We start from the raw sequence: 140535 nt of genomic DNA on the forward strand, positions 1-140535 counted from the left end.
GATGATAGCACTGGCTCCATCTGTCATTGGAGCCTCCTCTCTTCCCTCTTTTCACCGATTTGTTACAGGGAGGGAGGGGGGAAGAGAGAGGGGAAAAGTTGAAAGAGAGGGTGGCTAAATTCTGGTGCACTTGCGCACATGTGCGCAGAGGGGGAATAAAGAGCTGCAAGGCAGGGAGGAGACGCGGAGGAGACGGGGAGAGGAGCGCGGCGGGCTGGGCGGCGCGCCGGGGCAGGGTGCTGCGGGCAGGGGCCCCGGGCAGCAGGCCCTGCCAGCACGCACAGCTTGCTCGGCAGCTCCAGGGGGTTTTGACAAAGCTGTGTAATGGCTCAGGCAATCTGGGTTAAACTGATAATGGCGCAGAAAACATTTTCACGGGAAAATTAGCAAGTATTTTCTATCTGAGCTGGCTGCCCAGGCCAGGAGCCTGGAGATGAGCTCTTGTAGCAGGGGAAAACAGCAGGCAGGCTTTGGGCTTATCTGGGAAAACCTGCCCCCACGAACTCTGCTTTGCTCTTGCAAGCCCCCACCCTCGGAGCTGCGATCCCCAGCACAGAACCCCTCATCTGGCTGATCCCCATCTCTCTGCTTGCCGCGAGGGGTGCCGGTCCCCCGTGCAAGCGGGGAGCCGTGCTGGTTTGTCCTTCACCCCGCTGCATTTCTCTTTACAAAGGCTGCAAAGCGTCCCAGGTGGACGTGCGGCGCAGCTCCCGCTCCCCCATCTCCTGCCTGGAGCTGCTCCTGCTATGGTTGTCACCAGCAATTTCATGCTCCCGCTTATGTCTTTAGTTTCCCTTGTCAGAGACAGCTTCATTGCTGGCTCCCCTGCGCCTCGGGGAGCCCCATCATGCTGAGCCAGCAGCTTTGGGGGCAGAGGCGCCCTGGTCTTTTGTTCTCAGAGACCCGGATTTGCATCCTCCATCTGATGCCCACGGATGGAGCCATGGCCTGGGTTGCACAGGGCTGTGCAAAACGCCGGTCCTCAGCATCAGAGCTTGCCCTCCTCACACAGGGAAGCCTCGGCCCGGATGAGGAAATCCACTCGGGGCTGCTCCAGCCATCTGGGCCTTCAGGGCGGTGGGAGAGTGTCTGTCAATCCCACAGTGAGCCCCAGGCAACCTGACCAGGACCTGCTCAGTTGATGGAAAATCTGGGATTAGAGACTGTTTCGTATGCCCCTTGCTCCTGATTACAGCTGTTCCCGGAGGCCTACGCCAGGCATCATGCTGGCAATCCCCGTTTCATGCTTGCTCTCTAGTACCCTGTAGGACTTCTGTGCTGCTAGCCAGTCTCCGGGAGTGGGATGTTCCCAGTTTAGGTCTCTTAATGATGAGCATCCCTCCAGTGCTCCATCCCACACTGAAGATGGAGGCCAGTCTAGAACTGGCAGAAAAGTCTGGAGAAGGAAAGTGGGCCCATGCATATGCCCCCACCTTTGGAAGTCCTGCCTGTGCACCCTGGATCTGCGCACTGCCAAACCTTTGGGAGCCCAACAGTGCAGGGATCAGTGTCAGGAGGTGCTGGTGTGGGGCATGCCATATTGCCGAAGGGGTTGGCAGCCCACCCTGCAGGCCCCCGGAGCTGAAGTTGATATTGGCTGTGGGGTGAGGGTGCAGAAGGTCCTGGAGATGCAATGAGGACCATCCTTGGCTTAGCTCAGCCACATTGCTCCCCTGCCAGCTTTGCTGAGATCTTTGCACCGTCTTGGAAGACAACAAGGCGAAGGAGTCCTCCCTGAGAAAGGAGCAACCAGGAAACCCTGCAAAAAAGACACGGAGAGCAGGCAGGTGAGAGTATCCTGGAAGGCATCCGTGGGCAACAGGGAGATTGGATGGTGAATCCGCTGGGCCCTGAAGTTCCTGGGGTCAGGGCTGCCATGACCGATGGTAGAAGGAATGACACCGCCCTACACTTCCGTGTATGCCCCTCGTTTCAGGTTAGCAGCATTAATCTTACTGCTAATGACTGCTAACGAACACGGCGCTTCCCCCATCCCGCCTCAGCCCGCGCTCCTCGTACCGGCTCCGTGCACTAATAAATACAGCCTCGCGACCCCCCTGCGAGGTGGGCGACGGGAATGCAGATTCCCTGCCGCTTTTATTGTCTCCCGCAGCACAGAGCCGGGGTCAGTTGTCGTCTAAGCCCTCTGACAGTGTTGCTGAGGCTCCGCAGGCAGAGACCTAAGCTCCTGGAGTCAGCCCGTCACTCTGAGATCCGCCGTGAAATCACTCCGACATTAGGCACTTCCTAATAAAGCTGTCACAGACACCCCCATTATCTCTCAGCTCAGCCCCCTGCCCTCTGTTTAACCAGATAATCTGCTTTTTAAAAATACATTTTCCTCTGGCTCAGTGAAAGCTCAGGTCTGTCCCAGTTCCTTGTCACTGAGGCGCATTGAGGAATTATCAGCATGCAGGCCTTTTTTTTTTTTTATTTTTCTTTGTCATTGTGTGATACTGAAAAGTCTATTTTGTGGCTAATTATACTGGCATCTGTGTGCTTCCCTCGGAGTGTATTCGAGTTTGTCCCCGCTGCGGTGGAACAGCCTGTGTGGGGAGGCATCTCTTTCCATTAGACATGGAGAGCTCAGCCCTAAAATTTGCCCCGGCCCTGTGCACAATGCTGATGTCCCCGTTCCCTGTCCATCCTTTTGTCCCCGACCCTGGGAAATTCCCATTTCTCTACTGGGGCCCGGGAAAGGAGCAGATTTTCTTTCCGGCAGGAAGGTCTCCTGCCAGACAGACTGGGGCTCGTGGGATGTGCTGAGGTTTGAGAAGGACGCTAAGGTGGATGTCACTGCCCTGTCACACTCACCCTGGTGACCACAGGGTGCTTCTGTCCCAAGGTATGGAACACCTTCACCCAGGTATGATGAGTGATGCTTGCAGGCTGAGGGACTGGGGTGCAAGTAGCTCAGTCATCTGGGTTGTTCCCATCACGAGGAGATGCAGGGCATGTGTTAGGCCTATCTATCACTGGTAAGTGCCAAAAAGGACCTCCTTGCAGGATCTGTCCTTTGATCCCTGCACTGCCCCCGAGGCCAGCTCTTCCTCCCTGCTGTGGCTGGCTAATGAGGGTGCTCTCCTTACCTGACCTGGTTCTGTGGGGGTGCACCGGGGTCTAAAGGGTTAACCCCATGCTTTCCTTCCTCTCAGTTTTGCCCAGCAGCAGCAGCAAAAGAGGGGAGCCTCTGTGAGCCCCACTGTCTGTGGGCTCTCCTGGTGGGGCTGAGGGATTGGGGTGAAACATGGTGACGACCCGGAGAGCAACCTCAATAATCGGCCGACCATGAACCGGAAGACCCCAAAGACCAGCTGCAAATGCTAATGCTTTGGTTAGTCAAAGGGGAAATGTGATGCAAAGCTTTGCACCGTGCTCTGGGGGTCGTGTGAAAAAGGTGACATTTCAGCCTAGAGAAAAGGCTGATTTATATTCCATGACTGAGCTAGCGTCTCATGGGAGGATGATGTATCTAATCCCACTAACCTTGCTGAGACAGAGCACCTGTAACACCTACAGACCTTACAGAGCTAAACTCAGCTCCGGATATAATTACCTGAGTTCACACCAATGTGTCTGGGGTTAAATTACTGCTTTGGAGAACTACTGGAGCAACACTGTGGATTCATGTCAGATAAGAAGTGTGACATTGTTTTGCAGAAAAGAAGAAAAAAAAAAAAAAAAAAAAAGCCTTATCAGGAATATGCCAGTCTGAGTGTTTGTTTAGCTCTGCAAGCAGCTGACTCTACAAATGGCCAGGCTGCATGCAGCTGGGGAAAGCCCCCTGCTATATCACACAGGAGAAAGATGTTGCCTTGGAGTGGAGATGACTCCAGACACTGCTCCACTGAGTATGGAGCGTGTCTGATGCAAGCAACATGAGTCTAACCTGAAGAAAGCATTATTCCCGGCATGGCGCTGTACATCACCCACCAAAGGAAATGCTTGTGAGCTGCTGCTCTGATGAATTTTGAGAGCTAGGAGGAGAGTTTGTGGGGAACATGGCAGAGGCGCGTGGTGTATCATCTTCCTTTTCTAGCATGGGAGGATGCAAAGACAGAAATTGCAGAAGGTACTGCAGGGCAGAGCAGAGGATCATCTGAGGTCAGGAACAAGACCCCTGCAATCTCTTTCCTTGGTGTTAGGGAGAGATATCCCTGTATCGGCACATGGCCTGGGAACTGCAGCAGAGAGCTTTTGCAGGGGACTGGCATCTCCATTAAATGGGAGGAAATGAGTTTTTCCACATGCATTAAGACAAGACACGCCAGCATGAAGGAAGGTGTGCCACGTGCCCGGAGATGCACAGGTAACAGCCACGTTCTGGAGTCTCGTCACAGAGGACACAAGCGAAAAATGAAATCATGGAAACGATAATGGGTGGGGAAGGATTTCCACATGAGGAGAGAGAAGAAAGGAGTTATTTAGTCTGAGAGGGGTGAATGAGAGCGAACACAGTGCAATGGAGATAATAATGAACGAGCCAGGGCAGACACATCCACCACTGCCAGGAAGGAGTTTCTAGCGGAGCGATTCAAGTGATCCATCCGTGGGACTCAAGGCTGCAGGAAGCGGAGAGGCCGGATTGCCATCTCTTTTCTGCTGGAGCAGTTTGCATCTGTCTCCATCTCCCTCCACCTTCACTACAGCGTCCAGCAAGGCAGGATCTGATCTACCCTGCTTGCTCCCCAAAGCGGCGGTGAGCCCTCCGCAGCCTGCCTCGGTGTTTTCCTCCGGCGTTGTGCGGAGCGGGTCACGGCACGTGGCGAACGCAGTCAGGGCCGGTAGCCATGGGGATCGGCGTGCTCCCACCTTGGCTTCGACAAGCTGCCGATTCCCTCTCCTCCACATCTCGCCCCTGGGGCACTGAATCCAAGCTGGGTTGTTTTCAAATGGGTTCCTCTGCGGGCCCCACTCGAGCATTGGTAACTCGGTGCACATGTGAGTGGGCGAAGGGCTCTGGAAACAGGCAAATCCTGCTTGAGAAGTTGTTGGGTGCTGTAAATTGAAGGTGGTGGGTGGCCACAGAGCTGGATGCTGGGGAGCTGAGTTGCTCAGGGGCTCAGACAGGGGTGTGCTGCAGGCAGAAATAGTCAGATCATACTCGTAAGATTTAGGAACGATCAGAAGTGAGGTATCCACTCAAAATGGATGAGGGGAAAAAAAAAAAAAGATATCAAGACCATCTCTTTGCATGTCCCTGCTGTCACCTTCCCCAGCATTAGCAAACGGTGTGGCTCCCTGGAGCCCTCGAGGCTTCAAGACGTGGTCTGTCCTGCCCCGGGGGAGTGGGAAGCTGTCAGGTCTCTGTGCCTTCTCCCTAGGGGATGGGGTGGGGGGGGGGCAGGGTGCTCTGCCAGGCACACTGGGCAGACTGGAAGTCGATAGCAGGCTGCTGGAGGAGCTGGTCCCCAGCCCTACCCCCCCCCACGCAGTCCCCTCCGGAGGCTGCACTTGTGTGCTGATAACTCAGGGAGCAGCAGTGATTTTTTTTCCCCTGCCCGGCCGTTCGTGGCAATGCTTTCAGTGCTGCTGTGGTCTGTGAGTGATGTGCACTGCACCTGCAGAGCTTAATTAGGATTTTTTTTTTTCCTGGGGCTGCTAGCGTGATGGTCCAAAGGGTTCTCGTGCTGCTGGGGAGGCGTTTTGCACGGTATTTCCATCACAATCGGTGTCTCCTGCTGGGGAGCGACGGCACCCTGGCCTCCCCGTTCCCGCGTTTGGACCAGACGGAGCAGGTGGGGATGGAAAAGACCTCAGGGCTGCTCCTCCTCCCTGCATGCCCTAAGCTTCCCCTAAGGTTTTCCCAGCCATGCTCTGCTAAACAATACTGCCTTGTCGTCTCGGCCCGGTGTGAAACATCTTCTCCGCCCCGCAGCCCTGCGTTGTCCTGGTCAGGGCGGCAGCAACGGGGTCAGGCTGGCTGCACGCTGCCACCTCCCCACCGGCACGTCACCGGGTCGGGCCCACGCTGGCAACCCGCCTCCTCGGAAGAGCGATGCTCGAGGAAAGCTTGGGGCGAGTTTCGGGGAAGTGTCACCGACTGCTGGCGTGACGGATTCAAAGACGCGTCTCCCCGGGATGAGACGGGTGAATCAGAGTTCAGCTTTTCTGCCAGTTCTGAAAACGGTGCTTTTAAATGAACATCTGAGATTAGTCCAGAATAATGGGGACTTCCTCCCTCCCCCCAATATTTCACAGAGATCAAAAAAGTCACAAAGAAGTCAGCTTGGGATTAAATGAATGATTTTTGCGTTTCAGCATCTTTAAAACCTTGAGGGCCACAGGAGAGAGGGTATGAGAGCAGTGAACTCAGGTGAGGTCGAGTTTTAAAGGCCGTGGACATTGCAGGTGCCCTGCCATGGGGGAAGGAGAGCATCTATCTCCAGCAAGATTCATGCAGCAGGCGATGCAAGGCGATGCATTTCATTAGCTAGCCAGCCGCAGCCTGCTGCACATCATCTCTTCAGCCAAGGAGCTCTTGCACCAGCTGCCCTCTCCTGCACCTCCCTGAGTGCTATTCCAGATCCACCGCTGTGCTGGGGGGTTGGCCGGGATGGAGCGCGAAGGACCCTTGCAGGACAGCTAGATGCATCGATCGGGGAGGACAGGACTCAGCAGTCCAGCTCATCCCCATGCTTTCCGGCCGCGAGTGCCTCCACCTCCTGACACTGACGGGGTAATTGCAATATTGTCAGGACATGCAGAAGATCAAAGGCTGGGTGCAGGGGAGGTGGCAGTGGTGGTAAGAGTGACATGCGGTTTGCATTTAGAAAGCACTTAAGAAGCAATTATCCAGTGCTGGGAGCCCTGGCCAGAGAGTGTGGCTCATGTATTTTAATGTGTATTTCAAAGAGATGAAGATTGGTGCCCAGCGGGAGGCCTGGCAGTCACGGAGCAGCTGTGTGCAGTTTGCTCAGGGCCGGGCTGCGCTGCAGTGGCCTCACGCGAAGCTGTGGGCTGCCCACAAGCGGGCAGGCTCACGGGTAGCCCTGTGGCCCCTGCTCCACCACGGCACGCCTGAGTCAGGTGCCAACCACGTCAACGGAGGGCCTGCATCTTTTTGCAAGCCCCAGCGCAGCTATGGATCCCTCTGCAATGAAATTGGATGGGTCCTTGGATGAAACCAGATTCCTACTCTCTCCAAACCATCAGCACCACAATGCTAGGTTGCAGGAGAGGGCAATGGCCCTGCAGTCTCCTTCTCTGCTTAGAAGGGGGCATTGCTAATGGAAAAGTCTCTCTGGGGGAAGAGGCCACCTAGGAGAGGCAGCTTGGTCCTTGTCTTCTAATTAGAGCCAGGCTTAGGCAGACTAAACGGGTTAAAGAAGCCCGTAATGAATAAATTATCACTAGCAATTATCTTCTCCAGCACTGACTGGAGCAGCAAAAAGCACAGGGGAGTAATAACTCCCTAACCTGAGCCAGAGACCAGTCCTCTTCAAAGGGACACTTCCTACCAGGGCTGGAGTTCCTGGGTTGTCTCTGGGGCTGGGGCAAGCAGGCAGCTGGCAACACCTCAAGCAAACCCACCTATGGATTGATGCTGAGCCAGAACATTGGATATCTGCACGTGAGGAAGACGGTGAGAAGGCAGGCGGATGCTCCCAGCTCTGCAGCATGCAGCAGATGGGATTGGAAGACTTGCAAGGCAGCAGGGCACACAATCACGTCCCAGGACCTTTGGGTGCACCTCTGTCCTGGTCATGCTCTGCACTCTGTCCTCTCTGTAGATCCCGGAGGACCTTGTCTTGCTGTTAGCATACACATGGTCAGATCAGGCTGGCTGGCATTGCCCCCAGCAGACCCTCCTGCCCCCGTGCTCTGCCTTGACAAGATGCTGACAGCCCATAGCAGGCCCTCCCTGGCCTCGTGATGGGCAAGGGCAGCACTTGCAGCCCCCGATACAGCCCTGGTGGATGCTTCGGGGGGATCTGGCTGGTGCATCAGCTCCAGGCCCTGTCTGTCAGGCCATCCCTGGGGGTCTGACCACCCACCTCTGCCGCCTGGGCCTGCTACGTCTGCCAAGCTATGACCTTTCCAACGAAAGCCTGACAGCCTGTTCATGACGAAGGGGATATGGGGGTTAGGACATCCTACTGCTTGAAAAGCTTGTTCATGTCTCACTTGGGCCCAGGACCTGCTGCCTTGCTGGGCCCATGTGTGCGGAGAGGTTATAAGTTGATCCAGAACCCAAGGCAGGTCTCAGCTAACCATGACCCAACTCTTAGCAAATCCAGCCTGTCTGATGTGCTGCTTTCTCCTCCCAACATCAGCCTTCTTTGCTTGCCAAGGATCTCAGTTTTCCAAAAACATTTTGCTCTGAGCCATGCTTCCAGCATCCAAGCTTTCTGGTGATCATAAAAGCAGGGAAGTGTCTCCAAAGGATCACAGCAGTCCCTGTCCCTCAGGGAGCCCTGTCCTTGCTCCCCTCCAGAGCAGAGGATACCTTCAGTGAAAAGGTCGCCAAATTTATGCTGAAGTGAGAGAGACTAGAGGAGATAATCCCAGAGCTTCAGGGATAGTCATACTGATCCCAAATTTCAGTTCTGACTTCTGTCTGAAGCTGTTTGGTTTTTTGCCATCCCCAAGCACAATAACACCCATTGCAGTGCTTTCGTGCTACCTGGGATGACAGCAGTGAGGAAATGTTGGCGTCAACTCTGCTGGAGGGAAGGAAGCTGTGATTAATGATAGATCCATCTGGCCCGTGTAGATTTTTCCTCGCCCAGTCCTTGACTTCACCCATTGACTTCTAAGCCTTTCCCTGATGACACGCACCTCTGATTTTTACTTGCTAAACGTTTTAGACAGAAAAAACGTTTCCATTGTAGGTTTAGAGCTTATCGCCTCAAGTGAGAGCCTAGCCATTCAAGAGACTGTTTCCTGCGTGGCAGGCTCTGGTGCAATTCCCTCTGTGCCGGGTTTGATCCCAGGCTGTAGGATATTTGCCACCCCTGGAAGTGGGATGTCCTCCGCTCCCCTCTTCTGCTGCATCTGATATACTTGCAAAGTCTTTGGGAGCAGATAGCAGGACTCTCCAACCCCATGGTCAGCTCAGGTAGCTTCCTGTTTGGTGCACTTGGTCCTTCCATCACTTTTTTAAAAAGTTCCTGGAGCAGCAGCATTTTCTGCCGGCTAGAGGAGAAAAAATGGTTTGGAAACCCCTGACTGGGACATGTTATAGGGATTTCTGCTGTTAAAGACTGAACATCCCATGTAAGCAGAGATGCAACTTTTAGTTGGCTGGTTAGAGCTTGTTATCCTTCACTTTCAAGCACCTCAGCTGTGTAGATACACATCTTCAAGGGGATTTTGTCACTGCAATACCAGCTCTGTTTGTGCAATCCACTTCCCTGGTCCATGGCTCATGGTATAATGCATACAGAGCAGCTGGAGTCTTCTGGAGCTTGGAAAAAGCTGTGGAGCCAAAATTTCTACCCTCTCTAAGGTTGAGGCGCATCTCCTCTGTACGATCCCAGATTCAGATCTTGCTTCAGAGTTTGATATCCATGCCCGACCTCTCATGAACCTCCCCAGAATAAAATTTGCCTTTCTAAGCCCTGTATGTGGCTGTGCAGCTGCAACAGGCTTTGTGTTCAGGGATCTGACCTGATCTCTCTGGCTAATGGTTAGGGCACAGTCTGGTGAGGCAAAATGCTGGATTTTAAGCCTCTGAAGTAGGGGAAGGTGTGGTCCTTGTATCCCACATGCCAGGTGAGTTTGCTAGCCACTTGCACCTCTGTATAACAGAAGTAGCTCTTTTCCTCTTGCCCTGATCCTACTGCTGATTATGAGCAGACTGGGGATTGAAGGATGCCAAAAGCTCCTCCAGAGCTGAACTTCTCCAGCACAGTGAAGGAAGTTCAAGTAGCTTTTCTCACTACACCTGTATGCAATAGGTTGCAGTAAAAAGGAAGGTGTTAAGGAAGTTGCCTTATTTTTGACACTGGCGAGTTGGAAACATTTGATCTGATTTCTGTAACAGCTTTCAGTTGACTCAGGATGAGGAAGCTAATTACAAAAGTACATCACAGAAATCTGAGGCATACAGGATCACCATGGAAAAATGGACCATACAGAAGACATGCTTTTAATCAGAGTGTATTAAAAGAAAGAGAAATTACCGAAGAGCTTGTGACTGATCTGTGGCTGAAGAAGAGGCAACTGAGAGAGAAAGAGAGAGCGAAAGAGATAGTGAGCTCTAGTTGCAGTGTTAGCTCTAGGCAATGCAATTAGAATTTGTCAAGCAGGAGAAGTCACCCAGTCTAAAGTTATGACTTTGAAGGGTAGGTAGCATATAGCCTTCATTGACATGATTGAAAACACTTGACACCACCAGAGTGACCCACAACAGAGTTGAGAACAGATCTGAAAGCAGGAATGAAGCCAAAACAGCACCTAGAAGCTGCAGGTGCTGTGATAAGCAGTCAAATGGGAGTGAGTATTGGAGAAATACAGGAAATGCAGGAGTTTGCAGGCACTAGCAGATGCATGGGATGGATAAAAAAGAAGGTAACCATGCTATTAATTCAGATGAACTGTTCAAAGGCATGAAGGACAGCGCTGCAGCAGAAGGCAAATGGTCTCTGAATCCCAAGGCCAAGGAAATATGCTTTGTTTTGAGCATGTATATCTCTACAAAAGGAGCTACATCTGACAGTGTTGAACAGATTTCTCTTTGCTGCATATGTATGTGAGCTGAGCACGCCATTGACCAGAGAAGAGCCTGTTTGTACCAGCACCATCACCCAGCCAAGCATCCCAAAATGTGAGTGCTGTACTTGGGGGACCAAAGGAGGTGAAGACATTAGAGGATTTCCTTCCAGGTGGCCAGATGAAATAGTCAAGGTGCATGGAGTCTGCTGTTCCGCCCGTGAAGGTTTCAGTCAGGACAAGTGGACCTTGCAGCAGAACTTCCTTCAAAAGCAACCCTAGTGCCCAAACCCTGTCTGGGGACACCTTGAGACACACTTTTAGGGACCTCAATGATTAGCTTGGTTAGAAGTATTTTTAAAGGTGGTTTGGAAAGGAAGATGTGATCCTCGGGGAGGTTCCTTGAAGGGCTGAGATGCCCAAGCAGGAGAAAGCCATGTGGTCCGACCAAAACCTTGGCTAGTCTCTTGCCAGTACCTGGTGCCACATGTGAATTTGGAAAATACAATAGCCTACACAGGAGCTGGTAGCGATGCCCAAGGAGTTTTACTGTAATGTCTTCAGGACAGGGTACTTGGGAGAAGAACAATGCATGGAGATGCTGAAGTGACTCAGCTCCCTTTGGAGCTGTTCTGATTTTGCCTCATAGGAGAGAGTGTTTCCAAAGACAGAATGGAGAAAGCATTGTAAGAAATGGATATATCTGAAAATTAGAGACAGCTAATCCTTTCCATTCCCAGGCACTTGTTTCAGGCCTTATAATATTGGGATTTTGATGAAGCTCCATTCTGAAGTCATGAGACTTCTATTCATCCCAAAGGCCCTGAACCAGAGGACAAAGAAGTGTTGTCCATGTCAAGGACTCCAAAAGTCTTGTGATATTTGAAATTGTAGAGTGGGGAAACATGATATCAGGATGTGGCAGTGCGATCTCTTGCTCCTGACCTGCCTGCTGATGAGCACTGTCTTCGAATGAACAAGCAGCATCAGTAACACATTTTAGCATATTCCCGCACGGAGGTCTGTGTGGGATCACACAGACTTGAAGACTTGCCAGGAGGGAAGCCAGGGGAGAAGCTGAAAACCAAACGCTGAACGGTGAGATGCTTGAGCAGCGCTGTGGCTGGTTTAACTAACGAGTCCATGGATTGGTACCTAGAGCAGGCCAAAGATGATGTATGCTGCCGGTGTTGACGCCTCCATAGGTCAGTAACCATGTTAAACAGCTTCTTGTTTCTCCGTGCAATCTAGGTTTTCTTCCACTGACTTTTGGAAACAGCAAAGTGCTTTGAGTTGACCCTGTGAGCTAGGTGGGCTCTGGGGGAGGGAACCAGCTTCTCCACTGCCTCTGACCGCAGTAACAGCACGGTAACGCACAGTCCTTCCCAGAGCACTGCCCCAGCATAGATTTGGTTATGGCTGATTCCTGGATCTGAGCCCTTCTTTCCATGTGAATTATACAGTATGTCCTCTCTGACCCTTCGCCATTTACCCTTGAAACATAAATTATATTTCTGACAATTTCCAAGTGAATCTGTTAATTAGTTCCTGAGACAATATTAATTAAATATAAGCCCTTTACAAAATTTCAATTTGTTTGTTCATCTTCTACTGACCTTTGAACTCACGAAGGGCTTTTCACTGAGCCCTCACACTTCACAGAGAGTTAAATCTCAGTGAAATAAGGTGGAGAAGTGGATGTTTGAAGAAATTAGCCTGTAATTCTACAAGGTTACCCAAGGTAACCAAGTTATATATAACTTTGTTTTATAGCCAGAGCTGGGTCTGTGGCTCCATCTCTCCTTAAATAGTCCTACAATAGCATCCCACGCAAAGGAATACAGCTCCCAGGCAGGATTTTGGCTCCAAACTGCTCACACCAAGGCCTATACTGTGTGATAAATGGTTCCAGCTGGTGGCACAGTCCGTCACATAACTGAACTTCACCGGCGGAAAGAGGAGATATTAAAGCTAAAACTGCAGCTGGGGATCCCAGGGCATGCAACCCAAACCAGAGGAGAAAATCTTGGTTTGGGATTGTTCTTTGCCATTGTCAGTCCCATCTCTGCATATCGGTGGCTTGTTCCCAAATTCCCTGAAGCATGGCAGGAGACATGTCCCAACGCTGTCAGCGTGTACTCCAGACAAGCGAGATCCAGGTACCTCTAGCAAGGAGCAGTTGCACCAGCAGCTCTTCCTCACCCAGTGCCCCTCTTCGCAGAGAGTCAACCCTGGCTGAGCTCTGAAGTGGCTGTGGGTGTTCCCATTTGTTTAGCTATTGTTCCCTGATCACTCACCCAATTTTAAATGGAGCTTTGTTTGGTATTTTGCAGCATCACAATTAATTTTGGAGCAAGTCTCATTGTAAGCTTTCAAAAGGATTATGCCTGCGTCTGCCCAGCTCTATAATTAAGTCTCTCTGAGATTTCCACTTCCAGCAGAAACAAAGCACTTGAAATAAAGCCGACCATTTAGGCAGTTATCAGCGTATTTTGTCTGTAACGTGAAGGATGCCTGAGACAAGGGGCTGGAGCTTTTTCCTGCCCATCTCGTGACTGAGACATTGGCACTAGAATTTTTGGACCAAGCAGAGAGCTTTTGCTTGGGATAGCGGAGGCAGAGCATGGCTGAGGGTGGTGAGACTCTCTGTAAGGTGCTTCGGAGAGAGGCTGGAGGTGGCTGAGGTAGTTTATTCTTCTTTGCTTTCAGGCTCACCTCTGGTACGCAGACAGAGGCTTAGACTTTTGGCCCGGGAGCCCTGATAAGAAATAGGCATGGAGGTGGCCCTCTTATCCTATGGAAGATTTGCACACCATGACACAGTTCACACGGTCTTTGGATGCCTTGGACAGCACTTGACTGGTTGCTACCTGAGAGGACTGATGGTGCCAGCTGGGGTAAGATGAGGCTGGTGTCACATAACAAATTGCTGTTACTCCAGACCCAGTGGTGTCTAAACTGGTTTCAGAGGCAGCAGCAGATCTTATCCTCTTCCTGCAAGCTGATGGGGCTGAGACAGAATAAGGCACAGCTGAAAAGGATTCACCTAACTGCAGATACTCAAAACCTGCCCGTGTACCTAAATTAAGGTGTTGGGGGCTGGGGGGCAGTGACCTACTGTGAAATGGCTGCAAACAGAGGAAGAGGTGATGGGTGGCAGGGGATGGAGGTACCATCACCATCTGGCAGAAATGAAACAGCTCATCTGCCCATGTAGGTAAAGCCTGGGAGATGGGAGAGTACAAGTTACGGAAGAGAAAGAAAAAACAAGAACGGAGGGGTGAGGAGGAAAGAAGCACAAGATGAATTTGAGAAATATGAGAGAAGCCTCAGAGCAGGAAGGCACCAGAGTCCCACGAATGGTGGGGCTGTGAATTTGGTTGTGGGCTGAGCTGTCCTGCAGGGTCCCTGTGGTTTCAGGAAGTCAACACATTTCTAACCACCTGCTTAGCCCACAAAGCTGTTCCCTCTGGCAATATCAGAGCCGCTGTGCTCTGGAGACTGGGATTAAATACATGCCGTGCTGCCTGGGCTAGTTGCAGCCCCCGTTTTATTAGCTCCAGCTAATTTTTGTTTGCTTGTATCAGCCTTTCCCAGGAGAGTGCTGGGGCTGTCTCTGTATCCCTTTCATTGCTGAACGCGTGTGCTTCGGATGGGGAGAGGGGACTTCAGCCAGCTGGTCACGTCCACTGCTTAGTATGGTCTTCCTCTGTGGCTGCTGACTCTCACAAAACCATGGGCAGCCTTGTGATATTTTTGGATACTTTCAAGCCCCGGCTCCTGGAGGCGTATGAATATAACAGCAAAGCCCTTGGCCTCTGCAGCCGTGCAGAACAGAGCCATGTGCATGCCGAGGTTAAGAAACGGAAGGCGAAGGAGATGCATTAAGAGCAGCAAAGTATATTTGTGGCTCTCATGTCATTTTAGCACCCTATTTGTGTGTTTTGTTTCCTGATGAGTCTTTGAAGTGCTTGGACTTGACTGTGTTGCCTCTTGGATTCGTCAGCCAGTAAAGCATCGTTTGGGCTCTCTGCAAGGCAATCCAGGGGAGGCTGTCACAGCCTTTCTCCTGGTGTCAGAGCCGTGAGTACGGGCCAGCCACCGCCACGTGTGCCCCAGCCCTTCTGTGTGCCCACGCTGCGGTGTGAGGTGCTACAGTGATTTTTCTCCAGTGCTTCCCAGAACAGTGGCCCCGTTTAGGAAGCTAAGGGATGATCCCTGAGGTTAGCAGAGCCCTGGAGGCAGAGGGAGGCTTCAGAGAAATGGACAGATGCATTTTTGGAGGTACCTGTGGCTGCTCAGGTCTTCCTGCTGTGCCCACTTCAAAGGTGCAGCTCATCGCGCACTGTCCCTTGGGATGAGGGCTGTGCTAGGCTATTCCCACACTTGCAGGCAATGCCTGAGGACATGCTCTCCGCTCAGCTGAGTCCCTGCAGCCTCTCCCCATGGTGATGGTGCTGTGGAGAGAGGGTTCAACACATGTGCAAGAGGATTAGCCCTTGTCCATCTGCTCGTTGTGATACCCAAGTGGCAGATTGCTGTTTGCTCCAGCAGGACTTCTCAGGACTGTGTTGCCCCGCTGAGGCATGAACACACGGGTCCTTTTGGGCAGCAGGGAGGTGCTAGGGCTTGGAGGTGCCAGCACCAAAAAAAAAGGCCTCTAGGAGGCCCTTGCTTTGCATTGCCAGAAAACCCCTTTCTCTAACAGCTTAACAGCAATAATGTGCCCACCTTAGGGAGCAGGAACTTAGTTCCACTTTAGCAAGACTGAAAAAGGCAAGCACAACCCAGGCATTCTTGGATAAAAGAACATTAATACCATTAATATCCAGCAATCAGAATTTCTTAGAGAGAGAACAGTACTGCATCCCCTTCCCTCCTGCTCATCCTCGGCTTGTTTAATGAAAATCAGAGACAGCCATTAAAGAGCTGTTTAGCATTTCAATACGTTTAATATCCTCACTGATAAGGGAACGATGGATATTACCAAAAGGCCTTTCTTAAACTCTCCCCTTCTGCAGCCAGTGCTCCTGGCTTATGTTTGTCTGAATTCCAATTCCAAACCAGCTCCTTCAATGAGGCAAAATTATGATAAGATTTTTTTTTTTAATATAAAGGATATTAATACACAGCATTTCTGATAATGACAAGGAAGAGAAGCTTACCAGGCCTCCCCAGTCCTGACCTGAATTAATCGGGCACTGATTGCTCAGCTGGCCACGGGCCTGGAAAGAGGCCTCCGTAGTCATGCCCTGTAATGACGGATGCCAAGGGGCTGGCCACTCTCTGGTGACGTTCGTGGAAGGAGCAGGGTACCCGCGTGGTGTAATCAAAAAGGAAGTGATGGCTGCAGCCACACTGCAGGTGAGTTTTTTTTTTTTTTTTTTTTTTTTTTTTTTTTTCAGCCACAGCACGCTGTGAAATATGGTGGTTTCACCATGTGCAAGGGTGCTAAGTATGATACATCCAGGAGGGAAAAAACACAGATCTTCTGTAGGGAAAAGAGAGCAGTGAAGGTACCTGAGAAGGCAGGAAGGCAGTGAGATGCCTTCCCTGTGGTGTTTGACTTTATGGCCGAGCAAGAAGAGCAAGTGTTTGGCATCTGGGGGCAAAAATTTCATTTTTCCAGCTGCAAAAGATGACGGTTTTGGTCCCAAATGCTTGGACACTACAACTTTGCCTCCTCAGGAAGGTGGGGCCACTAACTTGAGGCACTGGGATACTGAGCTATGAAGGAACAGGAGGCTCTCAGGGAGAGAGTCCCCAAGACTGTGTTAACCATGTTATCCCATTTTGGGATACCTCCCAGCTAGCATTTATACCCACATTTATACACACCCTAGAGAAGGGTAGCTTTAGGTATCTCATATGGCAAAGGGTAACTTCAAGGTCTCTCCTCATCTGTCCTAGGCCTGATACAACCCAGATACTTTCAGTGATTTTTTTGCCACATGGGGTGGCAGGGTCCAGCTTCCTGTGTTCTGTCCAGCTACATGCTGGAGTTTTGCTGGGAAGGCCATGGCAGAAGGGCACAAGCAGGGGGGATGAAGGCAGTAGGAGCCAGTGGCATGGCACCAGCTTGTTCAGTCAACCCCAGCTTTAAAATATTCTCCAGGTTGGGAGTGTTGCCTGTGCAAGAGCTGGAGGGGACGTTGCATGTGGCCATCTCTGGGGCAGAGACCTCATGTCCTTCCCCCATCCACAAGGGACTACAGCTTGGCCAGGGAGTTCCTAGCTCTCTGTGCAGCACTGCTCGTGCACGAGACACCCTCATCCCATCCTTGTCCTCCTCCTGCAGATGCCCTGAGTGAGACAGGGATGAATTGAACTTCATGGGGCCATCTGGGCTCAAGAGAGGTGCATGTCTTGGTACTTGTCCTCCCAGGAGAGGGATGTACAACAGAGGATAGACTGACAGGCAAGCATCACAGGGGTCTAGAGACCTACAGCCCATCTCTGCTCCCAGCTCTGAGCATCCCCTTTCTTGGGGGGCAGGGAGCAAGAGGGGGTTCTTGGTCTGCTGGTGGCATGGAGCCACTAAAGATGGTGCTGTTCACTTAATGCCTCTGTTACCCGCTCTGCCTACACCAACATGCATTTTGGAGATGCCCAGCTCTGCAAATGCTACAGGAGAGCAGAAGTGCATAGACACTTTCCCTTGCTCCCACACTTTCCTGATCCAAAATGGGCCATAAAGTAGCAAGAACATAAGGATGGAGACAGAGCTACTCTCCCTGCTAGACCAGGTGTCCAGAGAGGGCAGATCTACTCTTGCAGGCCTTGCTGAGGTGTGATGGCCATGCAGCTGGGTGCAAAGGGCAGTGCCCACTTTTATCTTGGCTGCTCTTCCCTGAGGGTTAGCGATTCCCACCAGGGAGGTGGGACTGGGCAGGGAGCACCACCAGGAGGTGGTGGTCTCCCTGGTAAATGCATGGGGAGCTCAGCCTAACCTGAGTCTTGCTAAAGGGAGTATAGCCTGGCTTGGCTCCCCCATTCTGTTGGTGCATCCCCTTCTCTCTGCTTCAACTGTGCTTTCCTCCCTCCGTGGCATCTATAAATATCCTCCCCATCTCTGTGACAGCCAGGTGCGGGGCCATGTCTAAAGAATCTGGCAATGACAAGAGACTTGCTGAGGAGAGAGAGGCTGCAGTGAGATGGGGAGAGGCTGCTGGCGGATGTGGGGCAGACTCTGACCAGCTCACAGCTAGGGAAAAGCAATTAGGAGCAGGGAGGAGGGATGCAGATGGGGAGAAGGGCCCGGGATCCTGGCATGATGCCTTCCTGGTGTCTGGTACGTGGGCTGCGTGGCCCATGCTCTGGCTTGGGCTTCTCAGCTCTCGCCCACATGCATCCAAACCCTCATCATCGGGTGAGATGCCAGCCAGGGAATACGCCTTGCCCGGAGCGCAGTAAGGGATGGGGGCCAGAGCAGGCGACAGACATGCTTTCTACTCTGAGTCCTTGCTCAGAGGTTCCCCAAGGATGCCTCTGGACTGTGTCGCAGCTTCATGTGGGTCTCTTGTTCTCCTGATATGATAAGGGCATCAGCATCAGCAGCTCCTTGCACGTGCATTCACACCTTGTATAAACTCGTACACTCCTGACAGTGCCCAGCATCTAGGCTCCCGTGCAGATTTATACATGCTGAGCACATCCAGAGTACAAAACCAAAGATCTGGTGAAACCACCACCACATTGATATGTGCAAACCTCTCCTCCCCAGGGCTGGCAGCCTGGGAGGAACTCTGAGTATAGTTTTGGGGTCACTGAGTCCTGGCTCCTGCAATGCCGCTCTTTGTCTTTTAATGGGGTCCAACCACACCAGCTTCTTTACAATCCCGGATAATGGCAAGGCCAAAAGGCATGTGCAGGTGCAATAAGTAGTAGCCACAGGCACCTCTGCAAGAGCTTCTTGGAGGACCCACTTTTCTGAAACACCTGGGGCTGGGACAACATTGTATATGTGTATCTGAGCTGGACTGGAGATCTTTGGTGTTAACCCCACAGGTTAGACCATCATTCAAGGAGTGGGCAGCCTTCAGAGTCTGCAAGGCCAGATCTGGCTTCTGCTTCCTGGGAAATTAATTTCCAGAGCTCAGGACTGAGATGGGAGCAGTGTGAATGGTGCAAGGGGTCCCTCAGGCATGCCTGGCTCTTCCTGGGCACTGGATGGCAGAGAGGGATCCAGCACCTAGCTATGACAAGTCCTTTCAATGGAAGGAGCTTGCTGAGATGGAGCAGCAATGTGGTAACAAGGGGCTGGCAGGACAAGGTCCAGCCCAGACCTCTCTGCTCCAAGGTTAGTTACAAAGACCATGCTGTGGCTGCAGCTGCCCACTCCCAGCCTCAAGAGCTCCTTGGTACCTGGAGCACCATTAGAGCACAGTGCCTTCCTGAGGCCATGTCGTCTCAACGCACGGACTCGCTCTGAAAGCCCATCCCACGATACCGCTGATGACAGGATCTCCAGTGTTGTCTCCAGGCGGACAGCTTCCTGGGTAGGGAGAGAGCAAAAAAGCTGGAGCGATCCGATACCCTGGGCTGTTCCCAGGTCCTGGTGATGAGTGTCGTGGAAATGCCCCTGCACACGCAATCCGTGGTTGCTCTGAATAGGGAATTGTTGCCACTGTGAGACAGGCAGGTACCTCCTTGGCAGGGAGCCCTTCTCTCTTGGGTTCATAGGAAACCATTGGCAGCACCGGGCTTTGCTGCCATGGGGTATCCAGAGCAGGATGCAGCACCTCCAAGGAGCATGACAAGATCCAGGGTGGGATGAGCCTGGCCCAGCAGGTTGGATGCAGGACGTATCATTCCCCCTGAAACTCCTCCATCCTCAGAGCTAGCTCAGGCAAACCTACAGATATGGGGTGAGTTTTTATCAAGGGATCAGCCAGACCTGGCCCCACACTCAACAGTGAGAAAGGTCTGCGCTCCCACGAGCATCTTGCCTGGGAGGAGATGTGAAGGGCAGCGGATGGCTGCTGTCACATATCCACCCTCTTATTGTGAGTGCGTTAGAGATCGAATAAAATCAACGCGAACAGCATAGGTAGGAGTCAGCATCTGTGGTGATCGCAGGCAGGTATTAGAGATCGTTCAGCGCTTAGACGGGGAAACAGCAGTGGCAGCTGCCCGCGGTCTGTTGACAGATGCCGAGTGTTTAATGCTGAGCAAGGTACTCACCCCGATCGGCAATATTGGCAGCTCCAGACAAGGAGGATGCAGACGCCTTCCCACAGAGCAGTGGGGTGGATGCTCAGTGCTGTGGAGACAACCCGGTCCCCCCATCCTGGAGCCCCTTGGCTCAGCATCTGGTCTTGCTTCGCCACGAGAATCACCTTGTGTCCATGCCCTTGTGAGTGCTGCTTTGGAACGGGCCAGCCCTTAGCTCAGACGGCCCAGTGCAGCTGGAAGCAGGCTGAGACAGGCTGGATGTTGTCAGCCCCAGCCATGTTATCCCCTGCTCCCGCTGGCCCAGCTCAGGGGTGAGCGGAGGAGGGTGTCTGCCCCAGGACAAGGTGGCACTGGAGGCCCCAAGGTGCTGTTTGCTGTCTCCTTTGGCCCCAGACAGGCAAGGAGAACACAGGCAAGGGATTTTCCTAACAAACCCTCCTCTAGGTGTACCAGGATGGGAGCATTGCTGCAAGAGACCAGCGCAATGAAGAGCAAACCCATCTCCCTTCGTGCTTGACCCCAACCAAGCTCGCTCTCTGTTGACCAGCGGACAAACCTCAGAGCTTTTCCTCCTCTGCAGCTCCTCCGTTGTTGTCCAGGGGAGGAGGCCCGGGAGAAGAGGCTGAGGATGCCTCTTCCACCTCTTCCTGAGGGCCCTGTCGGGACAGGGAGCACCACTGCAGCCTCCAAGACACAGTGTCAGAAGCTGGGGCTGGAAGTTTGGCTTTCACAGCAGCCTGACGAGAGCTTTAGCGCAAAGAGGGACGGGGAGCAAAAGAAGCTGCGGGGGCAGTTTAACCGGCAGCAAAGCAGCACGAGAGGGGGGGGGAGGCTATCAGGGGGGAGCGGGAGCCCACGGTCCGGATGCTCCGGCTGGGTACAGCGTGCGTGAGTGGAGCGGGAAGGGGGGCTCGCTGCAGAGCCCGCCAATCCAATTGGCTTGCAAGCAATGACGGGCAGGCTGCTCCCTCCCCGCCGAGCCGCTTGCCTGTGTGGATGCGAGCAATGTGCGCAAAGTGCCTTTGCATTAGCCGGCGTGCGCCGTAGCTCCGGGCACTCACTCGCAAAAGGTGCCGGGACGAGAGGGGCAGCCCTGTCCCACGCCTGGTGGCCCAGCCAGACCATGGCATGGGCACAGGGAGATCTGACGTCCTCGCTCTCCATCATCGTCACCTTGGCTGCCTGCATTTCCGCCACCACCAGTGAAGGTAGGAGCCCGGCTGGCCCTGGCGTGACGGGGCAATGTCGGGGGGACCGACGGGATCGGTTTGGCTGGCTAGTTTGGATGTGCCTGCGTGGGCTTACTGGCAAGTGATGATCTCTCCACCGGGCTTGACTTCTCCCCGCTCTCAGGGGAACACAGCCCTGGGCTCCTGCCTGACAGAGTTTGCTGATCCTGGAGCTCTTGCACAGTGGCTAAACTTCAGAGCCAGGCGGGAGGACTTGGTCTCTGTAACAACACCTGCCAGCTCTGCCCAGCATCCCCCCTCAAGGACTATGCTGCAGCATGCAGAGGACGGGTGCAGCGGGGACTGGGACGCAAGTACTAGCTCAGCTGTGGTGATCTCCACCACCAGAGCTGGAGATGGCTGAGGACAGTGCATGCTGGCAGGGCAGCGTGGCTATAACAGGCTGGGCAGGTAGGCTAGGGAGGGTGGTGAAGAAGGTGCAGGGAGCAGGTCACGGCAGGTGGAAGGGCACTCGGCTGGGAAACTTGTTGAGAGGGAAGGGGCTGGAAACTTCTGAAGTGGGAAGCCGGGATGCAGCCAGGGACCCTCTCCTGATGGCTAGATGTCAGCATCGTCAGGCCTGCTCTGGCCGCCCAGGCCGCTCCACCCTGCTCCCAGCCATGCTCAGCCCCGGCCCTTGCCAGCAGTGAAATCCTGCTCCTGCAGCTCGGGCCCCTCTCGGCTCCGACAGCGCTGTTCCCGCTGCCTGTCACCCATTCCCTTGGCTCTCTTTTCCGCGCTGGCAGTGGTGTGACTGCTTTCCGGGTCTGCTGATCTTCGTCACCCGGAGATGTGGCGGTTCCTACTCCCGAGCTTGTCCTTGGCGCCGGCAGCAGCATCCTTCCTGCTTTCTGCTATGCCTGATATCCATGGCCAGCGCTGCACAGCCCTCCTCAGCACGCCCCGGTGCCTGTGTCCCTACCCCATCACAGCGGTGGCATCCCTCTCGTCTCCTGTCCTGCTGTTCTCCCGTCATGCCGAGGCCCACGGGCTGGCAGCAGGCTGCCTCATGCCCTTTGCGGCACCCTGCAGGGCCGAGTCCCTGCTCCAGCTGCCATCTTCCAACGCGCATCCCTACCTTCCCTCCTTCCCAGCCTGTCTTCCTCATCTGTATTATTCATCTCCAGCTATTTGCTGGTCCTACTCTTGTTTTCTGCCAGCTCCTCGCTGTCCAGTTCCTGCCACTCCTCCTGCACCTTTCCCCATCGGCTTTCCTGCCCTTGCTGGGGCTACATCAGCCTCTTGTTCCTGGGGATGGGGTGTGCGGGGATAGAAAGGGACCTTGCCACCTTCACACCCCCAAGCACTTGCTCTCACTCCACTCCATGGTGCACTAACTGCCCTGAGCATGGTGCACTGAGTAGGGCTGACTTGAGGTGCCCTGTTGGGTTGTCCTCTCCGCGTACCATGGCACAGGGAGCTACAGCACTGCAAAGCAGGGCAGCCCAGCTGGGACTCGGCTAACCCTAGGCACAGGCATAGCCAGCAGCTGCTGGCTCCTTGGTCTCCTCTGCTCCAGGGTCCTTGGGTGGTGAACAGACTAGAGTGGGGAGCTCGAAATTCAGCTTTCTCTAGCGCATAGTAGCCAGGAGGCAGTTATGCAGAGGAGGAAGAGAATGGGTTTTCCAGGGTACAACCTCCTGGAGACTGCCCTGGGTAGGTGGGTCTGGCTGTTGTCATGACCATGCTGTGGTGACCATCCACTCTGACTGCAGTCTCTGATTTTGTCCCCAGAACAGGACCAAAAACCCAGAACTGTGGGTTGGCAAATTGCACTGTGGTGTGGGATTGTGTGGCTCAGCTCGGGTTAGCAAGTTGGAGAGGGGGGATGATTCTTCCCATAATACTCACAGTCTGGAGCTCCTGCATGTCAGGTAAGGCCCCATGGAGACTGCTGGCTGCTGGAGTGGCTTTTGCAGCATCTGCAGGGACAGCTGGGCCCTGGACTGCTCTCCATGTGCCCTTGGCCAGGAAAGATCTGAGTTTCTTGCGAGACATTTTCGAAAGGAAAGCTAGTCTCAGTGGTGGCTCTGAGCAGAGGCAGTGGGGATGTACAAGGCATGGAGTGGGGAAGACCTGACAATCTGGATCTTGGGGTGATGGGGTAGGACCATGCAGAAGGTGCTAGGTGTTGTCATGACTGTGGGGCTTTGCAGAAAGCCAGTGGTGCTGTCTGTTGTCCCCTAGGATGCCAGAGCCTCCACAAGCAGGGCACAGCTCTGCTGTGGTGCAAAGGTAGTGGAGCTAAGGATATGGCTGCATACTCTGGGATGGGCTGGTGACAACATTCGTGCAGGGGCTGTGCTGACCGTGCCTAGGTATCGTAAGTGTCTGAAGGGTCAGAGATGCAGCTGCAAGATCGTCTGGGTTTGATGGTGGTGGTGGAGAGTCTTGGCACTAGGCTGGGACTGGAGAGATGGGGAGACGCTGCAAAGCACAGCTCAGCAATGACGTCTCCTGGACCTTGGTTGTGCCGAGTTTTGCTACCCAGTTTCCGCAGTGTTTAGTGTGTGCCGGCGTGGTGTGAAGGTGTAGCAGTGATATGCGATGGTGCCACATTGCTTCTGATCATCGCACTTCCCTGCTGTCACAGCCATGGTGGGCAGAATATGCCTCTTGCCTCATATATCTATCTGGCCAGGAACCCTGCAGGCAAGCTGGAGGATAGAAGTGTCCGTGGGGCTGCAGTAAAGTTGTGGGACACATCTTGGCATGGGACAGATCCTAGCACAAACAGGGTATGAACCTTTTATCCTTCTGGGCAGGGTCATGAACGCAAGTGTGTCCACAGTAGCAGGTTGCAGGAACCAACCGATCCCTCTAACGTCACCTCCACCTGTGCTGTCCCCAACTAGGTTCCCAAATCTGGGGTGCGAAGAATAGAGCCGGGGCTCCATGCGCAACATCGTGGAGATGCAGAGGGAGGGATAGTCCATCTCACAGCCTGTGGCCACAGACCCAGCCCCATGGTGACAGTCTCAGCCTCATGGAGACTTCTCCACTACTTTAGTCTCATGACGATGACCCAGGAGGTATCACACAGGCAATACCGTCCAGCACACATGGCACAAGCTGTCAATTCTGCACTTGCCAGGCATCGCCAATTTTATTTGGGGGAGTTTTAAGACCTGCAGGGTAGAAAATTACAGCTACAAAGCGAATTTAAGGCTGGGTTGTGCTGCACTGTGTGTGCGCGTATTGGGAAGTAATTGGTCTGTAAAGATGTGTATTAATCCTAAGAATCTGCTTCAGCCCGGTTATCTATCCGAAAAGATTTGTTCCAAGCAATTTTGAGTTTATTTTTATTTCTCTTCAGCCCACTGTGCCATGGATGCCCTGGAAATGGGAGCCAGTAGGAAAATGGAATTGCCATTCCATGGGAAAGCCCCACATTTCGATGTGGCAGCCATTGCAAAATGTGTCGGAAGCGAAAACTGGGATTTTTCCTGTAGTGGAAAAAATCCGCAGGATCCAAAATATTTTAATTTAAGGAGCACTGGAAAAATTTTTAGTTTGATATTATTAAGTTGTTTGGGGGGATAAAAAAATTCTTTCTGATAATACGAAATAGTGTGATAGAGAAAAATATTAGCACCGCTGCACAGAGAGTGGCACAAGTGACTGTATTCACGTGAATATTTTACATGATATCACGACATAAAATTGAATAATAAAATACGAAATACCTTTACTGTTTTGAAACAAAATTGAAAGAGTAGAAATTACCATGTTTTCAGGGCTGGAGGTGACAAAATTGTTTTTTCCTTCTGGAAAAACAGCATTTTAAAGCCCACCGCCGGGCTGGGGTCTGCTTCCAGGTAATACGGCCAGCTCCGCTCCGCTCTCCCTCTGCTAGGTGGGAAACCTTCCTCCTCTTCCCAGCTGATATACACGGGGACTGGTTTGTCCCGGAGAGATGATGTTGGGAGCAAGAGGAGATGGATGCGTCGCTCGGACGCCGTGGCCTGCTGCGGAGGGGGATCGGGTACGAACGGGCGCCGGGTCCTCGGGAAAACCCAGCTGCTTGCTTTGCTGTCGAACCGGGGGGCTTAGCACGGACCGCAGCCTGACACGGAGAGGATTTTGCGGCCATCTCCCCTGTTAACCTCTCGATCGTAATCTCATTAATTGCCCCTGTGCTCACACAGAAAAAAAAAAAAAAAAAGAAAAGAAAGAAAAAGAGGTAAAAAACCTCATCTGCGCATTTGTTCAACGGTATTTTGCTACCCGGTCTCCAGCAATGCCGGAGCCAGGGCTGCGGGCTAAGCAAAGCTCTGAAAGAGAGAGGAAATAGCTTTTTTTTTTTTTTTCCAATAGCAAAAAGAATGCCATGTTCTTTAATAAGATAAGAAATTACGGGTTTTAGGCAAAAAGTCTTTCAGGGATGGGAGAATGGAGAAGCATTAGTTTAAAAGAGGCCGTTGATTCGCAGCATGATAGCCAAAAAAACCAAAACAAAATAAAACAAAACCGCCAACAAAAAACTCATTTTTGGGGGTGTATTATTTTTGATTGCCTTCAAAATATTGGAATACAAGGCAAATATTTGCATGACCATAGGATGGCTCAGGAGGGATGTGTTTCTGCTCTCACCTTCCTTTCTGTCCTTCTGGTATTAATAGCTTATAAAACTTCTGGAAAACCCAACCAAAAATGTTTGCAGGAAAATAATGCAACAGGGCTCAGCATGGACTTTCTTTTTGAGCTCTTTTTCATCCTCCTCAAATTCTCGTTTCCTGAAATCCTCAAGGGTTTGTTTACAGTGGTGTGGGGGGAAAAAAACGTGAGGGGTTGAAATAGGTGTGATGAATCCAGATTTAAACACAACTGAAAACCCCGCTGATTGCTAAAGGGACGAGGGAACTCTCGTTTTTCGTTTTATTTTTTTGATAGCTGAAAAATGGCGAGAAAAAGATTGTACCTAAAGTAAAAACAAGCAGACAGCAATAACAACAACAACAACAACAAAAATTCCCCAAAGCCTTTTCAGCTGGAGGGGGAGGAAGAACGGCTCTTCCCGGTCGTCCTTTCGGAGGGGCTGGATCTGCGTCCCCGGCGGGCAGGATTCCCGCTCTCCCGCGCTAGGTAGCACGGATTTTATCAAGACGTCCTGACATCTCCATTCTTTGTTTGAGGCAGGTCCCCCGTTTCATACACCCCTGATCGCTTTGCTGGCAGCCTTTGGTATTCCCTTTATCTCCAGAGGCAAATCCATTCATATGATAACTCTATTCATACGCTGACAGTTTTTGATAGTTCGTTCTCCTAACCCAGGCGTGTTAGCATGACCGATACTCAAAATTATTCCCCTGTCCCAGAGAAACGATTAACCCCTTCAGCCTGCATAGTTCAAAAGTGCTATTTCCTTCAAAAAAAAACAAAAAAAAAACCAAAAAAAAACCAGAAAAAAATTCCACGTACTACATATGTAGATTTCTGCTACTTACGGACAGAAATAACCACATAAGGGACGTAAGTCCTTTACGGATCAGGTCCAGTCACACCAATAAAGCCTAATTAAATGTTTTTGGTCAAGGCATACCTGCCAGAAAGGTATTCAATATTTATTTGAAGACATCAGCAAAGGCAGAATCCATCACTTCTTTTAATAATTTGTTCCAATGGCTTATCAGCCTCAATGTTAAAAAATTGGATCTTTTTTTGTTCCCTAATTTGAATTTGTCTGGCTTCACCTTCCAGTCATTTGTTCTTGTTATGCTTTTCTTGCTAGATTAAAGAGCCCTTCGCATCCCGTATTTTCTCCCCACGAAAGCACGCAGAGTATAATCACGGTGCCTCACACCCTTCTTTTCGATAAGCCGTGGAGATTGAGCACTGCAAGTTTCTCACTCTAAGGCATTTCCTCCAGCCCTGTTATTGCGGTCATGGCTCTTTCCTGCTATACCTCCAGTTTTTCACAGGAAAAGTTCTGGATGCCTTAAGGACAACGGCAAGTCCCACCAGCACTGATCACAGCTGGAGAAATCAGCTCTGTCCCAGCATCAAGGGCACACACAAATCGTTGGGTCTGTCCGCGATGTGGGTGCTCAGGTCACAGCTGCCGATCTGTAGGCAACCACTAATTTCTAGTCCAGTGATTAATTCACCTTTATAATGACATTTGATAAAGAGGTTCTTCCTTAGATGTGTTATCTTTTTCATTAGGAAATTCTCCCGTATAATTTTAAAGACTTGCACGATATTTCATTACTGGTGGCATGAGGCATTCAGCATGTCTCCTCAAATGTTTTTAGTATTGGTATTTTTGTCCATGAAAAGGTTCAACTTTAAAAAGCTATTTTTAAGAGAGCAAAGTAATTGCCATTAAAAGAAATTATCTTCCTTGAAAAATGTCACTGGGGTACAAACATCTCAGCATGATTTAGGGTGGCCAAGTGCTGCGAGCGTAAAAGACATCCTCAGCGAAAATAGTGAAGAAGCACCTGATAGCCTACAGTACTGCCATCCAAAGCCCCTTCGTATAGCTTAAATACATGAGCACATTTGCAAAAATCCACATTTTCTTAGTGGAATCCTCCAGAGAAGATAAAATTCAAATCTTTTCTCCAGACAGCTGCAGGACTGTGAAGGGCATGACAGCTGATACTAGGGGAAGCCTGATTTTGAAGCCTGGTTGCTTGGTGCAAGCTGTGACTCCCCAAAACCTTGGCAGGTGCCTGCGTGTGAAATCTCAATTGCACCCAGCTGCTCAAAGTTTGTCATATCCAAACGAAGTGAGAAATGAGAAGATAGATAAAAACCAGTATGATAACCAGCTCAGAAGAGCCTAAAGGAGTTATGAGTACAAACTCTTCTAGAGATGGCTTCTGCTGGCTCCAGTCAGTAGGTACCACACAGATTTTGCTCACACTAAGTGGAAAAGGTATGTCATGAACATTGCTGCCTGGTTAAAAATGGAAAGTCCTAGTTTGAGGGAAGATCAATAATTTGTTCTTCAAGTTTCTGGATTATAGTGAGGTTGGTCAGGCAAAGATGCAAGGTGCTGACCCTTGAAGGAGCTTTGAGGAGGAGGTTGCATGTGTGTATGTGTGGGATGAGGCCCCTTACTTTGGCAGGAGATGGTGTGCATGGCACAGTTGAACATGTTAATGTTAGGAGTGCTCCAGTGAAACAGGGTGGCTGAAGGGTGGCTGTGTTGTGCAGGATTCCTTCTGCCCAGCTGCAGCATGGGCTGAGAGAGGGACTGTGGTGTTGCCTGTAAGCTGTGGATGTTGTGATGGAAACAACTTGCAAAACTGGGTAGCTAAATTCAAATATTGGGAGGTCAAGGTGGCAGAGTCCTGTTCTTTCCAGAGCTGCAGAGCAGACCTGGAGGTACGAACACCTCTTGCTATGGTGTAGCTCTTTGAGGACGTCTGTGCCCTGCCTGTACTGTGTTTCTCCCCACGGGGAGCCCCTATACTGAGGGTGCTGGATGCACTGGGGAGGAGATAGGTCCTGTGTTAGGGGCTCCCTGCAGCCTCGGGGATGTGTCTGGTGTTGCTGGGACCTTTTTGCTCCCTGCAGCTCTCCTCTCCTCAGTGGCTGCCCTCTCCCAAGCCTCGCCATGGTCCGACTCCTTCCCCTCACTCACGTTCCCAGTCCTTGAATGTTTCCATGGAGTTTCTTGCCTCCCTGACCTTTCTCGCCCCCCTCCTGTCCCTAGAGCCTTCCCACCTCCTCCTCTGTCTTCTGCCCTGAATTACAACAAGCCCAGCCACCCCTTCAGCCTAAAATAGCTCCTTCCCCAGTCCAGCATGACTCCACGGCAGAGCTATCAGACTGGGGAGCAGAGAAGCAAGAGGAAATGTGTCCTCGCCCCCTCACTCCGGGCCTCGGCTGAGGATCGCACCCCTGAGCATCCCATCCTTGAGCCTGGAGACATTGCAGCTCTTCAGATGTTTCCAGTCAGTTATTTATGTCCGGCTCTGTCCATGCACCATTTGCTCTGCTGCTGCACCGAAAACTTTATGGGCAATTAGGCTAGGGTATGTCGGTACCGCAACACCGTGCACGGCGGTGGGTAGACACGCATGCTTTAATTCAGATCGCCTAAGCTAACGTGGCCATTTCGCCCTGGCTGTCCCACCATGCAAACAACATCAAGAGAGCCTCAAACTGAGTAGGAAAGATCAATGGTTTATGTCTGTATTTTCTCATCTATATTTTTGAGAGAGGGACTTTTTTGGTTTACTTGGGGTGTTTTTTTTTTTTTCTGGGTGGAAAAAATAAAAATAAAAACCTGCCTTGGAATTTCTTTTTTTTCTTTTTTCTTTTCTTTTCTTTTCTTTTCTTTTTTTTTTTTTTTTTTTTTTTTTTTTTTTTTTTTGCCTCAGAAATATTTTATTTGGAGTGTTTTGTTTTGACATTATTCATGGCATTTCAGTCTTAGCACAGGTTATGCACTTACACTCTGTGTTATCTTACATGATATCATGCAGGGTCTGGAAGGATCGGGTTGATCATTTTATTTTTAAAACCCGAAGTGCAGCTTTTTGTTAGCGCTGATTGAACAAACAAGCTTTCTTCCTACATCAAAGTATCTCCTGCTCCTGGTATGCTGAAAAGGGGTGACCCTCTGGGCAGTCCTTAAGGGCATTACTGCTCCTGATGCATTACAAAATGATATAAAATTAAAGAATGCAGAAAGTTCATAGTGACAATCTAGAGGATCTGAGAAGAAGGGAAAAAAAATGAAATGGCAATTAGGACATGTCCAAAGCCAGCACTGGGTTTGCACAGGAATTATCTGAAAACATTTCTTTGTCATTCTTATTTTTGGCCTGATTCGGGCACTTCCCAAAACACGGAAATCCTCCGTGCCTGTTGGATTTGGTCATATATGCTTTATATTTACTTGCAATTCTTTCCTAAATTCCTTCTCTGGGCAGCAGTTGCCAGCAGGTCCCGGCGCGAGCGCTCTCCCTGCCAGGTCCTTGGTGCATCCAGCCTGGCGAGCGAGCAGCTGCTCGGCGAAACCTCCCTGGATGCGGTCGCTGCACGGCAGAGCCCGGACAGAGCGCGTACCCCGCCGTAGCTCCCCGCCGCCTTTGTGCTGGCCAAAATCTGCGGGGCGGCCGTCCTTCGTGCACGGCTCCCGAGCGGGGGAAATACCAAAGTGTCCTCCAAGCTTGCTGCTTTTTTTTGCCTTGAAGCCCCAGATGTGGGGGTCATGTTAGACTCATTCTCTCTATGTATTTTTTCTTGCTTTAAAGATAAATATCCACTCTGGGCGGGGGGGGGGGGGGGGGGGGGGAGAGAGGAGGAGGAGGAGGCTGAAAGCCAGGCGCCCTTCCCCCGGATGCTTGGGGGCCAGCAAAATGCCGCTTTATGTGTTTTCTTTTGCCTTCCGAATTCGGAAAGGTCGTGGCTGGCTATTCAGCGTGTCCATGGATTAAATGGTGGGATACAAATAGCTGATCCATCCCGGCCCCACCTGCCTCTTCAAAGTCCTGCCTCAGATTACGGGAAATGAATTTCGCTTGCTCTCGTTCCCCTCCTCTCAGGGAGCCTCTCCCGGCCCCTTTCCCGTAGCCCCGATGCTTGCTTTCTGCTGCGATTAAACCGCTCGGCGTTATTCCCCCTGCCGACCGAGGTCAGGTGGCGGAGCTGGGCTGAGTGGACTCACGCGGGTGATGCTCAGCAGTAGAGAGCAAGGAGTGTCCAACAGCGCCAAGAGGAGTTTAATTACCGATGCAAAAGGCGTTGTTGCAGGGAGGGAGCTGTGCGGCAAGTCTTGGGAGGCCTTTGAAGTTGCGATAGGGAGGAATCGAAGCCCAGGAGAACCAGGCTGCTCCCACTGACCCTTCCTCCCCATGTGCACTCTGCAAAGCCCGCTACCTCAGAGGGAGATGATGGAGTAATTAGAGAGGACTGCAGTGGGTTAACAATTAGTGAAGGAGCTCAGATCCCCTTTTGGCCCCCAACTGCTTCTGTGGAGGCTGGGGCACCCCCTGAACATGCTACCATGGTCTAGTCCCACTGCCATGCTGTACAATGCCAACTGGCTTAGGATTCAGATCCCCTTGGTTTGGTCATGGTGGCTCCTGTAAACACATTTCTTGGGTGCTGACAGCTTGAAAGTGGGATCTTATGATGCCCCAGCCTCTATTTGCGTGGATATAATGAACACCTGCAGGATCTGTGATCTCCAGGCATTGGGAAGGATTTCTGAGCAATTATTTTTTAAGCAACGCAAGAGGTATATGGACCTAGGCAAAAAAATTACTTAGATACCACCTTACCTCAGTTTCCTCATCCATCTCAAGTATTGTTTAGAGTTTGGTTAGATAGATACAAATATAAATACCTTGTCATCTTTGACTCCTGGTTGATCTGCTTGCATGGAATTGTAATGTGCACTACTCATGCAACTTTATGTCACGCAACTTTATAAAGAAACAAGTAAGTCTCCCTTGAGTGACTCCAGGCTCAAAGAGCTAGTTTGCACCGGGGAAGCGACCTGCTCACTGCTAGGAGCTTCCATTTGAATGGACAATCAGGCTTGACAGCTTTTCCATCAGTGCAAGAATTCCTCCTGACGCCTCCTGGTGTTTTGGCTCAATACGCCGAGTCAAGGCCAAGGCACAGAATAGTGAAAATCAAAATGGTGCTCAGAAAAACAAAATGGAGCTTGTCGTTTGAGACTGATACGTGCAGACAGTCCATAACATCAAACAGAATTACCCAGCTGTAGATAGAGAGGTCTCCCAAACCATCACGTTTGCTGAGAAACATTTTGGCTGAGCGTGGTCCTTTGTGGGGGTCTCGTTCACCCTCCTGCCTCAAGAGCAGGCTGTTTCTGAGCACCTGTCAGCCGGAGGGGCGATGCAGTGGGGGAATCACCTGCAAAAGGGTGGCCGGAGCAGTTGCGTGCAAAGCATCAGGCTCCTTTCAGCCTGCTACTACTTGTATTTCAGTATCCTGGGTCAACCGAGGGTGCATATTTTCTGTGTTTGCATGGGAAAGCAGGAATGTCACGTATGTTGTGATGTGTGTCTTGCGGCATGGAGGCATTTCCCTCAAAGGGACGGTGGGGTTTAGAGAAGATGGGTGCCTGGGGAGCTGCCGAGTGCTTTATTTCTCAGTGGAGAACTATTTTGCTGATCAAGCAGGTCATTCCCAAGGCGCGTGTCTTGTGGTTGGAGCAGGGTGCTCAGTACTGGGAGAGCCAGCTGCTACTGTGGGCTGTGGCCCAGCGGTCCCTGTATCACTTTGGGCAACTCACTTTACGGACCGTGTTTCAGGTGCTAAATGTAGTGTGTGGCCGTTGTCATGGTGGGTGAGCCCATGGCATGTGGCAGCTCCATTTCGGAGCTCACTGGCCTGGCTTTTGCACTCATTCAGCATTGGTTGAAACATTTACTAAATAATAATAGAAGAAATATATTAGTCTTCCTCCCGCACAAAGGCATGGGTAATTTGCTCCATCGGAGCGCTGTAAGGGATGCGTGCTAGTGCAGAACTCTGCACCAGCATGCTGGAAGAAGACACCTCCTTGCTCTACAGGAGGTGCGAGTGACACCTGTATTATCTACATGGTGGGATGGAGTGTGGCAAGCTGGCATCGCAACTGGGAGCAGGAGAACTGGGTCTGCGTGGGTCCATCACCAGACCCTAGGGCTTGTTAGCTTCCATGCAATATTGTGAGGAAGAGTTTGCAAAGCTTTCAGGACCGGAGTAGTATCTTTAAGTCAGGCTAAAAGCTCTATTGTGGCCTGGGGAGATCTCTATGTTGTTGGCCATGGTGTGATGCAGCCATGCTCCAACTGAGCCCTGGTGTGTGCAGGCTCCTCAAGTTGTCTGGAAAGCCCATTCTGCACTGAGATGTAGCTGTGTCTGTCTCTAAATTTCTTAGCGTGGGAAAGAGGGTGCAGAAACCGTGAGGAGGGGAGAAAGGGTCTGCAGGAGCAGTCCCCTTCCTGCTGCCTGCCTGCTGAGGAGGTTGCCCTACATGGTGGAGGGTCACCAGGACCATGCTCCCACACTATAAGCAGGGAAACTCCTGAGCCCTGGCTCCTGCTGGGTGAATTACCCAGGGAAAATAGGCAGAAAATCTTCAGATTAACAATAACAAATAAAAATGGATTTGAGATCTCAGAGGTAATTACTCCATGCTGAGGGCAAGGGGCCTCTTTAGCAGTCGGAGCAGTGCCTTGCGGGGAGTAGAGGGGCTCAACCCGCTGTTGGGCCAATGAAGTCACACTAGAAACCCTGGAAATTCTTTCAAATTGTTCTGCTAACATTAATAAATGCCTCAAAAGCTTCTAATCTGCTCTGTCAGTAGCATGACGTCTGGGCGTTTCACAGCCAGCTCACGTTCGTGCTTCTTTCTCCCCCACCCTCCTTCCCTGCCTGGTAATAGTAAATGAAAGTGGCACCCGTTCCTCCAGCTGCCCAGATCCACATCATGCTGAGCCTGGGCCTTGCTTTGACTGGACCTTGCTGTCCTGACAAGCCACATGTGCCCTGTGACAAGCCTTGCACTGAGAGCAAGTTTGCTTCAGACCTTGGAGGTCCAGCTGAGGGCTGGTGCTGGGACAGACACACTGCATAAAGATGGCCTGAGGTCCAGGTTAATGCACTGCTTGAGTGTTAGGAAAAGCAACCAGGAGGGACTGAGAATCCTGTATGGATTTGGCCTTACCGTGGTGAGAGGGTGGTTGCAGGGCAAAGGTTGCTGGGAAGAGCACTGAGAAAGGCTGGAGGCTTTGCCAGGCTCTGCAGGAGCCCAGAGCTGAGCAAGGGGTGACAAGATGTGGGCTCAGTGGGTGTCTGCCTGTTGGACTCACTTTCAAGTGTCAATGCTTCTCGCCTGCAGCTGCTCACTGAGCCTCTGGGTCTGGACCCTGCTGGTCCAGGTGAGGGACAGTGTTTGAGCCTCTGTGCCACTGTCAAGCTGGGCCCTGCGTATCTTCTCCATGGTGCTGAGCAATGTGAGATGTCATGTGAGAGGTTGAGGGATTGTGGGGCTTGGTGAGAATCCTGCATGAGACACTTTGAGCTGCTTGGTGGAGCAGGAAAGGGCAAGTTGTAATGTGACCACATGCAGTGGGAGGAAACACATTCCAGACTTGGGTCTGGCCCTGACACCATGAGCCCCCAGTGGAGCATGACCCTACAGAGGAAACGGAGCCCATCAACAGCCTAAGATCATGTGGGGGGCTAGCTGCCAGGCCAGGAGGGAAAAGGCAAGTGGATGATATGGCAGGGCAATACAGGAGGAGGCCATGGGACTTGTTCTGGTCCTGGCGGTCCACCCTGCCCCTGCAGAAGATCCCGGGAGCCCATAACTATTTGGTGAGCTCCATCCACCCAAGCATCCTCAGGGATCTAAGCAGGCTCTGAGCAGAGTAATGAGGCACCCCCTGCCTAACACTGTCAAGACCTGAGTATGGGGCTAACGGACAGCACATGAAGTGGATTATAGCTGCAGGCAGCTCACCTGTGTGTGCGGCAATGCCGCTGCTTCCCATCATCCTCCACCTGCTGACACCTCACTGGTTTCAATAGAAAGTTCTTCAACATGTTGAAAGGTGTCTGTCCCCCTGCCTAAATGACTTCCCTCTCCTTGCCTGGATTTTCCCAGGATTCCTCATTAAGCTAGGCTCCTGGTGGTGGCAGGGCTTTTGAAAGGGTCACTTCGATTGGCCTCCTCGTGTAGTATCTTCCCTGCAGTCTGGTCTCTCTGGTGCGGTGTCGGCCAGGACTGTAGAGGGTCACTTTGTGCCAGAGCCAGGTGCCACAGTGCGTAATTACAGCAGCTTTTGGAGTGCAAATTTCAAACTGCCATGAGTGAAGTGAGCCTAAAGGCCTTGGCGGAGCCTCTGGAAGAGAATTATCTAAATGAGAAATGCTGGCTGTTCGGGGCTAATGGAGAACTTGATCCTCAGCTCTTGTTTCTCTGGCTCCCCTCCTGCTCTGCATCTCCTCCGACGTAGTCTTCATCCCTCTTTCCTCCAAAAGGACATAGTCATGCTCTCAGTCATATGCTCTGTCCTCTCCCCACAGATCTGGGGGAGCCGCATTTGTCGCTATCTCCTTGCTTCCTATCCACCTCAACTGCAGGCAAACCACCCCTTGGCATGAATGAGAAGGTGACTTGGATTTATAGTGGCTGAATAACAGTTATCTCTTCCTTCTGCCCTATGTCTGTATGTGCTGTGCTGGAGCAGGGTGATGCCGTGTGTGGTCGTTCTTTCCTGTTAGTAAACATGACTTCTCTTCCCTGTGATGGGACGAGGGTTGGAGCACTTGGCAGGGGGGGTGTCACAGTCTCCTGGGGTGATGGACACAGGGGACAAGTGTGCAATGCTTGTGGGTGTGCAAGGAGAGGCTACTCGTGGTTGGCTGGCTCCTCGGGGGTGGGAAACATGTTTTCTAACAAAATGTTTTGCTCCCGTGTTTTCCAGTGAACTTGCTAGACACATCGACAATCCCAGGGGACTGGGGCTGGCTCACTTACCCTTCACATGGGGTAAGTATGAGGTGACTGTTGGCACTTTGGGGACTCCAGAGGGACAGGCCACCACTGGCCATGTGGGCAGGGTGAGTGGACATCTCCTCAGTCGTGGGCTGGTGGCTTTGTGGGTGCTGATGGTCAAAGAGGACCTCATCTGAAAGGCTAGTAGTGGGATATGGCCTATTAGGAGATGTCATTTCACACTGCTCCTAGCCCCTGGGAGGGTGAATACGAACTTTTGGTGGTAACAGCAACCCGACCCTAAGAATTTTGCTCATCAGTTTAGTGAACAGAAACAATTCCATAAGACGTGTGGGACCAAGTGCAAAGTGCAGTGTGGTTTGCTGCATATAAAAAGCGTGCAGGACTGGGGTGCCTAGTTAGCTTTTGCTGCTGTGTTGATTTTTTTTTCATGCCCTCTTTTTCAGCCCCCTTCTGAACTAAATGGTCCTAATCTTTTCAATTCCGTCACCTGCAGAAATCTTTCCAGGCCTCTAATCATTTTCATTGATCTGTTGCCTGAGACTTTCAGTCCCTGCACTGTATTTGAAGAGGAGTGATCAGAATTGTGAATTCATAATAACAACAATGAGATTTATATCAATTATTGCCGTGTGTGTGTGTGTGTATATATATATATATATATATATATATATGAATGAAATTATTAACTCAGCTCTAATTTTAGCACTTAGCTATTGCAATGATGACTGTCCTGGAAATATTCACAGATATGAGGTCAGAGAGGACCATGGAGCTAATGTGATGTGATCCCCTGCATAAATACAGGCCAGCAGACCTGTCAGTTAACTTGCATTTGATAAAAGCAGAGTTTTTAGAAAAGTTCTTGATTTCAAAATTGCTGGTGATAGTAAATCCTCTGCATCCCTTAGTTAGTTGCTCCAAGTTGTTAGGAGGTCACTGTTTTATAAACACTGCTTATTTGCACTGTGAATTTACCCAGCTTCTGTTTCCAGCCACTGAATCTTGTTCTGTCTTTGCTGAGTGGAAGAGATGTTGTCTCGGAAGTGTCCTGCATGTGGGTATGCACTGGTTGTAATCTGTCATTTGGGTGCAAGATGCAAGATTATCTTGCTATCAGGCATGGTACCCACTGCTGCCTTGTCTTGTTCTTCTGGGATTCTTCTGGAGCGGCCTGTAACACACATTTAAATGATCAGAGACCAGGCAATATCTTCTGCTCCCTTGGCAAATAGTTCAGAGCCACAGCAGGGGATATTTCTGGGAAAGAAGGCTATTTTTCTTTGTCTGCATTCACTGCTTTACCCTTCACTGCATCCAAAGTGATTTCTTCTTAATCAGACCCCCCACTAACTGCAGACTGCCGGACACCTTCTGGATACACCTCCAGGAGCCCATCTCTCCAGATGTCTCGGAGGCTGTGTCCCCAGGCCCATAGCTATTTATCAGCCATTCAGATAGGGTTCATCACCCCAGCATAGGTGACTTTAGTACAGATCTGCCCATCTGAGCTGGCTGGCCTAAGCCTCCTTACAGTCCCTAGAGGCAGATGGACACATCTAGGTAGGACCTTGTGCTTTCTCCCCCCCCCCCCAATAAGTCCTAAGTCAGTCAAGAGGTAAAGCCACTCTTACCTTACCCTGTGTTTTTGCTCAACTCATGGCCTTGTTATGAAGATGATGACCATACAGCTTTTTGAAAACTGTCTTGACACCTCCAAGGAAGGCGCATTAGTTTGGATGTGACATTGGGGCAAAAAATTTTGCATATCCCAGCTGAATATTTTAAAGTCTCCTCTGAAATCCTAGAATGTGGTTCTTCCTCCATTGGACGTTGCTTATCATCATCCCAAAAGCACATCTCATTCCTTTATCCTCCAGCTGGTCCTTCAGCTCCAAGTGCTTTATGACTAATAAATCTGCACTTGGACCCAGCTGTCGTCATAGGAATGGAGGTAGGATGGGGTGCTGATGTCTCAGAGGAGCTGCTGTGTGATACTTGCTCCTAACACCAATCATCTGGCTAGCTCCTGAGCAGATCCTACAACAGGATTTGACTTCACATGGGAGGGTGGCCAGTTGTCTCACAGGCTCACTTGATGGCTTGAATCTGCGTGGCTCCAAATCTAGCCTATTTTCTGCTCCAAGAGAAGGACTGTTTGCCCAGCACCATCTCAGCTGCATTCAGGAGAGATCATGACTCACCTGTGGTGTCCCTCAGACCTTTTGTCCTTGAGAACTGCTGAATCCCCTGCCCATAGAATCATAGAATTGGTAAGGTTGGAAGGGACCTCTGGAGAGCATCTAGTCCAATCCTCAAACAAGTGCCCATACGGCTACCAAACCCATGACCTTGGCATTATTAGCACCATGCTCTAACCAACTAAGCTAAACCTAACCCCCATCATGGCAGCTTGTTAGGTTGCAAGGGCTAGGTAGCCTGGTTGCTGGTGGTGTGGGGAGAAGGTGTACCATGAAGCTGCATTTTATCTGAGGTCCCTTATTTTCGCTACTGTGTCCTGAATTCAGCTAATCTCAGCAGGAAAAAAAAAAATCTCAGCAGTGCTCCCCTATCCTGCCCCTGCACCAGATAGCCCCATTTCTAACACCTGATGACCTGCTGTGAAAAGCAGTTTCTCACTTTCCTTTTTTACTCTGAGTTTCCCCACACCTGCAGGACCTCTCCTCTCCTTCCTGGGGCTCCTGGGGTTGGCACAGGAAAAGACATAGGCTCAGTTGTTTCCTCTTCAGATAGGGAAGATCCCAGAGCCCAGTTTTACAGCCAAGCCAGTGGTCTGCAGGGGCTGAAAAGCACTAGCAGTGCAAAGCCGGAAGGATGCTGCAGCTAAGCCTCACCATGACCATTTGCAAAGCCCTGATGTTTTCATCATACTTGTGAACAGGATGATCTTGCCTCACAGAAAACTGTTTCCTCCCTGAATCTGCTGTGGCCAGCTAGGAGAGAGGAGCAGGAGGCTGGGAGGACTGGGAACAGCGGGGTCAGCTGCGCTTTGGCAGGCACCCTTTGGCCCTGGGGAGGGTCAAGCCATCAGGGAGGCATGCATGGCCTGTTTTGACATTTCCTCTCACTGGATAATTAACTGGGGGGTAATTGGCTGTAATAGCTGCTCTGGGGTTTAATTGCATGCCCCTCACCTCCACCCCTGTGACACGTGCAGGAAGCAGAAGGGTCACCAAGAGCATCCCTGTCCCACAGGCTCTGGCTTCTCTCAATTATAACTTCAAAGAGCTCCCAGGAGCTTTGCAGCTGGCTCCATCCCTGGAACAATTCCCTTTGCATTGATAATTAAACTCTTATCAGTGCTGTCAAAGAGGCTGCCCCTTCCCCTTTTGTGCCTCCGGTTTGCCAGCCCTCTCTACCAAAAAGCCCTAGTGCCCCAGTGCCCTTCTCTCCCCTTTCCTTGCCTGGCACATGACCTGCTGGATCAGAGGGAACCTGATCGGCCCCTCTGCAAATTGCTTTTCTACTGACTAATTAAAACGGTGATGAGATAAGTCAACATATTATTAATAATTATTGTATCATCTACTTTGATTTACAAAGTCAAACAGGAAATGATTTTACTCAGACACAAGGTATCTAAGGAGCTTGAATGATGCCTTGCAGCATTAATTATGATGGGAGCACCTTGAGCACTGGCAAGTAACCCTTCCACGCTCCCTGCAACCTCCCTGGCCACCTCCTGCCACGACCTCCGTGATCTGGCCCCACAGCTGTAAAGGCCTGGAGAGCTGATGGGCATCTGCCATCCAGGCAGGCGCCCCTTTCCCTGGCATGCATGGCTTTAGCTTTGCTCCGGGAGCATGGGGAAAGACCTTTGAGACGATTCTTGTACATCCCCTTCTCTGCTCCTCTCCTGTCCTGTCGAAAGGTGGTGTCCTGAGGTCCCTGAACACAGTTAGCTGAGATGAGCTATTTCCTCATTCCGCAGCAACTTAGAGGGGTAAAAAAAAAGAAAAGAGACAAAGTCAGAAAAGCACTGCATTTGCTTAAACAACCAGCTGAGAGTACAGACAGCACATTTTTGCTCATGGGATGGGGTCTCAGCAGTGTTTGCACATTGCCAATGGGAATTTCATGCTACTGTGAACACCCTAAACTAAACTGCTTGCAAAGCAAACCCTATGCAGAAGGGGACACTCTGGAAGGTGAGGTCATGGTCTGGCTGCTATAATATCTAAGAATAGAGCCTGACTTCGGCCTTGCAGCCAACAACAGGTTCATGACTTGGAAGGACCTGGTCTGACTTGCTAGCTCTGCCATGGTGCTTGGATCTAACTCTCCCTTTGCTCTTAGCTCACCCTGCAAAAACTATGGCTCCAGCCTGGGCTGTGCTGTGTGCTTGTCATTTGGACATCTGCTTTGAGGTTGTAGCTGTCTTGAAGCACTAGAAGATATCAGGGCTCTCCTGGCTGCCTGGTGCCATGTTTTCTGTTGTCCGTCACATTGGTGTCCTTGGTATCATTTCCTTGGGTTTCTCTTCTAAATAGAGCCCCTCTGCCTACAAGAATATCAGCATGTTACAGAGCAAGCTGCAGCAAAACTCATTTTTCATTAAAAAATGGATCAGTAGGAACGGAATATTGAAAAATAAAGATTTAAACTAGTAATTGAGATAAAAGCTCATCCCCTAGTGCTTTTTCATAAATGCTGTGTTATTGCTAATTCCCCAGATGCTGGTCACTACCAGGAGTTAATCACCTGCAGTAAAGCTCAGGGTAGTTAACTGCCTAACAAATCCCTCGTTAGCCGTTGCAGCGACTGATTTCATGGGGATTACGTCTATTAATTCCCCCCGCTACCCCATCTAATGATTTATAGCTGCAATAATATCTTTTCTTTTTCCTCTCCCAGTGACAGTGGTGTGAAGCACTAGACGGCTTCTGGGGAAGAACCAAAGCTCAGTGCTTGTTCTCAGAAAGAAGGAAGTTGCTGGATGTCCCAGGAGTAGTAAAAGCTTTACTGGGATGGATAGACACTGCAACCCTCCCAGAAGCCATCCCAGGGCTGGGAAGGCCTGGTTCCTCATCTCTCTTTGGCTGGGAAGAGGCTGAGAGCCTTCCTCGCAGTAAAGTAGTTTCTCCTTTGTGCATTCATTCCCCTCCACTTCTCCTCCTCCTCCTCCCTACTATGTTGTACGGCACAGGCCCTGGGAGACTTTTAAGACCTTGCTCAGCTGCCCAGATATCTAGTATTTGCATCTTTTGCCTTTCATAATCTGGCAACTTTTTTTTTATAACTTGTGTTGACTTTAATTTAAGCTATTAGACAAGCCCCTGAATGCAGATGAAATCATACCCCCCCCCAACCCCGCACATAGACGCGCGCTCACCACGTTAATTATGATGTCCTCATTTCTGTCTCGCTAGGGGATCTTATCGCAATGACAGGGGCCGAGCTGAGCTTCATTTAATAAAAGCCACTTCAAACCAGCAGCCAAGAGCAGGCTGATGCGAGCAGGGCCGGGAGGCCAGGTGCATGCACAGTGCTTGCGTTCTTGAACTGATCGTATCACCAGCCCTGAACCGTTCAAAGTCAAAGCTGCAGATGGTCAGAGACTCCCCTCCCTGGGAAGGGAGTTCGCCATAAGAGTCTGTAATTAAGGTGAAACAGAAAAACCCTTCAAGTCATGGTGGTTCCTAAAGCAGGTCCCCCGGTACCAAATGGCTCCACCTGCCTGGCAGAGTGGGATGGTCTCCTGTGCCACTGTTTGGGGACTGGGATCCAAATGGAGGTGATAGGACGCGAGGTCCCTTGTTGCCAGGGCTTTTCACCTGGGCATGCTCTCGGCTATCTGCCAGCTTGATCCTTCTCAGCAAGGAAATGTGCCTGAGGCGTCTGAGCCACCAGCCAATGTAGCCGTCATGCGTTTCCATTGGTGGTATGACGTTTGTCCTGTAGGGTATCTATATGGGCACAGTATTGAGGCTGGTCATGGACTGGGAGCCCAAGATGCTGCGTGACCTGAAGGAAGAGCTGATAGTCCAGGTGCTCTGCAAAATGCAGGGTTTGAAAGAGAAAAGCTCCAAGTGTAAACCCTCCAAACTCTTCCCCGGGCTTGAGGTTGATCATTGATAGTGCTTGGAGATAGATGAGCCCTTCGCTCTCAGCCAGCGGTGAGAACAGTTTCAGCTATGACAGCATCACATGAGCAAAGGAGATGCTGTAGTCAGGAGCACCATTCCCTTTGCCAGACTTATGGTAGAAATGAATGTTTCCAAGTGCAGGAAAACCAAAGCAAACCACACCAGCCAGACACCAAGGTATTTCTGTCCACCCTGTTAGCTCCTTTTGGCTTGTTGGAGAGCCCTGAGCCCACAGACTTCGCAGTGAGGGGCTGGCTGTGCTGTTGAAGGCGCATCCCTGCCGGCTGCTCTCTGCTCTGCCATCGTGCCATGCGTCTCTCCCAGCGCTCGGTTCCGCCTCATTTCTCAGGGGATCCAGCAGGAAAAAGACAGAAAGCAGATGTTGTGTTAATTTGTGCTCAATTAATTGTGACGATGACTTCCACACCCTCCGCAGCATCCACGCGGGAGCTGGAGGCTGGCCGGCTCCTGCCAGCCCCAAGCGCAAGTGGTGTGTGCGGAGAGGAGAAGAGATGCTCCGGGTGACATCGCCAGGGTGCCAAGCGCTCGGGAGTCCTGCTGCGCCTGCCTGTCGTTGCATGCGACACAGGGCAGCGACACTGCACCCTTGTCATGCTCATTGGCGTGGCAGGAGTGTACGCTGGGTGCCAAAGTGCTTTCTCCCAGTGCTCTTCTAAGGGCTCTTCTCCACACTTGGTGAACTGGAGGCATAACTGGAGGGGAACTGCTGTTCACAGGCACTGGTTCTGCTGGAGATCATAGACTTCCACACCTTCTGCCTGATTGCTGGGGTCCAGAGCAGGTCCTATGGAGCTCCACACAGTCCCTGGGCCAGGTAGTGCTGGGAGAAGCCCAGACATTTCTGGATTCCAGGAGATTCACCCCTTCTCCCCCCTCCCCAAGAGCTAGAAATGATTTTTTTCTCCTGCAAGTGGCTTAACTTTCCTGTTGCTTGCTGAATGGGCTTCCCTTGAAGATTCCACCTGGAGCTGCAGCCTTTTCCAAGCTTCTGTGAGCTCTTTGAGAGTGAGAAGTAGAGGTTTCTCCTAAAGGTGAAATACCAGGGGAGTTTTGAAGATACACATCACTGAAATAGTTGCTCTGATCGCCCTAACATTTGCAGAGAGTGTAGGAACACCTCCTCCACAGGAGTCTGGAAGTTAAATGAGGGAAGACCTTCTTAGCTGAAAGGAGGAAGGCAGTAGCCTGTCTTACAGGTGTCATGGATAAACCCTTCAATAATGCGTATGCTCCGGAGCTGCAATGCTCTCCCCACGCTATGGCCTGTCCCTGCAGTGCTCATGGTCACACAGCAAGGCTGCTAGGTGCCTGCTGTGGTAGATCTGTATTCCTCGCTCGCTGTCACGGATGCCAGGGGAAAGTCTTCGGGCTTACCCCCTCTGTGCTGAGAATCAGGCCAGCTGTCTCGGGGCTGCTGCTGGTTTTGCGTCTGTAATGAACTGCGGGTCACCACTGGAATGAGAAACATGGCTCATGCCACATCAGAACAAGCCTGGAGCTTTATTTTAATGTACTTGCGAGACTGCTAAAAAGATTTGTTTGCCTGTTCCATGTCCCTGATGGAGCATTTGATGGCTGCGGTGGGAGTGGCTTGGTTGCTGGGAACACGGCACAGGCCCCCTGCAGACCCCAGCTCGCCCGTACAGCGGTCCCACGGCACGTGCACACACTGCGGGCGGGCGAGGCAGGAATGGCATGCCAGAACTGGGGTGAGGCTCCCCTTCACCTGCCTTCTTGGTGGCAAGGGGCTGTGGGCGGGTGGGCTGGCAGCCCAAGAAAGGCAAGCAGTACCTCCTGGCAGGGAGGGTCCCCTCAGTTAATTATTTTCTGATGGTCAATGCTGGCAGCGATCTCATGTTCAGTTGCCAGTCCTGGGGCACTGGGAGTTTGTCACTGGGTGGAGGATGGTGCACACTCATGCTTGCCCAGTGCTCACCATGCCTTTTGAGGACATCTGGAATGACCTGTTCTCTTTCTCTTCTGCAGTGGGATTCAATCAATGAAATGGATGAATTTTTCAGCCCTATCCACACCTACCAGGTCTGTAATGTCATGACTCCCAACCAGAACAACTGGTTACGGACCAACTGGGTTCAACGGGACGGTGCCCGGCGGGTCTACGCAGAGATTAAGTTCACGCTGCGGGACTGCAATAGCATGCCGGGTGTGCTGGGCACCTGCAAGGAGACTTTCAACCTCTACTACCTGGAGTCGGACCGTGACCTGGGTAGCAGCACTCGGGAGAGCCAATTTATGAAGATTGACACCATTGCAGCTGATGAGAGCTTCACCAGTGTGGACCTGGGTGTTAGGCGACTGAAGTTGAACACAGAGGTGCGGGGTGTGGGGCCCTTGAGCAAGAGGGGTTTCTACTTGGCCTTCCAGGACATAGGCGCTTGCATCGCAATCGTTTCGGTGCGGGTGTACTACAAGAAGTGTCCTGCGATGGTGAGGAATTTGGCATCCTTCTCTGAGGCCGTGACTGGGGCTGACTCATCCTCCTTGGTGGAAGTGCGGGGAGAATGCGTAGGCCATTCGGAGGAGAGGGACACCCCCAAAATGTACTGCAGTGCGGAGGGGGAATGGTTGGTGCCCATTGGGAAGTGTGTGTGCAGTGCTGGCTACGAAGAGCAGCGGGATTCCTGCGTGGGTGAGTTCCCACTTCTTGCTAATGGTGTCTGCAAGGGGAGGGCTGGCTGCGGGGAGGCTCTTGGCCTTTTTAGGGGAAGGGTGGAGGACAGAGGCCTGCTTGCAAGAGCTGTGAGAGCCAGCTTTGCAGAACGAGCTGGTGGGACCATGGCAGAGACCAGTACTGTTTCTTTGGCCTTTTGAGGCTGAGGAATGCCCAAGCCCTTGCTTGCTTGCTTGTATGTCTCCTGCTAGCAAAGAGGTGCCTGATAGCATTTGTAAGCTCTTTGTGGACTCGACAGTGCCTGGTGCACAGAGCATGGCTTTGGGTTGGGGACCTGGCTTTGGGATGAGAACCTCCTTGGGTACAGGGAGATATTTTACCCTACTGTGATGAGTGTGGTCCTGAGATGCCAGCTATGTCCCCCCAGCAGCTGTGATGCTGTGATTCATGCTGACATGCTCCAGAAAATAACCCACTTGGGCTCTCCGATGTCCTCCATCGCTTGCTTCTCTTTCGCAGAGAGTTTGACAGCAAGGAAAACAAAAAGAGAAACTGAGCTTTATAAAACAAGGTTATCGCATTCATCCATCACTCCCCTCTTCCCCGGGGCTGCTGCAGTGCCTTCCCATCCGGAGGTGTGGAGAGCCTTCCCTGAGATCCTCTGTGCCGCAGGACAGACTTCAGGCTGCCAACTGTACAAACTGTGATAAGAAAGCGGGGTGACCAGCAGCAGCTGTGTACCAGGCTCTGTTGCTGGCAAGGGGGTGGATGTGTACAGAGCTTGGTGCTCCAGGATCCCTGGGAGACCCCTCCACACAGATTTGTTTGCTTTTGGTTTCTTCATAGAAGGTATTTAGGGGAGTAGTGTTCTGCTTCTGCAAATAAGTGTGTGGTGCCTTTGTTTGAATTTCATAGAAATGTTAAGTGAAGCATTTGTCTTAGGGAGACTTGATGCAAGGTTAAAACGTCCGATGTTGGGCTGGAACAGATCCAGCTACCGCTGGGGCCAGTGCCGGCCCCAGAGAGTCCTGAGCTATACAGAGCTGGAAGGACAGGCAGAATAAATGCCTCTATCTGAAATTCCTCCTGCCTGTGACCGTTGATTTTAAAGTCATCCTGGGAAAGATGTGCTAATTCAGGATATGTATTTCTCTCCCACTTTAAAGGGGACATATGAAGCATGCACAGGGCCAGGTGTGTGTCACCTAGAAAGAGGGCACTAGAACAGGTCACCTCAATGGTTCAGTCCCAGCCCCAGGACTACAAGGCACCCAAATGGGGTGGACACAGGTGGAGGATGGTCCTGGTACGTAGAGATGAACTCATACCTCCACCATTCAACCAGCCATGCTCTTGGGTGAGACTTCCCAAAGCTTTTTGAGTCAGAAAGCAGGCAGAAATGTCACTGGCCTTTCTTTCAGAGAGAAAGGTTCAGGGTCATTTCTTCCTTGTGTCTTCCCTGTCCCATGTACCCTCAACAGCTCCAAATGGGGGTGGGGTGGGGGATTGATAACCCAGCAGCAGTTGAGCAGGGACAACACCTTCTTACTAGCATCTCCTTCAGCAGGTGGGTGTGGAGCCAGAGTATATATATTTACACACAAAAGCAAACAGATACAAATCTCTGATCTAAGCTTCCTGTGCTTGATTGGGGCAGAGTTCATTTTTCATGGTGAAAAGTGCCTTTCTGGAATGATTTATAACCCTGGTGGATCTGTCGGAATTGGAAATTAGCCGTTTTAATTGTCAGGCGAACAAAAGCAGGTTTCCAGTGGCTGTCGCCCCAGTAATTTTTCATTCTCCGTCAGTGGGACGAGATGATATAAATCACTTCTTGTGGCCCTAATAATCTTTCTATAAATATCAGGGAAATTCATTTTTTTTTTCGTGGAGGAAAAAAATTAAAGAGAAGATACTTTGCCTTGATGGCCATGTTTAAAATGTGATTCCAAATTAATTTCCTTTTGCCTTTCACAGCCGGACGCCTTATTTGTCAAAGCTAAAGATGTTTGAACAGTGGAGGTTTCTCCCCCTCCTTTTTAATGTTCATTTTTCTAAGGACCTGCCAGAGTGATGGAAGACAGCTCAGGAAACCAGATCATGGCCAATGTTGTTCCAAACCCTCCGAAGGAGAAGGAAGGCTGTGCCATGGAGCTAGGATGCTGGGATGAGAATGGATGGGGTGGAGGATACATGGATACCCAGTGGGCTGCTTGGCTTCTCATCCCCTTTACTCTTGGCAGTCACCTGGACGTGTCTTTGCTCAGACTGGAGGGTGATGGCTGGGATCTCTGACCCCTTGCATTTGCTCTGGTGGGATCCAAACATTTTGTCCTACTGCGATGTCCTAATGCTTGCCATAAGGACTGAGAGGGGCTTTCGATGGGCTTAGAGGGTGTCAGATCTCAGCCTTTCTGTCACCCAGTGGCACTAGGATCAGGACCATGATGAAGAAGCCAGCCAGCCTGGCATCAGATGCATCACACTTGGCACCACACAAGCCACCTGTGCCCTGTTTCTATGCTCTATGCATCTCCCTGGCTTATCTTTAGGGGCACGGGAGTGGGGTCAGCCATTCAGTGTGGCTTTAAATTCTTCCTTTGGCTGGACTGCCTCAGACACTAGCCACTGGAGCTATTTTTCTGCTGTGTTTGTCACCAGCTATCAGCGAACAACACTGGACAGTTGAGTTAAAATCTGTTCAGCTGATAGTGAGTTATATATGTACAGATAGCCAGTATGGACCATCGGGAATAGTGTCACAGCTGCAGATCACAAGTGTTGCTGTTTAGGAGTTGACACAAATCCATTCATCCAGACAGCAAGATGTCCAAAACTGCAGAATCTCCCATGAAGCATTTTCTTTAATGAACAAATAAAAAAGGGTAAAACAGGAGTGATAGCCCCCCTTCTCTGCGATCAGAGCAGGTGGATGAGCCTTTGGCAGAAATGCCATTCCCAATGAGCTTAACATGCCTTTGCTGTATGTCCATGACTTTTTGGAGTTGGACTTGCTGTTCAGATATTTTTCTCAAAGGTTTGGGACAAGGATCTTTAGTCTCTGGATGTTCTGATTGCTACTTGCCTTCGGTGATACTTGGGGGCTTCATGGGGATGTTGCCTTTGCCTGGAGGACACTGATGAGGGAGCAGCAGCTTGCAAGTCCTGCTCCACCAGCCCATTTGCACAAAACGACCATGGGTGTTTGTAGCCTGCCAGAAATGAGGATGAGCAGTGACTGAAAGGGCCTCCCTTATGCCGAAATCAGTCATTGCCCTGGGGTAGGTTCTACCACCTCTGCTTAAACTGGAAAAATCACCCATGTAAGGAAGACTATGTCCTCTGGACAAGGACAAGGGAGGGAGACTGTGGCTTGCAGGACTCTTTCACCTCCAACTTCCAAAATTAAGGAGATTTTGAGGAGCAGGACGGTTGGACCCTCATAGACTAACTCTCAGGCATCCCTATTACTGGTTTCTCTTGTGCCTCCTGTGACACACGGCTGGTGGAAATGAGTCTGGAAAGTCTGGTTAACAATCTGGAAGCCAGTTAATTTTTTCCAGTTGGTGGGATTCATGCTGATGAACCAATCAGCAAATTTAATGTACCTTAAACCTTCCTTGTGGGCAACTTTAATCGAGCAATTAAAGCACAACAGCATTGCTAATTAAGAGGAGAAAATACCCGACTTGGTAATTATGTGCCTGTGAATACAGTTTTGCCTCCATAGACATTTATGAAGAAAGTCAGTAGAGAGGAATCATCACTCCGTCCAAATGGCAGGGCAGAGGGAGGGCAGCGCTTACAGCGTGAAAGGAGAGGAAACACCACCCAGCTGTTCTGGAAGCGGCAGTGCCACGCTGGTGGGCACAGTGCTGGCTGGGTCAAGACAGGGTGAGCCTTAGAAGCACCAGGGGATGAAATGACACAGGCGAAATCATCAGCAGTGGAAATCAGGTCAGAGACACTGACTTCAGCTGTGCCGGGCCAGGCAAAGACCCACTTCTGCAGCAGCAAAATTTTGCAGCTGTTTGTACTGGGGTTGGTTTAACTGCTGTTTGAAGGGGTCTCGCCACTTCGGAAGGACAGGAGTGATCACATCACGGAAGGGGAAGGATGAGGTGGAGGCACTTGAGCTGTTCTTGTTAGGTTTGAGGGGACTGACTTGCTTGTGCATGGCGCTGCACGTGTGGATGTTGCTGTTCCCTGGACACGTACCCAGGGAGACCTCGCTCTTTGTGCTCCCTCCCTTTCTTCAGCACAGGAGGGATGGAGAAGGGTGCAAGGAGGAAGAGCGATGTGCCAGTGGATTAAAGGAGCCCATGAGAGCCATGCACCATTCCCTTCTCTCACCAGATTCCTTACGTCCTTTCAATTCAGAGATGCTCTGTGCTGACAGAAACTGATGTTCTTCTTTCTGTCCTAACAGTAATCTTTTTCCTACACTTGTAAGAGCACCACAACAGCAACTGCCAGCTCTTTATGTTGTGTTTTCATGTGAAACAGCCTATATAGGCTGCTCTGCTAGAAACGGGACACTGGTCTTGACAGGCTGATTCCAAGGAAAAGCCCCCTTTCCCAGCTCTGTATGAGCTGCATGAGTCCCCCCATCGCTTTGAGCAAGTCACACGTGCCTGTCGATCAGCAGGCATCAAAGCTGGGATTTCAGGGTGCCCATCAGCAGGCTCCCGCTCCCCTGTATCCCACCTAGAAGCATATGTACCAGCATATGTGCATCAAGATACCCTGTCACTGCAAGTCCAGACAAGCGTGTTGTAACATATTTAGCATTTCTTTGAAAAACCTGTCTGGATTTCAAGGGGCTTTTCTGTGCAGATCCCAGCACACGCATGCCAGCTCTGAGCTGGAGGCTTGGTGGCTGTGTTGAACCTCAATGATGCCTGCTCCAAGCCTGGCAGAGAGCCAGGCTGCCCTACTCAAAGCTAGACTGTACCAACATCGTGGGTACCCACCATGGAGACTTTTTGCAGTGAGTGATCCAAACTGAACCTTCCAAGGGCAGGAGCAGTGACAGTTTTGAAAACATGCTATGGGAATTATGCAAACATCCTTTCCATGACACTAGGCAAGAAAATCAAAGAAACTTAGTGGCTCATGAGATTCTGGCTGTTGGATTGCAATCCAGTCAGCAGCTTTGTAAAATGCAGGCAATAGCAGCTGGTAAGATTATATTGCTTTCTCTTTACTCCATGCAAAGCTCCACATCCTTTAAAAAAAAAAAAAAATCCAAACCACAGAAACTAGACTGTTCAGGTAGCAGACTTAAGATGGGAACAGACTGCAAAGAGGATGTATCAGAGCCATGAATTTCTTGGAAGGCTCAGGCTGAACATCAGGAAAAACTGATTTCCCAGGCAGATGATGTAGCTCTGGGACAGGTCACTGGAAACATAGGAGAATCTCCATCCTTGGGGATTTTTAGATAGAACCGTGGCTAGATAGAACCGTGACCACCCTGATCTAGTGTTGGGGATAATCCCACCACAGTCAGGAGGCTGAACCAGGCTCTGGAGGCTTCTTCTGCCAGCCCTGCCAGTATTCTGAGATTCACGCATCTCTGGTACCACAGGTTCCAGTTTACAGTCCCAGAATTAACTGCATATTATTCAGTTCGGATCCAAGGTTTGCTGCGCTGTGCAAGCACAGCTAGCTTAGATCAGTGAGTATGCTGGAGAAGGCAGGATGAAACACAAGATTATCTCAGCATGTCCAGGACTTTCACTCTCTCCTTTAAAATTCAAGCAAGTGGCCTATTGCATTTACTGGAGAAAAAAAAAAAAAAAAAAAAAAAAACACAAAACCCCCAAAGCCACCAACATAATACTATCTCTTTATTTTTCTGGTTAGGATCAAATGAAAAGGATAGAGATGATTGCAAAGCTGCCCTTTACCCACAGATAGGACGATACATATTTTTTTGTCCCTAGCTGAATAATTTTTACTGCTTGCCACTTTTCCTCTGAGTTTTCTGTGTTTAGCCACAAACACAGATGAAGGGTGAGTCTGATGCTTGGCTGGAGTTCAGCATATTGATGGTGATGAAACAAATTTCCTTTATGGAGAAGTCTCTGTAGCCCCCATAAAAGAGTGCCAAAGAGCCATTGGACCATTGTAGATGGATCTGGCAACGTTCAAAAACCTTCACCAGTTCTGAAATATCTGTTTTTGGTTTGAATCCTTCTTTTCTTCCAAATTTGGCCAGGTCCTGGTCATGACTGCAGGTTATTACGGCTGTCTGGGAAGCCATTTGGGGGGCAATATTAGGAACAGGCAATGTCAGGAAAAGAGCTGGCATTTTGCACCAGAATTTATGGTAGAAACGGTGCAGTGCAGCGGGAGGTTGGGGATCCTAAATTCACTCCTACCATGTTCGGAGGCTTGGTGTGGTCTGCCTGCATGGGGAAGATGCTCCTCCTTCCCACAGAGCAGCAGGACCATGCCAAAACCTTACCCTGCACCTGGCATGAAATCCAGATGGTGAGAAGGCTTTCATCGCCTTCCAAAGGTGCATACTGTTCCAACAGGACCAGGGATTAATCTCCTGTTGTTTTGTACATCCTTTCTTCATTTTTATCATCTCATGCATCTTTGCTTCCCTAAGCCTTGCAGAAGGGATCCAGAAAGACCTCCAATACATTCATCTGCATGGAGTAGCTCCCATTTGACCCTATTTCTAGTTTTGCTTTTGATTCTTATTTCTACCTCTACCTCTTCTAGGCAGTATTGCCAGGAGGTCAGATGAAATTGTTAAAATCTGGGTGTAACTCACCTGAAATAGTAAAGCAGTTAACAAGACCAGAAGGCACAACCTAAAAGATGTTGCAGCCCCTTACAGTATGCCCAGGGGCCCCGGGGTCCCTCTGGATTCACGGCCCTACCAAGCTCCGTGGCTTTGAGGAATTTGCTTTGGGTGGCTGCGTACAGCCCAGGGTCCCCGTGGTTTCGCTGAGCTCAAAGCCTGCCTGACTTACTTCCATCTCTTCCTAGCTGCTTCATCTGGTACGGCCAGGAGGAGAGGAGGCGAGCTGGCATTTGGTGCCGTTGGGGTTTCGGGAATGAGCTCAGTGCTAGATTTAGTCCCTAGTGCCATGCTAATCCTTGGAAGACTTGCCTCCCAGGATGGCTGCCCAGCCTGGCAGCTGGTGTTGCCCTGCCTCTCCTCAGTACCTAGAGATGGCACTTATTTGCCTTCCTGGTGACAGCTGATATCCAGCTTTAGTTGCCTCGTTGCAGGGCCAGAGAAGGGAGCAACCCCACTGCTGTGCCCTCTCCCCAGCCTATGTCTCCTGGGATGCAGCGGGGCTGAGGATGGAGCCTCAAGATGTGAGTGACGAGGAGGACAACGCTCTCGTTTGCGGCTCCATTGGTGCAGCCCTTGGTGCTCCTGCCAGGCCCATCCGAAGAGCGCTAGCTCCGCACCACGGCTCGGACTCAGCGGAGTGGTTCGTTCCTGGCTAGCATGTCCTTGACAGGCTCATCTATCATTTCCTGAGCCCTGCCAGCTTATTAGCAGATGTTGTCCTGTCCCCAGAGAATGGAGAAGAAGGGAAACAAATGGACCGAGCTACAGATGGCTGGCAGAGCCCTCCCCACACTCGCTATTTTTTGACAGGCCTGCTGCTCCAGGGGCTCTTGGGCAGGCGATGCCTGCAAGGATGAGGCTGGTGGGCTGTGAAGAAAAGGCAAGATGTGTTGTGCAGTAAGGGAACCCAAGGAGCATCAACACCCAAAGGTGTCGGGGACCCATCCAGGCAACAGAGCCCCTGCACAGTTGGAGATGTGCTATAGCAAGCTCCAGGTTAGCATTGCCCTCTGTAGCCCCTGTTTATGATGCTTGACTGGCCAAGTTTAGGCATAGGGGTTGCTGCCATGAGCCCAAAGTAGATGTGCAAGTTGCTTCTTGACTGGGCTGCAGGGTGCAGGTCTGTGCATTGCAAGACCACACTACGAGATGAAGCTCCAAGGAAAAGCAGCCTTGGCTGGGTGTTGAGGGCAAAATAGTCTCGATTGTTTTGTAGGATTTTCACTTAATTTAACTTGATGCCAATTAATAGAAACTTTTGACTACTGATTCAGGTGTTGAGAAACAAAGAAGAATTAAACAAACACTTCAGGAAAACATCTCTCCACCCCTTTTCCCAAGCTCATCTTCATTCCATCCAGACATCTCTCCCCTCTTCCTAGTCTCAGCTTCCATTTTTTTTTTACCATCATTGCATTCAATCCCCCTCCCAAGTCCTTTGTTTCTTATTCTTTTCTTCCACTGCTCCTTCCTTCTTACTCATTTCCTCTGCTACGATGTGAGTCCTCCATGGGTTGCAGTACCTCAGAGGCATACCTCCTCTAGTATGAGCACCTCGGTCCAAGAGTGCACTTCCAGCTGTGTCCTCAGCAATGTCCCCTTCCACGTGTCTCTGTTCCATTTCTCCAAACACATCTTGATGTTTCTCCCCACATGCCCCCTTTTGTGTCTCCTGCATCCAGCAGCTATCAACCTTTCTTAAACATGTTTGAGTAGAAGCACCACCTGCTCCTGATCATTTCAAGCTTCGGCATGCTTTGGGCTGTTTTCATACATTTCAGGCCTGTCTGTGACCGGCACACAGTGACAGTGCATGACTTCTTCCCACATAGGACACCCTTCAGCCCCCTGCTACCCAAACACTGTCATTTATGCAAAATACACTGGATTTTGCAAAAAGATTGGCATGAGAAAAGAAGGAGGAGGTGTGCTGCAGGATTTCTGACTGCTGGTCATTCCTGGTCCATATGGAGGCAGGACACAACTGCTTGCCTGAGCTCCTCAGGCACAGGGCAGGGGTGCTAACTGCCTAAAATAAAAAAGAAATTCTTGTCTTCTGCATGCCTCTTGTGAGGGCATTTCTGTCAGGTGGAAGTATTTGGCTGCAAGGAAGGTAGTAGGACAATACCCTGCATCTCATTCTTGGGTGGCTTCAGCTCTTTGTGCATAGGACCATTCTGCAATAGGTTCAGTGTGTATTGTAGCCATGGCAGTAGAGCCCTGCAGCTTTTAGACCTAGTATGTTTGACAGAATTTTTCTTTCTGGCCAGTTCTCTGCTGGTTTGCTCTTCCCAGAGCTAACCTGAGAGGTCCTGGTCTTCCACATGTCATTGCCCTAGCAGGAGAGACCTCAAACAGGAGCAGGACATGCCTGTCATCGTGTACAGTGTGGATTTAATACCCTGTGCAATTTCCAAGGCAAGTTCACAGCTCAGTCCAGATCTCCTAGCACATGAGCTCCAACCTGGTGTCCTGTCCCCTTTCTGCCAAATGATTCGAACAGATGTCCCATTTTCATCTACAGCAAGCACTGATACACACAGAGGTGCACAATCCTATCCAGTGCAGGGACTGCCCTGGCCCCAGCCCTGCTCTGACCCACCTATTTTCCAGGCCTCCTTGCATACTTAAGTCATGCAGGTGCTGGGAGGTGGCTCCACACAGCTCTGCCCTGCTGCACAATTTCACCCGTAATTCATCATTTAGCATAATTTTCCCCTTGACTGCATCTGAAATAATTGTGAATCATTGCTACAGGTAATTAACATTTCTTTACAACATTAAATGCTAAATGATTACAACCGCTCAGTAAAAATCTGCTGTGCTCCGTGCTCCCATCCTTCCTGCCAGTCCGTCTATCTCAAGGAGATAAACAGGAGCCACGTCTGGTGTAGAACTGATGTCTCTGCCCTTAACTGCGTAGTGGTGGGGGGGATCAGCTCCAGTGCCCATTGAGTTAATAGTCCCTAGTCACTGCAGTGGTAAAGATGATAGGGGCTTGCAGGGCCAAGAGAGTTCACACCGTGGTGCTGAGCTGAAGAAGGCAAATCCTGGCATGCGTGCTGTCCGGCTTGAAATGTTGGGTCTGTGAATGGCTTGAAAATCAGGACTGTGGGGCCTTTTGGAGGAGCAGAGATTTAGGAACGGGTCCCAGAGCTGCTGCCTGTTGCTTTTTCTGTGCTGTTATCGTGCAGTACGTGCATCCTGTTGGAACTGGTGCTCTGTCTTTAAAATGTCATTCAGTGCAAAATTGCTATAGAAATTGGGGACAGAGTTTGAAGGGGGACCAATAAGCCTGGGATGGCTGGAGAGCTGCCTGCAGCTGCCATTGCTGGAGGTAGCTTGGTTATAAAGAGGCTGTTGTGTTATCATCCAGCATGTGATACATGAAATACTTTGGCAGCAATCAGTCTAGGGAGATCCACAGCAAGGAAGGGAGTGTTATTAATAAGAAAACAAATCAGCACCTAGAAACAGAACAAACAGACAACGTGGAGGGACTCGGACCACCAGGGAAGCTGGATCACAGACAAAACACTTCTACATGCTTGGAAGCAAAAATTGAGGCTGTATGCAGAGCTGGCCACTGGGGGTAAAAGCAGGAAAATGAAGGTATTACTACCTCAGTAGGGAAAAAGAGAAACAAGCCAGAGCCAGGAACAGTGCTCAAAACACTGGAACTGGTCCTAGAAGTGTTTGATGAACGCAGGGACGCAGACAGCTCATGTTTGCTTTCTCTTCCTTGGAGTCAAGACCCGCAAGAGAGGACAGATCCTCCCCCTCGCCCCAGACAGGTACCTGCCACTTTGCATGTCATTCCCGAGCAAATCAGTTTTCCTAACGAGATATCAGTTGTTCGGTCGTGTGACAAACGATCCACGCGCGGGGCTGCTGGGAGAGGTGGGGGTAGGATGCAGCAGACCGACAGCAGCCCCAGCGAGGCGGGGGCGCGTGCTCCGGCTGCACGGCCCCAGGACCAGGCAGCGACAGATCTCCTGCCACCAGGAGATCTCAGGCTGGCTCTGTCCGCCTCGTCGTCCCTCCGCAGAGAGCAGGCGGTGCATACGCGCTGCCGGTTTGCGGCAATGTGAAATGAGAGCGTGATTATTTTCTCTCCCCCTCCTCCCTTGCTTTGAGCAAACATGTTGCTTTCTATAGCACAAACCAGAGAGGCACGCAGAGGAGCACGCAGAGGAGCACGCACCATGTCTCAAATGCAGAGCTCTTAATTTCTGAAACCGCGCTCACACAGATGCTCTTGGCACCTGGGCACAGCCAGCGTGTGTAGCGTGGAAAGCAATACGAAGAGTCTGTCCTATAACTGAGGGTGATTAGAAGGGGTACCAACATGATTTCCAGTGCTGCCAGGTTTGCTCTTCATATTACTCCCTCTCTGTGGCTACGCAGTGGCTGCAGCAAGGAGATCCCCACGCAGGATGCAGGAATCTAGGAGCAAAAGAGATGAGCAAGCACGGGTGCAGGGAGAACACCTCAAGCTTTGCAGGTAGCTGGCTACTCATGAGAAAGCTGAAGCACCTGAGTCTGCCTGCAGAGCAGTGGGGAAACAGGCCCTGGGACAGCAATAAATACCACCAGTGGAGAGAGCTACAAAAGCAGTTTTTGTAAAGCCTTGTTTCCAGCTGGAGATGGAGGTGGACTCACCCAGGTGTCAGTGTGAAGGTGGGACTCTAGCCAGCCTTGCTACTCTGCATAGAGGGCTTCCAGCACACCAGGGTGGGGTAGAAAGTGGAAGTTGAGGTTCGTCTCTGTGCTGAGGGGGATTTACTGAGCCATGGGGTGCTCCTGCTCCTCCAGGCACGTCCCTCTGACCTCTGCCTGTTCCCTTCTCTGCAGCCTGTGAGCTGGGATTTTACAAGTCGGCCCCTGGGGATCAGCTGTGCGCGAAGTGCCCCTCGCACAGCCACTCGGAGAGCCGGGCGGCCCGTGTGTGCCGCTGTGACAGCAGCTTCTACCGGGCAGTGCAGGACCCCCCCTCGGCCGCCTGCACGCGTAAGTACCCCCGCTGCCCACCCACCCGCGTTGCATCTGGGCTGGATGTGTGTGTGATGCATGTTTCTGAGGACATGTTGGTGCACCCTGTTCCCCTTTGCTCTGCTCCTTCCCTGCTGGCAAGCGTACCTCCTTGCAGGCCATCTGGCACTCCTGGCTGCTTTTAAGCTCTAGTTTCATTCTCAGAAATGTCCAAGGTGGCCAGACTCTTCTTGGAAGGCTGCAGAGTAGCACAAGTGCTGCTGTGCTCTCCCCAACTGGGGGTGGAGACTGGGCCTGCGGCTTGGCACATAGTTTCACCCTGCTCATCTGAAAGAGGTTGCTTTGAGGGGCTGGGTGCTGCTAAGGGGGATAAAAGCATCCTAGAGGGAGTTGTCCTCTCTGCAGTTGGTCCAGGAGGGTAGAGAGGTGCAGGGCTGCTAGTTGAAGCAAGGTGGAAAGGCAGGTCAACAACATCTGACATGTTTCTCTAGGGCTCCAAATATCCACCCCAAAATGTTTATCTCCCCAAGGAACACGTGTTTCCCTTTCACTTTAGATTAGTTGGTCCTGCTATTTCTCCTCTAGCCTGTCCATCCCTTGACTATTCCCTTCAAAGCTTCCTGCATCCCCATTGCTTCCCGCTTCCCCTAGGACAACTATCAGCTCTTTCCTGCCCGGCGCTTAGTATCTTGATCCAAATCATCTTTCCTCTGAGTCTGGTCTGACATACCGTGTACCCCAAGACCTCTGTATCTTTGAGGTCCTCTGTTTGCAGCATGTCCCTCTCCGAGCAGCTTTACCTTCACTGAAGCATTGTTTGTATGTGCAGGGCTACCAACTGTGGATCTCCCACAGAACAATCTGCCCATGATGCCTCTCTCCGCTGGTCCCATTCCCCCTAGGACACTGCTCCACCCGTCCCAACACATTGCAGCTTTTCCTGCTCTGCTTGAACCTCTGCTTCTTTTCCAGGGCCCCCCTCTGCTCCTGTGAACCTGATCTCCAGTGTGAATGGCACTTCAGTGACACTGGAGTGGGGCCCACCCCTGGACAAGGGGGGACGCTCTGATGTCATGTACAACGTGATCTGCAGGCGCTGCATAGGGGATGCTGGCCAGTGCGAGACGTGCGGCAGTGGGATCCGCTTCGTTCCCCAGCAGATGAGCTTGGTGCAGGGAGCGCTCACGGTGACCAACCTCCTGGCCCACACCAACTACTCCTTCTGGGTGGAGGCTGTCAATGGAGTGTCCGACCTCAGCCTGGAGTCCAGAAGAGTTGCAGTTGCCAACATCACAACAAACCAGGCAGGTAGGAGGAGCATACGCCCTCCCTGAGGGTTTGCCTGTTTGGGCTAATGCTGATGTCACTTCAGGACAAGGCTTGACCATCCCCTAGCTGGTATCTGTCAGAGCCAAGCCCTGCACTGGGGTGGGAGTCAGCAATGATGCTGCTCTTGGGAGCCAAGGGATGGTTTGGTGGTGACCATGAGAGCCCCAAGAGACACGAGGCATGACCCCTGTTATATCTGCTGCTGAAGATGTTTTCAGGCAGCTGGAAGGGATGCCTACAGGGCTGCTACCTGAGGCAACTGTTATTTTTCTCTGGTTCGTGCTATCCTTTCTCATCTCCCTTTCCCTTCACTTCAGCCTGCAGTCACTGGTAGAGGCTCCTTCCCTGAAGGAGACAGGGGGCATGGAGAACACTTGTTTATTGACAGGAACACTAAGTGGAGCATGAGTCTTTTGGATTGTTCCTCTAGTCTTCTCGTCCCTTCCCAAAGGGCCAAGCAGAAGTTCACGTGCCATGTAGTGCATTGCTCTTAGCTCACACCAATACCAGCCCCTGGCAGGTGACAACAACATTTGCTGGGGAAAGTCTCTTTTATGCCTGTCTCATTTTTGCAAATCCCCTGCTGTGAAATGCACTTTCTCCAAGAAATACTTCTGAGCAATCTCCTAGCTCAGCCAAGCCAAGACCTTGCTCCAGGGCCACCAAGGGCATCTCATGGGTGCCCAGTGAATAAGGCGCTCTTGTTACTTGCCTGTAACACTTCCTCATCTGTCTGCTGAGCCTCACGGAAATGCCTCATTCCTGTGGTTCCCTCCAAGCACCGACGAGCAGCATCAGCCTGACACCTAGGAGAGGGATGCTCTCGGGAGGCGTTTGGTGGCTGGCTTTGGAGAGAGACACTGAACATTCCCGTTTTTTGGCTTCTCTGCTAGAAAGTGACCATTAAACAGGTGCAGAGAAACCAGCAGGGTTGAGAATTTGGTATAACTGAAGCTTTGCGGCTGCGCGAGGCTGCAGCTGCCGCGCTCCGCGGCATACCCCCGCCTGCCGGGAGGGGCTGAGGGATCCCCGCGGTGCCGTGGGGAAGGCACGTAATCTCCATCCATGTGCGGAGGGGGCAGCTCTCCCGCTCCGACAGCCGAGAGCGGGCTGTGCCGCATGGGCAGCTCCCCTCTCCGCAGCCCCTCTGGAGCGGGGTAGGAACACGTGCGGAGGAGACCGTGCATGCAGGAGCTAGAAGATTTGCTCTGTCCTGCTCTGCTCAAGCTCTGTGTGATCCTGTGTCCTGGTGGTGACTTTTGCTCCTCAGAGAAGCCATGCCAAGGGCAAACCAAGCTATATTTGCCACCTTTTGGACCTTCTGTGCTGCTGTATCTGTGACTGAGTCTCTGAGGGTCAGAGATAGTCCTGGGTGCCCAGGCCCAGTGCATGACCAGCGGGGTGGTGTATGGACTTGGCCCACCCCTTTGAGAGCTGTGCAGTGTTTCCCAGGCCTGGATCTGCTTCTGGTTGTGGAATGGTGGAGACAGTCCATGGCAACACTCCCCAGCTGCCCCCCTGCTCCCACTGGCTCTGCAGCCTCTTTGGCTGTGTTGTTCCAGCAGCTGTAGCAGATGGCAGCACCGTCTTCCCCAGAGCTGCTATCTCCTCTCTGCTGCCCGTAATTAGGGTCATAAGGGGGTGTCTGACCTCTTCTCATGAGCTGGACTCGGAGGCTATGCCTGGTCATCAGAGCACCCTCACTGTGCTCTCTGGACTCACAGAACTTCTTCCAGGGAAATTTAGGGAGACTGTTTTCACAAGTGTCAGCAGGAAAAGAGACAGCTGGAGTGAACATAGGCCCACATGTAGGTCCTTTCTCCCATCCTTCAGAGCACTCATCTCCACCTGGCTTTAACCAAACCAGAAACGTTTCTGTGGGGCCTGCACAGGGCTCTAGTTCTACCCCTCATTGCTGCCGTGTCCTGCAGCCCACAAACCAGGCAGGGCTTGCATCCAGTAGCTGCCTAACACCCTGCTGCCTTCATTCCCAGCCCCGTCCCAGGTGGTGGCGGTTCGCCAGGAGAGCACGGGCCAGAACAGTGTCACCTTGCTGTGGCAAGAGCCAGACCAGCCTAACGGTATCATCCTGGAATACGAGATCAAGTACTATGAGAAGGTAATGCTGAATTTGCTGCCACAATCTGGTCTTCACGTGGTGGATTAAGACAGGGACATGGCTTGGCTTAAATCTTGCTGGTACAATTGCTGCTATCAGCCAGGCTTACACAAAGGACTATTCTGGGAGGCTTTGTTCTTTTCCCTGGCTGTTGTGCTGACTCAGCGAGGTTTTTGGTATTGCTTTTCCGCAGGACAAAGAAATGCAGAGTTATTCAACTCTGAAATCCAAAGGCACGACTGCTACTATCTCTGGGCTCAAGCCTGCAACCCGCTACATCTTCCAGGTTCGGGCCCGCACCTCTGCTGGCTGCGGGAAGTTCAGCCAGACAGTGGAGGTGGAGACAGGGAAGCCAGGTAAGTGCATATGATTAAGAGATGTGGGAACTATGGACCAGGGGATGTGGGGGAGCATGAAGTATGGTGACTATTGTCCGCAGCAATTGTGCCCATGCTGTCTGGAGAGACAGGGCTGGAGGCACAGGCTGTGGTCTCTGTCTGCAGGGTTTGCTTGAGATAGCCTTTGTGATACATGCTCATATATTTGAAAAGGGTAGGAGGAAGGACTGAGGACTGTCTCTGTTTCCTTGCAGTCTTCTCATCACATTCTGCTTCACATCAGCAGGATGAATGAGCTCTCATGGGGGCAGATTCTCAGGCCCGTAGTGTAGTGGGGAAGTGGTCACCTCCAAAAGCATAACACCTAGTTATCCTGTATCTGTGAACTGTATTTCTGGCCCCTGGGAAAATGCTGCAGTGAACACATGGCATCTTGCTCTTCATCATCGTTACAAAGTCTGGCTTTTTCCTCCTGTTTCCCAAAGTGCTCTCCTTCCAGGCTTGGCTCTGACACCGGTGTGCCTGATGTACACCTCTGGAAATGAGCGTGGACTCCTGTGGTCATGCTCTTGCTGGGTTTTTGTGTGGTATAAAAGCATCTTTGTAACCTGCCAAGCGGAGGGGACAAATCATTTGGGCTTTTCAGCTACAGATGGTATGGAAAGGAAGCCCTGATGGGATCCCAAGGCTCCAGACTCCTCTCTGTCAAGATTTTCTGTATCAGAATGGCCTTTGAGATCTGTGCTTGGTTTTTCTATGTGTAAGTGGCCCCTGTATGCTGAGATAGCCCCAAAACTGGGGCTGGAGGGGAGAATTTGTGCTTTCATTAGTGAAGATAGTGTGCTACCATGGAGTAGGTGAGTTTCTGCTCTCAGCAGAACATTCTTTGCATCCCCACTCCAACTGACCTCCTTCCTGCTCTGTCTCTTCCAGTGTCTCTCCGGTATGACACAATGACCATAGTCTGGATTTGCCTGACCCTCATTACTGGCCTTGTCACATTGCTGGTGGTCCTAATCTGCAAGAAGAGGTAGGTGCTTTTCTGGAGGTCAGTGCAGCCTGTCACGAGGTGGGATGAGAGGGCTTGAGCACTACCTTTATCCTGTCAGCTCAGGCCAGAGTGGCCATATGTCAGGGGGCAGTAAGTAACCAAGAGAGTTCTTCTAGAGACACTATCTCCACCTTCCCTGAGGTAGAGCCCAGCCTCCAGGCCTTTCCCTCATGTTGATGGGCTAAATATCAATGGACAAGAACTTGCTGGGGGTAGGTCAGGAGCAGAAAGCACTATTTTCCAACAAGAAGGTCCAAGAGGGATTAGGTACTGCCATGTGTTAGCATGGTAGAACCAGGTGTGTGAAGCAGGCATGCCAATACCATGAGGAGAAAAAAAGGGCTGCAGTGCTCTGGTCCTAGCACTGCTGAACCTTGGAGAGCAAGTGGAAAGTGCCCTGCTCCAGGTCAAAGTGTCAGTCAAGCAAAATGCAGTGATGCATCTGACAGGACAAAGTGTAGCTCCAGCTTCTCCTGGGATGCCTGCGGCCTTGGCACCCACCCTGTTCTCCCCTGCCTTTGGGCTGTTTGTGGGACCAAAGAACAGGAGCACTCCTTCTGACCCTTATGTCTCCGTGGCAGGCATTGTGGGTACAGCAAGGCTTTCCAGGACTCAGATGAGGAGAAGATGCATTATCAGAATGGGCAAGGTAGGACCCTCCTTGCTCTGGCCCATGGCAAGTAAAGGGCATTGGTCTCGTGGATAGGAAGGGACTTGAACTTCTCCCTTTCCACTGCTGTGGTTTCAAAGTCGGAAAGACAGACTTCAGCTACCACTTGCTCCTGGGGGTGTGTCTAAGGCAGCTGAGCCATGGGCTCTGATCCCATAGGCAGAGTGGTAATCGAGTTGGAGGCCTGCCCAACATGAAATGGGGCGGCTGCAGGTACTTCTCACACAGCAGCAGGCCGGAAGAGTGTAAAACTCACTGAAGACCCACAGGAAGGGGGAGTTGGTGGAAAGGGGAAGAGAAACACGTGGGGGCAATTTGGTGGCTAGGTCTTAGACTATTCTAAGGATATTTTCATGCCAAAGAATGCCTTAGATCATCTAGATCTGCAACTCCTATGTCTTAGTTTGTCACTCCAAGGAGTCCTGCCCACCTGTGCCTTTGGCTCCTGGATGCCTTCCTCGTGGCAGGACTCTTGGAAGAGCTTCTCTCTTCTCTCCCCTTTGAAATCTAACAGTAAAGTTCCCCGAGTCGAAGTTCTATGTTGACCCTCACACGTATGAAGACCCCTGCCAAGCCGTGCATGAGTTCACCCGTGAAATTGAGGCTTCCCGAATCAAGATTGAGAAGGTCATTGGGTCTGGTGAGTCCCTGGCCTTGGACTGCCTGTTTGCATCATACGTGCTTAGGAAATTCAATATCTGAGGCATTACCATTTCCATGGCCTGCTGGGGCCACAGCAGGCTGCATGACACTATTGCGATGCTCATTCGGGACTTCGTTGGCTCCTTATTTTTCTGAGCTCAGAATCAATGAGTAGGATCTTTTTTTATTGCATGAAACAAACTCATCTGAGCCAACCGTGTGCAAATATGAGCTGTTCAGTCACTGTGGCGTTGACGGCTCAGGCTGACATCAGCAGATGGCTCAGCACATCCCACATGGGTGCTTGAATGCAGCCATTAAGCTTTCAAACCCTGGAGTAAGCATCTGGGGTGACAAGATGGTAAATCGTCAGGAGAAAAAAAGGATATTTGTCTAGAAAAAAGGGCTTGCAAGGAAGCACTGGGCAGAGTCAGAACTATAGCTTCACTAGCAATGCCCCATGGGCATATTGGGGCTTGTCTCTGTGTACTGAGGGATAGCACAGAGCAAGTCAGGGAGCAGGATTAGGAAGCCCAGCTGAGAGACATGTCTACTGCTGTAACAGGTCCCCAGATTTCCTCATGGAAAGAGGTAAAGCAAGTGCCATTCCCACTGTAATCACTACTCTTGGCCCATAGCCTTGGATAAAAGGCACCTGTTAGAGTGGTGTTTTCTGGTATTTCTGCCCGGTTCCCAGACGTATCACTAAAAACTAGAGAAGTGCAATTCTATCTGCACAGTGACTCAGACATTGCAATGGAAAAAACTGAGGAGTCTTGACAGACTGCAGCATGCCACAAGCATGCCAGTGGACTGGTTAATCTGGGGTGCTTTTGGGACAGTGCAGGGAGCTGAGGAGCACCTCATGCCCTCACCTTTACTTGCTTTGCAGGAGAGTCTGGAGAGGTGTGCTACGGCCGCCTGAAATTGCCGGGGAAGAGAGAGATTCCCGTGGCCATCAAGGCTCTGAAAGCAGGCTACACGGAGAAGCAGAGACGGGACTTCCTGAGTGAAGCCAGCATCATGGCGCAGTTTGATCACCCCAACGTCATCCACCTGGAAGGGGTGGTTACCAGGAGTACGTGTCAGGCGGGGATGGAACTCCCCAGGGGAGCAGAGATATGTCCCTGCGGGCACCCTTGGGGACCTCACTTTGAGTGCACTCTGAGATCCAGCACTTGGTTGCTCTGGGTGCCTCACTTGCGGAAAGTGCATTTCTCCTGAAGCCCTCTGCATGTAGAGCACATTTCACTGTCTGAAGCAAGGCCCCAAGTGAAAGCTTTGGGCTTGGGCATGTGCTTCTTGCTGGGCAGCTTTCTCTCCTCGTTGACGTTCCCCATTAACATCTTCAGAGGGAGACAGGTTGTCACCAGCAGCCCCGCTGCTTTCCTCCTTCCCCTTCGAACTCTATTAGAGAAGTGAACTGCTTATTCCTGGCTGCAGCCCAAAGCCCTGGCAGCACCATGGTGGTCAGGGGTGGTGGTGGGGAGGGTTAACCCTTCCTCCGGAGGAGATGTAACAAGACTGTCCCCATCATCTTTTGTTGCAGAACAAACTTTGCATGTGGCGGTTCCCTGCGTTGCTCTGCAATGTGCCCCAGTGCCCCAGCTCAGCGTTATTGGATTAGGAGAAGTCCTACCCATTAGCGTTTGTTTTAAAGGCTGCCTATATTGAATCATAATTTGAAGTCTTCGTTCAGAAAAAGCACATTGTGATGCAAAGCATTATGCTAATGACATGCAAATTTCATTGGGATAATGAAGCTGACCTAGCCACATCAATAGCACCTGAAGGGAGGGGTAAGTGTCTGGGTTACTGCCACATCCACACTGTCCCACAGTTCCTGCACAGCACTGGGGTGAGACTCCATGGGGTTGCAGGAAATCCATGCGCCTGTATTTATTTTGCCCCCAGTAAAAGCCTGGCATTGTCTTCTCAGAGGAAGGTGACTTCTCTGTTAACTTGACCTCCCTTGTCTTCTGCAGGCAAATTGGTAATGATTGTTACTGAATACATGGAGAATGGCTCACTAGACACCTTTCTCAGGGTAAGGAGCTCTTTCGTATCTTCATTCATTGCACATTCCTCTGGGCTGAGGGACCGAAGAAGAGGCTGATTCACACTCCTCAGCCTCATGACCACTGTGACCTCTGTGCAAGAGCTGCAGGCTCTGGGCTCTCACCTTTCCAGAAGACATTTTTTTTCCCCAAAGGAGCAACACTGCAGGAGGCAGGTGCACCTGTCAGAGCTTCATGTCAGAGATTCTAGGAGGGTGGATAGTGCAGTTCCTTCTGCCTGAGGCTGAGAGCAACTGGGGCTATAGCAACATGGAGGGGAAGTACTAATTCAAAGATGAAAGCTTAGGGGGGTTAGTTTAATGAGGACAGTCAATATCAAAGGGAATAACGGAAAACACCATGAATGAACTCTGGGTTATTTCCTCTCCAGAAACATGATGGCCAGTTCACCATCATCCAGCTGGTGGGAATGCTGCGGGGCATCGGTGCAGGCATGAGATATCTTTCTGACCTGGGCTATGTGCACCGGGACCTTGCTGCCCGCAACATCCTGGTGAACAGCAACCTGGTCTGCAAAGTGTCTGACTTTGGTCTCTCACGTATCCTGGAGGATGACCCTGACGCTGCATACACCACCACGGTGCGTTCTGGGCTGGGGCGGCACGTGGCTCCTGGTGTTGCACTTTCCTGATCCTTACAGACAGTCATTGCTCTGGGGTAATATCAGGTGGAAAAGTTAGACACTCTGAAGTCAAGATAAGCAGGACAGGAATGGAGATAGCCCCCTTCAGATTTGCTCCCTGGACCAGGGGCATGAACTCAAAGCACATCTAACCCCTAATGCATTGCATGAGGAAAAGCCTCCCTCATACAGAGCCATCCCAGGAGTGAGATGTGGAGTGAACAAAGAGAAGCAGGGTAGGAGAGCAGGCAGCTGATCAAACCTCCCCAGCCAGCTGCTTCTATGGTGCATGCTTTAGATCCTGGTCCCTTTCCATTATCAAGGTGGAATAATAGATGTCTCTTCCTCTGTACTAAGCCCAATGCTAATTTAGCTCCTGCTGTTTGGCTATACAGGTCTTTGCAATAGCACTTGCTGCCTCCATTCTGTATGCGTGGCCTGCTGCACAGTGATACTCCAGGGTACCCTTCTGGGTCCTTCCTTAGACTGTATACCTCCATCCTTTCCTTCAGTCTGTCCTAGAGTCATAGGTCAGTTGGTAGGTGTTATGGCAGAGTCTTTATTAACATGGTCACATGTTGCTTTTCCATGTGACCCTGCCTCGTTCAAGGCTACAGAAAGGATTAGAATTAAAGATTCTGATATTCTTTAACTTGCAAGCACTTGGCTTTGCAACCTAGATAATTTTGTTTTAATGTAGGATACTTTTGTCTGTGATTCTATTTTGAGATTCTCTGAGTAACCTGACAGCTCTGGAGTTTTATATGCTCCTCTACCAGAGGTCATCAGAGGGGAAATAAAATACATTGAGGGAATGTGCTGTTTCTGCTTTTGTCTGTCCGTGAAAGGAATTAGCATGCCCCTGGGGCTTAGCTCTGGTTGGGCAAATGTAGTGGAGAGAGAGGTTTTTTTTCCTCCGTTTGAGCTTGATGTGGAAGAGCTGCAGCTAAGACTCTGAGCAGCCCTTCTTTTGGAGAACCAGGACTGGAGAAGCAGAAGGAGCTTCAGTAGTTCAGGGCGCTGCTGAGCATGAGCCAAAAAAGTGAGTACGCAGAGGGCCAGCCTTGAACGTGGCCTTCCCTTCAGGCTTCAGCCTGGTGGAGGTGTGAGCCTGGCTGTGCACCATGTGTGTCTCTGCATTCAGCTGCCCTCTTTGGTGTCTCAAGAAACAATTTGATGTTTCAGATTCTTTAATTGTGGGTCCTGTTCCTGCTACTTTACTCAAGTGCAGCTTCTTCTGTAATTTAGCTTTGGGACTTGCAAAGGAGGTGCTAGAAGGGGCCCCAAATCAGCTGGGACTTCCTGGTATCTGAGCAGCCCATCTTCCCTACCCTTGGCTTACAGATACGCAGATAGCCAGGCCCACCTCCCACAGAGCCAGTCTCGGAGCTTTCTCCCAGCACTCTTAAGACTTGCAAATGTATTTCCAGGGCCCTGGAGACCAGGGTGACTGGAGCTCATACACTGATCTACTCAGCAGCCCTTTCCAATCCTGCTCCAGTTTTCAGACACACTGTCTCATTCCCCTAGTGAGTGAAAGTCAGGTCACTAGAAGATGAGCAGCCACTGGGCATATCAGAAGCAGACGCTTTGAGGCATCTTGGCAAAGTGAAACCTTTCCTTTGTCAGCTGGGAGCTCTGCAGGAAGATTTGGTGCACAGCCCAAACAGCTGAACAACAAAGAGGCAGAGATAGTATCAGGAATACAAGCTCTCTGGCAAGATCTTGGTCAGCTTATCCTGAAAATGAGGTTTTTTTTTTTCTTGTTAAGAAACTTGTGATAAGATGACATCCTGTATTCTTTCTCTGTTGTCCTCAACTCGCTCAGGAGATGCTTGCACCAGAGAGGCTCTCCCATAGGACACATCATTTACCTTCAGTCCCTATCAAGGAGTGTGCCAGAGCAGGCAGGAATCAGACAGACTGGGGCAACCCTGGCAAGAGAAGGACACCTAGAAGGGATTTTCAGCCTCATCATGCCTGCCCCAGCTGCAGTGGGAAACCCACCATGCGTTCCATGCACCATGACTTTCCTGCTCAGATAGCTGGCAAACACATTTCCAGCTTATTGCTCTTTTTTTATGCTAGCATGATCCTTTAACTCAACAAGTTCTCCTTTTCAGCCCTTCCCTCCCAAGAACTAATAGACAGGGAGCACATGCCATCACACTCTTTGCCAGACTAAAAATGTCAGGCTCCCTGCCTGTGCCCGCTGTCAGCTCTCATGTTCTTGCGTTCTTATTCTCCTGATTGCTTTGAATTCCTCTCCGCTGAGCACTGAGAACTAGAATTGCACACCGCATTTCAAAGAAGACCTTGAAAAATAGCACAACTCTTTCCTTGCTCTACTGGAAATACTATGATGGCTACACCCTAGAGTCAAAATCAAGTAGAGCTTTAAGGTTATCCTGTGCAAGTCTCCTCCTCCGTCCTTTCCAGGGGATGACCTCGCAGCCTATCATCTGCCTAATGCAGCAGGCCTAGCTCAGCCTGGCTCCCCAGCCCTGATCTGGTTTATGAACGCTTTCCTCCTTGCGAGCCTTTAGGATTGATGTCCTGGGTGTTTGCTTTTTTAGGGTGGGAAGATCCCCATTCGCTGGACGGCCCCGGAGGCCATCACGTACCGCAAGTTCTCCTCGGCCAGTGATGTGTGGAGCTATGGCATCGTCATGTGGGAGGTGCTGGCCTTTGGCGAGCGCCCGTATTGGAACATGACCAACCGTGACGTAAGTGAACATGGGTCAGCGTGAGGGCCAGCCTGCTTCTCCTAAGTCAGCTTAGCAGGGGTCCCTGGGGAAAAGAGACCCCCTGGGCAGTCCTTACTTCTCCTCACATGCCCATTGGGCTGTGCATGATGCATCTGTCCCCTCTTCCTCTGAGAGGGACATTACTGTATTGTGTAGCCTGGTCATTTCTCCTCCAAGCACCACATAGCTGTATCTGCTGCTCCCTTTGCACCACGGTGGCTCCTGGTTGGGTCTGTTTGTCTGCACTGTGGGACTCTCCTGTCCCAGTCTGCTCTGTGTAAGTCTTTCTGCTGGCTGGAGAGCCTTCCTGCATAGTCTCCCATCTTTCCCCCTCCTCACAGGAGTTTCCTCGGGATCACTGCAGCCCCCACAGTATTAACCTGCTAGTTGTTCCTGCAAGCTGTGCTGGGGCTCTGTTGCTTCCACTGCCTATATAAAGCTTCTGAGAGCCCCAGACTTGTGCCACTTAGCAGCAGGCTTTGGGCTTGTCAGAGTTATGGGGAGATGCTCTTAAATCAAAACCTGCATAAAAACTGTAGGAAAATGGAGATAATATTCCTGACTACAAGCTGGGAGCCAAATTTCTAACAGGAGACAATAAAATGAAGTTTCTCACTATACAGAACCACCAGATTCCTTTTTTTTTTTTTTTTTTTTTTTTTTTTTTTAACCTATAGGGGCAACTAACCTATCTGCTTGCTCCCTATACTTTCATTCTGTGCATCCCTTCTCCCCCTAGAGTTTTTATTGTATTGGAAAGTGGCTTTGGTGACAATGGAGCTTTATCTGAAGCATGGCTGCAATGACTTTCACAACTTTCTCTTCACAGTTCCTTTCTGCAGGGTTTCTTCTAGCCTTGTTGAATGGTAACGAGCCCTGGTTGTAGAGCAACTGAATGTGAATAAAGCTCTCGGGCTTATCTGCTGGAGGGAAATGGCAATATTTTAAGCCTGTTGTAACACTTAATAAACCTGCCATCATAACAGTCCTTCCTTGTGTATATATGGTGTCCAGCATGCTTTTAACTCTATGTAGGGACTACATGCAACTCGCTGGCAATAAACTTCTCATTTAGCATGAATCTTTTGTACAACGCCCTCCCTCTCTGATAGCCTTGGGAGCTCAAGCACTAGGGATCTTTCCTGCACATCCTGGTCGGGGGGTGCTCGGAGTCGGACTGGGAAAGCAGTTCCCCTTCAACATATGGCTTTCTTTCAGGTCATTAACTCAGTGGAGGAAGGCTACCGCCTGCCTGCTCCTATGGGCTGTCCCACCGCCCTGCACCAGCTCATGCTGGATTGCTGGCAGAAGGACCGCAACGAGAGGCCTCGCTTCTCCCAGATTGTCAGCATCCTGGACAAGCTCATTCGCAACCCTGAGAACCTGAAGTGCACCACCACTGTGAATCGGTAAGGACCCTCTTGGCCAGCTGTGGCGAACAGCTGCCAAGCCACGGTTAATACATTGTGTCCAGCACGCTCTGCCCAGTATAAGGGAGATTTCTGGCCAGCTCCACCAGCAGTGGCTCCCCCTCAGCTAGAAGTGACTACATGAGCACAGCTTGGTTGTGATGGGCAGAGAGGGAAACAGCCTGTGTTTCACTGGCCCACACCTGCTGTGGTATTCCCAGCATAAGGCCTAAACAAGCATGTGCAGCACAGTCCATGTAATGGTTGGTCTCCCTTTACCAATCTTTTAGGCCATGCAGGGCGCTCTGTTCTTCCCTCATCTGCAAGGTCACCGGCTTTTTCAAGTGGGTATCACAGCTTAGCCATGTAGGACCATTGTCTTCTCCTCAGGTTCTGGGCTAACCCCCTTCTTCCTCCATCCTCCCAGGTTCACCCAGACACCCTTTGACAGAGGTGTCTTCGACTTCACCAGCTGTCTCACAGTAGAGGACTGGCTGGACTCCATCAGGCTGGGGCACTACCGGGACAACTTTGCCATGGCAGGGTATTCTTCCCTGGGAATGGTGATGAGAATGAACATCGAGTAAGTACCAAAGAACAAATAGCATAGATGAAATTGCCCAGCACTGTCCAGCTAGCCCCCAAGCAATGGCTGTCTAACCCTGGATTGCAAGAGCTGGTTGGCTTCCCTGGAGGGGGATGCCGGAGACACCTGAGGACACTGGATCTGACCTGTCCCAGGTTCATGCTGAGACAATGTCCAAGGCAGCACTGACCTTTTGGAGGAGGCATGGAAGTCGCACTAGAAAGGATGTGTGGGGACTGAGTCACCACTGGTGCTCCATGGTGGGTGTCTGATGCAGCTCCACCACTGTCATAGAATCATAGGATATTTCAGGCTGTAAGGGACCTCAGGACGTCATCTAGTCTAACCTCCTGCTCAAAGCAGGGTCAACCATAATGTCACTGTCTGCATTTCCAACTTTCGTTTCCCCTCTAAAAGGCATGTCCAGACCAGAGCATGGCCGGGTCACACTGCACAACTTTCCTGCTTGGAGAGTGCTGCCAAGCAATAGGATCTGTGACTCAGAAAGGATGTGACAGTGCAAATCTTGGTCAAGGTGGGACAGGTAGACAAGGAGCCAGTGAAAGGGAAGATGGAGAGGTGCAGGCAGAGGGCTGGCAAGTCCGTGTTAGTCTGAGGCTGTATGTGGGGGAACTTGCTGTGGTACTGAGTTGATACTGGTCCATTTTCCTGAGGTGAATGGAGGAAGCTTCTAAGTAGGGGAGGATCATCATCCATCTGTCTGTTTGACTGGGTTGTCTGAGGGCATCTTGCTAAAACTGAATCCAATTTCAGAGCACTGATCTTGTCAGCTATTAGCCTGTCAGGAGTGATCCCCTCTCTACTCCTGCTCCCCCCTGGCTGTCACAATAGCCCTGTCACAAGGATATGCCATGAAGAATGACAGTCTGCCCTTTCCTGGGAGGATGCCAATGGCTCTTCAAGTCACAGTAATCCTCCACTGATGGGTGAGAAGAGCCAGTCAAGGGGTCCTAGGCAGCTCCGTGGGGTGCGTGCATGAGGAAGAGCAGTGTGTCTCGTGGCCTGACATGGGGCCAAGCTGTAGGGTTTCTGACAGGATCTTTGTTCTCCAGGGATGTTCGGAGCCTAGGCATCACCATGATGGGTCACCAGAAGAAGATCCTGAACAGCATCCAGGTCATGCGGTCCCAGCTGCTGAACACGAATGGTCCCAGGAGGCATCTCTGATCACCAGCTTTGCAGACCCGTATCGGGCATTCCTTAACACTTACTTACCCTGGCAAAGGGGCAGCAGGGTGGTGAGCAGGGAGAAGGGTGCCAGATGAAGATCTGGAGTACCTCCAGCATGTCTTTGATTTGAGCTCCAGTGGAAACATGGCTTTCCGGATACCTCGACAATCCTGCTGCCTCCTTCCCCTGTCTGAAGGGAGGAGCAGCCTTCCAAGCAGGCTAGGGATAGGCCACTCCTCTCTCCATACTCTACCATGTCACTATGGGAACTAGGGGTCCCCAGATAATTATGCAGGATAGGTGACAACTTTCTCACACAGAGGGATGTCCCCAGGTGCACCTGCAGATTGAGGGGTAGCCGATGCAACAGCAATACCAGGAGCAGTAGGACTTGGCTTATCATGCCGTACAGCTCCTTTGGATCAGACATCTGGTCCTGCCTTGTGTGTTCCAGTATGTTTGTTGGATCTCAGAACTGAAGAGGCCCCCACGCAATGCCACACAGCAGAGAGAACCTGCTCCTAGTACCCTGCAATGCTAGTGTACTCCAGCCTGGACCTCCAGAGCTGCTCTGGCCTGAAAATGACTTCATGGTTCACTTCCATCAAGCCCATGAGGGCAGGTGACGGAGTACTAAGCAAGCCAGCAGTGCTAGGAACTGCTGGCAGGACTGCAGGCCAGCCCTGCATGCAGAGGCTTCCCCAGCATGGGAGGAGAGATGGCCAGGAGCTGCTATCAAGAGCCTCAGGAAGCTTCTTGGATCCACCAGCACTGCTCCTCTACAGATCCAGCCCAGAGCAACCCAGGCACATTTCCTAGGGCTCCAAGCTCAGGTTTCTCCTGTGGCAGAACTATCCCTTCTGTCCTGTAGCCTCCTCTAAAGCTGTACCAGAGCAGAGAGGAGTGGGAGAATTTGCTCACTTCTCGTATGATTTGAGGTCGGAGAGATTTCTGCCGAACTCTGATTTGCTCTTTTATTGTCCTAGAGAAATCCGAGAGCTTCCTGTTGCCACCCTGCCTGCCTGTGCCCAGGGCTGCAATGTCTTCTGCGACATTTCCAGCTGCGACCACACAGCCTTCTGGCTGGGGAAAGGGGCTCTGCTCAACTGATGCTGCATGTCAGACAAGGCTCACAGGGTCCTCAGTATCACCCAGCTGATGAGCCTGATGACTATGAGGCAGTTTGGCCTTTCTGGCACAGGTCTCCTCTCTCTTCCACCAAGAGCATCTCTTTAAATGAGCTTGCTTGGTGTGGAGCAGTGGCCTCCAGAGTCATGTGGAGATGGTCTGAGGGGCTGAGTGGGTTGCAGAGATGGGCATGTGCCAGGGAGGGTGAGCAGGTTATGAGCAGGGGAGGCTTCTCTGGGCTGTAAATACAATTTTCTATGGGGTTAGGAACTGTTTTACTAATGTTTGATGTTAAGTACACAAAAATGGTCTCAAAGCACAGAAGCCTCAGTCACGAGGCTGAACTCACTGCAAAAAAAAATCTGCTGAAAGGTGGGCTCGGGACGTGCTGCTGGAGATGATCTCTCTGGGCACTGGAGGGGAACCACGCTGACTGTTAGCAACCAGCATGATCCCCAGGGTCCTGCCCTTAGCACTGTAAAACTGATATCACTCTGGTACTGGCAGGATCTGGCCTGAGGTCTGTTCTTCCCAGTACTGGCAGCTATTTGGGCACAAGGGGTGAGGGGGGGGGGAGGGTTAAAGCCATTTTTCAGCTGCAATAATCCTGGCTAAACTGGCCTTTCTGAGGCTGGCTTAGTTTTCTATCCAGGGCACCTACGCCTGATGGATTTTGTGACTTTGGCGGGCACTCTACTTCTTCCTATGGAAGCTCTTTGTAATGGGGGACAGATGCAATGTGTTGTTTAATTTATATTACACCCTGCACTCAGACCTGTCACACGCGCACACACACCCTGCAGTCAGTGTAATGATTGAGGTCAGTCCAAGCCCTGCCGCACGGGATGTCGGGCACTGGCTGTGTCCTCTCTTCTCAGTGCATGGGGCTCCTTGGTGGGTAAAAGTCCTGCCTGAACAAACTATCCCTGCACCAATGGGAGAGCTGGAGGGGGGTCAGGGAGGCTGGAGAGTCGCAGTCCCCAGGCCCATGGGATTTTTTGGGCAGTCCTGGGAGGGAAGGCTGAGGGATCTGAGCCCAGCTTATGCCAAATGGTCCCTGTTCCTGGTAGCATGGTTCATGGGACTGATTCTGCAGGTTGGGGTAATTGGACCACTCCTTGGATGTACTTTAGTCCCTGGGCCACACAGACTTAGGCCATGGGGACAGCTGGGCAGAGTTTGCCTTTTACATCCTGCACATCTTCCTGGACAATAAAACTCTTCCTTTCCACGGGGCATCTCATGGCCTATTATTAGCTCTGTGCCTGTAATTCATGCAGGTCTTCACAGCTGCCTCACAGGCATGGAGATGCCCAGGTAGCCACCTGCATCTGCTTCAGAAAGCTTCTCGCATGTGATAGATGTTTCCTTGGGGAGCAGGAGCATCTGTAGGATGCTTATGCCTGGACCTGTGTGCATAGGAATGACCAAGACACTAATCACTTGTAGACTTCCTGGGTGGGTGTTGCTATATTATGGGTTGAGAGAAGGCCTCCCTTCAAACCCAAGGACATTCCTACAAAGGAGGATGTAAGCATGTAAGATAATGTGTGTAGATGCTCTTCTGAACTCCAGCAATGGCTTCCTTGTGGACTTGCTATAAACCATGCTGGGGATGAAACACAGTGAGGACACAGGTTTGCACAATAACACAAACCAGTATTACCTGGTACAGGCCCAACAATAGATATAGGAGCAGAAACATGAGATTCTTCCTGAGCCCCCAAGTCCAGCTTCAAGTGTCAGCCCCATAGATCCTTTGCAGGTTTGGCCAGACCTAGATTTAGCCTCTCCTGGAAATTCAGGAATTGTTAAAAAAAACCAACCCAGTCCCCCAACCTGAGCTAAAGTATCTTGTTGGCATTTGGCTGTGATCCCAGCTACCCTCCGACGAAAGATTTGCCAACATCTGCGCTGCAGGAGCAAAAGCAATTACAGAAAAGAGGGATATTTTTCTTTCTAGAAAAAAAACCAAAAAGGTAGGAAAGCCTGTTTGAGGCTGGATGCATTCAAGTGCAAGGCAGGTTTGGCTCTATCCATGCCACTGCTGGCACATGTGGCTCCTCTGACCCTACAGCCTTTCGGAGATGGAGGTGACTTCCCCAAGCAGTCTAGCCTACACTGCAGGAAAAGACCAGCCTTGCTTGCCAGCAATGCCATGTAACAAGCACATGCCCACTGTCCTTCCAGGAGCTCTGTCTCCACCATCCTATTCACCTTTCCCATCACCCACATCATGACCGCAGGACTCCCATTGCTGCTCCCGTGCTCATGTCCTGTCCTGTCCCCGATTCTCCTCTTTTCCCTTTCACTTCCCAAACACATCCTTAGGCATCATGTTCCAATTTTTTTGGTTTCCTAGAGCCTTTATTTGTCAGAGAGTCATCAAAATGTGATTGGAAGAAACCTCTTGAGGTCATCTCATCTAGTCGCCTCCACAGACACATCCTTCACAAACATCTGTGTGGGTTCTGCTTAGACCCTGTCTCTGTTGTGCAGATGTAGACAGCAAGTGGACACCTCACTGACAACTCACAGCTGGCACCAGGCACACGTGACAGCTAGGAAATGCATTTTGTTGATTTATTACACTTAAAAATAAAGCCAGCATTCACATATATGAAGCAAGTTTCTTAAATCCCTCAATTCCAAAGTGAACACTTGATCCAGGGAAGCAGGGCTGATACTGATGCCACCCCAGGTAAAGCCACGGACAGATACATTCAGCTAGGCAAGCCTGCATTGCTCTGCATGGTTGGGGCTCAGAGCTGCTGCACAGACAGACACTATAGTATCGACTTATGAATGATCGTGAGGAACATGCCCAGGACATCACCCCTTTGGGAGATAGACCACTACATCCACAACCCCTGCTGATCCAAGCAGGTAGACAAAAAGAGATTGTCATTTTTAACATGTCATTTCTCCCCCTTCTGGAAGAAATTGCCATGAGCAATGCCAGCCCAGGAAGGGTCACTCAGCTCCAGGACACAGAGCTATGTTTTCAGGCTCCTGTGCACTGCTCCATGTCCCTGTGGTTGTGTCACTGTGTTGCAGCCAGTGACTGTCAGGTCTGAGGAAGCCAGGGACAGGACTGGTACTAAGGGTTCCTGATGGCTGAGAAAGGAACCAGCTTGGGAGTGAAATCCTTATGGAGGGGACATGGGGAACACATCCAAGAGAAGGAGCTGATCAGATAGACAAACTCCTCCACCTGAGGAGAGACCAGGGAAGCTCTAATCTATGTATGACAGCAAATAAAATGCCTGATATATGAAAATAGCCAGGAGGTCATTCATACTTTCTTAAATGTCCGCAGCGAAAGTTTTATTCCTGCAACTTGCACCACTGAGAGCTCCTCTTTCCCTGATAAAACAGCCTACCTTCTCTAGTCACATCTGACTCCCAGCTACTGATAAGTCATCTCCAAAGCATTTCATTTATAACTGTCTAGGTCAAATTTGGCTGTATCACTAACAAGTGAGGTTCTGCTGTCTTTGAGTACCTGCAGGCAGCAGTCTGGACTTGCAGAGCATTTGCAGAGCCCCATGTGAAGTCACTCATCTTAGGTTCGCACCCATGCTCATTTATGTCAACTTCATGCAAGCTCGCAGGGGTCAAATACACTCTGTGGACAGTGTTAACAGATGGTGAACTCTGCTTTGTATTTACTGATATGATTCCGGTCTGATCACATACCAGCTTAGTCTGCCAAGAAATGCTGTACTCCCAAATCAACTCCTCTCTTCGCTTTTAGCACAGCCATTTAGCATCATGTCCTAGTAAATTACTCAGGATAACCTGATACGGGATAGAAGCATCATCCACAGTGAAAGGGTTAAAACTAGGTTCTGCATGTGTTTTGAAACATCCTTTAGGTCATGTCCAGGTTGAAAAATCACCATTGCAGAGTGAGTTAACCACATGTTTCCTCCCAGGATGGATCCATCCAGAGATTCACAGAAGCACTGAATCTGCAAACGAAGCAGGCTGCAGCAAATCCAATATGTCTTACAGAGTTTGGGAAGGTGGGATAGGATTCAATGCACAAATATGGGTCTGAGAGTTCAAGATCTTCATTTGAGTGGTTGCCTGTCAGGCTAAGTGAGGAAATGGGTGACAGTTTCTCCATCTTCTACTATGTGACATTGCCTTTCTCTTTCCACGGTGTATAAGAGGGAACCCAGGGTGACTGCCTTGACTGCTACACCTCTATTTATATGACATTGATCCCACCTCTGTATCTAGCTGTAAAGGCCTAAAGGGTAACACTTGCTCCATGTACATCTGTGGTTTAATCCTGATCTCAACATAGGAGAAACAGGACCAACTCTGTGTACTTCCCTTTCCGGATCGCCCTGGCACTCAGAACACGTTTCTGGTATGGTTAGGAATAGGACTTGAAGAAAAAAACAGATGGACTTTGGATGGATGCAGAGTGAAGAGGAATTGTAGACTTTGTGCAGAAAAGTCTACTAGGGTCCCTAATGGGAAGGTAGGCCTGGTGCTACATTTCTGCCCTCTCTCATTACCCATGACCATTTGGGTGCTATAGGGAAATTAGGTGCTTCTTTTCTCCCAGCTCTGGATGAATGGCCTCCTGACTCCAAACTGGGACAGGGCCCAGGCTGACCCCTCTTGCCTGTTGGGACAGACCCCCAAAACATGGTCCTACCACTCCATGGGACATAATCCAAAGCAACTCACTCAGAGTGCTGGGCCGAGGTATCCCCAGGCAGGAACACGTGCACACAAACTGCCCAGCTCCTCAGGGATTTGTGGCCAAATCCAGTATTCTGTACATGGTCTGGGATGTGCAGTTTTCTGTGCAGCACATGTACAGGATACCCAGCATTCTGCACTCCCACTGGTTCAGAGTTCCCTTATCCAAAAATTACAGCTGCAATTACATATGCTCTTTTGAGCAGCTGTCAAATTTTCACAATATCTGGACAAAAAACAGAGTCCTTCAGATTTCCTGGATGAAGCATCCTACTGGGTGTTTTCTGGGAAATACCAATGCACAGCTGCTTTTAGCTGTCCTGCTTATGCTGGTCCATTCATGACGGGAATTGCAGATCACCTGCAGGTGCTAAGGAGATTTCTGTATGCCAACATAGCAACACGTCCCTTACACAAAGTACTGTTTATTCTTGGAAGTAAAAACCAAGACAGTTATTCATCAAGTTAAAAAAGACTGTGGGGCTACGCAACACATAGGAAACTAGTGAAAGGGTGAAGGTCTAGTACCCTATTGATCTATGCTCCCAGGCATGTCACATTAGAGCAATTCACTTTGCTGATGCTGAAGAAGGTTAAGTATTCCCAAGAATTCACTGATATGCTTCTGACCCCAGAGTATTTCCTTCATTGGTTTATTATTACTTATCACTGTTTCATTTATTCCCTGCTTTCCCAGCTTCACCCCATAAAGTTGTCTAGAAAACGGCTCTTGTAAGGAGCAGACAGTAGGATGGAGCAGGATGGCAGCATTCAGAGATTAATATGCAGCAATCCATGTCCTTCCCAAACAGAGAAAAGTGAAGATGAAATGGTTGTGCTTGTAGAGGGAGAGGTGAGGATATGTGGACGATGGTGAGCAGTTGTATTTTTTGTGTGTGGACGAGTGTTGGGGGGGTGTGAGACGGTGGAGGCGTTTGGGTGGATGTGCTTTGGTGTATTCACATAAGTGTGAGCTTGAGGGCCGAATATGCTGCAGCCTGCACACAGGATGCATTCAGAAGAGCGAGAGAGCTTATAAGTCTCCATGTAGGCTTCAAAATGGGATCCTGGAAGTACCTGGCCATTGCTAAGGGTATAAGAGCATGCACGTCCATAAATGCACCTTGCATGTGTGCAAGCAGACAGCATCCCTGTGCGGCATACCTCCAGGGAAGGAACGAGAGGACCAGAAGCTCACAAGTCCATGCAAGAATGCACTGCACGAGCAACAGACGTGCGTCTCCATGGCTGGTGGGACTGGCTCCATCGCACACAAGCTACATCCCACACGGAAACAGAGCAGGGAGGGGCGAAGCCCCTTTTAGTGCTGGGCTCCTCTAAATCCATTATCAAAAGATGAGGTTCCTCATTGTAATTCTTTTATTTCTCTCACATTCAGAGCTGCCAGGGAAGGGTCAGCAGCACTTATGAAATTTTCAATTCTCGTAGGTTTTGAATTTACATGTTTTTTCTGTGTCTGAGCTGGAAGAAGATTATGAATAAAAGATTAAAATTGGAGGTCTCCAATCATTTAAGAGCAATGCAATGAACATTTATTCTGGGAATGAGCATGAGCCAAACACTGCTGCATGAATACCAAAAATTAGCAGCAAACTTCAAACAGGGCCTAAACAAAAGGCTATGCTCTTTGATGTGACTCTCTGCTGGGGTGCGGGAGGAGCAAACCTGGGGAGCTGGCAAGCTCCAGGCTCTGCGAGTCTCAGGGAGCAGAGCTACAGTCTCCTGACACCGTCTGGAGCTCTGTGCTTGACTCCAGATGCTCCAGAGGAGAGTGGAGTCCTGCCAGCTCCATCTCTGTCCTGTCTGGTGCTGGTGGGGAGCCCTTCTAGCATCGAGTCCTGCTGCAAAGCGTTAGCACCGTACCCTTGCTGGGCGCAGGAACTCTTCTTCTACCTCCAAGACAGTTGTGCTGAGGAGAGAAATCATGAAATACTGCTTTCCTGGTTCACTAAGACAAATGCTTATCAGCACCGAAGAGGTTGTGTTCAGCTCGCAGAGTGCTGGAGCAGTCCTTGAAGAGGCACCATCTGGTGGTGATGGACACGAGAGGCAGGGCTTTTAGAGGCAGGAGGGATGGGGACGTGGGAAAAGGAGGGTGGATACAAAGGATTTTAATGAACAAGGACATGGCTGGGGAGTATGGGAAGAACTGACATAATCAGAGAGAGGAAGAGGAGCTGCAATGAGCTGAGAGCACAGAGGAGCCAAAGTAGGCCCGACTTGGGGTGGGAGGGAGGATTTGAAAGAAGAGGACTCAGCAAGCCATGCCTGGCGTGGAAGAAGACTTTTCATAACTAGAGGCAATGGCTTCTTGCCTTTTGCAGTGTCTACTTCTCTGTTTGGAAAGATGAAAGCAGGATGGGACTCACTGGTGCGTGGCACAGCACCCCCAGCCATGCACAGTATGGACATGTCCATGTCCCAGGAGGAATCTGAAGGTAATATCGTGCTGTGTGACAACCTATGATCTAGCACGGGCTACGAGACCCCGCTGCAAGTAGGAGATTGGACCAGAAAGCCCAGAGGTCCCTTCCAGCAGCCTGGCTAGATCCTGTGAAATATTTCTAAGCAACCTATTTTATCAATAAAAGCTGCACATAAAGCACTAAAATGTTTTGATCCCACTTTCCTAGATATTTCCATGCCTTTCACCTCTTCTTCTCTGCCCTGGACTTTTAAAGATTAGCAAGTGTTCGGCAATGAAGTGGTAGATAGTTTCCCCCACCGCGTGTGTGCCTGTACCTTTCGTGCATCGCTCTTTCCCTCTCTTGCACTGCCGGTGGATTTTAGACAGCCGTATCAGAGGACAGCGAGTACAGAGGGGCGCATGTTTCTGCAAGTTGTACGGAAATAAATGACAGTCAGAGAAAGAGCGTGCGATGTAGCAGTGCCCCCACAGACAAGACGGTGGCAGCCTCAGCTTGCATCTACATATGTCCTGAAGGAGGCATGAAAAAAGGACCTATGACAGGTCTCCGTAGGCAGAGCTTTGCTCCAGCCTCGCAGTGAGAACTGAGACATCTTCCTGAAAGAAAGCACCCTTAAGACTACTTGTAGCTCTTGTGCTCTGTTTTTCCACACTTTGTCCTGTGCTTTGTTCCCTGCTTTGCTGACAAACCACCTTGAAAGCATCCCACTGGCTCTCCTCACCCTCTTTCCGGGACATCCTTGGGCTAGGTTGCCCAGCCCTGAGCTGTTCCTGCAGCCCGGAGAGTGAGGGCAATGGGCAGCACTGTGGGGCATCCCTCTGGATGGTGGTGAGGGGGGTCTAGTTGTGTTCTCTTGCAGGTGGTCCTGCAATATCCCTGCCCAGAGACTTCCATCAGCCCCGGTGGTAGAAAAAGACTCCCCTGTACCACATCTCATCTGGAGGCTGCCAAAACAAACCACAGGGGATGCTGAGTTTTGTCTCTCTGCCAATGTCCTGGGACAGCTTCCAGCCTTGTGGAGGGCAGTGCCTGAGGAGGACAGCTGTGATGGGGATGATACGCTTCCTGCCAGAGGACAGCAAAATAGGGAGCAGAGCTCCTTCCCTGATAAGGGTGGTGAGTCGTGCTGTTTGAAATTCACTGCACACGCGTCACAGGAAGGCAGGAGGGGAACTGATCTGGGGAGCTTGGGTTTTTGTTTTCCCTCTGCAGAATGCCTGTCAGAGATGCCCGCCTCTGGGAGGACAGGATGGACGGATGGATGTGGCTGAGCTGAGAGATGCTCGCGGTGGATTGCGCAGAGCTCCCTGTGTTTTGATAAGTCCTCTGGCGCTGGTGCTGACAGCGGCTGACTCCCTGCCCTCACAAAGCAGTGCCTTCACTTTGATCTTCTCCCAGGACTGCTCTCATCACTGACAAAACCCCTTCCTCAGCTTTTATGCTCTCCCGTGTCTTCTTTCTAGCAGCCGTGCCCCAGACATCACTCCTCTGGCCATGGGACTCTCACCTCCCTTTGGAGCAGAGCCCTTTCTGCACCTAGAAAGCCAGGGCCAAGGCCTGGCAAGGCAGGATGCTGCTGACTTTGCTCTCTTCAACTGTCCCCAGACTGCTGGTCCTGGTCTGTTCCAGGGCTCCAATACAGTCCAGCAAAAACTATGTTCCCTTATGTTTTTTTGGAGGATGGCTTTGTGCCGTGAAGCAGGCTGACAGCTTGGGTGGTGAGCAAGCTTGCAGTGATGAAACGGTGTGGTGTGAGGACAAACTGCTCCTAGTTCACCCCTCATTCTCCACTGGCCTGGTGAAACTCCCCTTATAAAACAAGCGGGTCTGTATCAGTTGTCTCTCTCCATCATTCCATATTCTCTTGTTCTCATGCTATTTGCCAAACTTGCTAAAGCAATAAAGCCATCTTTATCATGTCTATATTCATGTTTCCTTTTCAAACCCCTCTAAAATCCAAATGTGTTGCACAAACCAAGAGGGGGAATTTAGGAGTATTTGATGTAAGAATGGCAGTATGGTGCAGATCACTTTAGGTTCGCAGGGCTGGCATCTGGGACTAGTTTTAGAGGGCGAATATTACAGCTGGGGTAGAAGTCTCCAGATTTTTTAAGATGTTTGGTGTCCACAAGATGCCTTCGTGGGGGCTACCCAAAGCTCTCGCTTCTACCAAGTGGCTAGTCTCTCCCTGTGACTGTATATTTGCACAGATGCTGGGAGCTGAAGTATAGGACAGGAGAGCAGATCCAGGCAGTCATGTAGTGAGTCTACAGACTTGACTGTAAAAGGATATGGGAAAGGCTCTATGTGGTGATGCTGTACAGGAAAACACTCCCAGACTTTCTTAGTTTGTACCAGTGTCTCCATGCCTGCTTGTTTGCATCAGACATCGATGCAAACCCTTGTGAGGCTGCCTGGAGGCAGGCTGAACCTTGCTAGTCTTGACAGCATCTTGTCTTCCCGTCTGGGCTTGTCTTTTCCATGCTACATAAATCAGTTTGCTTCTCTAAACCCTCTTTGCCCTGTTGAGGTTTCAGCATTTCTCCACATGGTGGGGGGGATGCAGGTCTGAGGCTTATGGGGACCAAGATGGGTGAACACTGCCAAAGTCCTGTTTCTGGGTCGTTCACAGGAGTTTGGATTTACCCTCCGATGCACCTTTGCCTTAGTGCTCCCTTTGGCTTCCTCTAGGACCAGGCTACGTGTGGGGAAGGTGGTCCCTGGGTGCCCACATCCCTCCCTATACACAAATCCCATGCTATGACCTGCTGCCTGCACACTGCTGCGCAGGCTGAGTGGTGCAGGATGCCTCCCTAAATCCCAGCCCTGCAGGAGGCCTGGAGCCTGTCAAGTTCAATCAGTGTTTCCCTCTCTCGGTCATTAGCCCAGAACATTTGAGCATCGTCTGCGGCCCTAGGAGGAGGGCATGAGATGCCATAGCTCTGTGGCAATGCCTGGTTGGCCCCAGCCTCAGCGGCTGCTTCTCATAGCCCCTCGTTTACCCTCTCTCCACCATGGTATTGCTCTGATTCTGCCCAATTTGGCTTCTCTACCTTAGGGAAACTGCAAGACACCCTTTTGTAACTAAGTTCTTTGCAATCCTGATGGAAAAAAAGAGAGAGACAAGATCCTTCAAGGAGGAGAGTCCTGGACCATGTGTCCCATCACCTAAGAAAGAGTGCTTACGTGAGAATCCACATATAGCAATGCCTGCCATCTCCCTTGGATTGGCTTTGTTCTTTTCCTCTTTTCCTCCTGGCGCCCCAGGGCTCTAGACCTCAGGGGGAGATGCCTGCAAATGCCTCCAGACCTGTTTTGTTTTGGGAGGCTGAAGTATCTCACCAGCTTCAGGAGGAAAGTTCTGACAGTCCAGGAGATGGTTGCTGCCTGAAAGCAGGATGCAACAGAGGCAGGCCCAGGAAGCTAGCAGTGCCTGCTGCCTGCATAGGAGTGCAGGACTTCTGGATATTTCACTGGCATCTGCCGGTGACCCATTCCTGGAGATTGCACCACTGGTCTCACTGTGGCATGCAACTCATGGCTTCTGAGAGCTGCTGGAGCACAATTTGTAGGGTTAGCATGTCTGGTCTGCAGACAAGCAGTGTTTTGTGGAGGGTAGGATGGATTAGATGCTACCGAACCGACAGACTCATTCTCTGCTGCCAGCTGGTGCACGGGTTCTGGACATGCTGGTGATGGCACCAGTAGAGGGTCAAGTCTTTGGAGCTAAAACAGGAGAGGTCCTTGTCTTGGTCTGCTGTTTGTCTTGTTAGAGCTCCAAAGGGTGTGGGAATAACTGTCCACTAGTCTAATTCCCAGCTGTCCTATCCTTCAATGCTGTTTTTATCTCTTCCTGTTTATTAGCCTTGATCCTGGTGCAGTCCCTGGGCTTCATCAGCCCCCCCTTCCCTGAACACCTTCCTCCCCCAGTCCTCTACTGGAGCTTTGTGGCACGTGGCAAACCACCCACATGCAGCTACTCACATACCTTCAGCTATTACGGCAGAAGCCTTGGGTCAAACCCCGCCACAGGCTGAGACATCTGTCTGCAGTTGGTCTCTCCTGCACTGAGAGCAGCTCTGCGGAGCCTGCTGGTGGACCCTGTGCTGCACAACCATATGCCAGAGCAGTAGGAGCATCTAGAGATGCTCATGGAGTCTCTTGAAAGACTAGGGTGAAGCTCTGAGGGCTGCTTTTGGGGGGCAACCAGAGCCTAGTCACTGTTTACCATGGGTTCTAAAATGCCTTATTCTCACCTTGAAGGCCGTGACCATGTGCTCCCATCCATCACCGAAAGCATCAAGGAGCAGCTGTCCCACAACTAGGCACCGATTAAAGCCCCCAGCAGCCAGAGAAGAGACTGAGCAAAGTCCCACAAAACCTGCTGCTGTGCTGACCTCATGGAGGCCAGAACCCAAATGCGGGTGAGAACTAACTTACCCAGGGCAAAACTGACTTGCTGGCAAAACTAGTTCAGTCACTGTGGGATGAGGGGGTTTCTCCACCTCCTGTGGGGAAACTGAGGCACAGAGCAACAAAGGCTTTTGGATATTGGCTTGCAGGGAGCAAGTAACCCTATGTACATGCACGCCGTGGCCATGTTCTGGAGCCTGGACTGACTACAGGAACCTGGAGAGATGTGTTGCCTCCAGAGGACAGCCTGGCATGCTGCTGTCTCACGGTAACCTGCTGAGAAACCTTTCTGGGGGACATCATTGCAAAGTCTCAGAGTGGATCAAGCAACACAAACACAAACACAGCCTGACTCCCATAGGTTCCTGCACCCCTGCCCTGGCCAATGCTCCAGCTCAGCCTTTAGATCCCCTCTTCCCCAGCCTCTCTGTGCTCCCCGTCCTGTCCTACACCTGCTAGGGAGGGCTCCCCCACCTATTGCACTCCCTGGCTTCATGAGCTTTATCTTGTCGAAGTAGAGCAAAGCATGAAATATGAATGAGCTGCTGTGGCCTGTCGCGTGCTGCTGGGCTGGATTCTGATTCGATTAGCACTGATGTTTCTTTCATGAGCAAGAGGCTTTCTCCTCTCCGGAGCTCTTTGCTGCAAACACTGAGCTCAGTCACGGAAGCAGACAGCTGATTAACCACCCACTGCCTGCTGTCGCTCTCGGCCTGCTGCTCCTGCCTGCCTGCCGTGGCCATCCACTCCCTTCCTCCTGCCCCCGTCCCCATCCACTGCTGTCCTCTGCCCACTTCAGAGCAAGCCCCACTCCCTGCAGCCCGCTTTCAGATGCTGCTGCCAGCACCTGAGTTTTTTCCTCTTCCCTGGCTGATCTTTGCTGCAGATGGTTCCTACGCTGAAGGCAGAGTTGGTTTTGTGCTGTGATGCCATGACAGATCTGGGTGTGGGTGAGCACGGAGCATTACTCCTAAAGGAAGGTCCTGCCTGGTGCAGAAGCTATGGGGCAAGGAGCACAGCAAGGTACATCGGTACGTCCTCCAGCAGAGAAGAGGTAACATCTGCTCTTTCTTTGGGGACACAGAGCTGATTCCCAGAGTCTGAACAGGCTGATAAATGTTCCTTCTTCAGGAAGATTTTGATGATTTTCCTAATGATCAGGCCTGAAAAATAAGCTTGGTACCTGAGAATTCAGACAGGTTATTTCAGGCAGCTAATTGTACCTAGCCAAGGATGTTCCTACTGTTCACATTTTTCAGTTATCTGGGACAGCATGAGCTCTAACAGGCTTCCCAAAGCTGCTCTGTGCGGCAAGGAAGAGGGGACAGAGCAGAGATCATAGTGTATCTCTCTCCTGTTTTCCTTGTTTTTTCCAAAGACAACCTCAAAGTCAATATATAGCATCAGCTATAAAACTTTGTGCGTCTCAGCCTACCTCAGCTTTCTTGGTGTAACAACCATCGTTCTTCCCCAGCTCCATCTGTACATGTGAGCGCACACGGCTTACACTTGCTGGTAACTTGGTTGTCTGTTTCCCACAGAAGCAGGTGCAGAAGGCATCAAAGGCATCACAACTTTGCACAGTTAAACGCTCAAGACCCAGGTAACATTAACGTAGTGCAGCACTGGAACACGGGCCCAGCAAGGCTGTGGCCAAAAACCTCCATCCATGGAGATTTTTAGCATTCATTTGGACAAGGGCAACCTGAATTGACTTTGGAGTCAGCTCTGCTTGGAGCTGGGAGTTGGTCTGGAGACCTCCACAGGATCCTTACAACCTAGATCTTTCTCTGAATCTGCATTTAGCTGCAGAGCTAATTTTTCTGGCTGCTGACAGGCAGTGTAGCATCTTGGGTGCAGTATCGTAGCAACATTGCTAACATGGGTGGATTACATACTCCAGCTCTCCCTGCCCTCCCGCTTCAGCCCCTTGGTTCAGGATATAGGGATTTCCACACCTCTTCTGCCCATTGTCCAGTGTGGCGGAGCAGGAGCCACCTTTAACACAAGACATGTATAAATAAGGCTGCCCAAATAGATGGAGAAGGAAATAAATGAGCCAGGAGTTGAGGAGATGCAAAGCAGCCTAAATGCACTGACTTCAACACATTGGCTTCTGAGGACCAACCCAATTCACAGCGCCGAGCTCCACGGTCCCCCACTTTCTCTCTCCCCTCTTCCCCTCAGCAGGACACATGCTCCTGGACCAGGAGAACCTGTGCAGTCCCCAGCATGTCCAGAGTACCCTTCCCCAGCAGCAGTGGCAGCAGCCTTTGCTGCCTCCCTGCACGGCAGGCGGGCTGCATGCCGGGATGCTGCTTCCAGATCCTTTCCGCTGCTCTGCCTTCGCCTCCAGCCTGGGGTGGGGAAAGGGAGGAAGGCAGGCGGAGGCGAGCAGCGATCCGCGGGCCCCGGGGAACACTTGACACGCTATTCCTCTCATACAGACAGTGCTTTACACGCTACTGCTGGCACAACACAGCAAGCAGCCAGGGGTTTCTCTGACACACACACGCGCGCTCCCTCTCTGCAGCTCCCCAGGCTCATTCTTCTCCTAGTCGTCATGCCAAAGCCACCAGGCACTGTTCTGGCAGCATGAGGAGTCTCTGCTAGATGGAGAGTTGGGCGAATGACTGGCAGAGGCAGGCTGCTTCTCCTGCCCTCTCTGTCTTTGCCTTGCTTTCTTCTCTTTCTCAGCTCTTTGCATGCTTTACTGTCCTTGGCCAGTGGTGCAGTCCCTCTGAAGATGGGGACGGCTCTGCTTCTGCAGCATCCACCAGACTGGAGTCATTGATGAGCTATGCAAGCCGAACATCCCGCCCTTAGCAAGTAAATAACTGCCTTTACCCTCAACACAGTATGTTTAACAGATTCTTTTAAAATGTATTTACTGTTCTTGGCTTTTGTGGTCAGGCTTTACTGTACATCCCAGTGCTTTTCCAGCTCCAACTGTCAGTGGTCAGCAGTCCCACGAGTCACTCTTAGCAATGCTATGGAGACACAAGCTCCATACCCTTTCCAATGTGGCACTGCTCCAGCATTTGGGGCCAAGCCTTGTTGCTAGGGGGCTCCACCTGTCCAGGTGCCAGCAGAGCAGGAGAGCTCATCCCACTGCTGTAATGGAATAGAAACATCAGACGCCATTAGCAGAAGAGCTCCCACCTTTAATGCATACAGGTGAAGAAGGGCAGAACTGAGCACAGTGGAACGGAGGTGAGACCTTAGATGATTTCTGCTATGGGAACCGCAGAGAAAATTGGGTAGTAAGCAATATCCCTACCTGGATAGTAACTTCTATGCAGGAAGACCTTTCCTTCCCCGAGCTGTCACTGCAGCAGTCGGGCATTTATTGATCAGGTTGAAGAACATTTCCCTGAAACTACTCAGGCAAAAGCAAACAGACAGACATGTGCCTTGGATCAGGGCCTGGCTCAGGCCCCTCCACTAAGCTCCTCAGTCATGCCCTCTGCCATGCCCTGGCACTGTGTGGAGCATGGTATGGATTGGTAGGGCAGCTAGTAAGCCCAGCACAGGCTGTGGCTATGCTGGGATGAGTGACGATGAATCAGATGCGCGCCTCTTGTTCTGGGCTTTGGACTTCGGACTCCATCTGCTGTAATAAAAGTGGAATTTCCCCAGCTTACAAAGAGCTTCCTGTGTTGGGCCCTGCCTGGGGATTACACATCATTGCCGGGGCTTAGCTGTGAGCAGAACAAAACTAGGGCACGCAGGGATGAATTTGGCCATGTCTGCAGCTCTTGGCTATTTCTCAGGAAGGCTGAGACCTCCGTTCAGTCTGATTAACAAAGAAGCAAGGAGCAGCCTAACTCAGCATCCAGAGGATAGAGACCACTTGAGCTGGTCATCCCAGCGTTGCCCATGCAAAGCAGGGCTTGCTGTGGCATCCTTGCTGTACACGAAGGTTGTCTGTGCATCTGCGCTGCCCAGATGCCCAGTGCCAGGGAGGAGAGAAGCTGCCTCCCCAGCTTCCTTTGCTGGGAGTACCCCAGCAGGACACAGCCAGTCCAGGATGCCCAGCTCCTGTGCCCATATTGCATCCAGCATGTTAGGACTCTGTAGCTAGACACGTTTAGTGAAGAAACGTGGGTAAATCAAGGCCTTGCTTCATGACCCGGGGAGGGACTGAAGCAAGATGCAGTGCTCTGATGCTTGTTTTAGGGCTGTGCAGCGTCGCGTGGCCCCATGCTGCCTTTGGCTGTCCCTGTCTTCCCTCTCCCCAGCGCTGAAGGCTAGCTGGAAGTGCTGGCTCTGATGGCTTCTGGCTCTCCTGATGGGGAACATGTGGGTAGCTCCTGCCCATTTATGTGTAAGGAAAGAAAAAATACAGACTGGTGATTTTCTCTGGGGGGCCGAGCACAGATCAATCTCACTGTGTGCTGTGAAGCCTAAAGGACACCTTGAAAAGTTCCTTGCTTTTGTTAGGAAAGAAGCTGCTTTCTCTCTTTCCGGGGCTCCTTGGGGACTTTCCAGCAGATTTCTGGCAGCAAAGAGAGCATTTCCGAGTGCCCCCCTTGCCTGCCTCTTTCCCTTTGCCCCGACACCCACTCACAGAGCGTGCCCGTGGGCCAGTACACAGTCCTTAACAGGGGATCTCAGGCTGCGATGTGGTACAGAGGACACCCTGGCTCCATTTTCATGGAGATATGTTTTCTGCCAGAGTTGTGGCAGTCTCTGCTCTCCTAAGCTCTGTGGTCTTTGCCCATGAGGCCTCAGCTCCCTAGAAGAGGAACTTGGTCCCATCTCCAATCTGTCACCTGTGGACAGAGTTTCATCTCAGGCAAGTCCCAGTCCTACAGGTCTTGGCACAGAGGCACAGCTGCATCTCTGCTGCTCACACGCTCTTCAGCTGAGCTGCTTTGGGGCAGATACAAGCCATGGGATGTCTCTGCAAGGCCCCCTCAGCCCTTGCTGACCCCAAAGTGCAAGACAAATAAACTGCGTGGGAAAGGGCTAGGTCAGGGCACCAGCAGCATTCCCGCAGCTGGCACCAGACCCTGCACGGAGAGCAGATTCAGGAGATTCCTATGTAGCAGGAGCATCTCTCTCATCCCTTCCCACTGTGGTTGCTCCCTCCACCCAAGAGCCCTCGCTGCTTACCCAGCTCTGCAGCTCCTGGACCTGGCTGTGCCTCAGCCTCTAGGGAGGAGATGGAAATCCCTGTGAAGAAGGGTGGAACAAGGTTTCAGACATGCCTAGGGTGCAGCAGACACCTCACAGACCCCCCACCTTTAACCCCCTGGGCTTGTGGCAGGCCCACCTCCAAAAAAGGACTTTTTGCACCCCACCATTCCTGCTCACTGGCCCAGCTTTAACCTGACCTGCTTCTGCTGCATCCTAGGCAAGCATCTGCTTTGCCAGCTTTAAAAACTGTTTCATTTTTCCAGCTTTTTTTCCTGTGTTATAATCGCTGACCTGGTTGCCTTCATCTGAGGTCCCTCCTGGGTGCCACCCTCCTGGGAAAGTCACCATCAACCCCATGGCTCTGGCTCTGAGGGGACCAGAGGTGTTTCCAGCCTTCATGTCACTCCAGGGTGGGGGAGAAATCCTGCCACACGTGCAAAAATGTCCCAGTATCCTGTAAACTCCAGTCAGGGCCCCTTGCTTTGATACTGTAATTTAGCAACAGGAAAACAGTTGCGTTCTCAAATTAAACGTACAAGGAGCTTTCCTTAAGCTGGGGGAATTATTTCCACATCATTTCAAATTTTCTGCTCTATTAATTTCCTTCTAGTCTGTCATTTTCCTCGTTTGTCCCAAGACTCCTGGGGTTCATCAGAGACACTGCAAGGCATGAAGTGCAGTCCCTTCTCCTCGGGCCAGGTCCTGGTGGCTGGAGCTGCCCCCTTGCCATTCTGAGTAACAGCTCCCATGGCTGATGGATGCTGCTCTAGCTCAGCAACGAGTCCAGCCCTTGAAATGGAGATGCTGGAGACTCTGGATGGACAAAGTGGTATGAAAGTGCCTGTGTCCATCAGGCCTCTCCCAGCAGTGTGTCCTCTTCCAGTAGGACTTTAACGCTCAACCTGGGCTGGGGGACTGGGGCCAGGGATGCGTTGCCTTTCTGCAGGGATGCTTGCAGTGCTGGGGGCTGCTGCCACCTCTTCTCTCCTAACACTACATCTCATGCTTGGACAGCTGGTGCTGCTGTAGTAGTGCAGCCTACAATCATCCCAGGAGGTGATCAGGCCCTTGGAGACATGAGGCATGTGTGTTCAGCTTGGGCATGGGGCACCTTAACACCATCAGCCTTTCCTTCGGTCTCTACCATCCGGGCTCCAAGCTCAGCTAGGGAGCGCAGTCCTGGACTTCATCTCACTCCTCTGCCTCAGAGCTCATCTGCCCATGCTTGCCCCACAGCAGAATAAACTTCAGCCAGTAGGAAGGGAGGGCAAGTCTCATCCCTTTGTGGATATACTCCACTTCCAGAGCACTAAGCCTCTGGACATCACATTTACAATTATTTTGAAGAAGCCCCCCTTCTCCCCTGAGTCTGTTGTCTTCTATCGATATGGAGGGTTAAAACTGCAACTATGAAACCGGTGAAAACCGGAGCAGAAAGCCTGCATGCTCCTGTTTAACAGTAGGTCACCTCCTTAGCAGCTGAGCTGGGAGACTGGTGATCCCCCATGCCAGACCTCACAAGTACCATGTGCAAGGGTTCCTCCTCCTACTTGGGGCTGGAGTCCCTCCCATCCCTTCTTCTATCTCCTCCCTTACGCTGAGACCTCAGAGCTGCTCACTTTGTTGCCTGGCTGTAGCTCTCGTGTTCTTCCTGCCCCTCATGGTTCCTAGCAACTGTCTTGCAGATCTCTTATTTCAGGACTGATATTCTGCTCAGCTGGATGGCTCCAGGTAAGCACTGGAAATGGGACACTCCCCAGTGCTGGCAGCTGGATTAATTCCTCTCTTCTCCAGTCTTTGTACATTTACTTCCCCATGGTGGTCCCTCATTAACATCCTACTGCTGTCTTCCAGCTGCTTTCCCTGTTACACCATTTTCAAGGCTAAGGTAGGACTTTATGAATCATTTATCTTAAGCAGCAATTATTATACAAACAACTTATTAATACTGTGGCTATCAGCTTGCTCTAAACATCAGAGGCAAAGCATGAGTCATAAACATAGCCGAAGATGGATTGAGAGAAGGACTGTTTCAATTATGTGAGCCCCCCATCCTCTTTCTGCTCACAAAAGCAATTTAAGGGACCCCTGCAGGGTACCTGGTCTCTGTAAAGGCAGAAAGCAGGAAGAGTCTGGCACAAATGAACAGACTAGGTGGCTGTCCTGTGGCCCAAAGCACACAGCTGAACGTGGGCTTGGAGCAAGAGTCTCTGCTTGGAGAGCACAGAGTGCTCAAAGGCTGCGGTCCACTTCATTTGGGGATGCACATTGCCGGCTGAGCGTGGGACTGAGCCTTTCTGTGCTTTCTCCCTGGATCTGTCAGCATTTCTGCCATGCAGTGGCTAGAGGGTCTTCAGTCTCCTCCTGACACACCCTTCACCTCTTTCTGCAGCTTAGAGGTGGTGTGAGTACGGCACTGCCAAACCAAAAAGACTGCAGGGTACCACAAGTGATATTCGGGGAGGAGGAAGGAAAAAGACCTCAGTGGGAGAGTAGCTACCACCATTGGACCAAATTAGCCTCCTTATTTCTCCTGAGACCATGTATTAGGGTTTTCAAGGGCCTAGGGCAGCCTAGGACAGAGGTCTTCAAGTGGATGCTCCAAAGGAGTGATGCTGGGCAGCATCCTCCCAAATAGCTTTTCCGCTTCTCTTGAGCCTAGGGCATTTGCCAGCTTGGGAGGTTGTGAGACACTTCCAGCTGGTGAGACCGTGTCCATGTCAGCTCCAGGTTCTCCTGCAGCACTTTCTTGGAGAGCAGGACTCGTTTGCCTGTGTGGGTGTCCACGGGGAAGATGGGCCAGGCGGCTTCAAAAATCATTTGGTAGGATCTGAGGAGGGCGATCTCGCGGCATGGCATAATCCAGGGAAACTTTCTGGCAGTTTGAAAGAATAACGCAAGGTTGTCTGGGAAAGGATGCCTTTCTGAGGAAGGAAAAACAATAAAACAGTCAGCATCTGGTCAGTGGGGAAAACTTCAAAGCTAAAAACAAAGGCAATTCTGTCACAGCTGCAAATCCTGCTAGGATAAATTGTGTTTGCACAACCTCAATTACTTCAGTTAATTTGCAATATGATGTACAAGGTTTCCTGGTGACTAGTGGCACGGTATCATTGCTCTGCACCATTCAAAACCTATCAGTCATGATCTGGTTCCAGCCCTGGGGAAGCCCAGCTCCCTGAACTGCCCCTGGAAGCAGCCAGCACCCTGTAGTTGCACTCAGAGTTAGTCTAGCTTGTGCTTTTTCTGGGGCTAGTCACTAGAGGAGGGTCTAGATCCTGGGAATCAGCAGCCTCGTCTTGGTCTTGCTGCTGAAACAGGTCACCCTTGAGGGTGTTTCATGCTTTAGTGCGTGAAAATGTTGATGGAGTCGGAGTGCCCCATGCATGAAAATGTCCTGGAATTCAAACGGGGGGCACAAGCCCATGCAACGCATGGTGCTGCGTGAGGAGCTTTGTCTCACCTTGCAAGGAAGACACAGGGCTGGCAGGGGGGGAGGAGGGGAGGGGTTAAAACTGCCGAGCAGGAGCCCCGGAGATGTCAGGTTCAGGGCAGGAATCCGAGCCCGCAAGATCGGCTTCTCCGTCTCTGCCCTAGGAGACGAGAAAGGCTCGTTTGGGTGCTGCTGAGCATGCACTTCCCAGCTAGGAGCCCTAGTTTGCAAGCGGGGAGTCCCTGCTCACCGCAGCCAGCTACGTGGCTAATCAAACCTGAAAGCCACCACTGATATTCCCTTGATCTCCTTTGATTGCTGAAGCCTTCCCCAGTCCTGGCGCGCGCTGTAAACGGTAGCCTCTCTCTGTAGGCCCCTCTGGGAGTGTCCCCCACGTTTCAGCCCCTTGGAGAGATGCCAGGGTTTTGCTGAAGGTGTGGTTTGCAGTTAGGAGTGTTGCAGGAAAGCTGTTTTAACGACTTCTTCAAAGCTGAAGTGTTTGAGGCTGGGGTCACGGCGAGGCCATTCCCTAATGCTTCACCAGGAGTTTTTTCCCCCAACACACAAAGTTGTTTTCAAACGAATTAAAATGAATCACCTTTACTCCGCAGACAAACTTTTCTCCCCCTTGTTCTGCTTTGAAGATGCTCACAACATGTTGGACTTATCAAGAGTAATTTTAGAGAAAAACAGAAAAAAAATATGCAAACTACAGACTCAGGCCCCTGAAGACTAAAGCACTGTCTAAGAGCTCTTCTAAAGTGTGCAGATGCAATAACGCTGCCTTATCTCAGAGTCAGCGCTAGAGTAGAGAGCCACGTAACGAGGGACTATTTCCCATCTGCTGCATAAATCTAAAGTTACTTCAGGCAGAATGAGAAATCAGAAGATAACTTCAAAGGCATTTGAGCTCTGTATCTGTGTCAAACCGCAGCTCTAAGCATTCTGTGTTGCCCTCCTATTAAAGATGAACTTTTGTGCTCTATTAGACATCTTAAAAAGCATAAAACATAAGTTCATTTGCTTTTCAAGTACTCCCTCCCCCCCAACTCTGCTCTGTTCCTTTGCAAAATATGGAACTATTAGGATATTTGTGAACAAACAACTCTGATTTTGCTGAATAGGTTTCATCTTCCCTGTCAATATGCAGCAGCCTCAGGAAGCAGCTCTGGGTGCAGCTGAAGTTCTCCGTGCTCGTTGCACACAGAGGGGAAATGTCTTCATGGTGTCAGTGGCACAGTGGGAAGGGCTGTCCCAGAAACGTGCCCTGATTCCCACAGACATGTCTCAGGCTTCAACGAGGCTGAAAATGTTTGTGCCAAAGCGACACGGCTCTGCCCTGCCAGAGATCTGGGGGAGTTTTGCTTGGGAGGAGGATAAACAGGGCTGATTTGTCAAAATAACCCTTTTCCTTGTGGAGTGGGGCATATTACAGAGAAATCAGAGGCAGGAAGCACCGTGGGAGAACTAGGGGGTTGTGAGTAAGGTATGGGACGAAAGGAGAGGTGCAGCAATAGGGGAAGTGGAAACGACAAGCAGGAATTCACTGTCTGGCAAGAGACAGGCAGGAGGGAATTAGTGCAAATGCAGGGAGAGAGGAGGTAAAGGATTAAAGGAGGAGGACCCAGGCGTGGTATAGATTTGCAAATGACTCAATTTCTGAACTGTCTTCCTTGGAGCAGGTGAAAACTCAGCAGAGGTGAAGGCTGTGCAACGCCAGCAGCTGGCAAAGTCAGCGAGGGCGAGGTGGGATGTCAGATGATGCAAACCAGGAACCGAGGGCACAGCATCCCTGCTGCCAGCATCATCTCTGGGACAGTGGGGAACCGTGGGTGACAAAAGGGATGGATATGAGGAACACAAAAGGTACAAGCTTTCAAATCAGGATAGACTTTGATGCTGACAGCTGCGTCTTAAATGCGTGATTTCTATTTCCTAGCTGGTGCCGGTGCCCGCAAGGCTGCACGGACCCAGGTGTGGATGCAGGATGCGGGCAGGTTTATATGGACTGTTTGAGTTCAAGGGCAGTGCCTCTAGGGACGCAGCAGGGATCAGTGCCCGGACTGCTAACAACCCAGATGAAGGCGTCCAGCCTGCTAATGAACCCACCAACCTCCGAAAGTACCCGGAGAGGAGTGGTGGCTGGATGTCCTGATTAAGCAAAGTGCTATCTCACCCCAGGCAGAGGAACTCAGACCTTCTCTCAATGATTTGCAAGTGGTTTACAAAAACCTCCGGACTTTTGCTGTGTTACAGGTGGCATCTGAATAATTCAGGGAGACGATTTTCAGGCAAACTCACCAGATGGGTTTGGCCTGGACTGTTGCCTTCTCATAGCAGGGGTTTGTCCCGGTCCCTTTCTCACTCATGATGGGGGATTTGAATAAACTGTTCTCGCTTGAGGAGCGTGTCGCCGAGCCTCCCTCCCTCTGCTTGCAGTACGAGGCTTTTGCTCTTCCCAGACAGGGTGACTCTACAGATCCCTATCATACCCTTCTGCCGCTTATCTTTCCAAGCCAACAGTCCTAATCCATTTAGTCTCTCTTTCTACGGCTGCTTTGTCTCCCTCATCATCCTTTTCTCCTTTGTCCTTTTTCTAGTCCTAAGATGTCATTTTGGGGACTCGGAGGCCAGAGCTGCACAAACAGCTCAACTCGAGGGAGCTGTACCAGTATTTCTGTTTTGCTCTCAGTTCTTTCCTTAACAAATTTGCCTCTCTCTGCTGCTGGGCTTTGCTTCATGGTACCTTCGTCATGCTCTGTGTGGCTGCAAGATCTTTCCCGTGTGGTCAGTGCTAATTCAGAGCCCGTTACACTGTACAACTGAAGTTTCTTTTTCTGAACTACTTTTCACCTGTTGACATGGACTCAAGGTGTCAGTCTGTACTTTGACATTCTCCTGCAGTTCTTTGTGGTCACTCATCTGAACATTTTAACTAGTTTTGCATTGCTGCATCATCTTTTGCCCTCTCTTCTGGATGCTATGAACATGAACCGAGAAGTTCAGGCCTCTGTGCAGATCCCTGGGCCTTTAATGATGAGCTGTTCCATCATGAAAACTGGCTTTCTGTTGCTAGCTTTTGTTTTCTCTCCTTTTAATAAGTCCACAAGAGGACCACTCCTTCAATGCCACGACGGGCTAGTGTCTACAACAGCCTTTACTGAGGGACCTTAGGAACAGCTTTTAGAAATCCACGCACATTATGTTGACTAGATCATCCTTCTCCATGCCTTTATTGTCTTCTTCAAAGACCTTTCTGAGATCTGTGAGTCCTGATCCCTCGCTACAGAAACTCTGAAGATGCTGCCTTAATAAATCATGTTTATCTAAGCGTCCATTAATTCTGTGCTTTGCTGGAGTTTCTGCCGGTCGCTTGGTGTGGCGTTCAGACATACCGGCCTCTTGATCTCCAGACGGCTGGGGAGCCTGTTTTTATGGACTGGTGTCACACCTGCCACCTTCTATCCCTCTGGCACTAACACTGATTTAAGCGATAGGTTACACATTCGAGTCTGCACTTGATTTCAGTGGAAACTTTCTTGACATTAGATGTGCAGAATACCAGTGCAAAGATTTAATTTCACTTTTCTGTATAGCCTGCTCCTAATGTCCTCCTTTTATATGTAATTATCTCTCAGCCCCACCAGCTTCCTGACAGTCTGATGCTTCTACGGTATGGGAAAAGTTGTATTCTTAGTTTTTAAGCCGCCAGCAAGTTGCTCTTAAGGATATTTTACTTTGGATCATTATGGTTTGGCATTTAATTTGCCAGGGTCTGGGCACTTATCTGTCTTCCTTATGCAGACAGTATTTGATTTTTTTTTTTAACAGAACGGTTCACTTTGCAGTTTAATCATGCTAGCCTTTTAAAGGGTAGCGATTCTGTTGTACTGTGTTCAAGAGAGCATTTCGCAAGTTTAGCATACAGCTGACGGCAATGCAGAGGCTCCAACTTTCTTTAAACACTATTTACATTTTTAAGTTTTTGCAAAGTATGCTAGCACTGCCCTAAAAGTAAAGTTTATCATGCTGGAAGATAACAGAGGCAGTTATGGACTAACAAGCATGACAAAGGGCCCAAAATGGATTTGCCTCATTTGAGAGGCTTTTCCATTAATTTGTCTCACTCCAGGCAAATTATATGTGCCTCTCAAATCAGGCTTAGTGAAGATCTTAGTCACAAACAATTGGTCTCAAAACTCAGAGATCAAGGGTAGTTGATATCTCTTCTTTCCTGTAATCTAATTTGATTCCCAATAGTCTGTGGCTAATGGGGGCTTACAATGCATCAGATGAAGTATTTGCAGCAGAGATGGGGACATACAAGGCGATGTTAAGATCTTACTTGTACTTTTGTCTGCAGCTCAGCTAAGCGCAGTCGAAAGAGAATGGGAGTTGTCACCAGTGCAGAGGATGACTGCTGGGAGGATTTGGGGAGCCAAGGTACTATTTTGCAAAGAGTGCTTGGTCTAACGTAGTCAGGGCTGAGAAAGGAGACGATCCTCTTTTAAGCACACTGTGTGATAAATATGAAGAGAAAGGAATCATCTATGTTCAGAGATAATTCAGCTATCATATAAAATCTACCACATTGGCATGAAAAATAAAGAGGTTTATAAACACATAGAAAGGAATAGTTTCCCAAGCAAGGAGAAGAGGACAAAGAGCCTAAAGATTAATACTGTTAGGAAAGATCAAGGCAGAAGCGAGCCTGGTGTGAGAAATGCAGGTTTGCAATACGAGTCATCACATAGCCGGTATAGTCTCTGCGGTCTAAAATGTCAAGGGGGTTTAGGGCCTAAAGAAGAGGAACATTGCCACAGAAGGAGCTTGACAAGTGCAGGACTTAATTTGGCATCTTCTGAAATTCCAGCCAACTTCTACTTGCATCTCATGTCTATGTTAGACACCAGAATAAATGCATAAGACTAGAAAGCACCATCGTGTACCACTGCGGAAAAAGAGATGTGCTTGGGGTTTCCGAATTCTGATTCGGCTTAGACCGTTCGCAGCGGCAAAGCAGGTGGTACCTGTTTGGGAAAGGCCCTCTGTTTGCCCTCCCTGCTCCAAGAGGACTGCTCAACCCGCTGTGCTCTGCTGAATCCCCGGGAGAGGCCAGCAGCCACGGAGGGGCCCGACACCTGCGCGAGGACCAGCCAGTCCTGTTTGATTATCAGCAGACGGAGGAGGCACACAAGAGAGAGATAATTAATTAATTGTGACTTTCCCAGCCTCCAGACTTCGGTTTCTATTGATCTCAGTTTTATCTGGAGTTATAGAGACAATTAGGAGGGAACACAACAGCAGAAGTTAATTACCAATGGAATGGAAACTGTGTCTTTCAATTTATTAAACTTTTATCACAAAGTAGCACTGCTGCAGAAGCACCGGGAGAGATCATGTGCCTCCCTGCATCCTCCCTGCCATGCAAGGCACTCCCCGCACTTGGCAATCAATAATAAATGATAAATTCATCTTACTTCTGAGGAGAGCCAAGACTTCTGCACCAAGCCCCAGGGAATCAAACCCTCAGAGAAGAGCATCTGGGCTGTCTGGATGGGCAGTGCTCCCTCCCTCCCGACGGGAGCCTGCAAACTGTCTGCGTTGCGACGACGGTGAGCTGCTGCTCGGCTCTGCCTGTGTCCCGCTGTGCTGAAGACTCCTGTGGGTAGAAGCTGCTCTGCAGGTGTCTGGAACAACTCATTGCTATTCCTGTCCTGAGTCTTAGGTGGAAGGCAGCCCTGCTTGCCCATGGCATAGGCACCGTGTAGCGTGCTAAAAATGCAGAAAATGGAGGCTACAGACAGAGGACAAACGGTTAGAGAAGGAGCTGGCCCAGCTTAGAGAGCTTCAAGGGTTACGGCTGGGTTTTAACTAGCTCACAGGGTGGGGCGAAAAAGCAACCTCCCCCCTCCAAAAACAGATTTCAAATAGTCCTAGGGGAATATTCCCTGCTAGCCTTGCAAAGATATGTATTGCCTCTGATCACAACCCAACTGCATACAGCAGGGCTGCAGGAGGCAACCCGGACATCCTTGACGATGGAGGGCTTGTGCTTCTGCCCCTGGAAAACATGGCTCTGCTGAGCCCAGGTTGCTCCTTCCTGCCAGGGGGTGGCTTGGATATCAAACAAGACCTTCATCAAAAGATCAAGGCCCGGTGATAGTCTTTCCTTCTTTCTCTGCATCTCTCCAGCTTCCTCCCACATTCCCTTCTTCCCTCTCAGCTCTGTGCCCCTGGACTTGGAGGGGAGAAGAGCTCTGGAACATATGTGGATTATACCCTAGGCCAGTCCCTTCACTTTCTATTCATCTGAGGTGAGAGATGACCAAACAGTCCTTCCTTTGCACTTCTTGTCTTGAATCCAGGTTAAAAAATGATCAAGATACCAATTTACAACCCTTCATGAGACTGTGAGCCTGGCTCTCTCTGCACCATCACAACTACCTTGAGGATGCATCCTGGAGCATGCTGTCTGCATGCCACAGTCACTGGCATCTGTCTGAGACTGCAGCCCAAATGACATTAGTCACAAGTCACACATGCTGGAGGTGTGAGCAGGGCAGAGCCAAACCCAGGCGTAGATCAAGACTGTCTGGTTGCTGCTCACTGAACCCAGTGCCCTCCATGCGTGTGACTCACTCTTGACACATCATTGTTCTTGCAAGAGGGAAAAAAATCAGGCAGCAGGATGTTTCAACCAAAAACCTCTGTATTTTGAACGAAAAGAAGGTGACTCTGGTTTCCTTTGACAGTTCAGGAGCCTGCTGGGGCTGAAAAGTCACCAAGCAGACAGCACAACCTTCCCAATGCTCCTCGGAGAGCACTGAAATACAGGGCTTGCTCTTGCTCCTGTGTCAGCAGCCAGTTTGCTAAAATTGAGCAGGACAGGGATGCTGTTGCAATTGCCTTATCGTCCTCCACCGCTGCTGCCTCTGATGGTGCGTATCCTGAGTACTTTCATAGGAGCCGGTCTGTGTGTTTACGCCAGCAGGCTTGGGAGCAGCACCTGCTCAAAGGCAGAGCTCTTTCAGCATTTTCCAAGAAGCACTGAGAAGAAAATAATATCTAATATTGTATACTTCTCTGAGGGTGATAGACCAAGTGATGTAACATAAGGGGTCAGACTTGGATCTGTTTTCAGCTGTACCAGCCTGGAAAATACTGACTCTCCCCACCTTCATGCCCATCTCCTGTCTGTTGAGAATGTCTCCACCCACCTGCTGTCTTGGCCTTGAAGTCTACCTGCAGATTCCCAGTGAACTCCCCACACCTTCGTCTCCAGGGCGTTTTACACAAGGAGAGCTTCATAAAGATGTTTCTTGTTCATCACCTCCATACTCTTAGGATGTGCCAAACTGTAAGGCTTGATTCTGCCCTGCTAGTAAACTGCAGATGAACAGAGGAGGCAATATTTTCTCAAGGTGAAATAAATGTTCTTGGAGGATATAAGGTTTTGAAATCTTAGATTAGATACATGTCAGATTAATCCCCACAGCCCTGATTAGCCTACTCCAGGATTCACAGGTGAAGCAAATTTGAAAAAGGAATGAAGGAAAACTACATTCCTAGAGTATTCGGACGATACAACATCCTGTAGCAGCCTTGCATGCATCCTGGAAACCCAAGGCAAATGTTCATGGCCTTCATGGTGAGAATATCAGATTCAGATGGGACAGAACAGTATCTGATTCCCAGGAGGGCAGAGATAAGAGAAGTGAAGGTAAAATATATATATATATACACATATATATATATATATATTTTTCTCACACTAAATGCAGTGGAGAAGCAGACTTGGTTCCAGCCCTTATGGAAGTTGGATACTGGTTCCTCAGGACCCCATCACCAGAAAAGGGCAGCACAGAGGAGCACAAGAGCATCCAGTAGGCTGCAGGCCCCTTCCCAACACGTCTGATCTCCCACAGCTCTGCAGCTCTCGGGACAGCTGGGTGGGAGCCTCATGCTTTTGCAAATGACACCCAGGGTAGCTGCAACTGGGTCCTCCAGGTCATGAGAGAAGGAAATTACTGATGGCTCCACTCAGTCTGGTGCTGGGGCTTGGCTGCATGCTCTAGGAGGGCAGGTTTAACCAAGATAGTGGGCAGCATCACCTTGCAGCATCACCTGCTACCTCTGCAAACACTTTTCTCAGCCCTTTGTAGGGAATCTGCTGGGAAGTCGTGTCTCTCCAGACCCAAAATGAGCTGGGGCATCTCTCATTTACATGTTGCTCAGCAGTTCCTCCTTCTAGCCCACAAGTCCCAAATTCTATCTGATTTCACTCTGATTGCTTTCCCTTCCACTCGAGAGAATTAATTAATCTCCGGCTCCACTAGAGGGTTCCCCCGCCCCCCAATCAATAAAAGGAGGAAGGGAAAGCTAGTGTACTTGTCATTAATCATCATCATATTAATGATTCCAGAATCAGCTCACCACAAAAGCCAGAACATGTGCTGCAGCGGAACTCTTCCATATCGCCCAAAAGAGAGACCTTGGCCTTTGCAGGGCTTGTCTGGAAAGACACTGAGCTGAACCTGATGCAACAGCAGAGTAACCACCCCTCGCTGCTCCCTGCTGCTCCTCAGCATCCCTCTGCTGTGCTCATACAGCTGCGCTTGCCCCCAAAGCCACGGCACTGCTCCGAGAGCTCCTCTGCCTGCTGTGACCTCCAGTTCTCTTTAAAGGGCATTGCTTTCCCACACAGAGCCCCCATCTGATAAGCCTGACCTACCCTCCTCATCCTTTGATGCGTGACCTTGCTGGCTTTGTTAAAATGCATGTTTCTGGCATGAGCCCACCTTAACTGGGATGCAGCACCGCACCCGTTGTTAATGATTGCACGCTTTGCTTTCTCTCCGTCTCCCTGCAAATAACATATCTAAATAACTAAGCATGCAAAGCAGGCTTCCTTTAACAGACATCGCCCGGAGTAGCGGTGCTGAGGAAGCACACTCGCTCGTGCTATGCCTCAAAGCACTTCATTAGTGCACCAGAAAAAAAGACCAGAAAAAACAATGTGAATATTCCCATCAGCCAATGCTTAAGGAACTGTCCTTGCCTGGCTGTGCTAGACAGGTTGGCCAGGTCCAGAGCTTCTCCCTGCACCCGGCTGAGCTGCTGCCTCATGTCTCAGCATCCTGGGGAACTCCCTGTCCATCCCCCTCCCCAGCCTTTGAAACCCCCTTTATGGGATTCATGCAGCATCCCGCTCTCCTGCATTTACCCCTGATTGTAACGGCTTCTTTAGCAATATGCTCTATCTGGGTTATAAAAACCTTGGTGGAGTGGAACCAGAAAAATTGTGCGGTGACTGAACACACAGAGCACGTGCAACTCTTCCTGTGCTTGTATTTATAGTGTGTGTGCATGCATGTGTGTGTGTCACAACTCCCACCATACTTTGTATTTATCATGCGCGTGTGCACACAAAGTGCACATGCACGTGCAACGCTTCCTGCTGTGCCCCGAAATTGTAGTGTGCAAGTACCTGTGCACACGTGCCACTGTGATAACGCCCATATTTATAAAGTTCACGTGTGTATTATAAACCATGCACATGCGTGTGAGTGATGTGTGTGAGTCCTTCTACAAAGCCGTGTATTTGTATGTGCCAGAGCGTACTCTGCACGTGCCTGAAAAACAACAGGCCTACCATGCTGCTTTCCCCCTTCTCCTGCTTTTTCATCCTGCCACTGCCTTTTAACCCCTTTAGTCGAGGCGCAAGGGTCTGGGATCAGCTTCTACCTGCAGTGACCCAGGACCCAACCATCTTCCCCTGCAAACTGCAGGGACGAACATGCTGTCACCTGGACCAGCTGCAAAGCTGAGAGTAGCAGAGATCACTCAGATTGGAGGATGCAAGTCTCTGGGTGCAGCAGAGGATTAGAGTGAAAGGGTGAAAGACATCAGCAAGTTATTTAACACCTTTCTTGCCAGAAAGAAGGGTACACTGATGCAACCCATGAACTGAGAGCTTGGGGAGGCTCAAACACCGAAAGAGCTGATCTGAGACAATTTTCCCAGTGAAGGTCCACATCTATGTGTCACCCCTCTCTACAGGCTCATGCAATGACTCCAACTCTGTGCCTCAAGGCACCGTGCCACTATTTGGGAGCTCCTTACGGGGTGTGAAGGCTGCCGAGGACACGCAAAGCCACCAACACTGCTGGTTTTCAGTAACAGTGAGACGCTCACCCTGAATCCAGCTGTGCCAGTACTACTCCACTCTGAGCATCTATCATCTTACCTTACCCTTGCTTTGCAGAGCAGGCTTGGAGTTGCACTTGCAATGCCAGTGTGCCCATTTGTGCCCATTTCCCCTAGAAACTCGCTCGCTTGCACCAAGTGGTTAACACCAGCTGAATTTGCCATGATTCTAGGTGTTATCACAACGAATGTGAATGTGAATTAATAATGGTTCCCTGCTCTTGCCTGCACCTCTCCTGCTGCAGGATCGGCTCTGTGCAGCCGAGGAACTGCATACATGCTGCTTCATTTTGCAATAATAATAGCCTTCCACTACGAGAGAGAAACAGTGTGTGGAGGTTTTGCTGGCAAAACATAGCTCTAAATGTATTCCTAAAAACGGTTCGGAAAAGGCTATTTCCACCTCCTCCACCCAGCTGGAACTGGCTCTCTTCCCTGTCTAGGAGCAGAACTGTTCCCATCCCAGAGGATGCATCTGCAGCTGTCACAGGAGGATTACTTCCCCCCCACCCCCCACCCCCCCAAAAAAAAGGGGGGGGGAGAAAGGGAGGAATGCAGGAAGAAGCTCAGTGAGAAGGTCTGGAAGAGGCAGAAAAGGGAGTGCAGCTGGATGCCTCTGCATGCAGGCACTAGGACTAGGCAGGGAACGTGGCCATGCCCACTGCTTCTCTACACTGCATCCCCAGCACAGCCTGTACAGTTTCCCTCCACTGACCTAAGCTGGCAGGAGCATGACACAGTCAATGTCCCCCTCCTCCAGCAGCCGCCTGCACCCTTCTCTGCCACTCAACATAGGCACTAGGCTGACCTGTTAATGCTGTCAGGCCCTGGGATCTACAAGGAAAGCAGATTGCAGCAGACCTTTCCCTGACTGCTGTTGCTGCTCACTCACACAGGGATCTCATCAAAATGCAGAGCATCCTTTACCTCTGGCCAGCTTACAGTAAGCAGTTGTCAGACACTTCCATAATCCCAAGTATAATAAACCTTCCCCAGCTCCCTGATTCCTGTTTCTGTCGTATGAGCCGGCTATGTACAAGGAGAGCATTTTGCATGCAGATTATTTGCTTGTCCTCAGTCTGATTCAAACAAAACCCCCTGAAAACAACCTGCAACATAGCCTCATTCCGGAGTCTGGTTTTAGCACACCGGGGTGAGAGTTTGCACTCTCAGGGGCTGTCTCGTGCAGGACCAGTGGTGGTTAGCAGCAAATCCATGCATGCATGTGCAGGACCATAGCCTCCCTGCTGGGCTCTGAGAGGTGCCCAGAGGTCAGGACTGAGCCATCAGAGTTGTCAGTCAGCAGCATGCTGAAGTGCCCTGGTGCAAACCAATTACCGGCGCTTGTGAGGAGGGAGACATCTGGCTAAAACAGAGGATATTTGGATGGCCCTCACTGACAAGCACCCCTACATCTGTGGACCCTTGAACATCAGCACAGCCCTTCTGTCTCTCCAATATCCCTGCCTGGACCCTGGACCTCCTGCTCACTGGCTAGTCCAGCTTGACTTTTGCTAGTGCATTACACACGCACTCCCATCTCACACACACATGCCTCCAAGCTCACCAAGTTAGGGGACATTACAATCACCTACGCCTTCCCTCTTCTTACCAGTCACCAAGCCCAAGTTAGCCCTCTCCAAAGCTCTGCCTATAGTTTCCTAATGGTCCATCAGTGACTAGAGACTTTTGGTCTTTCTTGGCCATCCTCTCCCTTGTCTAGCTCGTTTATCGCTTCCCCTTTTACTCATCCCCTTTGAATTGAAAGGGACTCCTGACCTGATAACCACATACCCTCCCAGTTCTCCCCAGGTTTTACCCCCACTGGCTTTCCCAGGGGGTGAATATTCTGTTGGTGGCTCCTGTCTGTTCCTCCCCTGCAAATCAAGGCTGTAGAGGGGGATGTGAAAGCAGCCAGCTCGGCACTTCGAGGCAGAAAGACACAGGAGAAAGGTCACCTCGGAGATGCCACTAGCACAGGAGCTCTCAGCAGTACAGCCGTGGGGGCTTGGGGACAACTGTCAGCAACCAGCCTTGATTAGAAATAAAGCAGTGGCCAGAAGGAAGTGTGATATTTAATAAAGAGCGAGGAGACGCAGCTCAGCCCGGGGGCCGGGCCGTCTGCTTCACAGCCCAGAGACCTCCTGCATAGCGCAAGGGAAGATCCCTGTCCCAAGGCACAGCCTGAGGAGCACACCAAGGTTGTGCAGAAGGTCACTACTGGCACTGAGCAGATGCTTGGATTGCCTGGCTCCTGCAGCTTGGACAGTCCTGAGGCCAATACTGCCAAGGCATGGAGAGCCTCATGCAGGGCCCCACAGCCGAGTGATTAAAATCCCACCCCACATGTCTGTTTGCAGCTCTGCCCTGCCACCTGATGGATGTATGCCTCTCCTGTTTCTCCAGCTGATGAGTGACAGGTCCCCTGGCAGCAGCTATGCCTTGAGGGGAGATCATATGAGCAGGAATTCAGGTCTTTCAGGCTCTTTCAGACCCACATCCTGAACCATGTTTGGACCTCAGAAGCACAGCAGAAAAAGTCATTACCCCAATCAAAATTTATAGTCCATGTCCCTAAGTCTCCCAAGGCTCCAAAAGGTTGAAAGTGCTCCTTAGCATCGCCTTAGGGGGCTGGTGAACCACCTGTTCTGCTCCAGTTATATGTAAGACCTCAAGATTAAGTCTGCTTTCAAGCTCCTCCATTTCCAAAAGGGCAAAAAAAAGTACTGTTTGGGGGCAAAATCTGAGTTTTAAACTTAAATCTCATGATTCTAGAAACAGGGCTGCAAGAAATAATCACAGGATCTCTAAGAAAGTGAGAGCTAGGGACATGCCTTCATGATTCTCCTCTGAGAGAAAGGCATGGAAAAGGAGGGGACACAATTTGGTAACAGCAGCCAGCTCTCAGTGCAAAAATCAAGCAGGTGTCACCAGAGGTCTGCAGATCTTTCCATGGTGTCAAAGCACTGGGAAACGCTCCTGGTGCCCTGTCTAGCAGGATGGCTTGCAACACGCTTTGCCCCACGCATGCTTACTCATCCCTGCAGGGGGTTTTGCAAAGTTCCTTGCCCAGTTTACACAGCCCTTCCCTTTAGTTGCCTGCAAAGCCTGTTTTCCAACAGCCCTAGTTACTGGCATGCAATACTTCCATGACTGCACGCACGGAGATGCACAGAGTTTAAAACCAGACAAGGTATCCTGTCTAGCACAAGGTATGAATTGTCACTCACTCATTTTTTGATCAAACATCTAACTAAAATTTTCCAGAAAGGTGATCAACCTAGATCTGAGTGTACCAAGCAAAGCCGAGGCAAGGAGGGTCAGTGCCGTGTCCCCACTGTACAAGCAATGATGCTGAGGGACCAAAGCATAGTGATACAGCCAGCCAACTGCCATCAATCACAGGGTCTTAGCAGAGGCTTCTGAGTATTTAAATCATTAATTAAGATTAATGAAATGCGCTTATGCAGTTTATCTAAGCGCATGTTCCGAAACTGAAACCCAGTCATTAATTAGTGAGTGAGACAATTTAAGGGGCTCAGTAAAATCCCCTCCTAAGCTGCAGTGAGGCACATCAGTATGACTCCAGGTGCAAGGATATGGCCTTACCCAGGGGACACCATAGCAGAGCAGTATAGGAGACAGTTAAGAAGAAACACAGATGCATAGACCCACCAGTATGGGCTTTTAATAGATTAGGGAACTCCATCCAGCCCTGAGAACAGAGAAAGGGAGACACAACCTACTAATCTCCTTGTACATTTGCAATGAATGCAAGGCTCCATTTGGCATCCTCAAATTAATTTATTTGAAAAGCACTGGGATTACCAGAAGGATTAGACCTCCCTAGCAATCCCAGAGCCTGATCCGCCTGTTCCTGAGGCTCCTAGAGTCAGCAGGCAGCAAGGCTGCACATCACAAAAAAAAAAACCCTAACGTGCACAAATATGTTCCATTTTTGGCATAAACTTGGACTAGAAATAAGAATGCTCGTTCTGTGGAGCAGGAATAGTCACCTGAATCCTGTAGGGTCTTACATGGGTGAAGATTTCTGATAATAAGCACAGGGGCCAGAACCACAGCTCTCTTCTGCCTCCCGTTCCAAACTTCCTTCCACATTCAGAGTTTGGAGATATGTTTCAGGGCACAGTTTAGGACCGTTCACTAGGTTTATTGAGAAAGTAGCATTACAGAATGACTTTTTTTCACAGTGCAATAAAACAGGTAACTTGGCAGTAAATTGCCTCTATTACAAGGACATCAGTAATTAATTAGAAGCCAGGTGCATTCCAGTCCCTCAGTGTAGCTCTGAAATTAAGAATCTGAGTAGAGAGTCACTGCTCAGGCTGTCTTGGGTTTGTTCCACACACAAACACTCACTGAGGACTTCAATTGCCTCCTAAAAGATGCCAGTCAACTTGCTTTTGAGTTGGTGGCAAAAACATGAGTTTGACCTCTCCCTGCAAAGAGGAGGGAAGACGACTTTAAGCAGATACCTGTGGGAAAGGATCCTGAAGAGTTAAAGCAATTACAAATGGAAAAGTGTCTTCCAGAGTTGGAAATGAGCTGTTCCCTCATTGGAAAAAGGCAGAGGTAGATGAGGAGAGGAGGGTAAGCTCAGAGGGAGCACAGGAGAAGAAGAGAGGTTGGGATTTGTCCACAGAGGGTAATAAGCTGCCAAGTTAACAAAAGCGCCTACTAGGATGCCACACAGCTATGGGTCACGCTAGCATCCAGGATACCAGTGCTACTGCCTTCTGTCTACCCAGAGAATCAGAGTCTAGAGACTTGCCAAAAATCAAAGGCCTCTCTGTGCTGTGGAAGAACTTAGGCATAGGCCAGAAAAGACAGCCAGAACATAATATGGTGACCTCCAGCCTCACACAGGCAGAAACAGCCCCAAATACTTCCCTCCCCTGAAGTATCAGGCCTTGCCTTACCTCATGTTGCTGCAACCTGGCTCAGATATTCCCAGCCAAACCTGCTAAGCCGGAGTTTCACTGATAGTGCCTTCAAGGCACCAGCCGGGGTCCTGGCCAGCCGGAAGCAAAGGCAATCAAAGCCTCTGAAGCAACAATCAGATGCCTTCCAAATTGAGCAGACGTGCGAAGTGAATTTTCGACTTCAGATCGATCCAGCAGCCAAGGTCAGTTAGAGGGAAGCTGAGTTCCCAGAGCAGGCACTGTTGTGAGTTGTAATAGAAATAAGTTGTAATAGTCTCCAGCTAGCGTGGAGCTCCAGCTGCCACTGACCCAGTTAATGCTAACACTTGGCTGCAGGAAACTTCCACTCCATTTTCAAGACATTATGGTAGGGAAACCAGACCATTGCACTGGTCTGGAAAGAAGGGCACGCTATGCTCTGTTGTATGCAGGAGAGCCTGTGACAGCTGCTGGACCCTGCCCGCTTGGTTGTCTTTATGGAGCGGTGTGATCTGGGGAAGGGACTGCTGCTGGTCATTTCAGCCCAGTAGGGTTGTGAGCAAATCACAAATAAACCAAACGGTATCAGGTGCATCAGGATTGTGGCCTGTTGGTCCAGGAAAATTATTGTTCCCTCTGATCATCTATGGGGAGGCCACCCCTACACTATTGTGAGCATTTTGGGCCCTCCTCACTACCTTCAAGACAGGATACGGAGAAATGAGACGGGCTAGTGGGGGGTCACCAAGATGGTCAGGGCACAGGGCCTAAATGAAGATACGGAGGGAGCTGGTCTGGGGTATCTGAGTGAAAAGGAGGGTAAGGGGGATCTAATCACAGCTGCAGCTACTGGGAGGGTAGTTGCAAACAGACTGTAAACCCTTCTCAGTGGTACCAGATGGTCCCCAACAAGGGACCACAAATCAGATTTTGAAAGATTCAGGGTGAACCTTAGGAAATGCTTCACTGGAAGGTGGTGTGGCCCTGAGACAAGTTCCCAGGGAGATGGGAAATCTCTGTCCTTAAGGATTTCCAAGACTTGGAGACACAATGCTGCAGTAACTTTGATCTTGCAGGTCCTTCTTTCCTGTTCTTGCGCAGGCCCCAGCTGACTCTGCTGTCCAGCCCAGCCCCAGTGGCTGCTACTTAAGGGAAGGTTTATAGCACTTTGATCTCTCTTAGTTCCCTTAAGATGCAGAGAATTATCTTCTAGATGCACCCCTTTTTCTCCTCTGACTTTTGACACAGTCCTGAATGGTAGGAAGGAGCCAAACTTCAGTCACAGTGACAAGGAAATCCTTACCATGTACCGTGGGCAGGATTCTCACGGAGCTGCCACGGTGCTGACAGCCTGTGGTCCTGTGCCTGCATACTTTTTTGCCATGCTAGGCTAATCAACCCTCTCCAGAGACCCGTGCAAGTAGCCTTTCACCGCAGGCCAAGCCCCCACCATTCCCCAAAGGGTTTTTACATTTCTTGTTTTCTTTTCTCCCCTGGGGGAACCAGGCATAGAGCAGTGCCAGCCCTGCCAGGCACTTCCGAGCAAGCATTTGCAGGCAGGTACTCCTGTTGCATGCCTCGGGGCTGCTGGCATGCTGTCAGCGTAGCTCTAGGCACCCTGCTCTGATCCCATCTTATTTATGGCAATATTTCCTGTCTTCTCCCAGTTATTATTGCCTGAAATGTTGCAATTTAGATTCTGACTGTGTTTGATTGCAAACTCTCCCCATCTACAAATTTCAGTGACAAGCATTAGAGCAGCTAATTTACATGCCAAAGTGATCAATCCGGAACTGCTTGTTACACAAGTGAATAAATAAATAAGAGATACATTAAGGAATGGGAAACAATCAGCTAAATTAACAAATAGATGTCAAATAATGACAAGCTCTGACATCCTTAACAGAGAATAAGAGGAGGAGAGATGGGACAAGCTTTCCCAGCATTGCCCAGGGCTGCTCAGCACTCATCTCTCCTGCTATCATCCCATCAGCCAGCATGGATGTGCATCAGTGCCAGCAGGCAGTGAGCAAGGGTTGGAACATGAAATTCTGGCTTTAAAATCCCATACCTGTCCTTCCCCATTGCACCTGCTCTGTGTAAGCATCTGTCACAAGGACAATACATCCCCTAGGGCAACACTTGACACATTTTGTACATTGAGTGGCAAGTTGCCATGCAGTTTGCTTTTCAACTGGCATCTCAGGAAATCCTTCCAGGGCACCTTAATGATCCCAGCTTCTTAAGCTTCTTATTTCATTGGCTGAAGCATGGGGGAACTTCAGATTTCATGCAAACACTATTGCATCTTCCAAGAAGTTTTTCTGGTGGTCAGCAGCATGGGTTGAGCATTTTGGGTTAAAGCAGCTAAAGAGCAAAGAAATCACTGTTTGCCAGTGAAATGGGCTCCACTATTGGGCATCACTGAGCCATTTCTGGTCAGTGATTTAAGAAGCACAGATGCTCTGAGCTGTCCTTTCCTCCTGGTAGGTGCAGGTGGAGAACCCACTGGCTCATAGCCGAGCTTACTGAGATGCCCGTATAGTTCATGGCCTGCAGCTCTGAGTAAAGGTGTGTGCAGCACCTGGCAGTATGGGATGTTGCCTGTCATGTGCCTTTCCCTCCTGTACACTGGCAGGTAGGTGCTAGTTCTGATTTATCTGGCAGCTCCTACCTGTCCCAGCTCAGCACCCCAAGGGATCTCTAGCAGGGAAGTCACTGGAGGAGCATCTCTCGCTGTTGTCTGTTGTCAGACAGCCTGTGTGTGCCCTAAAGCCTTGGGGATGCAGAGAGGAGGCTTTGCAGGGGGCATTTTTGCTCCATGAAGAAGTCCAGGGCTAGACTAGCACTGCCCTATCTTGTTCTGCACCACATGAGAGAGTGCAGCAAGGAGGCGAAGGAGCTGCCTCAGAGCTTATCCTAACAAGGAGGTTGTTCAGGGCAAGAACCATTTGAAATGGAGAAGGTCCTAGGACTGCAGCCCAAGCTGGCTGCAGAAGGCAGAGGTGGGAGCCCTGGCTGTGTGGGTGATCACTAGGGTGCTGTGGTCCCTGCTAGGCTTGGGGCTCTCCTCTTAAGGGGATGGATTAGGCTGCCTGGGGCTCTGCAGAGCACTGACATGTTCTGGTTGCTCCAGCGTACACCCACTTCCCATCTGCCTGGAGCTCATCCCCAGCTGGCTGTTCACATCATCTAGGGGTCCTCTCAGGCCTCCTTGCCAATTCTCAATGCCAGAGCCTGTCAGTGGTGATGCCCATGCAATATTTCCAGCTTGAGGTGCCTCACTACCAGTTGGCCTTATAGCAGCAAGGATAACCCATTAGGGCTTTGCTAGCTGTCATGCCTTTGGGTACAGTTTGGCCATCATCAAAGAAAGACCCCAGCCCGGACCATATCGGTAGAGGGTCAACGCTTCCCGCCTAGGCTCAGAGGGTGCTGCACTGCTTTGGAGTGTCAAGCTTGCAGCCTGGCTGGGGATGCACTTCTTCCAGAAAGGAGCTGGACTTTCCTAGCTCCTTGACTTGTGATTGTCAGACACAGGAGAAGAGATGCTCTTGTGGTTGCTCTAAACCTGCACCAGGCTATGCTTTGATGTGGCATCTGTGGCCACTGGAATCCACAGAGGGTTCCTCCACCCCTGGGTTTGGAGAATGAAGATCAGCTTTGATGGGCAGATGATGCCAAGCGTGGCTGAGACAGCACTGCCACCTTGTGGCATGAAAGCCCTTTGCTTGTGCCATGCATGGCACAGTGTCACTGTGTCTTTTGGCCATCATCTCCTCCTTGCTCCCAGATATGCTCTGTAGGGGCATCTTGGTGTGGAAGGAGGAGAGTGCCAGGACTGAGCTATTTTACATTTGATTTCTTGCTTTTTCCTCAGAAAGAGACAGTGTCTTTGGGGTCAATAGGAATGGGATGGCTCTTTCTGGAGGCTGCCAGCAGTTGGCATATTTCCAGGACAATAAAGGATTTCTCCTGTATTTGCCACACAGATGCTGAAGAGCTGGCTGGGCTACTCGCAGTCTCTGAGTCCACCTGCTATCACCACCAGTGCTGGGCCCATTTAAGGGTAGACAGGGACCCTGTAGAAGCATTAGCTTGGAGGTGGGACGTGGCCTCTAAGAGGTGTAGGAAGGGGAGAGGGTCTCCAGGAGCTGCGGATGTCTGAGAACAGATCAAGAGGTGGAAGAGAAGAGCTCAGGAGCAGAAAAGGAAAGCCTGACTTGAAAACAGCATCCCACAAAGTCATGCAAGTAGGGCTAAGCATCATTTAAGAGTCCCAAGAACCTGGAAGAGGCATGGTCGGGCCCTACACAACTTCCATGAGAAGCTGGAAACCTGTGGCCAGCTTCCTGTAGTTCAGCATTTAAATGGGGCAAAGAGGACATGCAAGGCACAGGAACTCTGGGACACAATCATCTATCAACCCTGGATGAAATGATGGAGCAGTCTTATTTTGGCCATATATTAACAAAGGGCAATAGGGCAGAAATACAATTACTGTCCAGAAATGCTCTTTTGTGGAAGGTAAGTCTTTTCAAACTAACCTGTCATCTTTTCTTGACATGATTACAGGTCTAGTTGATAAAGGAACTGTGTTGATAGAATAAAAGTGCATTTCTTCTGGGCATCTGATTTATTACTGGGTGACATTTTGATTAAAAAGGGGTATTATATTGCATTAAGAGGGCATACATTCAATGAATTAAAGAACATCTCACTGACAGATCTGCAAAGGTAATTATTAATGGAGATACACTGATGAGCAAAGTTTTGTCTGCTAAGGGTCTCTGGGACTGATTCTTGGTCTCACACTAGTCATTCACTTTTGAAAAGAGACTCTATGAATGTGGACCAGAAAGGCCCATCTTAGCTACCTGCTGTTTACTGTCCCCTTAATGAAGGATTTTCCACCCCAGTGTAGCCTGGTGTGTCCCAAAGGACTTCCTTGCCTTGCAGCTTGGAGGCTATTTGCCTACTGGGGTGATCACAGTACATCTCATCTCACTCCTCCCTGCTGTGACAAGGGTATTTTGGCCTCTGTTGGTATCATTTTGGTCTCTTTTTTGGCAGAGCCTTAGGCTGAATGCAAGTCCCTGGCTGACCTTCCCTGGGTTTGGTGGTGCAAGGCATGATCTTTTTGGTTTTGCAGATCTGAGTCAGGTCACACACATCTCCTGGGGCTTACTAATGATGGTTTGAGGAGAGAATCACATTCTCTTCAAGGGGATCCTGCAGGCAGCCTGGGTACTAGGAGACCCCAACTATGTTTCATGGGGTCCTGGCCCTGCTGAGCCACACAGAGGGTGCTGCACAGCTCCCAGATGCCTGCTGGACCCTTCATGATGAGGGTTACAAGGAGGGGTCAGCCCCCTGTGGCTCAGTATTGTCAACTGGATGACACTCGAGTCCAACACCCCAGAGGAGCCCCAGCCAGCACAAGTCGCTGCCGAATCAGCAACACTAGCAGCAGGCAGCCCTGTTTCACTCACCTGCCCAGCGGAGCTGGGAACGCGAGCGGGGCTGCCGAGCCGATCACAGGCGGCATCTGAACCTCCCACAGTGCCATTTTTCTGAGCACCGTGAAGGATGTGGAAGAAGACGCTTAATCACATCCTGCTCTCAGACACCGCCATCATGGGAGATGAAACCAAGAGAGGGAGGGGGAGCCTCAAAAAAAAAACCGCTGGCAGCAGCAAAATTGACAAGGCTGGCTGCAGATGAGACGCTGGATATCAAAGATAGCCCCGCTCTGCTCGTCATCCTGACAGGGAGCCGTCAGCAGTGACTCTGGGGGAGCCCAGCCCAGCCAAATCGTGCATCCCTTGGCTGGTAGTGCCACCTAGTGCTCACATCATCTGTCACCTCCATCAACGGCAGGGCCATCAGCATTTGGGCATCCTCTGTATTTGTGCTTCTTTACGCCCAGCCGTCACACGGCCCTGATCCAGCCTGCTGCTGGGCTGGGATGGGAGAGGAGAAAAGCACATTTCAGCAGATCTGCTGGAAGCACACGTGCACACTTGGGGACTTCTCTGTGAACAGGAGTGTTCAAATGTTGTATATGAACACAGTGTGTGTGTGTGTGCACAGGGCTGGGAAGAAGAGAGTCACAAAGAGATAGCTTAGGTCCAAATTGCTTTGCTTTTTTTTCCATGGCTGGGATGAATATGTTCTTCACAGCGGACCAAATGCACTAGGCCTCAGAAAAGAGGTGAGTGGTTGAGCTGAGAGTGAGGGGAGAGCTTGAGGCAGAGACACAGAGGTGGGAGGTAAGAAACGGGCCCCAGAGAAGGCAAACTGAGAGGGGTGCAGGTGAGAAGGAGAGTGATGCGGCAAGAAACTAGGGTGAGGGCTGAAGACTGGGGTGAGGTGGGAATGGGGAGTTGAACTGGCTCGAAGCCAGGGTCCAGGGATGCACCCAGGAACAGCAAATACTGGCATTTGCTCTGGTTTCTCTCCCAAGAGCTGATCACTGAACTAGCCCTTTGCTGCACCAGTTATTGCTTTCCTAGCACACACGAAGGGCTGGTCTGTCCTGCCTGCAGCCCTCTGCACAGAGAGCCTGTGCCTATGTAGGTTAGTGTCTACCCTGCAGGATACCATGCTGCTGGGCTGGATGGGAACCTCTTTCCTACGGACCTGGAAGAGGTCAGCACTTCTGCTGAACAAGCCATTCTCTGCTGATGTCAGGCACAGCCAGGACTGAACATGGGTAAAGCACCAAAAAGAGAACTATGCAAAGAAGTGAAACTTGGCACTTCTCTTCTCCAATCAGGCAAACTGCCATGCAAGCAAGTACATTCCCCCACCCTGCTTCTCTTCCTCCCTGATCCTGGGGAAGAGCTGCCAGAAAATAGAGCTGCCTGCTCAAACTGCTCCATCTTCAGCCTGGCAAGGAGGTAAGGACATGTTCCTCTGCCACAGGCCTCCAGTCCTTGCTGCCTGGGCCCCTTCTTTCTCCCCTGCTCCCACAGGGAAAAGGAGATAAGATGATGTGGAAGCCAAATCCATCTTCTCTTCATAGGATGGATGTGGGCATCTCCGGGCTCTGCAGGACTGAGCACCCTAGGCTTTGGGGTGGGTCTGTGTGCTCAGGAGGTCCCTCATCTCTCCCAGATCTATGCAGTGGGGATCTGAATCCCCGCTGCCTGTCTCTCCCCTGTCCTGACTCTGCAGGGGCTGAGCTCTCCTAGGGTGGTAGGATAGTCATGGGGACTTGTGTCCTGTCTGCTTTGTTCCTGCATCTTTTCTTTGCTTCCCCAGAGCTTGAGTATTCTCTGAAAGCAAATATTGGTGCTGCCTGGGTGATTAGGGCAAGAGAAACATCCCCAGGAAGGCAAATTTCCACTCCAGCTCTTTAAACCATTGGCAAAGAGAAGGGGATGGCCAGGGTTGGTGGCAAGGGCAAAGCCTTTGGTTACTCTTTTATTTACTGATATCTAACAAACCCTGGGAGAAGATATCCTTTCGTGAAGTCGTTTTCACCATTGTAAGTCTTGTCCTGTTATGTGAGTCATTCCACGTGTGGGCAGCATGGTAAACCTATGCATGCATTTGTGTCTGAGCACACAGATGCATCGCACATGTCCATAGGTCTGGACAAGCACGTGTTTATGCTGGCATGTCTGTGTCCATGGTGCAGCCGTCCCTGTGTGCACTGCGCTCACGCACTGTGTGTGGTTAGGTTCAGGCGATGCTACTACTGCAGGTGTGGGAGCATATCACCCCAGGTCCACCTCTTGTCTTTGCAATGCAAGGATTTGGGCAGGGGTGCATGCACATGTGTGTGCACTGAGGTGGACCACATGCTCACCTACAGGGAGTGAAGCTTGTGTGTGTGTGTGTTGTGTGCTTGCCTCCATCCCAAATTCCCCCACTCTTGTGTTTGCAGAGAGGCAGGATGCAGCTCAGGTTTTGGCTGGTAACTGGCATACTGGCGGTAGTCCTGGGCACGACCTTGCCTCAGGAGACCGTGTGTCGGGCACCAGATGGCAAGAACGGCATCCCAGGAGCCCCTGGCCTTAATGGGAGGCCAGGACAGAAAGGTGACACGGGAGAGCCAGGTAAGGGAGGAGCTGGGTGCAGGAGGTGTTGACCTCCTGAGAGAAGCATCATGGGCTGCTGAAGCAGATCCTACGAGATGCCAGATGTACCAGCCGTGGTACAAACTGAGCTTCTTCATTACCTCTCCTCAGGGAAACCAGCACGAAGAACTGGCATCCGTGGACCCAAAGGGGACGAGGGTGAGCCAGGGCCTCCTGGTAATCCAGGAAATCAAGGCTACCATGGTCCAAGTGGCCCCCCTGGGCTCCCAGGCCAACCAGGGCCAAAGGGAACCAAGGGGAAGGCTGGCAGCATCAAGGAGCAGCCGCGCCCTGCATTTTCAGCCTCACGGCAGTTCCCGCCACACAGGGGCAACACTGTGGTGTTTGACAACATCATCACCAACCAGGAAGACTCCTACAGCGCCCAAACTGGAGAATTCACCTGCCGCATCCCTGGCATTTACTACTTTGCCTACCAGGTCATCTCTAGTGGAGACCTCTGTCTGAGCATCACCAAGAACAAGGAGAGCGTAGTCAGCTTCTGTGAAGACAACATTCGCAATATCCTGCAGGTGAACTCAGGCAGCTGTGTGCTCAGTCTGGCCATAGGAGATAAGGTCTCTGTGATCACCAGCTCACTTCAAAACATGATTTACAGTGGCTCTGAGGCAGACAGCGTCTTCAGTGGCTTCATGCTGTTCCCACAAATGGGCTGATGGACCATAGGCTTCCTGCTGGCCAGCCTAGACCTGACTTGCTTAGTATCAGAGCATTGCAGTGTGCATGTGCATAGGTTTTTGTGCCCCACAAGTGCATAGGGTGGCCTTATGTCATGGCTGTTGGGGCTATCCTAGTACAGGAAACAGCCATGAACTCTGCCAGTGCCCCAAGATTGTGCTTCCACCAGCGTCACAAAGTGACCAGGCTGTAGGTGACCACCGCAGTGATGAGACCTTTGCCTCCAGGCTGTGCTGAGACTGCCTTTCTGTTGCAGCTGGGCAGGAAAGTCTGTTCTCTCCCGGAGAAAGAGGACTCTTGGCCCCAGCAGCCTGATCTGCTCCTGTGTTCTGAGATCCCACGCCAGAGGGGATCAGTTGTCACCAGGGCCATTCACCAGCTGTGGCTTTTTGTTCCAGAATGGGAAATCACCACATGTCACCGCTTTTGCTGCACTAACCGTTGCAAACGCCTCTCTGGCACAAGGCCACTATTGCCTTTCACATCCTTCCCATCAGCACAAATAAACCCCCTTTTTCTCTGACAGCCTCTTGGGTTTTCTTTCCTATTCATGCACCTTCCCCAAACCACTGATGTCCTGGGCCCCTTCACAAGCTGCACAGAGAAAGAAGCAGTTCCAGTTTGTCCTTGGCCAAGCACAGACCCCAATTGCAAAGGCTGAGTGGCAGCAGGGAACTAAGCATACAAGCAGAGCCAGCACTTACAGGGAGGAAAAGAGGAAATCTCTGGGACTAGCCTATATGTAGCCTTTCCTCAGTGAGTAAGCGTCCAAGCCAGCTGCCCTGTGCAGGAGTAAATGTAGGTAGCAGAGCATGAACCTCACCTAAATGGACTTCTCTTGGCACCCTGACCATCCCAGTCGGGGGAAATACATCTGTGGTCCTCCAGTCTTTCAGAAACGAGTAACAAGGGGATCAGGGTGACTGGTGGGTTGTAAGGGTATGCTGGTCTCCTTCCAGCCCAGAGTGAGACCAGCAGGTAGTATAGTAGGCTGGGTGCCACAGACAGTTAGCAGGTAGCCAGGCAGCATCAGGGAAACTGCATAGGTGCCAAACACTTGGACTGCTGCTCAGAGAAGCTGCTCAGCTCAGTCAAAGGTGCCACCATTCCCAAGGCAGTGGGGAGGAGGCCAGGTCACCTTCCTTGGAGTCCCCAGCATCCCCTGGCGAGTGACATTTGGGTCCTGGCACATCCAGGGGCAGGTGGAGCACAGGGCAGCAGTGTAAAGAGGACAGCCAGCCCACAGGCCAAAAACCCTGAAGGAGAAACATCCTTTAGTCAACAGAACCCCCCCCCATCATCTGTCATCCCAACATCTCCCATCCAGGCTGACCTAAGTTCACAGCCAGGCCTTGCACCATTCTTCATTGCACATATGGCTCTGGTTTCACGGAGTTGGTGCAAAGGTCCGTTCCCACCCTGCTCTCTGCTCTTCCCTTCAGAAAAGAAGAAAGGATGGGGGAAAGGAGTGCAGGTCTTACCGGACAGGAAGGGAAGTGCTTGCTCAGAGGAAATGGTCAGACATGAGGATGTGAAACTGGGGTGGGGGGGCAGCCAGGGGGTTGTGGCTCCCTAAGGGCCCTTTCCTAACTCGGAGGCTTCCTTCAGGAGGGTGTTGCAGAGGCAGCTCTGCACCGTGGTGTGCCAGGAGGCACTGCTCACAGCAGCCAGAGAGCTCAGCAGTGCAGGACCCTGTGCCCTGTGTCCCCCGCCAGAGGTAAGAGATGCAGCCAGGTCCATCTTTCTGGGGTAAGCGGTGTGGGGACAGCGGGGCAAGCAGCGTGGTGCAGGGCTGGGCTTTGTGAGAGGAGGAGGGGGCAGAGGCACTGCCAGGCACCCGGGCTGCACACTTACCAGAGGGAGGTGGGTGCCACTTGCCCATGCTGTGGGGAGCTGGGGGAAGACCTGTTCCCTAGGGGCAGGCACAGCCCTGGGAGATCTCTGAGTGAGAAGGACTTGCAAGGGTGACCATGACGGGCAGAGTCAGGAAAGTCAGGCTGCTGCTGGCAGAAGGGCGAGATCAATAGGGTCCTGGAAGCAAATACCCTCTGAGCACGGTGCAACTCTCTGCAGCAGTGTTGGGGGCTCCGGCCACTGAACTAGGGGAGGTCAGAGCTGGCTACAGGTAGCACAGGACACCACAGCTTCTTCCAGACTGAGAATCCAAACCCCTGTGCTATCAGGGGATTGATGATGAGCCCAGGGGCCTTCTCCACATTTCCACTTCCCCCATGCCTGGCGATGGGCATGAGGAGCCCATGAGGATCGAAGTGCTGTGACCCTTTTCAAAGAACCATAGAATTGGTAAGATTGGAAGGGACCTCTGGAGACCATCTAGTTCAACCCTCCACATAGCCCGTACGGGGATCGAGCCCACAACCTTGGCATTAGCAACACACTAACCAACTGAGCTAAACCTAACCCTTAATATAGAATCATAGAATTGGTAAGGTAAGAAGGGACCTCTGGAGATCATCTAGTCCAACCCTCGAGCAGGTGGCCTGTACAGGGATCGAACCTGCAACCTTGGCATTATTAGCATCACGCTCTAACCAGCTGAGCTAATTTCATAACCCTTGTTCCCTGGCTGTCCCATGCTGCAGCACCTCATTAGTGTGGTGCCTCACTAGCCCTGTGGCTCCTAGCCACGCTGCAGTGGCCCCTCATGACGGTGCTCTCTTTCCTTTTCCATCCTCCAGAGCACCAAAATGGGGCAGAGCTTTCAGGAGCAGCTTGGTCTGGCTCTCATCCTCCTACTCCTGTCTCTGGGAGCTGCAGTGACCGGAGATAACAGTCACAACTGCTATGGGGCTCCAGGCCTGCCGGGCATGCCGGGCATGCCGGGCAAGGATGGCCGGGATGGGCTGAAGGGAGCCAAAGGCGAACCGGGTGAGTGAGCAAGGAGGGGAACTATGGAGCCTGCTAAAGTGGGGGGCTGTTGCATCTGCTGTGGCCTGTCTACCTCCATCAAAGGCCATGGAAAGCAGCTTCCCTGCAGTTGGATCTGTGTTGGGGAGAGCCTTTGTTCAGGGCTGTTTGGACAGGGCAGCCAGAAACCCCAAGCTGTTCTGGTAGTCCCAAAGCATGGATGCTTTCCCTGGGCCTGACTATGCAGGGCCTCAGGAACCACTCAAGGTTACCAGCCTCTGCAGGCAGGGCAGGAGAAAAGGAGGCTGGAGAGAAGAACTCTCTGTCTCAGAGAAGGGGATGGAAGGGCCTTTCCCCACACCCTGTCATGCTAGCTGACTCCTCTTCACCCCCGACCACCCTGCAGGCATCCCGGCCGTTTCTGCTGCTCAAGGGCCCAAGGGTATGAAAGGGGAACCAGGCAGTCCTGGCTGGCCCGGCAAGACTGGCCCCTTCGGTCCCCCTGGTCCTCGTGGAGACCCAGGAATGATGGGCACTATTGGAGCCCCAGGTGTACCTGGCAGCTACAAGCAAAAGCACCAGTCAGCATTTTCAGTGACAAGGCAGACTGGCGTGTACCCACAGAAGAATGTCCCTGTGGTGTTCAACCATGTCATCACCAATACAAACAACGACTACAACACCACCACGGGCAAGTTCACCTGCAAGCTCCCTGGCCTCTACTACTTTGTCTTCCACACTTCACAGACAGCCAACCTCTGCGTCTTACTATACAAGAACACAGCTAAGACGGCCAGCTTCTGTGACCACAAGACCAATAACATGCAGATCAGCTCCGGAGGGATCCTCCTCCATCTGGATGCTGGGCACCAGGTCTGGCTGACGGTGAATGATTACAATGGCATGGTGGGCATCCACAGCTCTGACAGCATCTTCTCAGGGTTCCTGCTCTTCCCAGACTAGAGGACTGGCAGATCCCACCTTAGTATGCTGAGCTCTTCTCCCTGCCATGCAAATGCTCACTGTTAGACCTTTGTTAACACCTCACCATTGTAAAATTTGTCTGCTAAAGTTTGTTTGGAAGAACCAAAGAGGATGTCAGCCCCAGCAGCTGGCCACAATACCCAGACTGGGGACTGAGTGGGCTGAATATTGAGAACAAGCATATTTGGCTACATCTGTGCCCAGAGAGACCAAGCTTCTGAGCACCTGCTGGCACTGCCACATGCAATATAACACACAGGTCACTCGCCTTCTGCGCTGATAACCCCACCCATTACTTTCTGCTGCCCAAGAGCCAGGGCCTCTGTGTCTCTGTGTCTCTTTCCCTCCCACATGAGTTGCATCAGCAGGGACAGGCACAAGCCAAATGGCCTGGAGCAGACTTGCAGCAGGTGCTTTGCCATGATGTGGCTGCGGAAAGAGTCAATAAACTTTCTCCCAGTGTACTTGACCCCGTGTCATTTTTTTTCCTTCATACCCTGTCTTTCTGCAGGCAAAACCCATGCACGACAGGATGATGTGGTATGCAGTGTGTGCATGTGTGTGAGAGAGATCTGTGTGTCCTTGAGTCCTCGCTGGCCAGGATATCCTCAGCCTCAGTGAGTGAAAGACATGGTCCATAACCCCAGTTTTCCTCTGCTGAGGCAGAGGATAGGAGCCACAACCGCACTGATCACAGGAAGGGCAGGATTCCTGTGACCACACACAGAGTCCTGGCCAAAGGGGTACCCAAGGCTCTTCACGGCACAGTTGCTGGAATTTCTCTTCCTAAGTGCATGCAATTTGGTTACAGAGGTCCATAAACCACATAACAGAACACAAAACCAGGCCTCTGGCAACTGAGACATCCCCAATCTCAGCAGTGACTACCTCACTGATTTCAGAGCATATCTGAAGGGCTCCACCACTCCAGAGGGTGCAGCGCAGGTACCAGAGACTTATCTGGGGACAGACTCTTTGCTGCCAACTCAGAAAAAGTGGTGAAAGGATGCCTGAGGGAGTTACATGGTGCTGGGGTTAGCAGGAGTTCAGCACTGGAAGCACTGCTGAGGAGACAGGATCCAGCCTCAGGCCAAACTTGAGAAACTTTTGCGATGGAGAGCAGGATTTCCACAATCTCCAAGTGGAGGGTGCTCAGGTCTTGGCTGGAGGGGGCTAGTGGAGATGGCTCTTCTTTGGTGTCTTGAGTTGTCACTCTCAGTGACCTTTCAGTGCTGCAGTGAGCTGCCCGAGGAAGAGATATGAGCCACATCCAAAGACATGGCTCTCCTCTGCCACGTGCTGCAGGATACCTGCTGGCAGCCCCACCATAGCAGGCCTGTGGATGACTTGCTCCCTGTGAGCATGACTGCGGCGGTCAGGGATAATAATGACCCAAAGTACAGGATTTGCGCTGCTGGGATCTGGGCAAGGAAGGGTTAACTTGTAGGAGCCATGGTTGGGACAGGCTTTGGGAAGGACAGGTATTGATTGCCACGTGCAAGAGGCTTCCCAGGAACAGACAGAAGGAGCCCGTGGCTGTGGAGGCTACAGAGCCCACCATAAATAAATCGACATGCCTCTGGTGGCATTCAGTGTACAAGGGAAGAGGAGAGCTCATCATCTTGGATGTTTTATGTTTCATCTTCAAAAGACATCGGCAGAAATTGGGATGGGAAGTGCTTTTACTGCAAGGTGCAATCCCTTCCCTTTGAGAATATTTAGGAGAGCCTGGGGCCAGATTCAAGGTGATGGATGCTGACACTATGTCACATCCTCTGTGACTGCTGGCACCTTCCCCAAAAGAGTCAGATATGTGGAGAAGCCTGAAGGATGCTCACAAAATGCATTCATATGTCTCCAGAACTCCTTTGAGAGCTACTGTCATTGAGCCTTTGCCAGCAACAGAGACAAGTGCAAGTGAAGTGCAAAAGTGAGGTAGCAAAGGAGCGTGCTGTGTTCCACCACTCTGATGGCCGGGTTCTGCACAATTTCACCAGTACAATTGCATTAGCCTCAACAGGACTGGCCCAGATTTATGCAGGTGCCACAGAGACAAAGACAAGGACCTCTCGAGGGACTATCCAGAATTTGCCTTGACCTCATGGCAGCATTCCCCATAGCAACCATGATATTAGACAGGGCCCTGAGGCGTTGTATGTCTGAAGGGCCCCAGGGTGTTATCTGAGGACTTCATGTTCTGCTGAGCTGGCAGATAGCACTTGTAGAGGATGTGAAAGTGCCAGTGAAGAAAGCACAGGAGTTAAAGATTTGGGAAAAAAAAAAAAAAAAAAAAAGGATGTGGCCAGATCCTTTCACAACACTTTCTTTATATCAAACTTCTGCTTCCCTCCGAGGCCACTTCTAAGCAGGACTCTGGTGCGTCCTGTTCCATTTCCCAGTTCGTGCCACAAGAAGCTCAAGGTAAGAGTGAACCACTTGTAAGGCTGAGACCCAGCTCCCTCCCTCAGGTAAGAACGTAGGGGGAACCTGGTAGCACCAGGATGACAGTCACCCTGTGTGTAGGGCTGAAGGGACCAACCCAGCCGCTGGCACTTTGCTGTGGCCTGGGGCAGAAGAGAAAGGAAGCTGCTGGGGCTGGGGATGATGGGACCCCAGCCCTCTGGGCTCCACTGGTAGGAAGGGGAGAGAGAAGAAAGAAAGGCCCAGTGGGGTTATCAGGGACTGAGCAACGTCTGAAAGGTGCCCCAGGGATGGCTCCGTGCCACGAGATGCTCTTTTTATCTGCCTGAGCTTGAGCTGGGAGCCTGAGAATTGGCCCTGGTGCCTGCCGTGTCTGAATTAGAGATGCTGCAGCTGGAGGGGCTGACTCGCCTGTCTCTTTTCCCACTGACCTCTGGGAAAATCACCCCTGGAAGAACTCCTCTGAGACCAGAGAGTGTGGCTGGGATGCTATAATGTCTGGATACAGTTCAAAAATGCCCTCTGCTAAGCCCAAACCAGACAGCACTAGGAGCCTGAGGAAGCAGCTAACTTGTAAGGTCTGTGTAGGGCAATAGGAAAATGGGACTACACGGACTGGAGGCCAATTTGACTGTTCTGGTAAGGCTGATGAGATGTAGAAATGCTCCTGGGATGAAGAAGACCTGTGGCAGGAAACAACCGGAGCCTGCAGCAGTTAGGAAGGGAGGTTTGAGGATATCTTTTCTATCTGTGGAGACTAAAGCTGGTTCTCTGATATGCTAGTGGAAAGTAAGAGATATCCCCTTGCAGATGATGAAAGTGCTCTGGCTCGAAGAAGGATTTAGCCCTGCATGTGATGGTCCTGGGATGAGCTGGAGAATTTCTTCTCTCAGGGAGCTCTGGGACCTCAGAGCAGGGTCCTGCAGCATGTAGCTGTGCTGTCCTTCCTCCTGCAGCACAGCCTCAGCAAGCACAGCCTCCTGCTTCCCTATTGCTCTCTACACGGCAGCAGCACGACCAGGCTGGAAGGAAGACAGGCTAACCTGCCCCCTAATATTCATGCAGCTGAAGTTGTATAATACAATGTAAGAGTTGGAAGGGACTGGTCCCTCCCTAGGGGGAAAGTTTTCCCACACTCAGAGGGGTGGGTTCCTCCAAGGCCAGGAGCAGGGTAGATTTGGCTCCACAGCAGGATGTTTTCCCTCCTTGATGGGATTACGCAGGACTGCTTCTAGGCCTTGTTCTCCAGAGCTTTGTAGAGTGGCGGCTCCATCCCCCCCACTGCCCAAGGACCTGTAGTCCTGCAGTGTCTTTCTGTGCTCCAGCAGGGAAAACGAGATGTGGACTGTGGGAGTGATGCTGATCTGGCTGGCTGGAGGGCAGCTCACAAGTGCCACACTCTGCAAGACCTATGGCACCATCCCAGGCATCCCCGGGTCACCAGGCCAGCCTGGCAGCAATGGTATAGATGGGGAGAGCGGCCAAAAGGGAGAGCGAGGTAAGGAGGAGACTCTGGGTGGGGAAAACATCGTCCTACGAAGAGCAAAAGCAGACAAAAGGCAGTGCCAGGCCTGGGAAATCTGGGGAGGGAGGGCATACAGACCAGATAGCAGGGGGGGAGCAGGGGGCAGGGGTCTCAGCTGATCCACACTCCTTAAGTTTCCTCCCCTGTGCCCCCTCTGCAGACCTGCACTGTGGGACCACAGAGCTCAATCGTGCTGGCTCAGCTGCAACCACAAAAACTGTTCCTCCTGTTTTCTAGGTCCCCCTGGCCACGTAGAGGATGAAGAAGAGATTGGCGAGAAGGGAGAGCCAGGGGCACCAGGGCACCCTGGGAAGGTGGGCCCCAAGGGCCCCATGGGTCCAAAGGGCACTCCGGGCCCCATGGGTGCCCCGGGGCCGCAGGGAGACTCCGGTGACTACAAGGCCACTCTGAAGTCTGCCTTCTCAGCTGCCAGAACAATCAACATCCTCCCTCGCCGAGAGCAGCCCATCCGTTTTGACCGCATCATTACCAACGAGAACAGCCACTACGAGAACCGGTACGGCCGCTTCACCTGCCGGATCCCCGGCATCTATTACTTCACCTACCATATCACATCCAAAGGCAATCTGTGCATCAACATGAAAAAAGGCCGGGGTGGCAGCAAGGGCCAGAAGGTAGTGACCTTCTGTGACTATGTGCAAAACAGCTACCAGGTCACCACTGGTGGCGTGGTGCTCAAGATGGCAGCAGAAGAATCTGTCTGGCTGGAGCCAACAGAGAAGAACTCCATCGTAGGCATCGAAGGGGCTGACAGCATCTTCTCTGGCTTCCTGATCTTCCCTGAGGCTTAACCTGCTGCGGACACCACCTGCATCCCCTCTGCAGCCCCTTTCCTGCTACTGGCCTCTGCTAACTGCAGCTGATGGCCAAGGTCTGCCTTGGAAATGACTCTGTTCCAAATGTGGTATCCTGAGCCCCTTGGGGTGAAAGTGCCCATTCCCACTGGCCAGGTACATTAAATGACTGCTCCTTGTGCTGTTGGTTCCTTCCTGCCCAGGATTTTCCTCTACTTCTGTATCCCAGACTCTGGTCCTAGAGCTTTCCCAGCTCTTGGGTACCGTTAGAGAGGAGGGAAGGGAGAGCAGCCTTTAAAATCACACAGCACACTGAAGTCTGCTGGCCCAAAGACTGAAGTAGAAATGGCCAGGCCAAGGGCAGTAAGGAGCAACTATGTGAAATGTTTGGGTGAAAAATAAGCAGTTTTCCCCCTGCGACACAGCAGGATGCCTGGCCAGGCCATTTTCAGCAAGTTCAGTGGGATCACAGACCTGTGCTTTTCCTAGGCCGGGAGATGCTGGATAAAGCTAAGCCTGGCAGCCAGTGGGTACTTTGCTGCAGCCTGGACACTTTGATACTCACTCCCCCTGAAGAACATGCAGATCATCAGGCCAACCCCACCATTTCCCAGGACACTGCTTCTTGTATATCAGGATGCAGACCAGGCTCACTAGCACCTCAAACTGCTGAGCAGAACCTGCCAATAAATGCAATTTCTGCTACAGACCACACTGAGTAAACGCATCTCCTTACAGAGCCTCACAGGAAGTCCCAGCCCAGGGTTAGCAAAAAAAAAAAAAAAAAAAAAAGAGAGAGAGAGAGAGAGAAAGAGAGAAAGAGAGAGAGGAATCCCAGTCTCTAGCAGTGAGGACATAGTGGGAAAACTGGGGACTCGGGGTACAGAGGGTCTATGGGGAGACACTGGTGATGGTGATATGCTATAGAGCCTGGTAGGATTGGGGACACCTCATATGTCCTTGCCCTTTGGGGGAGAGGGGGGGGTGACAATATCCTCCCCAGAAGTTTATCAGAGACTTGTCCTGGTGCTCCCTGGGTTTGCATGGTATTGATACAGCAAGCACAGTCAGTCTGAAGGCTCAAGTTTTCGTTCAGGATAGTTTACCGGCAGGTGGCACTGGAGACTGAATTAGCCCATACCTTGCAATCTGGAGCATCCTTGTCCCCCAGGCTGGGAGGCCAAAAGCTTGCAGGGAGTGAGCAGAAGAGAGGAGCTCGGCCCTGCATCACCTATAAGGTCTGGGAGGAGGCAGCAAGGCACTGGTCAGGATTAATACTGCTTCTTGCAGTCCTGTGCTAATGCCTAGTCTTTACCACCTCTCTGCTTAGTCCTTTCCCCAGCCAAATCTTCAGCTCTTGTCCCTAAGTGTCCAGCCACCTTGTCCCCAGACCTCTGCCTCTTATCATGAAATTGGGGCAGAGACATCCAACTTTGCAGCCTAAAGCTGCCCAGTGTCAGGCATGCCTGCTGCAGGAGCACTACGCTGCTCTTAAAACGTGGCTTTAATGCTCCTGACAAGTTTTGCAGCTGAAAACTCAGCATCCCAACCAGAAACAACCCTGCAAGGTTGGGGCAGGCACCTGCAGGGAAGGTGGAGATAAAGAATAGGTACTTGACCTCCAAAGTACAGCCATGATAGTATATGCCATCAAAGCCTCTTGAACCGTCAGCAAGTCTGCAGATGACACTAACCTGAAGAGCAGTCAATACACGGGAGGACAGGGCTGTCATTCAAAAAGGCCCTGACAGGCTGGAGAAACAAGCTGGAAGGAACCTACTGACATTTAATAGAGACAAATGTAAAGTCCATCATCTTTCGTGGGGTAACTCAATGTAACAGGACAGACTGGAGGCAGAAAGCAGCTTTGCAGGGAAAGACCTGGGGTCTTGCTGGACAGCAAGTTGAAAATGAAGCTTTCTGTGGTTCTAATTGATATAAATTATCTGGACTTTTGAAAAGGTCTCTGTCAGGGCACCTCAGCAAAGAGAGATATTTTTCTTTCTAAAACTAGTGTCTGATCTAACAACAACATCAGTGAAATGGTTTCTAGGCTCTTGTCTGTACCCAGAGAGGGTCAGAGGATGCTGCAGATGCCAGATATCTTTAAAATGAAGGTATTGGTGTTTATGCAGTTGGAAAACAGAACAGCACAGGGTAATCCTTCCTCCATGGGTCTCAGAGAACACCAGTGCCTGGCTTTCAGCAACTCTGCCTTGGGAATTAACTCCAGAAGAGAAGAGAACATGCTGTCTGCACCTCTGAAGCTGCCACTGCATGGACTAAGGAGCAGCACATCCCTCACGTATCTAAAGCTGTGAAAAGAGGTCTGGTGGGCCATGAGCAGCTCTTTGCTCATTGCAATCTTTGCAATAAAATTGTTAAATTCTTCCGCACCCTTTCGGTGTGGACGGCAGCTATGTGACCCTGCAGGAATCCCTAAAGCCACAGGCCTCCAATATAGAGGCCTCCTCCACGGGCAGCAGCAGAAGACACCTTCAATTCATTAAATGCTTGCTGAGGCAGGAGTTGAAGCTGGATGTCCCTCTGCCATGAGACTATCCACAAGAGGAGGCCCACAGCCCACGGGCAAAGTCGTCTGCAAGATCTTCAGTAGTGCCCAGGGTCACAGCGAGAGAAAATAGGGCTGAGATGGATGGCTAAGTGCTGCATCACCCATCACATACTGCCCATTTGTAAGTTAGCCAGCAAAGGCAGGACTGTTAAAGCCACGCTCACAAGCCTTCACTCTAACACAGGGGAAGGTAATGAATTACTCCATACAAAACAAAGCAATTTTGGAATAGTTGAAAGAAGAGTTGGAGATAAACCCATTGCAGGCTCAGATGCAGCCTGATGGTGAGGACAAGGGACAGAGGAAGCTCCACGTTCAATGTCTCCCAGCAAAAAGAGTGTTTTGCATCTTTGATTAGTTACTGCTAATCTGTGAGAGGTTGTCACACGCTCAATTTCCCCCAGCCACTCCTGCACCCATTGAATATATTTGCTGGTTTTGTTCTCATCCCAGACGTGACAGAGCTATCACAGCGCTCCGTGCACACTCGCTTTGTCCTGGATGCGCTCACACTGTGCACACCGCTCTGCTCTGAGCATGCTCCTGCTGCTTTGTGCCTGCTCCCACTGTGCACACTCACACTACGTGCACGTTCACGCTCCTCTGTGTGTAGTCATTGGTCTCTGCAGACCTGCCCTGACACTCGCGTTCACCAGTTCTGCTTCTCTTCTGCCTCTTATTTTTTTTTTTTTTTAAGAAACACAGATAAAACTGGAGAGCAGCTTCTCTTCATAGTCAAGATAGACCTCAAGCTTTGGTGCTGCTGTGGCCCTCACCTGCGGAGATAGGCCTCCACCAAGGTCTAGGATGTGCCAAGACATAGGCTACCAGGTGCTCAGTTAATGCACTGGCGGAAGCTGAGGCAGGTGGGGACTTGAGATGACTTCAGAGCAGGACTTTTAGGGATGTAAGTGTTTTGCTAAGCTGCAGCTAAATGGCAGCAGGATGCTTTGGTCTCTCTGTGTTGGTGGTTGAACGTTCTTGGTGAGCAGAGATGCTGGACAGAGGGCTGACTCGGAGCTCACTATGTCACTCAGTCTCCCATAGCATAACAGAGCACGGTGCTCAAAGGCACTGAAGGCAGCAAGCAGGGAGATAATTTTCTTGGAATCTTCCCTGAAATAAGGTACCAGTTTGGAGTCCAAAGCTCAGTAGAAGCAAGGACATTAAACATTCATAGAGAGCTGATAGGATTTAAAATAAAATCTTTCTATTTCAAGGCACATAACAACAGGGATCAGCAAGAATACCACAGGGTGTTTTTTCCTACATCATTTTGTTGAGGTTTGGGGGCTTTTCTCCACGCTGAAGCTCCAGCCCAGGCTGCAGGCAGTATCTGATGTGATGCAGCGTGCTAGGTGTCTATCAATATTCATGGAAAGTGAAGCTTAACTGGAGAGATCAAAGCACATTGCAGAGGGTGTATTTAGTGTGAGAGTCATGGTCATGCTGTTTGTCAGCGAGATTGACCCAGGAATGTCGGTTCTGTGCTCTAGTCAGGTGTCTAATATCGCTAACAAATGCAGCGGCACTTTCAAAGGTGTTGATCCGTTTGCAGGATTTGCATTGTACCCGGTTAATCCCAGATACCTCCCAATCAAGGAGCAGCCACAGCAGTACGTGATGTGCATAGCCAAACAAGGACGGCAAGAGGGATCAGCTCTCTGAGAGAACCCCAATCCAGACTGGACTCCTGCAGTCTCCTCACTGGTCCCAACACCATGCACATAGATATATGCTAGGAATAACCATTCTCCCCAGCTGTCCTGCTAAGTTATTTTTCCTAAACCACATCTGGTTCATCTTGGTCCTTGCTAGCATATCTATAGGAATGCTGGCTGGAAGGGAATTCTGGAGATCATGTGGTCCAACCTCTCTTGCAAGCCCTGTAAACTCTTGTCTGCTTCCCCAGATGTTCTCCCATGTAGTTCTTTATGTTTTTCGTAGACATGAGGATACTTGCCCCAGCCAGCAGCATCTTTCTGAGCAGCCTGCAAGCATCTCTTTCCCTTCAGCCTCCCAGTATGGAAGGATAGTCACCGCTACCTAGCTGATGGCTACCAGCCACCTTCTCCTCTGCCCTTGGGCAGGGTTGTGCAGTGCAAAGCTGCAAGTCTCGGTGCTCCAGTTCCTTCCCTAAACCCTGCTATCAATCAGGAGGCATGCAGGAAACCCTCCATGGGCTCAGTCTTCATGTGCCCCGGGGCCAGGATGTTGGGTTTGCGGGTGTATGTTCTGGATGGGGGCACTCCTGGGGGTTTCGTTCAACTTTTGCCTGGAGCCGTATGGACGAGCCTGTTTTCTGCTTTGAGTTTTACAGGGATTCCCACTTTTCCTGCCTGCTTTGCATAAATTTGGAGCTGCATAGGCTCTGCTCTGGGCTGGCCACCCAGGGGTTAAGTCCCAGCCCTTCTTGCTGTTCTGCCTCCTTATGAGGAACAGCCTTTGCGGGCCTGCAGAAAGGCTCTTTCTTTCCCCAGCAGATCTCTGGGAATGAAAAGTCTGTGTTCCAGATATTAAATTACTCATAAAATAGTTGGCCTGTCCCTGAGGCAGCTCGGCAACCCCCCCCCCACCCCCCAGCCCCCGCCGCCCGCTCTGACGGGCTGCTGATGTGCATCTGCATGTCACCTCCTGCTACAAGGTCAATCTCTCCAATTTAAAGCAGCAACGTTGGAAAGCAAACCAGATTTCAGCCAGAATTAGCTTCAAATGGAGCATTCAGGGGACTCGTGCTGGGAAGGGAATGCGGGAGGGGAAGGATCAGCTGAGCGGGGCTGTGGGGTGGTGCAACGCCGCCTCCGCAGACCCTTGCAGCAGGGCACTGCACGGCTGATGCCGCCCTGCCCTCACCGTGCTGGGGAAGGGAGATGGACGCTTGGGCATCCCCCAGCCTGTGGTTCTGGGCATGGGGAAGGGGGGAAAGGATTCGTCCCCATGGCCCTACTTTTGCAGCACTGGCCTGTGGCTGTGGCTTGCAGAAAGCCACTTCACCCCCGTGGGAGGCCACTTGGGCCAGTACGGCCATCGGTGACCTACAATCCAACGCAGCTGCGAGGAGGGGCCACTGGGACGAGGTTTCCATGGGGACGAGCAGGGATGGGGAGTCTGACCAGCGTTTCAGCTCCAGGCACAGCTTTCCTCGACGTCGAGCCCGGCTCCTTCCGCTTCGTTTCTCGCCGGGCCCTCCCGCCCTCCTGCCGCCGTGCGCCTGCCCGGAAAGGAGCAGCATCTCCCATCAACGCAGCCCGGCGAAGGGCTCTGCCGTGCCGGATGGCCCTCGTTTTGCCCCTGCTCTGGCCTCTGCCTTGCACGAGGAGGAGCAGCAGACAGGAACGGGATGTAGGAGGGTTTTGAGGAGAGCAGAGCATGGTCCTGCCTGTGTTGCCAGCACATGTCCTTAACCCCTTGGGGGATGCCTCTAAATGAGCTCAGATGTGCCCCTTTGGATGCACACTCAGCCCTGGTTTCTCCCCAGGGTGCCTGAGCGGTGGGATAAGATGCTGCACAGGGGGAGCCTCACTGCTGCGCTCAGGACCTGCTGCAAGCCTGTGGGCTCCTAGGGAAACCCCCAAAGCAGCACTGGAGATGTGACAACGTGGGAGCTGACCTGCCAGCGCATGGAAGAGCCCCTTGCCCTGCACTGCCCTGTCCTCTCCGGGGTCTTCTGTGTTTTATAGGAAAAATAAAAAAACAAGCAGCCTGCTGCAGGTGGGGGACGGGGGGGGGTGAAGTGTCTGAATTGTCTCTTTTTTTTTTTTTTTTTTTTTTTTTTGTCTCTACTTTCCTTCCAAGATGACTGTGGGCAAATTGATAAAGCCTTGAATACCTCAGTTTTCCCAAAGGTAGGAATAGATCCTGCTGTGTTGCGTACCTGTGCTGTCAACCTGGAGAGGTGTAGGCAGGGGTTTCAAATCCTCGTTTTGCACTGTCCTTCGGGAAGATAAGCTGTGATCTCAGCTGATGTGAGGCTGTGAGACGAGCCCCGAGCCCCATCCTTGTCACACATGTAGTCGTGTGCCTCGCATGATGTGCATCTATAGAGGCAAGTGCTCGTGTGAATTAATACACAGGGCACGTAGCAGCGATACGCACCAAATGCAAACCACGCACATCACACGCGAAACACAACACGCTCGTGGCATGCAGCACGAGAGGAACGCCCGAGCAGGCTGGACAGTCCGAACCAGCGCGGAGGAGCCCGGCGTTGCTCTCAGCAACCTCCCACTGCCCTGAATCTTGCATTTACAAGCAGAGAAAAAAAAATTTGTGCAGGATTGCTAGGACTGCACAGCGCAGTGAGACGCTGCCAGGCGCAGCCTCGCGAGGGCTGCAAAGCTGCGGAGCGGTCCCCGGGGAAACATGCGCGACACGCATGGACACATACCTGAAATACCCATCTGGTTTTTAAACGGGAATTATCTGAGAGTCCGCAGCGGTGCTGGCCGACTCGGAAAAAGCAGGGGCTGGAGTCCCCGAGGCTGCAGAGCAGCCCCCAGCAGCGCGCGCGCGATTAAAGCAGCCCCCAATGGCTGAATGCCGCTGCCCAGCGCTCCCTTCTGTTCCCATTATGTGCCAGGAGAGCTTTTGTCTGGAGATGTTGGCATGTGCAGTCACCAAGGAGACGGGAACAGCGGCAGGTCACCAGCGATGCTTCCAGACAAACACAGAGGGAGCCGGACAGCGATGAGCATCCCGGAGCGGCTTCGGCACCGAGCGAGCTGCCGAAGGGAGGCTTCAAGCTTCACATCCATCACGGCCTACGCGGCCTGGCATCCTGGGCTGTCTGAGGAGCACGTGTGTAACAGCTACGGCTCTGACCCAGATCCTGCTCTGCAGCCTGGGGATGGCAATGAGGATCCGCGCGAGTCAGGCCCCCGGCACAAAAGGTTTTTGCCCAGAGTTTTGGTTCCTGCAGAGCCCCCAGCCATGCAGGTGCATAAAGCAAACTGGTTCTTCCTCTGCAGATGCGAAGCCTGCACTGAAAACCAGACTTCAGCTTAACCAGGGAATTGCCATTGAAGCAAAAGCTAATGACTCCAGCAAAACCCGTTTGGCCTGATGCTATGCCTTGCAGTGGGAGTGGGAGCAACACCCTGCATCCTCCCAGGCTAAATCCAAACCCAGGATGCCTGGGCTGCCCTTCCAGTGCTGCCCTGCAAGGGGACGGCATGTGGCCATGCATGACCCATCTGCTGGCATCTCGTGGGGCTCTGCTTGAGACTGACCTAGCCTAGGAGATGGCCACATCAATGGCTGAGGGCCAAGCACCAGCTGTGGGAAGACCAAATATCTACAGATACTTGGATTGTGCTTCTGTAATAGTATTTGAGCTTTATTTAAAGAAAGGGTGGTTCTGTCAGTGCCACCAGCCCCTAGCAGTGAGCACAATACCCAGTGATATTGGAGGAGACCTTGGACTACTTTGTAAATGCAGCACTTGGTGCTTCCTTCCCACTAATGGTGCCTGGCCCTGCACTTAGAAGAGCCCCAGAGAAAGGCATGGATCAACATTCCCTTCTCTGCTCTGGGATGGTCTCCTGGGACAGGCTGGGGAAGACAGAAGCAGATAGTTGTCTTTCTTTTTGCCATCCATGTGAGTCCTCTGCAGCCCATCTGATTCTGCCCTTAGGTTCAGAATGAGTCCTGGCAATTCTCTCTCAGTCCTTCTGTCTCTCCTTCCACCTCCCTCATGCTTGTCCCTCAGGCCTGCTGAGAAGCAAATCCCAGGAGCCCAAGTTATAGGCCAAACAGCATTTTGCAAACAGCACTGTGGCTTCTTTTTTTTTTTGTCTCAGAGTAGGACCTGTTGTCTCATTCAGCAGAGAAAGAGGGGAAGGAAAAGTCTTTTTGCATAGTATAGGTGACAATTCTGTGTCGTTGTTGGCATGATGTTTTGTATGGCTTCAGAGCAAGCTCATTAACGTATTTGGAATAAACATGCATCCAGAGACATGCGTGTTGCTGGTGGAAATAATATCATCTCTGACAGGTAAAACCTGTGATGAATTTAGTTCTAATGGGGTTGTTAGGCACCTTCAAAGAAAAGAGGAGCAGGCTAAACTGTGGGAAGAAAAATCCCCACAGAGCCAACTCTGTAAGGGTAATAAAAGAGCCTTGAAGGAGGAACAAATACAAAGTGAGTTTATGAAATGCCTTAGCACTCTCCTGTCTTCACAGACCCAATTTGAAGCCACCAGTGAATGCCCCAACAGGCAGTGGAGAGAGCAGCTCCTGCTATTTTTCAGTCTAGGATGCTACAGGAAGAGACTGAGCATGAGTGTGAAAGGAAAAGTAATCCAGCAGGACATCTAGGAGGCTTGGAGGACACAGCATGGGGTTAAATGAGGACTCCAGCGCCATTGATGGGTGAGGCGACATTCAGGGAGGGCTCACGGTGGCCACAGAGGGCCAGTCATCAAGCAGCAGCTTGCAGACATCAGAGATGTGCAAGCAGCAGGAAGATACGAAAGATCTAGCTGGACCCACTGAAGGTTGTTAGGAGTCTCGCACACCCGCGGTGTGCCCAGCCAGCTGGGTGCAACATGGAGCTCAAGGAGGCTGCAGCCACCAGCCCTGGCAGGATGGCTGGGAGTCAGTCCCGGAGGGAGAGCAGAGCTCGCCCTCCTCCGCGAGTCCCAGCACACATCCCCCTCAGGTTGCAGCAATCAGAGGCACAGACTCATTAGGTGTGTGCACCAACAGCACTTGGAAGAGACAAATTTCTTCCTCTTCACAGCTGAAGTGGGGCCACGCATGACTTGTCCTCCTTCTGGCAGAGTTTCTCAACATCCTGCAGCTCCCATAAGTATTTGTGGGGTTCTGTCTTGATTTTAAACCTCATCTCGTTTTTCTTTTCTTTTTTTTTCTTGTAAAATGCATTACAGGAATGTCAAAAGTGTCTGAATATTGTGCATTCATGACCCCAAGGACCCGTACCAGAGAATCCAAGCAACCTGAGCCCTGGCAGACAGAAGCATGACCCATTTATTATTAACACATATTAGTGCTTGTGATTCTAGATTCAATGTATTTAATTTTTAAAGACAGTTTGTGTTGTTCTGGGTTTTGCTTTTTTTTTTTTTTTCATGATAGAATTAAAATATGGGTGGTTTCAAGTAACCACCACTTTCCCAAATCGCATTTCACCTTAAATGTGCAAGGTCTTCCCTTGACTCAAGTTTTGTTCTAACATCACTTGTGTCTAGGAGTTTTTGGACGGGCTGTTTTAAATGACACAGGAGAGAAGCAGTGCAACCCCCCAGGTTTTCTTCAGCAATTCACAGCCATGCAGGATCAACCTTCAATCAAATAAATTGGGTTCAGCTGCATGCCTGGCTGCTCGTGGTGTGGCACAACTACTTGGCACAGCCTCTTGGCACAGCCTGTGAGCTTCAGCAGAGGTGATTACCTCTCTGCAGGACCACCGCAGCACTCTCCTTCATCCTTACTTCATCCTCACAGCCTTCCTTCTGATCTCTGCACCCTTGGAAAGCCCTGGGGTATCTGCAAACACATTTTTCCCATGTTACAGTCCCCTGTGTGCCATGTCTTGCTTCTCCCCCGTTTGTCAGGTCAAGGTGATCTGCTCCAGGAGGTAGAGTTTAAAGAGGAGGATTTAGGGTCAGTGGTCCCTTTTGGCCTTGGCAGCACATTATGTGGAAACTTTTCCCCAAAACCTTGTAAGTTTTCCCCTCCTGGACAGGCTTTTCCCCACATTGCTTCTGGTAGGGGTCTCTCAAAGTGAAGACAAGAAGTGATGTTCTCAAAATGTAACTGGAGCCCATTTACAAGGTCCAGAGGGCGTTTTTCTTGTGTGGGGGGTGGTCAGGACACCCTACTACTCCCTAAAGCTGGGGGAAAATGGAGTTCAGAAGTTACATTTCCTAAAAAAGAACATTTTAAAAGTAAAGTTTGGCCCAAACAAGTGGGGATTTCACCACAAAGAAAATCTGTTCTGCAGCCAGATGGTAAGGAATGGTGCTGACTTCAGACATTCACCGACTGTGAGTCAGATACCCAAATATCGAGGGCTTTTTGGCCTGGCTTCCTAAAGAACTGGGGCTTATGCAATCGCTTCTCCGTGTATCTGCTGGAACTGAGCTTAGCACTGACAAAAAGATGTTTCAAAAATTTTAACTCTCTCTATCACCTGAGAGCAATTGAGTCTGCAAGCCAATAGGAGCCAGGTTTGACGAACAGCTTGCTGTCATTAATTTCCTACAGGCTTTGTGGACAGGAGATATCAGGTATATGAGAGAGGGTTTATTAGCCCCTTGCTGTAGGGATACTGGTGTCTTGGGTGTTATCAGGCACTGGGGAGTCCGCATGAGCGATGGGAAGATGCGCGTCGTGAGCACTGCCATGTCGCTTAGCTCCTACGAGGAGCAGCTGGCAAGGGAAGGTGGGGAGCGTGTCGGAGCACAGAGCCGGGCGAGAAGGTCTTTGGAGATGTTTGCGCGTACTTCCGTTCCCCGTCCCGACGACGCGTTTTTCGGGGCCGTCTCGCACGCTCTGCAAACGCAGACAAGGCCCAGGGGCAGCACACGTTTCGGGGTGGACTGTTTGACATTTCTGAGCCGCCGAGGCCATTGTGCCGCTTGTTTTTGCTTCCCTGTTAATCAGGGGACTGTCTGCCCTTTGAAAAGGGTGGAATACAAAGGGCAAAATGTCGCAGCGGGGGACAGCTATGCTCAGGCCGGGAAAACCCAGCCGACATTTTCTTTCTTCCCAAGCTTTGCCGCTAGATGTCATAGGAAAAGCAACGTTGCCGGCCCCGTTGGGAGCAACCGGTTTGGATTTCGGGGGCTGCGGGCTGGCCCGGCAGCGGGGAAGCGGTCAGCGGTTAGACCCTGCGTGGATCCTCCTCCCTTCGCGGGACCGCGGCGCCGAGGAAGACATAGGGCACCTCGCAGGGGTGGCTTCCCAGCCTCCGCCTCGGTGGCCCTCGCAACGCTTTGTCTGGCCGCGGAGCCCCTGGAAAAACAGCGCCTGGGATTCAGGGTTCAATGAACATTGAAATGCAACTGAAACCTTTTTCCCAGCGCCTGGCTAAGCCGCCTGCTCGGACTCTCCCAGGAGGGAGCCGCACGTCACCCTTTCTCAAAGGGGCGATGCTGTCACGCCGGGGCCCTCGGCACCTACAGCAATATGGTTCCCTCAAACAAGTCGGACAAACAAGGCCTTTATAGGCACATTCTTTTCTTCTGGAGTGGAAGGGAGAGAGACAGAGGGAGAATTCGGAGGCGTCCCACAGCAGCGGAGAAGCATACAAAGGCCGGCAATGAAAGGGGCGCCAGCAAATCCTCTTAGGGCCTTCACTGTATGCATATTCTTATCCCTGCCCCATCTGCTGGGAGAGATCCCCCGGGCGCGGGGGGAAGAGGGGCTCTCTCTCCTCTCTCTCTCCGCCGCTCCGCTAAAACAAGCAAAACGCATTCAGGGAGTTAGAATGGGATGAAAGGGAAGAAAGGGCCGTGCCACGTCGGTGCAGATCTTGGTGGTAAATACAGCTCCACCGATGGCCGTGGCAGGGTGTGGGGAGGGGGCCTTAGTTACGGTGGGGTGTGTGTGGGGGAAATCCCACCAGGCAGGGGGAGGGGAAAGCAGCGCTAGCCCCGTTCCCGCGGTCCCCAGAGAAGGGAGGACGGGGAAGCCTTGCAAGCGGAGCAAAATGGGCAATGTGGGGTGCTCAGGCTTCCCAGCTGAAGAGCAAAGCTTCCTCCCCTCTGGGTGTCCAGCCTTAGCACTGGGATTAGCTGAGCTGTGACATGACCCTTCTGGTGGGTACCTGCAGGGAGGCACATGGAAGAACTCCAAGGGGAGTTAAGGCAACTTGATCCCATGCAAAGCCAGCAATGTTCATGATGATCACACCAACCTGAAGGTGACCTGTCCCATGTGAACTGGGCCATGAAGCTTGGCCCTACTGACAAATGCATGACTCCTTTTATGCTAGGCAGCCCTCCGGGGCTCAGGGAACGCTTGCTGGCGTGCAGCGTCACATAGCTGTCACTGCCAGGGATCATCTTCATCTCTGGAGGGACATGGCAGGTGGGTGAGAGAAAGATTTTCAGATTTTTGCAATGAGAGTGTCTTGAAGGCCTTATATTCCCTCTACTGACATCAACAGTAAAGCAGATTCTGATGGCAGTGGAAAGAGATTAGCCCTGGGTGGGAGCTAGAGCAAAGAACGCTGGGTAATGGCACATTTTTTGCAGATGAAGTCAGAAGGACTAGATCTATTCTACAATAGCCAAAAGAGTATGAACAACTGACTGACTCTTCTTTGAAGCCAAACAGTTGTCAGGACCAGAGCAGACCTGTGGGACCACAGCAGAAGGAGGGTGGCAGCTTCCAGAGCCTGGAGCTGGGCTCACACACGAGTGCTTGGACACAACAGGAAACCGAGTCCAAGCAACCTACCCCTGTCAAAGTCTTCAGTCACTTTTGGAGAGGACTGATGTGCTTGTCTGATGATGCCACTGGCTTGCACATACTGCAGCAGTATGGAGAGAGTGGGGAAGACGTGATGTTCCCTCTCATATGGGCTGAAGATTTATTTAATTACTGCAGTTAAGACAGCTTGTGTCTCTTTCTAACCTGGCACCAATCCAGTCAGGGAGTGGTCCTTCCTTGCTGGTGGCCTGGAGCCAGTGCTCCAGGAGCCCTTCCAGCTCTATCATGATGAGGCTGGGTCATGCACTGGGAGAACATTACTTCCCTGCAGCTGGGTGGGGATATCAGGGAAGACAGAAAAAGTGCTGGAGAAGCAAAGAGAGTCAGGATATCCGAGGTCTCTTTAGTAGGTCTCTTCAGGAGCCAATGGAGCAGAGGAACATTACAAGAAGTAGGGCTGAGGTCAGGAGTGGCTGCCTTGGGTAGTCCTGTTCAGAGGGCTCCTTTCGGGTTCTCTGAGGCTTTTGAGCATACAGCTGTGGAGAGTGGGCAGGCATGAAGTGGTGGAAGCTCCTTCCTATCTGGAAAGCTCCTGAGCCTTGTAGTCAGAGGTGAATTGCGACAGACTGGGCCTAGGTAGCACATCCATTATCTGTGGAATACTGTTCTCTTTACCGAGCACGAAAATGACTCTTGAACAGGTCAGGTAACTCCTTGTGCTGAGATGGTGATGAAGGTCACAGTGACTGTGTGTGACTCTCCAGGGTGAGACAGTGCTAGACACAAACAGCAATGGACTGAAGAGAATCTCTGGTGAAGACTAAACTGCCTGCCTGGAAGGCACCATGGGACATCCACATCAGTCTGCTGAGTGATTCTATTTTGACAGGCTGCCCCATGCATGACCCGAGTTTGTAGCATTGTCTCTCAGACCCAGATAACTAGTTGGTTCACTGGCACAGCGTGGTCCCTTTGAATTGTGGAAGGAAAGCTCTGTGAGCCTTCCCCATGACTGGCTTGCTGCTGGAAGCAATGGCCACCAAGCTACAGAAGATACTGCCTTTGAGGGAGACGGCCATCTCAGAACTAGCCAGCAACCTCATCTGTGCCAGACAGTGTTCCTCTCCCAAGAAGTGGGTAGACTGTCTCAGCAGGATGCTGCTGCATTCTCCTATTGAAGAGAAGGACTCATGGGTAGGTTCAGTTTAGCCACTGAACGTGATAATGAGGTGTGGATAGCCTTGACGTATTTGGAAGGCACAGTTGGAGCAGTTTCTCCACAGCCAGGAGAACAAGCTGCTTTTGTCCGGCCCGGTTATTCAAAGAATTGTGTGAGGAAAATATGGAAGGAAGAGTGGGTGGAAGAACATCGTTAGTGACTCTTTGGACCAGGGATATGATATCAATGCAGATGGACTCAGTGAAGTGAAGTGTGTGAAACAGGAGAGCAAAACCCTCAGCTTCTGTGCAGTCCCTCATCCCCACACACCAAGGAGGACCTGTGGAGCATGTCCACCTACACTCTCAAGCCTATCAACCTTGAGAGCTCCTCTATTCAGTAACCCAGTAGAGGGGTAGGTGTCAGCACTGCTTTCCACTTCAAGATTGCCCATGCCATCTGAGTGCATGATAACACCTCGCCTCCAAAGGGAGAGGTTAGACCACCGTTGGTACCCACAGTCATGGCTTGCTCCCTTGTAATTGCTCTTGGAGAAAGAAGCTGGCTTAGACAGTTCTTGTCCCAGCTAAATCTGCACTTTGCAAGGCTCAATAAGCCAATAAAGACTATGTTCTCATCTGTTGTCCCAAACCTCCTTGTTCCCTACCGGTAGCCTTGAAACTCCCTAAAGCTGAGAAATGCGCATGCTGTTTCACTTCAGTTTATCTTACCTTACTTTGCTTGCATTTTGTGCAAATTCCTATCCACTGCAGAAGATAGGGGTTTTGGCAGTGGAAGAGTGCTTCCCTAAATCACAAATTTATCCTCTCAATGAGCTGGCATAACTATATTTCTCCTCTTCCACTGCACATGCTCTGTTCTGCTCTTTCCCATGGAGAGATGTGCAGACAGGGATGTTCTATGACCGATGCATTCAACCATAACAAGGTCATGAAGAACTGTAGACAGGGAAAGGAAGTGTTTTCTCTTTTTCAGCTCTGTGAAGATGGAAGAGACCTAGCAGATGAATGTCCGTTGAACCAGTAGTCCTGGGGGATAAGCAGGGAGGGAAAGCCTACAGACTCTGCTGCCCTCTGAATCCTTTGCATGCCTTTTGCTTTGCTGAAGCTCAGGCAGCTCGTGTGAGTGGAGGCTGTAATTATCCTGACTGACAGAGGAGGATTGAGCTCTGGATATTACGAAAGCATTGCGTGTAGTGCCAGCAAGTGGCTTTAGAGCCCTCCAACTCCACATGCCACAGCACCCAGCTCTAACTAGAACTACACTGCCTGCACTAAAGCCCTTGCTGGTCAGGCAGAAGATGTGCAAGTTCAAGATGGTCAGCACTGACCATCTTCGATTTCTCCACTCCCCCTCCTGCCCCACTGTTGCTATCCTGCCCCTGGGCTTCCCTCTGTACTTCAGACCAGGGTAGTAGGAATCACAGGGCAGGATTGAAGGAACTGTGATCTTCTCTCCTTCCCTAGCAGTGTGGTTTTTGCCCTAATTGCACAACCTCTGTGCTCTGTATGGCAGTGAGCTCAGCTCTTCCCTCCTCCTCTCCCACCCACCTATTCCATGCAGCCACCAGGATGGAGGCCCTAGTTCTTTCTCTCTGCACCCCAGATTCACCTTTAGGACCAGAAGGGGCCATTCCAAACACTTTTTCTGGTTCCTTGCTCAGGCAGGTGAGCCTCCATTTGTGTTAAGTATGAGAACTATGCAA

The 140535-nt window shown here is 51.0% G+C and overlaps 4 protein-coding genes across 6 annotated transcripts; all 4 read left to right on the forward strand.

Moving 5' to 3' along the window:
- Positions 1 to 20926: 20926 nt before the first annotated feature.
- Positions 20927 to 70856, forward strand: EPHA8 (EPH receptor A8). The gene is made up of 17 exons (XM_062593601.1): positions 20927 to 21038; positions 35471 to 35535; positions 43617 to 44280; positions 55940 to 56095; positions 57050 to 57385; positions 59401 to 59525; positions 59719 to 59881; positions 60797 to 60893; positions 61496 to 61563; positions 62099 to 62224; positions 63119 to 63304; positions 64212 to 64273; positions 64675 to 64884; positions 67503 to 67652; positions 68892 to 69082; positions 69510 to 69665; positions 70742 to 70856. Exons 1-17 carry the CDS (start codon positions 20954 to 20956, stop codon positions 70854 to 70856), a joined length of 2955 nt encoding a protein of 984 aa, XP_062449585.1. The 5' UTR covers positions 20927 to 20953.
- Positions 70857 to 114122: 43266 nt separating this feature from the next.
- Positions 114123 to 116579, forward strand: C1QA (complement C1q A chain). 2 transcript variants are annotated; one of them, XM_062593495.1, is made up of 4 exons: positions 114123 to 114180; positions 115173 to 115344; positions 115477 to 115524; positions 115669 to 116579. In XM_062593495.1, the coding sequence occupies exons 2-4, from the start codon at positions 115182 to 115184 to the stop codon at positions 116040 to 116042; spliced, it is 585 nt and encodes a 194-aa protein (XP_062449479.1). In that variant the 5' UTR covers positions 114123 to 114180; positions 115173 to 115181; the 3' UTR covers positions 116043 to 116579. The 2 variants fall into 2 exon arrangements, with proteins under 2 accessions (XP_062449479.1, XP_062449478.1); XM_062593494.1 differs by having other exon boundaries at positions 115477 to 116579.
- Positions 116580 to 117703: 1124 nt separating this feature from the next.
- Positions 117704 to 120385, forward strand: C1QC (complement C1q C chain). Its single transcript, XM_062593497.1, has 3 exons — positions 117704 to 117781; positions 118764 to 118953; positions 119339 to 120385. Exons 2-3 carry the CDS (start codon positions 118773 to 118775, stop codon positions 119893 to 119895), a joined length of 738 nt encoding a protein of 245 aa, XP_062449481.1. The 5' UTR covers positions 117704 to 117781; positions 118764 to 118772; the 3' UTR covers positions 119896 to 120385.
- Positions 120386 to 122287: 1902 nt separating this feature from the next.
- On the forward strand, positions 122288 to 125355 carry C1QB (complement C1q B chain). Of its 2 annotated transcripts, none has more exons than XM_062593474.1 (3): positions 122288 to 122337; positions 123663 to 123835; positions 124100 to 125355. In XM_062593474.1, exons 2-3 carry the CDS (start codon positions 123676 to 123678, stop codon positions 124672 to 124674), a joined length of 735 nt encoding a protein of 244 aa, XP_062449458.1. In that variant the 5' UTR covers positions 122288 to 122337; positions 123663 to 123675; the 3' UTR covers positions 124675 to 125355. The 2 variants fall into 2 exon arrangements, with proteins under 2 accessions (XP_062449458.1, XP_062449459.1); XM_062593475.1 differs by having other exon boundaries at positions 122294 to 122384; positions 123666 to 123835.
- Positions 125356 to 140535: the final 15180 nt, after the last annotated feature.

This window comes from Rhea pennata, chromosome 22 (genome assembly GCF_028389875.1).
Source record: "Rhea pennata isolate bPtePen1 chromosome 22, bPtePen1.pri, whole genome shotgun sequence".
NCBI classification, from domain to species: Eukaryota; Metazoa; Chordata; class Aves; order Rheiformes; family Rheidae; genus Rhea; species Rhea pennata.

What these genes read in the sequence shown, in the direction of transcription:
- C1QC (XM_062593497.1), top strand. Translation starts at nt 118,773, where the DNA reads ATGGGGCAGAGCTTTCAGGAGCAGCTTGGTCTGGCTCTCATCCTCCTA. An exon ending in GGGAGCCAAAGGCGAACCGG is followed by an intron (nt 118,954 to 119,338) that starts GTGAGTGAGCAA and finishes ACCACCCTGCAG; the next exon opens with GCATCCCGGCCGTTTCTGCT.
- EPHA8 (XM_062593601.1), top strand. Translation starts at nt 20,954, where the DNA reads ATGGCATGGGCACAGGGAGATCTGACGTCCTCGCTCTCCATCATCGTC. An exon ending in CATCACAACAAACCAGGCAG is followed by an intron (nt 57,386 to 59,400) that starts GTAGGAGGAGCA and finishes CTTCATTCCCAG; the next exon opens with CCCCGTCCCAGGTGGTGGCG. An exon ending in GGAAGGGGTGGTTACCAGGA is followed by an intron (nt 63,305 to 64,211) that starts GTACGTGTCAGG and finishes TGTCTTCTGCAG; the next exon opens with GCAAATTGGTAATGATTGTT.
- C1QA (XM_062593494.1), top strand. Translation starts at nt 115,182, where the DNA reads ATGCAGCTCAGGTTTTGGCTGGTAACTGGCATACTGGCGGTAGTCCTG. An exon ending in AGGTGACACGGGAGAGCCAG is followed by an intron (nt 115,345 to 115,476) that starts GTAAGGGAGGAG and finishes ACCTCTCCTCAG; the next exon opens with GGAAACCAGCACGAAGAACT.
- C1QB (XM_062593474.1), top strand. Translation starts at nt 123,676, where the DNA reads ATGTGGACTGTGGGAGTGATGCTGATCTGGCTGGCTGGAGGGCAGCTC. An exon ending in CGGCCAAAAGGGAGAGCGAG is followed by an intron (nt 123,836 to 124,099) that starts GTAAGGAGGAGA and finishes CCTGTTTTCTAG; the next exon opens with GTCCCCCTGGCCACGTAGAG.